General features: G+C 43.1%; 2 protein-coding genes across 2 annotated transcripts; one reads left to right on the top strand and one right to left on the bottom strand.

Moving 5' to 3' along the window:
- The first annotated feature begins 52,634 nt into the window (after positions 1 to 52,634).
- HTR2C (5-hydroxytryptamine receptor 2C) lies at positions 52,635 to 94,870 on the top strand. The gene is made up of 3 exons (XM_068412069.1): positions 52,635 to 53,019; positions 84,121 to 84,321; positions 94,038 to 94,870. The coding sequence occupies exons 1-3, from the start codon at positions 52,635 to 52,637 to the stop codon at positions 94,868 to 94,870; spliced, it is 1,419 nt and encodes a 472-aa protein (XP_068268170.1).
- A 13,159-nt stretch (positions 94,871 to 108,029) lies between these two features.
- On the bottom strand, positions 108,030 to 120,424 carry IL13RA2 (interleukin 13 receptor subunit alpha 2). Its single transcript, XM_068412079.1, has 9 exons — positions 120,343 to 120,424; positions 116,608 to 116,759; positions 114,314 to 114,467; positions 113,732 to 113,852; positions 111,695 to 111,879; positions 110,784 to 110,941; positions 109,787 to 109,931; positions 108,973 to 109,075; positions 108,030 to 108,072 (listed from the first exon to the last, which is right to left on the bottom strand). Exons 1-9 carry the CDS (start codon positions 120,422 to 120,424, stop codon positions 108,030 to 108,032), a joined length of 1,143 nt encoding a protein of 380 aa, XP_068268180.1.
- Positions 120,425 to 144,179: the final 23,755 nt, after the last annotated feature.

The following is a 144,179-nucleotide window of genomic DNA, read 5'->3' as shown; positions in this document are numbered from 1 at the left end:
CTTGGGGTAAGTACACTTGATCGTTCCTAAACAGTTGTCTAAAATTCAACACAAATGTTTCCTGCTGATAGAAATGCCACTTCCCTCATTTTGCATATATTCGGAATCGGTACCTTATATGATGTCTGCTGCTTGGGTAGTGTGTGTCATTCTGGGAAGAAAAGAGCGAGCTAACACAGAATTTGTTCTTCCCAGTGATACTGGTTGGAGGTTCAGCTCTCTTTTTGCTGCCTGTACTGCTGTCACCCAGGATTAAAAGCTGTAGATATCCCAGGGCTGCAGTGAGGGCTTTTAGCGACTTGGATGAGGACTGCAAAGATGCATCAGAACAGTGCAGGCAATGACTTCTGAGAAGATAACGAAAAAATAAAGTATGGCTAATGAGCCTGAGTTCCTCTCTCTTCCCTTTTGGCAGTCGTTCATGGTAACATAAAGTAAGTATAAAGCTTGATGCCAAGACAAAATGCTATTGATTTATGCTTGCTTTAAGTGATCCTAAAGCCAAGAGGGATCTTTAAGGGCTTCCCTGAATTAATTCCTGTTTGGACTAAAGCTTGAAGCTTAAGTCAGACCTTGCAGGACTGTAGCTGCCTGCACCATGGCTGTAGTACCAGGGAGCTGAGCTCGCAGACTGTCTTTGTCACAGGGCTTGCGTTTGGCTGGGCACGTGAGCGAGCCTGCCGGCAGGTTTGTGGGGTGGTTTACATGCTCAGACCTGAGCAGGGGGAGTGCTTTGCTGGATGGGGCCATGAGGAGCTCTCTCTTGGGCTGCCCTGTATCTGTTGGGCTAAGGGCTTCACTGCCAGTTAGAGGGATGGCATCCTGGTGTGTGGGGATGAGCCTTGCTGAGCATCTGGACCCTCCTGAGACCAGCACGGGTCATGTTTGTGATGCTGAGCAAAACTGACGTGGCAAAACTGCCAGGGCAAGTAGATGCAAAGGGTTTTCCCACTTCGGCAAGTGGGTCAGTGGGATACAGTGAAAAACAGAAACTGAAGGAGTGGGTGTTTGAGCCTGGTGATGAGCTGGCATATGCCCAACATACTGCTCAGCGCAGTCACTGTCTCCTATTTTGTATGAGACCCCTTTGCTCCTGTGAATTGGTTGTGTGGGGGTGCTGGGCTCAATTTCCTACCCCATCTGCTTCAGTGCCATTGAGGATTAAGTTTTTGGATCTGCCCTATGCTCACTCCTGTTGATAGCATCCTTCAGATCAGTTCTCTCTCCAGGAGGCATGAAGTGGTGTTTTTGTCTTTTTTTTTTTTTCGTCTTTTTAACTTAAACCTGGTATTTCTGTTTGAAATCAAAACATTTGAAATAATCCCCTTCAGAATTAAAAAGGCATCTCATCATTTCCATATTAAGATTTAAACCCATCGTATCTTAAATTTACATAAAACCAATATTTAAGCATTAGATGTTTCCTATTAACATGTAAAGAAAGCTACAACCCAGAGAATTCTCTGGCTAAACATATGAAATTATGCTTAATTGCAAACAGTTTTAGTTCAGAAGAGCAGCTATCATCAATCCTTTCTTAGGCAAAGGGGTAGGTGAGGTGATGTCCCTTCTAGCCCTTTGATCATATGATCAGCAACAATTGTCTCAAGTCACTAATTTTTGGAGATAATTTTCTTCATATGATGGCTCATTTAAATGCAAATAATGTTTGATGTTTTCTTTTGTAGCCAGTGCACCTTTTAAAAAACTTTTTTTCTGTATTGTTAATTGAATTCCAGCTTCGATACAAAGGCAGTTTGACACAAATTGCAGGTAAAATTAATCACCCAATAAATAAGAAATGTAAAAGTTAAGGAAAAGTTGTTAACCATAGTGTGCCATTAGCATAAAAAAAATTGAAGTTACTGTAATGACACAACCAGTGGTAATTTACCAGACAATCCCAATCAGTCTTTTTCTTTGGGGGAAGATTAACAGGTAACTAGGATTATACAACAGAGTTAACATCAGTTACTTAAATGAAAGTGTTTTAGCTGCAGTCAGCGGCTCCTAGGTCAAACTTCTATTTACATCATACTTCTGTTTTGCATAGTGTTCCCTCTAGATTTTCTGCTCTTTAAATGCCCAAGTTGGGTTTAACATACATTGCTTTGGAGATGAAGGGCAGAGCCGACACCGCTCTTGCCCTTTCTGACTCCAGAGCAGCAGCTCCCTTTTCCTCCCCTCACCCCGATCCCAGGGCTGGGGGTGGTGTGTGGTTCATGGGCTGAGGTGTTGGGCTGAGTAGCTGATCTAGGGGAAGGGAGAAAACAACCCCAGCAGTGCACCAATGCAAATAGCTTTGTCACTGGTGAATTTGGCTCCGTCTTTTCAGGGGACAATTATTTGCTCTGTTACAGAAAAGGAACTAGACTAAAGACACTTGGGCCACTTCTCTGTTGGCCGCAGGCTACTTGTGCGTCAGGGAGAGAAAGTACTTCCTGACCTGGTGAAATGTGGGCAGTCCAGGTGAACCTCACTGGTGAAGAAGGGATGTCTTCTGCTCTAAGGCATTTCTGGAAAGAAATGTTGTCTCCTGTTATTTAAGAAATCCATTCCCTTTCTTACACAAAGCATATAGTAACAGTAACAGAAAGCATTGTTAACCTTCCTCTAATTTTGGGAGGAACTGGTTGACTGCACTAAGATTATTACGAGTGATGTATTGGATAACAAAGAGAAATGCTAATTGGAGACAATGTCAGAGGAGAAGTGTGAAAGGCAATGCTTGCATCTGTCTCGTTCTCTGTGCAAAGGACTGCAGTAAAAAGGAAAACGACAGAGGGCAAAGCTGAAGCCGTGTAGAATTGTGGGTTTAATGTGTTTGCTGTACCCTACCTTAGTGGCAGAGAACCTGCCACTTTGCAGCCAGTTTAATTTCAGACCAGGGCCAGCTTCCACGGGATGAAAATTTGAGTGTGGTGGTGAACGTTATTGCCTGCTTTTTCTGTCTATGAAAAAGCTTAATCGTTCACTCTTTCCTCTGCTATATTCTGGTTTTTTTCCTAAGAGTGTTCTATAAAATCTACATATTTCAAATGGCTCATGCTGACTTTTTAATGAGGAAACAGTGATGGGCTTATACCTTGGGACTTCGGATCCTACCAGTTGAATCAGTATAACAGATTGAAGTTAGATGGATGGCAGGTTGAAAATACTCTCTTGGTCTGCGCTGCTCTGAGTTGCTTAGTGTCCACTGGAGAAAATGCAGTTCTGTGTCAAAATCGTGCTCTTTCTCTTCAAAAGATCAAAATGAGAGTTAATCTTCTGCCCTCTTGTGAATGTGGGTGTGGGAATTGCTCTGTTGTGGGGTGTTAGGTTGGGGTTTTGGGATGGGTTGTTTTTTTCTAGATCACCAAGTGTGCGGTTGGTTACGAATTAGAGGTTTTAAATCAGGCTTCTGGAGATACGCAGCTATCTTCTTACTATCTTCTTACTTGCCATGAAGCCATTCAAAGGAAAACTGAAAGACATTAACTGTAAAATAGTAATTTTCCTTTGCTTTAGTTAACAACATCCAGTATTACTGAAACTGGGTTTAAAGATTCTTTTATTCTGTTTTTTTGAGTTATATTTGCTGGTTCCCGGTTCAACCCTTTTAAGCAGTTCTGGGGCAAGGGGCAGGCATAGCCCGTGCCCCCACCTCTGTCTCTCTTCCTCAAACCAACGTGCAGAGCCATGCAGAGAAAAAGTTGTCCAGTACAGTGTCTGTGATGTGGTCAAAATGCAACTGCAGTCTACACGGTCATACTTTTAAGGATCAGAACAAATAGAAGAAACATTTTTAATTGTTTGTGGACTAAGGGAGAAAAAGACTAGCAGTTGAATCTGAGATTTATAACCTTTGCAGTTCATTCTTCTCTAGTTACTTCTTTCCAAGGTCTGTAACCACTGTATTGTCCCTGTTTCTGTCCAACAGTTAATTACATTAATTCCCTGACAAGCTATTATTAAACAACTGCAGTCTACTTTAATAGCTAGTTTTCTAATTAAATAACTGTAATGGTTTTGTTCTGAGTCCTGGAGTTTAGGCATCTAATTTGTTGCATCTTTTGTCTTGCATTTTTTATGTATTTTTTTCCTTTTCAGACATGTTAGTGGTTGGAGACCTTTCCTCCAGCTGTGTTACGGTAGGGTTGGAAATGCCAGGTATAAGTCTCTTCCTTCCTGAAGATGAAGCAGGCACATGTTTTTGCCATATCCGGTAACACACAGGAGTTGCACAGGGTGCACTCAGTTTGACTACGCTGCTCTGCAGGGTCACCTTTTGTGGTGTGGACAGCTGCACGCTGGCTTCATCGCATGTCTCATCAGGTTGTGTTTCCCACACACAGCCTGTAGCTCGCAGTGCCCTCTGGTGAAGCCCGGTTCAGTAATCACAAACATTTCTGCCTCCTGCATGCACCCATAGCTTGAGAAGGATGCTCGGAAAGGGGCATCCTTGGTGTGGGTTCGATGTGCTGGGGACATGCTCTGAGGTGGATGGGCTACCCTTCGGTCTTCTTGGATTTACTTAGTACCAGGGGAGTCCATGGGGTAGGATTCAGATATTGTACTCTCATGCAAGGAATCAATATTTGTCTTAAACAGGATTGTAACAACTCGCTTGTTTTAGAAAATAGTGTGAGGTCAACATAGGTGGCTTTCTTCCTAAAGCCATATAAATCTCTGTGAGGCTCCTTTGTCAGACCCAGAAGAAATCCAGTGGGTTCAAAGTCATGGGCTCAAATTCGTAGGCTCAGAGTTTTGCCTGTGGAAGGAAGGTCTGGAGAAACTGGTCTTAAGGAAGAAATAAAAATGGAAAAAAAATGAGTAAAACCCTGTTCTGTGTCTCAGTCACATCAGTTTAAAATTGAGCTAAGTTTTCAAATTTTTTGGTAGTTTTTTGAAAGATGATTCTGAGTAGTTGTGCAGCAGCTCAACTACAGCGCTAAACTCAGCCTCCAATACACTAAAAATGTATTAATAATGGTACAGAATCTTAAATGCCCTGACATTATCCTGCTATTGCACTGGCTTTAAACTTTTACACATTTCAGGGGAACAGCAACTTAATTCTTAATTAAAATCACTAAGCAAATACAGATTGTATTTTATTTAAATATTTGTAGAATTTGTTTAAGCTTTCAAAATAGATTAGACATTGAACAGCAAAACTGCTGACATCTGAATGATCATTTTACTTCTGAGCCCAATTAAGGAACTAGTCAGGAATACAGCTAATAAGTTGCTGTGTTTGAGGAAATATTTTATTATGTATGTACAGAGGGCCTGAAAAGGAGTGCTGTTGAGTAAAGGGATAGTTTAGAAAAATTTTGTTACTTCTGATAGTATTTTAAAATCTTGCATCATCTCTTCGCTCTCTGGGAGTTGCCGTTCTTCCCGTTATCCTGAATACAGCTGCAAAAAATATGTATAGTAAACCAAAAAGAGATGAAAACATATCAACATGACAATCCACTTGATTTTTATAATGCTTGACATGTTAAATTGAAGCACATGATTATCCCAGTTGATTTTAATTAGTCAACACATATAAAGTTAAGCATGTATGTAAAGTTTTCAGAGTAGAAGTCTAAGCCTGCATAAAGCACATTTTTACACTCTTAAGGATGTTCCTATCTGTAAAGAAAGTCTTTGTGTTAAAATCTATCACAATATTCCCCCCAGCAATATTGTTTTGGTAATCCAGTATATCCTTTGACACAGCATTTTCTCCAATATGGTTCAGCTACGAGTAACAGACCACCAAGGCTTTTTCAGGGACAAGTTCAAACTCTTGGCTTCTCACCCCTGTCTTCCTCAAAGCAAGTTTTATTCCCTGCTACACCTTTTCATTTTGGGAGACACCTTCCCTATTGCATTTATCTGTCACATACCTAAAGGTGATCAGATCCTACAGGCTTTAGGATGATGTAATGTAACTGTAGGTTTCATTTTGCCAAAATGTTAATGTTGCCCAGATAACCTGATATCTATGAAATCTTTCAGGATTATGTTTGAACCTTCTGGAAATCTCTTTGGCAGTGTCTCACATTTTTCAGTGTGGCAACAAGCGCTCCTGAGATTGAAAGGCTCCTTATGCCTTTCATATAGATCTTTCAACAGTACTTCTTAACTTGCCTTACAGTCATCCATTGGTTTTTAGTCTGTATCATGAAGTCTGTAAAAGCTGCTTTTCTGGTTTTCCTTTGTAATGCTAGTAAATGTTTTAAGAATTGTTTTAGATTGTATTTCCTGTATATTTGTACACTGCTCTTTAGTCTGGAATATTGCATGTGTTTAATTTTTTCTTGGCCTCATTACATTTCATTCCTTGCTTCACTGCATCATCTGCCTTGTTAGTCCATAAATCTGATCTATTTCTAATCAGTGTAAATTTGCTGTTTCCCCTAGCTGTGTGTCACCAGCAAGACTAGTCACTTTGGAAATTGCATTCCTCAAAGGTCATTTTACAAAAGATACAAGAGGAGGCGTTGTGCAATGCTGATGCCTAAGGCTGGGGGCTTGTCACTTGTCTTAGCCTCAAAGCAGCTGCTGCAATCTGTTCTCAGGCTGATCTTGGTAGCTATCGCATGCCGAGACGGTCACGACAGTGAGTGCCCTAGGCCTCAAACTAGTAGCACAGCAAAGTCTTCACTGGAATTTATGATCTGTATGAAGTATAAATTACGTCATATTTGTAGGGTGGCCTAGTAAAGGAGAGTGGCCAGTTCGGAGTCACTTTTGTTGGAAAAAGGACTTTTTAAAGACAGAGGTTTTGTGGCACTTAGAAACACACAGTGATGCAGAGCCAAGAATGTGCAATGGCTGTTCCACCACAAGATCTTCTTACAGAAGAACACACTGTGCAAGTCTCCTGTGCCTCACACTTGGCTTTCTCCCCTCTTCCAAGAGCACCAATGGGTTGATACTTGATATATTGATATGACAGTAGGTCTGTGGTTTAGCTGAGATCAGCTACATCCAGTAAGTTTCCCCTTCCATGCTTATAGATGTTAGTGCCTTCGCTATGTTCTTGTTTCCATGCCGATCCTACTTTGGGGCTGGTTTGGTGGTGCAGACACTGTGCTGCAACCAACATGTGTCTGCTAATTGCTTTCCTTGTACTGCTGCTGCTTCTCCTTCCCACTCATTTAGCACTTCTGCATTGTGTTAGATACCCAGAGGAAACTCTTGGGCAGAGATTTCCGTCTGTCTTGGATAACTGTACAGCCTCTAGCAGAATGAGCCTTGGCTGGTGCTGCGTCGATGCTCTGGGGTTCGTGTGAGTGTATAGGGTGCACTGCTGAGTTTTGTTGTTTTATTTTCTTAGGCAGCAGTGATGTTTTGGAGCAAGAGCTACCATTCCTGCTTGCAAAAGGGTGCTATTCACTATCTTGGATAAATGAGTTTGACATTCATGAATGAAAAGAACAGGATGAAAGCTAGATACTAGTATTTATTTTTCTTTAATCTCTCCATCTTTTTTTTGGACAACAAGTTCATCATGAGTTAACAATGTGCCCTTGAGGCCAAGAAGGCCAATGGTATCCTGGGGTGCATTAGGAAGACTGTGGCCAGCAAGTCAAGGGAGGTTATCCTCACCCTCTACACTGCCATGTTGAGGCCACACCTGGAGTACTGTGTGCAGTTCTGGGCCACCCAGTTCAAGAAAAAAAAGGAACTACTGGAGAGAATCCAATGGAGGGCTACAAACATGATCAGAGGACTGGAGCGTCTCTCTTACGAGGAGAGGCTGAGGGAGCTGGGTCTGTTTAGCCTGGAGGAGAGAAGACTGAAGGGGATCTTATCAATACTTACAGATACCTTAGGGGCAAGTGTCAAGAGGTTGGGTCCAGGCTCTTCTCAGTGGTGCCCGGTGACAGGACAAGGGGCAACGGGCACAAACAGAAACATGGGAAGTTCCATCTGAACATAAGAAATAAACTTCTTTACTTTGAGGGTGCCAGAGCACTGGAACAGGCTGCCCAGGGAGGCTGTGGAGTCTCCTTCTCTGGAGATATTCAAAACCCACCTGGAGGCAACCCTGTGCAACATGCTCTAGGGGAACCTGCTTTGGCAGGGGATTGGACTAGATGATCTCCAGAGGTCCCTTCCAACCCTAACCATTCTGTGATTCTGTAATTCTGTTTTTCATTTCTTTCTGATGTTTCAGATGGATGTCTGATGATGCTGTAAACATAACCAGGGAGAATAAACAGAGATGGAAACATGCCAAGTTTTAGTTAGATTACTGAAGGGCAGTTTCCAAAGCCGTGTGATACTACTATAGCAAAATTCAACTCTGCTGTTTCATAGAGGTTTTAATTAATTAATATATTTATTTAATTTTGTGAGGTTTAGTAGTGTTTTAATGGCCTTTTGTATTTCTTTCTGTTTGTGGGTGACTCAGATTACTTACTTTTCTAGCCCGGGGGTGCTGCAATATCATGTGTCATGCTATACTGGCTTTGATAGTCCGCTGGTGACTGCCGAAGGTAGAAATTCTCCGTGTTGCACAGAAACATGCCGTTATATTCCCTTCTGCTAATTTGTCAGATACGCTACTTTAATTACCAAAGTTAATGCTTAGGGGTCTGATTGCTGAAAAACTTTGGTGATGGATTAAAGCTTCCTGGCTGGAGCTGGTTTGTTGTGTTTGCAGAGGAGCAATTCAAACAAGCATGAACTTGCATCAGGTGAACCTAGAGAAGAAATTCAGGTGTAAACAAGACTAAATAAACAAGTAAAGTGGAGTGGAGAGTCATGTGAGCTCTTGCCGGTGTTTGTGTGACTAAAGCTGCTCCTATTTGAAGCTGTTAATTGTGGGCAATTTTTGCTTGGTGTTGTGAGGTTTGAATTACCCAGAACTATGTTTGATGATAAAATACTAAAACCACAACAAATTCTGAGTAAGCCACAGCTGACCAAGTCATCCGATTAATAGGATTTTATCCTATTGGACTGATTTAATGGGGATGTTTGAAATGTACTGTGTAGAAGCCACAGATAGACTCAGATTTTAAGGATGAACATTGCTCTTCATTCCTACCTCTCTCTCTCTTCCCCCAAAGGTCTCCCTGGCGTATTTGAGTCTCCTTCCTGGTGAGCAGTTCAGCTCGGTGCCATCCATAAGCAGAGAGTGCTTCGAAAAGAGCCCACTGAAGGCATGCTAGCAAGACCCTGAGTCACAGACGGAGCAAACTTTCCTAGCTTGTCACCGTACACTGGCCTCAAATCCTCTTTGGAGCAGCTACCAGAGGGGCTGAACTTTGCTGTTTCCTGCTGTGCTGCCCGGGACCATTTCTGCGTTAGCAAAGGCTGATGGAAACCTGCAGCTAGGGGTACTGCGTGAGAGCGAGATACTCGCCCTGCTCCGTGACAGCCTCTCCCTGCTTCCGTCCCTGCCAGCAGCGCTGCGTGACCACACACCAGATGTGCAGGAGGCTGCAAAGAGCTTCCCTCCCTGAGCACAGGTGCTCTCTTTCAAGAAAAAAGTAAGGATTGGTCAGTAAATGCGAGGTAAATGTATTACTGTATGTTTGTATTGAAAAAATGCTGCTTCCTGGGGGCAGGTGAGGGGGAAAGAGCAGTCCAAAAGTCTGGCAGTGGCTGGGTTTGCTGGTTTGGGAAATTGACAATGCCAACCCACTGCCCTTAATTTGTCTGGCAAGGCAGCTCTCCCAGATGAGGTGAAATGAGGTGAACCCAAGATTCTCTTTAGGAAGGCTTACTTGGTTTAAAATGCTTTGTTAGCGAATACTGCTCCTGACTAGTAACTTTTAACTAGTCCTCATCAGCCAAACCACTGCTGGACTCATACACAGAATAGTTTAGTGTTCATCTGTCTCATTTCTTTAATGTCCCAGGTGAATCTCAGGGGACTAAAGCTCTGAACCAAGTGGCTTCAGGCTATTCATCTGGAAAACAGAGCCACTTAGACCTTTATAAAGAAAATAATTTAGTAATCAGTGCAAGAGACCTGTCTCTAAGCCAACCCATTTCGAAAAATTGCCAGTGTAGTAATTACGAACATTTTATCACAATAATACTGATGATGTCTTTCCCTTATTGCCAGCATTTCTTCCCTGCAAGTACAGGACTGAGCTGTTTTTGCATGCTCTTCTGTGATCCTGCATTAGAAATGCTTTGTAATTTGAGATTGACACTGCAGAGCTGGACATTGAGCAGAGATGTTTTTCTGAGCGTTTCCCTGCAGACCAAAGCAGCTAAAACCATTGGGAAGTGAGGAAGACATTGCTGCTGCACTGCTGGCAGGTCAGCAAGCGTTGCCTTCCCAGCTCTGTACATCCTCCCTCTGGAACAGGGAATGACCCAGGTCTCTTGTATGAAGGGGAAGAAGGGGCCAGATAAGTGTGTGTTTGCCTGCATCCCGCTGCCTGCCAGCCCATGAAATCAGCAACACGCACCAGGTTGTGGATGTCTCTGGGAACACGCCAGTGCCACTGAGATGGCACTGATCTCCTACCCTGCCCTCCAGATGTGCCAATTCTAGGTAATCTCACCTGAACACAGAAGTTTCTCACGCCTTTGTACAGTATAAGTGGATCAGTGTTTCTGTGTGTTCTGCTAATTAGGTACATATAGTGACTCTTAGAACTTCCATCTAATCTCAAACTTCGGGCACTTATAGTTTTTCCTTGTTCTTTTTGCAAATGAGAAAACACTTCTTTGTCTTCTTGAACACACATTTAACAGTGCAGTTTCTGTACCTTCCTACTACAAAACTGGTAGGTACCAACCTTGGAGGATGTTTTGAGCAACACTGTAGCAGGTAACAGGGAGACAGAGGTCTGCACACAAGGAGAAGACCCCAGGGGGGTCTCACTGGTGACGGGAGACTTGTGGAGTCTCAGACTATTGCAGCACATCCTCCTCTGATGCAGGTAGAGGTGGGATGGTTTTTGCCCCAGTGCCCCGCGTGGTTGCTAGTTTTGTCAATGAGTCTTTGATTCTGTAGAGATTTGGGGAGCAGCAGATCCAAGTAGCCAGAGTTTACTTTGAGAGAGACTTCTTGAGAACAGGTAGAACAAGAATCAGTGATGAATGGGCTGGCATTTGCAGCAGAGGTAACCACTGAGTCTTTCAAAAGGCAGGTTCTTGTCTTGTTCTTTGACAAATTCCTAGTATTTGGACAAGCCCATGAACTAACAAACTTTAAAAAGATATTTATTCCAGAAATGGCATTAAAGAGGATGCAGAGGCTGTTATGCAAGTTCTGCTTAAGGAAAACATTTGGTTTTCCTCTCCTGGCAGGGGTGGGAATGATTTGTTAGAATTTGTCTAAAAATTCATGAGAAAATAACTCTGGTGGAAAAAACAAAAAAACCTTAACAGCACTGACACGTTATTGCTTGTAGATTTTGATAGCGAAGACTTGTAATTTTAGAGAGGATAACTATTTCCACGAAAGACCCATGGTTGCTGTCTAGCAGTAAAAGGGCTGTGAAGAACCACACAGGTTGTTTCTGGGGGAGCATTTCTCCCTGTGATGACTGCAGTAGAAGTGCTTTGTGCTTCTCTCAGGAGACAAATAGCTTCCCTAATCTACTAGTGTGGTCCATGAGATTATCTACAGAATTTACCAACTGCCCTGCTAATCACCCAGCGAATGTAGGGTAGGATGTCCTGACATCAGTGTTCAGAGGCCAAGAGGAGGGGAAGCCACCTCCAGCTGGATTTTACACAGAGCTATTTGTCTCTGAAAGTGCCAGCAGATTTAAATTGCTGCTGCTGTTGTCAACAAGTTCCTCCTGCGTGTTCTGTAACGATTAAGGTCCTTGGAGATTTTGGATCACTTATGTTTCTAAGTGTAGCTGCAGATTGTGAACATAAGGGTTGCATCGAGTATATTAAATAATGAATTGAAAGGCAGAGGTTCCTTTCCTTCTGTGTACTTTGGGTAGCAAAATTCCTGCTGACCCCACATTTCTCGCTGCTGAAAAAGATTACCTAGTCAAGGTAGCTAAACGTTAACTTGAAGCTTGCTAGCTTTTTCACTTGACGTACAATTGCTCTTAGAAACTGCTGCAAGGCTGCTGCCTTGCTGCTACCAGTGCCAGAGAGTGTTTTGTTTGATGACTTAATCAACATGTTATACTATCAGCAACCATTTGTGGATTCACAGATGTAGTATGATAATTTTTGGAAAAAAAAATTAGTTTCCTTGAATTCAAAACATGCCCATGATGAAACAGCCCTTGTCCTATTCCTGTTATGCTCTGAAGCCAAGTCTAAGCAGGTTGTGCACCTAGTCTGAACTATGCAGGGAAGTGAATTTGCTCTTATTATTTGCAGCAAATTTTCTTAGAACATGATGGATAAAAAAAATAAGGCCAGTTTTTTTTTCTAAATGTTAAAACTCTATCCATATCTCTTTGCAGTTTATTCTTCATTGTGTGATTACTTTCCGTACAGACTGAACCATGCCACAGTAGTTTGAGGCTCACCTTTCAAAAACCTGAGAGTTAAAATGAAGCACCCAAGCCTTACATAGTCCTGGCTAATACGAACAAACCATAGTGTCTTCTGATCACTTCTAGTTAGTGCTCCTTAGTTCTATCCTAAAAAAGAAAAAAAATGTTTGAAAGTATATGTAGTCTTGGACTTTTCTAAAGAAATCGCAGCTGAAGGAATATCTGTGTGGAAATTGGTTGGGGAAACCTCTTGCAGCATCACAATTTTTGAAGTATATGGAGCAGGAACAAAAACCTGTGAACGATGGGTCGTCCCTGTGCTTCAGTGGAGTGCTGAAAACTTTTAGCTGGCGTTTGAGTGGTTCATTAAACCCAACGGCAACAGTATGGATTAGTGCAAGGAAAAACCCAGCAAAACATAGTATTTATTGCTTCTTTGTCTACATGACCCATTTCTGATGCTTGTAAGATTGATCTGAGGTTCCTTCTCTGTTCCCATCCTATTCTCAGGCTACACATATCGTTGACTCATCATTAGTTGCTTCATTATATGAAGTTTCCTGTGTTCTGCCAAGCAATGGTGGTAGGAAACCAGTGTTTCTAGGGAACAGAAGTAAGCTGGAAATGCTAATCCCTTTTCCTTTTCCTCTGTGTAACACCCACAGGTTTGCCAGTTTCTTTTTTATCACAGATAGGTAGAACTAGCCAAGTTATAAGGGTGGAGCAGAACAAAGAAAGTACAGGCCCTGCCTTCAAATCATGAAACATCTAGGTTTGAAGTCTTCAGGGAATCTGGGCAGTGCTCTGCTTTGCCAAAGAGCAGATCCTAAGTATGATAAGCCCATTACCAGAGAAATCACGTCCTTCTGACTTGTACCTGGCTCAATAAATGATACCTGAAACATGCAGTCAGACCCCATTACTCTCCCTTGATTTGTGTCTGTGCTCAGCAGTGCAGACGGGTAGTTTCTCTCTCTTGTCTTTTTAAGAGTTTATGGACTGTAGAATAGCTGTTGCTTGTCCACTGTGAAAGTGGATGAGCTAAATATTTACCAGTGCTTTTTTTGGTACCAACAGTAGTGCCTGGAAGTGGGCTATGGAGTTTCAAGTTCATTTTGTGCCCTTCCTTTTTTCCAGTTCCCTACCGATAGCGAGGCCAAGTCAATCAGAGCATCGAGAAGCTTCAGATTACTAATGTGCTCAGCATTTACAGAGCTTTATTTCTTTGAAAAGAGAGAAGCGGATGAGGCTTTCTGCTCCATTACAAAGACCGTTGCTTTTTATGCTGAGCAGTGGTTTTCTTGTTTGTTTTTTTTTCCCTGGAAATAGATTTTATTGAAATTCTTTACTACTGCATTGAATTAAAAGCTTCTTCTACCTATAGATATTTTGATAATATTGCAAGAAGCCCATATCTGGTGACATTCAGAAGAGACATTATCATCCAAATTTGGCTTCTGCTGTTCTTGATTCTAGCTGGTATTAGACACATATTAGATCCAGTATATTCAGGTTTTTTTGGGGCAATGTAAAAAAGATAAAATTAATATTATTGACCTATGATTTGGAAGAACATGTAGTTTAGATTACATGTTACATTTTCTTTTGAAAGGCATTGCAAATTTCTCCTTTGGCAAAAATTCAGATGCAACAAAGTGAAGGTCAGCTTTTCATTTGATATGACCCTTTATTACCTGGGCTTGCTTCTAATCTTGTTCTCTCTGTTTTTGTATTGCTCTAATTCCAGTGTGCTTAGAGTAAGTGGGACCAAATCCAGGACTATTGTGTTTATCCTGAAGACCTTGATAGCAAGCTTGCTTCACATGTCTCAGAAGAGTTAACAGTTCTTTTTGAATCCTGACCTGTATGTACAATTTAAGTACTGATTTATCTGCTAGACTGCCCCAAAGCTTCAGATTGATTCAGGAGATAATCAGTTATCCTGACTTTCACAAACTTTTGTAAGTTTACAGAATTATAGAACTTTTTCTTGCAAGGAAATTTCTTGATCTTATTAAGAAGGAAAACAAGCTTAAAGCTGGCATAAAAACAGGTTGTGTTTTTTTTTTTTTAATTTCCATGGTCTGACCATAGCATGCTTCCTCAGTTTGCAAGCAAGGACATGAAGTGCATCTCATTCACAACAGCAGTTTGCCCCAGCCTCTGCTGGGGAGACCGGTCATCCTTAGACAGTCATGTTTCTTCTCTGCTTTCTTTTCTTCCTAGTATCCTCCTGGCTAGGAGTGTCCAATTACTAATTGGCTTCTTTCTTTTTATTGACCAGCTCTCCTTCTGAACAGGGGGTCACTGCTGACCTTTCTCTGCTGGATATGCTTGCATATTTTTGTAGCTCTTTTGAGACAAGCTATTAAAAAAAAAAGAAAGACGTCCTAATTTATCCAGCTTGTGGATAAGCAGGATTTGAAATGCTGCAATTTGCTTAATAACTCCCTGTATGGAGCAAGAGGGGGCATGTATCTATTTTCTTAAGCTTAGCAGCTCTAGTGTATCCTATATGAACAAGGATGTAACTGTTGTTCCTAACATCTGCTTTCCTCTGCTTGTTTTAGCTCTTCCTGGATAGGTTAATCAGTAATTTTAACTGCAATATGCAATTATGACCTGCAGTCATCTAGTAGAGGTTGCATAAGGATGTGTTTTAAGCAAAAGTGAGGGTATGCACACTGTATCCTGAGAGGTGTTTCTTTCAGCTCACTTCTTAGCAGACCTTTCTGGAGGCTTTTCCTGGTTTATTCTTAGATTCTCCTGACACCCACAAGCGACTGCAGAAAGATGGATTATCTCCATTGTGTAAAGACTGTCAGCAAGCAGGACTCCTTCACTTCGGGCCAATAGCAGCAGGAAAACAGCTGACCCTCACCCAGTTTTATTCTGAGCGATGACACTGACTCATGGTGCTCTGTAACCTTGTGTGGGATTCTTCCATAAAAGTGGTGGTGTATTAAGAGTGGAGGTAGATGGCACCAGAGAAAATAGCTTCAGCTGCTGTGAGTTATTTGTGTCCATTTGGCAATCTGCTCTTATCCTCAATTAAACACCATATTGCCCTGGTGTTCCAGCATATGCATTGCTGCCCAAAACAGATATGAAATAAAAACTGCTATATTAAAAGAGACGTGCAACCATGCAATAAGGCTGTTAGGTTCTTAGGGAGATGACCACTGCAACTTATTCTTAAATACACTGATTTTGTAACTGGTACTTTGTACAGGCTAGGGAGATTAGGAGCATATTCTCCCTGTCTGACCTCTTTCTGGGTTTGGGAGAATCTATTTTACATTGAGTGTCATCAGGGTTCCTGCCTTGCCATTTCCAGACGGTAGGAGGAGGCATTAGGAGATCCTACCTCATGCCAAAGCAGCTGGTAGCTACGTAAGGCATGACATTAGAAAGCAGCTTTTTGTTACCATGGGAAAATACTAAAGGCCCTATCTTCAGACCTTGTAAAATGTCCTTAGTTTGTCGTTGTGAAAATATGAGGTGATATCTTCAGTGGTTCTCACAGTTATTTTGGCTTTGTATTGCTACTCAGCAGGAAATTGTTGAGGGGCCTGAGCCAGCTCATGCATGTCTTCACTGTGGTCTGGTGGAGTGGCTCATAGGGACAATCACAAACAAGAGATCTGACTGAAATCCTGCGCTTGAAGTTGCAGCTACTTATGCAACTATCCATCACCCACCACCATTCTTTCACTCTTTAGCAGGCCAGTGACGTTTTCTTATGAAAATCTATGTTGTTATTGTTGTGTTTTAGTAAGAAGCAAAAAAGGACTCCTGGGCTACAGCCAGACAACTCCCTATGACATTTGCCATGAGAAGGACACCTGTGCTGGAAGTGAAGAGTGCTCATCATTTAAGGCTACATTTAATATCCTGCCCGGTGACGTTCTGTAAGAAGAGAGCTGAGAGTGCTAATGCCCAGAGTAGTCTGTGAAAGGATATGTGCTTTTAATCAGCTTCCTAATAGTAGGATAATAAAAGCAATAATCCTTTTAGTATTCTGCTTCTATTATTTCTATCTACATTTTCCAAGGTCACTAAAGCAGTAAGCAGTGGGGAAGATAAGCTTCCAAGGAGCTGAACTGTAGAGCAGTAAAAAACATCACACCCAGCAGCACAGATTGTTTTCCCGCTTCCAGCTCTTGGTGAGGGAGTCAAACCATGTAGAGAACAGACTGAGTGGTTTCCCAGAGCACTGGTCACAAGCAATTTCCAATATAACATGAGCTTCATCTTGTGGTCTCCAACCATCATTTGTTACATTCAGACTGAGAATTTGGACTTCTCCTCTTCTCAGGAGACCAAACTATTTGGCCTGGAGAAGGGAGAGAAATTATTTTTGTAGTTGAGGGCTCTGATTTGGTTTGGCTTCAATAAGTTTGTTTAGTTTCTTTAAAATAACAACAAAAAACACCACACCTGCACCCCAAAAAAACTGTAATCTGCTGCATGTACTGATTTCTGTTGGTGAAATTTTTAGCGTAATAGGTTGGATGCAGGAGCAAAAAGATGTCATTTAAATGTCCAAAATGTGCTTCAGTTCTCAGCTGTGGTGAACTCAACCCCTGGGCAGCAGACACACATTTTCCCTTGACTTCATTAGACTCTGTATACAAGAACCAAATCTGGCTGTTTGCGTATAAAAGCAGCATAATATTGAGTTGCCCATCTCTTATGAGCTCTTGGCATTAGAGTGTCACTACTGGGTCAGTCCAAAGGTTCATCCAGCCCAGTATCCTGTTTCCAACAGTGACCAGTAAAATCTGCATACGGAGAAGCACTGGGCCAAGGGCAAGCACACAGTCCTCGTCCCTGTAATCTCACAGGCTCCAGCAATTTCTGCTTAGGGACTTCCTAAGCCGGATCTGGTATTATCGTGTTTAGTAGCCCTGAATGGATTTTTTTCTCTCCCATTATTTTGTTTAATTGCTTTTTGAACTCATCTAAAATTTAGTATTCATGACACTCTGTGGCAATGAGTCCAATAGTTTTAACAGGGTGTTTTTTGAAGAAGTATTGCAGGATTTCTATAGGTTACTGGAGGATTTCTCTAGTTTACCACCATGTCACTGGTATTGGCTACTCCTAGCTTTTCACGGGAAAATATAAAACCTTGAGATGAACAGTTATTTACTGAATTTCCTAGAGAGACAAATGTATTCTTTGGTCAGTCAGTAGTATACTGCTGTCATGAACTTAATAGTTCACGTACCATATAACTTGTGGCTGTTTTATCTATGGATGATGTCACTTTTGCCTATATAGATATCTTTTGAATGCACCTCTTACCTCTCATTTAGTAGCATTCTATGCCATTGAGCAGCAAATTTTATTCTCCCACACAGAAAATGTACTGCATTTTTGTTTAGGCCTTGATTTGTTCTTTCTTTGATGTTGCATTAAATAAAACAAGCAAGTTTTGTCCTGGAATACTAAATAATTATTTTACTGTAGATGTTTTGGTTAATTAAAAGATGTAGCCAAGCCCCAATTTGTAGTACAAGAATTATTTTGATTGCCAAAGTCTTTATCTCCCATTACAGCAGACCTCTTGTACATACCCATAATCTATTCCTTATGCTGTTCACATGGAGCTCTGCAGGCAGTTCTGGCTCCGTTGGCTGAAGGACTCCCCGAGGTGGACAGGGTGTCTATGAGGACAGTGTTGTAACATACATGTTGTGTGTGTACATAGGTGATGGAGAAACAAAGAACGGTGGTAGTAGATTATAAGCAGCAGGATCAAACAGTACTTTCTCATGCCAGAAGAAACCTTGTGATCTAATATGACCTTTTCACATCACGTAAACTATAAAAATTAATCCCTTGCGATTACAACCCAGGAACTTTTTTGTTTTAGGTGCGGGCCACGTACCTTTCTTCTCTATAGCATTACTGTCAGTGCTAAAGCCCAGTTTTATTGCATACTGTGACATGGTAATTTTCTTTTGTGTACCATGCTGTAAACATCCAAGCCAAATTGTTGACTGTCTTAATGTGTTTTGGAGCAAATGCATTTCCTGAGGTACGATGTGTTTTACCTTATTCTTTAGTTAATATACCAATTCTTCTGCCTCAGGCAGAGGTGCTTAGGCTTGTGTCTCTTAGTTGTTGCTTTTAATTTGAATTCAGGTGTAAGCATTGAAGAAACTGTCTCAGACATTACAATTGCTTTAAATTCATAATAGAAATGGTCCGTGAGCCATCACAAAGTTTTCAGACATTCACGCTGCTGAAATTCAGGCATCTAGCTTAGACTGTGCCAGGCAGCTGTAGAGAATATCTTTGCACGTTGGCTTCATAGGACAGCAATGATATTCAAGGTACGTTGAAGTTGCATAAGATGAGTTGAGATTCTTTGCTCAACTAACTGCTGGGCATCTAACTGCTCTTTAAAGGAGTGGTCCTGCTCAGGTTTCCTCACCCTGCCTTCCTTCAGGGCTGTGTGTTCCCAGCACTTCTCTTGCATTAGTTCTTGTCTTCACTGAACCCGTTAGTGAACTAATAAAGCTGGGCTGGTGACTGGTACAGCTTACTTCCAAGTGATGAATTTCAGGCATGACGAACAGCCAGTCCAAAACATGCCTGAAGTCATGATTTCCCTTGGCACTGAAGCATGGAAGTTCTGTGAAATACATTCCTGACTATCTTAATTTTATCATCTCCCTCTATTTTCTGCCTTTCTGTTACTGCTTCTAGTCTGGCAAGCAGACTGGTTATCTAAGAGTTCCATTTTATATAGAAGTGTGTGCTTTGCTCTTGTGGCAGAGCAAAAAGCTTGAAAACTTCAAGTGTGTGCAGTCCAGGCTTTCTGTAGTGAAAAACCAGAGATGAACCCAGCTGGGGTACATTGTTTGCTCTACTGCTTCTCTCAGATTTTGTTTCTGAGATAGTAGGTCTTGAGTTATCTATTTGCAAATCGAATATAAGTGTGTTTACCAGTGTTGTACAGACATTGTGTGCCTGAAAGGCTGTCTGAGAGTCCAAGGATAATGGAGTTGCTGTGTAAGCACTTGTAATGAAGGAGTCCTGATAAATTAACTGTCAGTGTTTCTGTATAAATTTTCCTGTGAAGATATAGCAATATATCGGTGTCTTAAGGATGCTTTGAAATACAGTCAGGTGAATTAATTCACTTAAAGAAAGAACATAGTCCCATTTCTCTCTGTATCTGACACAAGCTGGTTTCTAAGACTGCAAAACAAAAAGAAACCCAGGCGGTGGTGGTCTTGTTTTGCTCTTTCTTCCACTCTCATTTTGGCAGCTTGCACGGCTTCTGCTACTGGCCAGGTATGTAAGTGGAAAGTTGGCAGTATTAGCCACAGGACACCTTCAAGCCTGGCTTAAAGCAAGACCTGCTGAGGATCTTGTGGGAAGGCTTCTTCAACATGACTCTCCACCCTGCTGTGCAGTTCACCACTATTGCCTTGGGTCAAACCAACCCATAGGTCCTGAGGCTGGTGGAAAAGCATCAGAGTTTCATTAAAATGCGGAGATGAGCTGATTAGTCATGTTGATTTACAGCAATGACTAACTGATGAGTGAACTTCTGTGTGCAGTCTGTATTTCGGGGAAGGCTGTTTGCTCTGTGACAGTTCCCTGGTGTGGTTATGATTGAAACAGAATGGCCTTTTATCTCAGTGTTTGGCAGTAGGGGAAGACATTGTACTATTTTGGCTGCCCTCTGACAGCTTCTCACAAGGATGCTGGGACTTGAGACAAGCATGACTCAACTGGCTTCTCAGAAAAATTCTGAGAACTGGCTCGCTGCCACTCTGCCTGGAAATGGGACCAAAATAATGTCATTGCTCTGTTCTCTTCCACTTCGCTGAAATGCCCCAAAATCCTCAGGCTAGAAAAACAGTCCACAAAACTAAAAACACAGCAGTGTGTTTCTGCTGTTAATAGTGACAGGATTTAGGGTGACTGAAAGACCTAAAGTACTTGGCTTTGCTTGGTGAACTGAAGCAGAGAAACATGGATTGAATAGTCAAGTACTAATCTGCAAAGAGCAAGAGGTGTGATTTTGCCTGGGGAAGAAATCATGCTCAGGTGTGAGTGCTGCTCAGATGGGGATCAAGGCTGGAGACTCCAGAAATAACAGCACGAGCTGCTCCCTCTCGAGCTGAGGAGCTTCACACCCCAGTTGCACACTGTGCCTGCTTGTTCTCTGCAGAGCTGCCTCTGGTTTAGGAAACCTGTAAGGGGTGGAAGGATGTTATTTCAAAGACATGGTTTCAGAAGATGTTGTGGTTATTTAGTCTGCCTTCCTATGTGTGGAAGACTGCAAAATGTAAGGGCAGGTGGTAAATGCACTGGGGAAATGCTCAGTTGTGGTTTTAAGGCTGGGAGCATACTTGTGAAGAGCTGATGTCCCATATTATTTGTCACAGGGGAAGATAATTTTCTTTCAATAATACAAACACACTTTTTAAAACCCAATGTTTTAAGGTTCTCAGGATCTATTAAGGAAGTGCGTGCAATAAGCAACGGAGCTGGCGTGACCACGTGGTGCAGTGTCCCACCTGCCAGGCTCTGACACCAGAGCTGTTATTTGATACCTGCAACATTCTCATCTCTGGAGCTAACCTCTGGCAGTTGAAGGTCTTTCAGCACCTTAACTTTTGTCTTATTTGTTGACAAAATTAGTATGTTCATATTTCATAGCATTTTTGAAGATATCTTGATTTCAGTAAAGCGTTTGACACAGTCTCCCACAGCATCCTCACAGCTAAACTGAGGAAGTGTGGTCTGGATGATCGGATAATGAGGTGGATTGTGAACTGGCTGAAGGAAAGAAGCCAGAGAGTGGTGGTCAATGGGACAGAGTCTAGCTGGAGGCCTGTAACTAGTGGAGTGCCTCAAGGGTTGGTACTGGGACCAGTACTATTCAATATATTCATTAATGACTTGGATGAGGGAATAGAGTGCAATGTCAGCAAGTTCGCTGATGACACCAAACTGGGAGGAGTGGCTGACACACCGGAAGGCTGTGCAGCCATTCAGAGAGACCTAGACAGGCTGGAGAGTTGGGCGGGGAGAAATTTAATGAAGTATAACAAGGGCAAGTGTAGAGTCCTGCATCTGGGCAAGAACAACCCCATGTACCAGTACAAGTTGGGGACAGACCTGTTGGAGAGCAGCATAGGGGAAAGGGACCTGGGGGTCCTAGTGGACAACAGGATGACCATGAGCCAGCAGTGTGCCCTTGTGGCTAAGAAGGCCAATGGCATCCTGGGGTGTATTAGAAGGGGTGTGGTTAGCAGGTCGAGAGAGGTTCTCCTCCCCCTCTACTCTGCCCTGGTGAGGCCGCATCTGGAATATTGTGTCCAGTTCTGGGCCCCTCAGTTCAAGAAGGACAGGGAACTGCTAGAGAGAGTCCAGCGCAGAGCCACGAAGATGATTAAGGGAGTGGAACATCTCCCTTATGAGGAGAGGCTGAGGGAGCTGGGTCTCTTTAGCTTGGAGAAGAGGAGAGTGAGGGGTGACCTCATTAATATTTATAAATATGTGAAGGGCAAGTGTCAAGAGGACGGAGCCAGGCTCTTCTCAGTGACATCCCTTGACAGGACAAGGGGCAATGGGTGCAAGTTGGAACACAGGAGGTTCCACATAAATATGAGGAAAAACTTCTTTACGGTGAGGGTAACCGAACACTGGAACAGGCTGCCCAGAGAGGTTGTGGAGTCTCCTTCTCTGGAGACATTCAAAACCCACCCGGACGCGTTCCTGTGTGATATGGTCTAGGCAATCCTGCTCCGGCAGGGGGATTGGACTAGATGATCTTTCGAGGTCCCTTCCAATCCCTAACATTCTGTGATTCTGTGGTACAAAACCAGGCTGGATTCAGTGTTGTCTCTGGAATGTTAAAATGCTTTAGTGTGATTTTGCAGGGTCTGTTATACTCAATGATGCAATTTGCTTTTTCCATTCATGTTTAATTAATTTTGAATTAAAAGGATATGTCTAGAATTAAGCTTTTTCTTGCCAATTTAAGGTCACTTATTAATAATATATATGGACCTTGAACAGAGATTAAAATTTATTATATTAGTTACTTTTAGGAAGCTTAACATTTTTAATAGAGAGAAAAATCCATCTTATGTAACTAAGCCTGTAATTCTAAATGAAGCTGATTTAGCTGATCTGATAAATAATTAGTGAAATTGGAAATTCGATAAATTCTGATTCATTAGCATCTGGTTTTAGAATGCAATTGTAAGGAAACATGAATGGGAAGAGGATGCTGGAAGTGTATCTGTTGGTAAAGTAATAATTAGAGAGGACAAAAGTAATTTAGTCAAGATTTAACATTGCTTTAACGGATAGTACTCATTTTTTTCCCACAGTGAAACATAAAACAGCGCTAAAGATTTCTCTGTTGTATAAAATTGAAGTGAAAGTGAGGGTCGTCAAAACTCCTCTGAGGACCATGAACATATTAAATAAACTTAGATGAATCAATAACTTGTATCAAGTAAGAAATAATAAATTTATCTAACTGATTTTCTCTGGAGTTTCGTCTGGGATTTATGGGATTGCAGGGTAGAACTGGTGGGAGAGGGATGAGGCAAATGAACTGAAACACAGCAAAAGCTGAAGGAAAACTTATCCTACCCACTGCAGAGAAGAAACCTCAAAACTGAGCATTAATTTGTCTTATTTTGATATATCTAGTAAAACACACTGTAGTTATGTAGCTGTTTGAGATGAGCTGTTGTTAGATGATGCCAACACTTCTTCTGTATGCAGGATTTTCTTTGGCTTGTTTGTGGACAGCTGGTGGTCTGTGAAGGATTGGCTGTTGATGTGGCTTCTGTTCCTCATTTCTAATCCTAAAGATACGTTAAATACTTTCTTCATCTTACTCTTCCATGCAGGAGAATTGCCCCAAGACTAACCGTGTATCTGTGAAGTGTAGGAATGACAGGATCCGTTGACACAAGGTGCCTGGTGGAGGTTGGTCTGTGCTAGGGTAATGTCTGGGAATCTTGCGTGAAGCACCAGAAGGAGTCCAGTTGCTTTAAAGATTTTAAAAAGTTCTGGATACACAAGAGACTGTTACTTCCTGCAAACCAGCATCTCTGCCAGTTTGAAAATGCTGTTTTTTCAGCACCTGTTTCCCACACATCGCTGTGTCTTAGCTAGCAGAGAAGCACGTTGCTCTCATCTGTTTGGAAACTCCTTTCTTGCTGCTGGTGGTGGGGTAGGTCCCTAGGTATTAAGCATGGGTCCTCACTACCCTCTCTGTGCCCCAAATACTGTTTACCTGCACAGTGGTTATTCTGTTCTCTGACACATGTTTTGGTGAGCAACCAGAGCTTGTGTGCATGTGGAAGAACGGAGCTTTAGGTGCCAAAACAGACTTTGGACATGCCAAGATGATTGCACTGGATTGAAAAAGTCTCTGAGCTCAAGATGGAGGTGAGGGATTGCAGGATGGCAGGCTGAGAACTCAGTAAGGCACCCTGAAAGTCCTTGAAAAAAGGGGTTAGAGATACCATTGACTTAAGAGCTGTGAGAAGCTGTTTTTAGCTCTTGCTCATGGTGTTTGCTTAAGTTACAGATGGCTGAATTTTTTGTCCTCTGCTTTGTAGCTAGTATGCAATGAGTAGTTTCCTCAGTCTGTAATGAGACAGTGCACTGTCATTGCAATGATTCATTACCTCACTATTGTTCTGTACACAATTTATCAACTCGAAATCAACTTTTAGAAAATGCTCAGTATGTTTACAGTATGGGAAAAATACTCGATAATGGAACTAGCTCTGTGGATAATTAGAGGTTGGGGTCAGGGCCATAGATAATACATTATTGAAATGGCCAGTTCCAGAAATATGTTGGTAAAATTCAGAAGTACCAGAAAGCAAATTAACAAAGAATAAAGGCCCATCTGTTCAATTGGCCCCAAAGTAGCCCCTAAATCTGTGTGAACAAATGTTTATGAGCAGAATTAGCCCATTTGGCTATACAACCGGTGCATTGTGTACTTGCTTTCATTTGCAGTAAATGTAAACAAAAAACTTTATATTCCAGTGTTATATTTGCAAATCCAAGCCCTGAATCTATAGTATGGTCCACAGTTCTGGTTTCAAAAAGCGAAGTCCCAGAAGGACACTCAGCTTTCTCCTTCTGATACCTACTTAATATTTTCAGCACCCCAGTGCAGAACTGGAAACGTTTGGGAAGACCCAGACTGGGCATAATTTCTTCTTCAAGGCCTTTTTTCTTTTATTGGTCCTTTTAAGAGTAACTAGATATAATAGTATACTCGTAATAGCTGTCTGACGGATAGCTTTTTTTTTGCCTTTCTTGCAAGGTACGTGGTTTTATCAATTGTTTTCAACACACTCAAGAAAAAAAAACATTCACAAAGTTTCCAAAATAGGTGTTGTGGTTTGTAATTGGCAAACAAGCCACCCAGGCCAAGGTTCATTCTTTGGTGTGGGTGTAATGTTTTGTTCAACTTCAGACTCTGCCAAGTTGACTCTTGCCAATGCCTTCTTTGCCTCTGTCTATATTGCTGGAGGCTGTCCTGAGGAGCCCCGGACCCCTGAGGCCCCAGAAGAAGTCAGGATAGAGGAGGAATCTGTCTTGGTAGATGAGGGCTGGGTCAGGGACCAATTAAGCAATCTGGACGTCCATAAATCCATGGGCCCTGATGGGATGCACCCGTGGGTGCTGAGGGAGCTGGCGGAAGTCATTGCTAGGCCACTCTCCATCATCTTTGCTAAGTCGTGGGCAACGGGAGAGGTGCCTGAGGACTGGAGGAAAGCGAATGTCACTCCAGTCTTCAAAAAGGGCAAGAAGGAAGACCCGGGTAACTATAGACCGGTCAGCCTCACCTCCATCCCCGGAAAGGTGATGGAACAACTTGTTCTTGGTGCTGTCTCTACGCACATCAAGGACAGGGGGATCATTAGGGGCACTCAGCATGGCTTCACCAAGGGAAAGTCATGCTTAACCAACTTGATAGCCTTTTATGAGGGCGTAACCTGGTGGATAGATGATGGTAAAGCTGTGGATGTGGTCTATCTCGATTTCAGTAAGGCGTTTGACACTGTCTCCCACAGCATCCTCGCAGCTAAACTGAGGAAGTGTGGTCTGGATGATCGGGTAGTGAGGTGGATTGTGAACTGGCTGAAGGAAAGAAGCCAGAGAGTGGTGGTCAATGGGACAGAGTCCAGCTGGAGGCCTGTGTCTAGCGGAGTCCCTCAAGGGTCGGTACTGGGACCAGTACTATTCAATATATTCATTAATGACTTGGATGAGGGAATAGAGTGCAATGTCAGCAAGTTCGCTGATGACACCAAACTGGGAGGAGTGGCTGACACACCGGAAGGCTGTGCAGCCATTCAGAGAGACCTAGACAGGCTGGAGAGTTGGGCGGGGAGAAATTTAATGAAATATAACAAGGGCAAGTGTAGAGTCCTGCATCTGGGCAAGAACAACCCCATGTACCAGTACAAGTTGGGGACAGACCTGTTGGAGAGCAGCATAGGGGAAAGGGACCTGGGGGTCCTAGTGGACAACAGGATGACCATGAGCCAGCAGTGTGCCCTTGTGGCTAAGAAGGCCAATGGCATCCTGGGGTGTATTAGAAGGGGTGTGGTTAGCAGGTCGAGAGAGGTTCTCCTCCCCCTCTACTCTGCCCTGGTGAGGCCGCATCTGGAATATTGTGTCCAGTTCTGGGCCCCTCAGTTCAAGAAGGACAGGGAACTGCTAGAGAGAGTCCAGCGCAGAGCCACGAAGATGATTAAGGGAGTGGAACATCTCCCTTATGAGGAGAGGCTGAGGGAGCTGGGTCTCTTTAGCTTGGAGAAGAGGAGAGTGAGGGGTGACCTCATTAATATTTATAAATATGTGAAGGGCAAGTGTCATGAGGATGGAGCCAGGCTCTTCTCAGTGACATCCCTTGACAGGACAAGGGGCAATGGGTGCAAGCTGGAACACAGGAGGTTCCACATAAATATGAGGAAAAACTTCTTTACGGTGAGGGTAACCGAACACTGGAACAGGCTGCCCAGAGAGGTTGTGGAGTCTCCTTCTCTGGAGACATTCAAAACCCGCCTGGACGCGTTCCTGTGTGATATGGTCTAGGCAATCCTGCTCCGGCAGGGGGATTGGACTAGATGATCTTTCGAGGTCCCTTCCAATCCCTAACATTCTGTGATTCTGTGATTCTGTGAAGTTCAATTTTTATAGGAGTGCAAAAATGCAGGAGATTCCTGAGTCTTCCTCAGCTGGAAATCTGAGACAATGTGGCTTTTCATTTTTCTGCCCTGCCTTCTTCCATCCTATCTGAAAATCAAGACAGAGATGAAAAAGGTATGCTTTCAAATTTCAGAAGAACGCCAGCTTGGATTTATGCCTAGTACAAGGGTAAAAGGGTTGAGCATTTTCTAGCTAGGATTGTCATTCTCTAGTATACAGCGCTACGGTCGACTCGCTTCATATAAGAATGTAATTAATTTTATTTTGTAGGTACCAGAAAATACTCAGAAAAGTGACCGTACTGGGTCATGATTTTCTGCTAGTGATTCACACAAGTCAGTCCTCTGGCTGAGTGTTCCTGAGGATGATCTTTCTGTAAGACAGAAAAATCTCAATTATTGCTTTCAGCAGAAGTTAAACAAGCTGCCATCTTGAGCAGCTTGGAAGTAATAAAATTCAATAGCTCAGCTACAGGCATGCATCCTACACAAGGCTCTGGCCCTAAATGCATACAAATCCTACTAGCTATATTCTTATGCTCCAGGGACTATTAGGTTAAGAAACATTTCCCTTTGTACAAAAACTATGTGAGTGATATATGCTAAAATGACACACAGATTATCACATATTTGGGCTTTAATATGTTCTGTTTTCCAGGGAAAACATCAATTACAGGTAGATTGACAGCCAACACACCTTGGGCACTAATGTCTGCAATCCCAGCGCTGCCACTGAATCAGGCTCACAGAAAGGCAGCCCAAAATCAATGCAAGTTAAATAAAGTTTTGAAAAGTTCTGAGGACTCTTACTTAGTTGAACCATAACTATCAGCAACACATTAAAAAAAATTATCAGGTAATTATTAGAGAACAATAACATTGTTAGGCTGACTGGGCTGTACACCAAAGGACTGTCAATCACAGTTGTTATGAAAAGCAGAGCGTTTAGAGGCTGTCAATCATACCTGTTTGTAAAAGCTGAAGTACTTCAGGGATTGTTATGCCTGAATTTACCAAATGTAGAAATAACAAAAGCACCTGAGTCTCAGGCAGACTGATACTACAGTTTATGTAGAAGTTCTTGCGTAAGCTTATGCCTTTATTCATCTGAAAATATGACACTGGAAACTTGGAAGGGTTTATTTTTCAGCTAGCTCCTTTTTATCACTGATTTTTTTAAGGCTGTTTAAGTGTATCAAATCTGGTAACAAAAAAGTAACTTCTGTTAGATTCCTTTGCTGTGAAGCAAAAATGTTGGAGTTAGTATCCAAATAGCAGAGAGCTGTTGCTGAAGCCCTTCAGTTTCCTGGGGAGTTTCACACATTTCTGCATGTCCAAAACACTGCAGCAAATACCAGCTGGAGAATTTAAAACGACTCAGGAAATCCTTAACATGGAGGTACTCACCCATAGATGCTATGAGAAATGGTCCCCATGAGAAAAAAAACAACACGGAACCTTGTCTGTTTATTTTTAAGAGAAGCCTTGAACGCATGTACTCTTCTGATTTAAACCAAAAGAAGTAGTTAGTTGTTTGGGGATTTTTTTTTTTTTGGGTTTTTTTTAAATGAAATCGAAGAGCTTTTATGAGAAAATGGCTTTCTGATGATATTTTTCTGCATTTGAAAACAGGAAGTTTCCTGTACTCTGCATCACCCCACCATGTCCTGGGTGTCCTGGATTTGTAAATCACCGCATTTTGTAACTGAGGCCATGTGGAAGTGTGTGTCGTGCATTCAGTGTTTGTGACGCTGTTTGAAAACCTGTTGCTGAATAAATCGTAGATTTCTACTTCTTTGAAAGGTTTCCATCGAGGAATTAGTATTGTTCAGTTCTATCCCAGAAGACCAAAGGCTTTCAGCAGATTTCTTGCTGCTCCGGGCCCTGCGGAAGCACCAGCATGAGTAAACCTGGCATTAAGCCCTAGGCATGAATTTTTACATTAAGTTTTCTCATATTGGGAGCTTCACTTTACCAGACACATCATCAGGAGCATGTTCCCTGAGTACTGATACCTTCCCTCTTTGCCAGCAGTTATTAGGTGTCCTATTGTATTGGGCACTTTATTAAGCATGGTGGAACTGGAAGACAAGAAAGGGGAGGAGAAGTCTCTGCTCCAAACAATTCATGGCCTGACCATCCTAAATAGATTTAGGAAGGAAAGGAAAAGGGGCTAACCTGCCCAAAGTCTTCCACTGAGCCAATGGTAGACCCAGAGGTAGAAGCTACATCTCTTTGACATTCAAAGGAGTTCCTTAGGTGGACATGGATGACACCACCTCTGCTGGTGGCATGCCCGTGTACCACAGCAATAAGCATCATCTCACCATAGCAGTAGCTGCACTCACACAATTGGTAGTTAATTCAGTGAATTTTTAGTGCAAATGTTAATAATTAAACTCAAGTGGTTAATGAGTTTCTAGAGAAAAGATCAAATTATGCTCTTCAAATGTGGAGTTAGAATTTTGTCTAATTAGAAGAAATATGTTTTTCCCGTGAGGGGCAGTTGCTGAAGTGACAATTTGGAGACTGTTGTGACAGCATTTGCAGAGATGGGTGCCAGCCAAAGAACAGAGCTTTTTTAGTATCTCTGGTAGTGTAGTAGTTTCTTTTGAAGGCATAGTTATGTTGCATTCTTTGCAGAGTTCATTAGGAAAAGAAAAACAAAGAACTTGTATTCCATGTGGTTGATGTTCACACTTTTTTGTCTTAGCATGATACGAGAAGTTGTTAGATCCACAGAGTAACATGGTGTGTCTCTCTCTCTTTCACTGCTAGGCTAATAACATAATTAGTGCTAGGTGGAAAACAGCTTTTCTAGCCCACAACTGTTATTCAGGATTCCATTTTTTTTCCCTATGTGAAATCTCAGAAAGTGTAATAGTGTCAAAAGGCCTATGTAAACTAAAAATCTCAACAAGAAATAAGTTTGGGTGAATTTGGGTTATTTTGACATCTTGAAATCTTTCATTTCTATATAATTTTTAATATGACTTTTTTTGCTGCTACTTTGCTAACTATAAAAAAGTCATTACAAACTTCAGGATTATTTTTGGGTTTGAACTGTAAAAAAAAAATTTCTCAACATTTTTCCCCAGTACTTTCTGTTCAGAAATGCATCAAAACGGTTTCCCCACAATAAAGTTTCTACGTTGACTTAACACGGTTTTTTGGCAAGAAAAATAAGTTTTGTGGTTCTATTCCCATCCAACTCTGGCAATAAGTATTCTCTTCATTACATCTTACCGTTTGCAAGCAAAACAAGTAAACAGGGTCGCTACAGAGCCAGAATTTATCAGAGGTGTCAAGATAAAGCAGATTCATATTCTTTGAGCATACGTAAGGCAGTCTTTATGGCACAAGAACGTATGAGAAAATAAACAATCTTTACTAGTCATTAAACAAACATAGCAGAACTGAACCATCTCATACTTCCAGAGACGAGCAATTACTTTTTCACACCTCTGGTTTAGTCCCTTTGTACAAAGGAGAAAACCTAATAAATACATCCCAATACCTATAACCTACATGATACCAGCACAGCCCGCTGAACCATTTTAAATGGCTTGAATCCTATTTCTGTTTAGTGACACCCTGAACTGCCGTGATAGTGTGGGAAATTAGCTCCATACCCTAGGACATCCAAGCCTCAGTGTGGAAACTGTTGAGCAGTGATACCTTAGAGAAGGGTATTTTTAATTTTAGAAGGACTAAGGGTCTACAGTAATGGCTCGTGCAATTACCTGCCTTAGCTTCTGCATTTTGAAGAACCTCAAATTCTGCAGGTAAGAAGGTACAGAAAACTAAAGCAAAACATAACTAGTAAGCAACAACTACTAAAATGAATTAAAACCACACTATTATACTTACATAAGTGCCTTTTATCTGCCATCTCCCAGCTTGTTTCTCTGCAATGAAACTCTTATGGGTTGGGCATATTAGGACTGATCTTTCAAACGTAGGTGTCTCCTCTGTGGCAGTGTGAGGACTCGGGTGGGCAGGAGTGGGGGATCCATGATGCTGCTCTGCAGAGTGAGATCCTGGAGCAGGGCTGGCACCCACACTACACACAGCTCATGCTAGGGCCCGGAGAGAAGTTATGTGCAAGAGCTGCTGATTTACTGACTCTTGTTTTATGAAAGCTTGTGCAACTGTGACATATACTGCAGGGATTTTATGGGGTAATTTGGAAAAAAAACCCTTCCTGCAATTCTCTGTTGGTTTATTCATGCTCTTTCCTCTGCCTAGGGCAAAGGGAAACCTTTCCTGCTGCAGAAACTGGGCAAATCAGCAAAACCAATGATAATCCCCCAAATTTGTAGAGAAACATAACATGGGGCTAGTTGGTTGGGGATGCTCCTTCAAACTTTTCAGGCAATTTGCAGCATCCTCCTTGCAGCTAAGGGAACTCTTCCAGCATGCAGGAACATACAGTGGAGATTTTCCTTTCTAATATGTATTCTGTCTGTAACTCTAAGCTATGAGCTGTGAAGATCAATCATAGCAGCTGTGCCACATTTGTTTTGGAAAGAACCTAGTGGTACTCCACGATACAGCTGTCACTGGGAAAAGGAAGGGTGGCAGATGCTATTTTCAGTTACGTAGGAAGATGGTGCTCAGCTCTGAATTCTGCCCAAACCCCTTTTCAAGGTAGGAAGATCTTTTCCCAGATAACAGGGATTTGAGGCAGAGATTGTGATAGGGGAAATGCCCAAAACCCAGGAGTCTGTTTTTATTATTTTTTCCTTTTTCTTTTCACATGGATTTTTTTAATAGAAAAAGGAATTATTAATGAGTTATTTATTACTGACAAATAGACTGAGGTAGAAAAAATGCATGGATTAGAGATATATATTTGTGCATATATATATACACACACACACACATACACACAAAAAAAGCTTATCACCTTCCAGCCTGAGCCGGATGGTGGTAAATTGGGAAGAAATATTGGTTTTCAATGGCAAGCCATTCTGGTAGGGCCCAGTCAGGGTCTGTTCTTAGATCTCACAAAACAATGCAGAGCTTGGTATTCTGTGGAAGTTCTCACAAGCACCAAAATAAATCTCCTAAAATAAGGGATACTCCTGGCATGCAGGAATTCCCTGATGATTTGTTGCAATCACTGCATCAGCTCTGTAAGTGAGGCATGTTGAAGCATAAGGGAGAAGAGAGGAAGAGGCTTAAGGGCACAGCTGCTGTTACTCAAAAATCAGGCTAAAGCTCATAAAAATCAGAACACGAGGCACACCTGGGTATGTCTGGCTTTGTTTTTGATAGCTCTGTGTGAAGTACATCAAAGCAAAGATGCTTCATGCTGCCTGTATTGGTAAAGAGATCTTCTAAATAACATTTATCCAAGCAAGAAAAGAGGTAACAGGATGTTTATAAAAGTCTTTCATGTCCTTGTCTTGTACAGAAGAATTGTTTAGGAATATAGCCTTGCTCGTGTATTATTCGTGGGCATTTTGTATCACTGAGAGCTTTTTTCTGCCTTCACAAATATGTAGGAAAAAAACTATGCCATCAGCTGCTCACCTCTGGGGAAAACATGATCAGGCAGCATAGCCTGTTGGGTTAAAATAGTGCAGTCCTGTCTGCTTATTTTGTCAGCCCCTGAGTGTCAGTGCAGTAAGCTGTTCTCGGGCCTACAGGACAGAAGGATAGGATGTGTGGGTTTGCCTTTTTTCTGTGTGCCTATGTAATTATTTTTGGCCTTTCACTTAAATTTCTGTTGTGATGTTGGCAGCAGAGATTAATTCCCTCTCCAAAATGGTTCCATTCTGGGGTCTTCTCACTAGTAAGGAAACATGTTCAGCTGATCGCCGACACAAAACATTCCTGTTTTAGGAGGTTTTGTCGTACAAACTGTGCACGTACTGAGTTTGTGTGGACTTTGGCTCATGTTAAGTTACTGTGACGTTCTGTAGATATTAAAAAAAAAAAAAAAAAAAGTTTTCCAATGCAAACAAGGTCTCTTGGCATCAGCAGCTCTCTCACGGCAGAATGTCCCCCTATGGTGTGGGATGCCCTGCTTGCAGGCTAGCTCCCAGCTGACCAGCTGCAGGCTCTGCTGTGAATGTTCCTCTCTGCCTAAGAGCAGTTAGTCACCACCTTAAGATATTAAACACTTGCTTGTTACCTGTCTGGGCAGAAGTGCATAGTGTTATCGGAGAAATTTGCCCTCATCTTTTTCATCCCAGACACAGACTTGCCCCAGCTGTGGCTTAACCAGACTGTAGCTCACACTTGCATCGTGCTGGAAAGGGATAAAGTAGCATGGCTTGCTCACAATGCAATGTATGGGAGCATCGGAGCCTTGTTCCCTGCTGCCTGGCCTCTCCTTAGGTTTGGCACAGCTGAGACATGCAAGCTGGAGTGTGGGTTTGCTTTGGGGAAGAGAAGTGTTGTGGAACCCTGCAAACTTAAAGGCTAACTTTGGGGAAGACAGTGTGTTATTCTGGGGACATCTGCAAACAATGTTGTGGTGGAAGGACCGTGTCAAATATAAAGCTTGAACCCTTTCCTTAAATTTTGACTGTTCTGGATGTGGAGCTTTTTAAGAATCTCTCATTGAAGTTTTTGAGTGCAGTCACGGGCCTTCAGAGCCTTTTAGAACCATGAGTCAAGTTCCTAAGATCAGAAAATTCAGAAGATAATACACCCTGCTTCTATATATATAGTTTTCTTATATTTTGCTTTCTCTCTTTGAAGCCTTTAGGGGACGTATTTTTCATCTTTTGTCTGCAGCTGTGAGACCTACTGTCTCAAAGGGCTGGGATTTAAAAACCCAAGACACAAGATACTAAAAGACTTGCAAAGGAAACTTGTGACAGCTGGCAACACTAGGTTAGTTTCATTTTTCCCAAAGTAATATGAAAGCAGGAGTTTGAGTAATTCATGCTGCTGTTACCTCTCATAACTGGACTGTGCTTTTGCAGCTTAAAAGTAAGAAGAATTCATTTGATATTAAATAGTAGCAAGTGGGAGCAAGAAGTATCTTAAGATGTTTATGAGAATTCTTTATAATATTTAAAAAAAACTTTAAGACTGAAATTCCAGCTTTGTTCTGTATTTCAGTCATTCCTGTAAAAAAACTTATTCTGTATTTTTCCCATTATACGTTAAGATTCAAACCTGTGAGGTTCTATCTCTGTTTCTTCCCTGGGAGCAAGCTGCATGGAGTATTTGGCTTTGATGTAAGGTTTTGCTTTTCCTGGGTCTTGTTTTTCTTGTTATATTTTAAATATGCATATTATTATAATGAACAAGCTACCAAAATATCTCTAGTTCTCAAGAACTAAGCCCTGTTATTCCAGCCTTTTCTACCCTGCCCTCCCAAACACACTCTTAGGTGTTGTCACTGAAGCCTCACAGCTCTTCTGGAGCTCGGTGAGAAGTGACGCTTTCCATAAGCTGTTGAATGAAGTGGTTTTATCTCGCTTGTCACATAAGCAGCAGAACATACTTTGTTCTCAGTGAGCTGCAGTGGTGTGGTGAGTAGGATCAAGGGGAGAAGTGCAGCACCCTTGTTTCTGAATGAATCAGCTGCTCTGATTCAGAGCTGGGTCTCGCAGTGTTTCAGGGCTTCTGCACTGCAATGTGGTGCTGATATTTTTGACAGAATAAAGCCCTTCTACATCCGAATGACTACAATAGTGCTTTTATCTAGAAAGTGCAAAGTAGTATGTGTTTCAGTCTTCTAAATGAATTTAATGCTATGGAAGCATCGAATATAAAAATATAAAAAATTTTGTTTGGTACTGTTATGCCTTATGAATCATCAATGAAGTTACATTCTCTAGTTTTTGGTTGTTGTTTTTTTCTGCTTTCCTTCTTTGTTCTGTGCTTGAACAATGCCTGTCCTCCCACTCAGCTTTGCTGGGGAAGTGAAAGCAGGATTAAGTTTGCGTTTCCTTACTTTCAGAGTTCTTATCTTCTGTGCTCAGGGTAGAGTTGCCTGCTGGTTTTGTGGGGCTCAGGTCCCCATATTTGATGATGTTTCTGTGCCTTAGGTCAGTATATGCCATAGTAATAACACTTACACCATCCCTTGGTCCTCAGCAAATGTGAAGTCAAACAACTTGGCTGGTAATGAAAGAGCTTTACGATAACGTGCCTTACTTTGCACTTGCCACTGGCTCAAACTGGATCCTCTTTGTGTTCAACATTTTTTTTTAATTGATACAGAGACAAACTACTGCAAGAGGATTTCTTGGGTTGCATCAGCTGTGCTTAGGTGACTTTCTCCAGTGTTTCAGAGGCATTTGGTTTCTAACATATTGCGTCTCAACTATACATAAACACTGAGAATGCAGCTAGGTTCAAAATCCTCAGTTTTGCTCAGGAGCTGTAAACTGGCATTTCTACCCATTATGTTTAATGACTGCTGGTTGCCTCTTCCATCCCTGAGGTTTCTAACAGCTTGTGTGGTGCTTCCAACTTCGGTGACTGTGTTTGCCTTCCTCCAGTCCTCCTTTCTGGTGCAATATTGCTGATGGGTGTTCCTAGGTGTGTGTTTTGGTACCCTTGGTCTGGAATAATGCTCAGATGTCTGTTTTGCCAGGTCTCCTTGCTTTCTTTGAAGCTGCTGCAAAGAGCTATCTATCTTGCTATCTACCACCTGTTGATGTTCTTCTTGTCCAAAGGGGTTTTCCAGCAGAGAACGTTGTCCTGTTTTGTGTCAGTTTCTATACTGAACTCCTTGGTTTTCTGACAGCTCAGACTTGCAGAACAAGGCACCTGAGTAAGATATTATTTTTGATGACACTGAGAGGTCTGTTAATTTTGGAGCAGAACATAAAACCTAACTCTGCCTAGGGCAATATCATGGAAACTTTTATGTTGTATCTGGAAACAAGGCTTGAGTTGCACTCTGCACATGAATTTCTCCTCGTTAAGGTTCAGATGTTCATGTAGCCCTGTGTTATGGGCCTCTGTGTCCTGACTTCCTCATCTTTACATAAGGATCCCATATCAACAGGAGTGGATTCGTTTTTACTTTGAGAAGTTACTGAGACAGTTCATTAAAGGACCTGCAAACTAAAGTCATGTGTTCAAAAATGTAAGCCTCACAGATCAGCCATAGTGACTGGTTTGGTGGCTTTTTCCCCAAATCACTAAGGAGGTAGTGAGTAGTGGTGGCAGGGGTTTGTGCCATGTCCCCTAGTCTGAAGGTCACAATTTCAGCCTTGGAGCCTGATTCCCACCAGCAAGACACTGCAGCTCACAACAACATCAATGGCATGGGACGTGCTCCTGTTGGCCCGTGTAGATGAAGCTGATCTCGGCCTCACTGAGTAGTTAGTGTTTCTGATTGCTATTTGTGCTGCTTTAGTGTAATAATACTGGGAACTGAGAAATGTGTTTGCTACTTCTTTGACCTTTATATGCAAATCTTCCTTGAGGGTCAGAAATGTATGAGAGAAAAATGATGCCAGTGTAATTAAAAAATTATACGATGACATTTTTAGCTCATCTGCACATGGAAGTCTATTATTGCCTGTTAATTAATGGAAGTAACGTAATTGTTTCATTTTTAGAGTGCTGCCGTTTATCAAAACATGTGTTTGTAGTGGTTACACTGCCTGGTGTAAAGTTGCTTAAAATATTAGGTTACCTGGCCTGAAGCTGCTTGTTCTTAAATATTTCCATGATAATTTCTTTGCATTAGTTGGTGGCAGGTTTAGAAAATGAAAATATAAGATGCACTTTTGCTGTCACAGAACTTGAGAGCTGTTTGTGATGTTGTTGCACAAATATACCCAAGCCCTATTTCTGCAACTGTCCCAAATGCTGGCCAGCAGATACGGAGGAGGAGACCTCCCTTCAGCTGGGATGTGTAGGAAACATGGTCAAATAACTGGGAACGAGACAGGAATCGGGAGTTTGGGCTTCTGCTTCTTGGCTTTCATATTTGCTATTAGGTCAACAGGCCAGCATAGTTAATCCAGCCCGCACAGAAGTTGTATCTATTTGGCAGAACGTGTGCGTGTATTGGGAATCCCAAACTGCCGTTGATGGAAGAGTGCCTGCGTGGTGCAGCACACGCTGTGCAGAGACAGAGCTGACTCCCAGACACAGCCGGGCTGTGGTTGGGTCACACTCACACATTGATTAGCATTGATTGGCAAAGTAATTAATGGGCCGTGAGCCTAACGAGATGTCTCTGCTGCTGAGACGACCTTAGCAATGCTCGCTGTGTGCTCTAGTTGTACTTACAAACTAAAGTAATTTCTGCCTCAAACTGTTACTTTGTTTGAACTACTTCTCTGGCAAGAGACCCACTCAACTCAAAGACTTCAGATGTCAGAAAAGGTATCATGCCCACTGCAGTCAACATACTTTCACTCATAGTGAGGCTAAACATAAAAGAATTAAATTCTATCTTAACTGGAGTCAGCAGCAAAACTCTGCTTCACTTATCAGTGTTTGTTACTTCCTTAACTTTGAGCTGCTTGCAGAGGTATTACCTTGCTGACAAAGTGAAAGCAATTTAGTAATCGCTTGCAAGAGAAAATCGACTCAATTAGAGTTCAGTTGCCTTTGTTCCAGCCTTTAAAATGCAGACGCTACCCGATTCATATATAAATTGTTTTGATAGTTTCTTTTTTTTTCTTAAGTCGAGTTTATTAAAAGTGCATTTGACCACTTACCTCTGATACACTCACGCTAGCACGACCTACGTAAGGAGAGCTTGGTCTCCCATCACCCATCGCTGTCATGGGGACGGCTCTCTTTGGGTCTCCGAGCACAGCACAGCAGTCCTCCACAGCCTGGCTGGAAAACACTGTTGATGTGCCTGACAAATTTCACCCAAATTTTAAGTAAATATAGAAAAATATTCCTTTAAAAAAGGAAATGGCTGCTTTGGATCCTGTTTGAATTATGCCACTTCTAAATAGCAGTTTTCCTTTACTTCTAAGTGCTAGTCTTCATTTGTAGACTGCCACTGAGACCAGAGGTTGTCTTTACATTACAGTTACAGTCTCTGCTGCTTTGTTAGTCTCTAACCTTCATGTTTTCTCTGTCACTCTGTTCCTGGTTTTGTCTACAGCTTCTCTTCTACTTTCATTGTGTTTGCTGTAGTCACACACACACAGAATCACAGAATGTTAGGGATTGGAAGGGACCTCGAAAGATCATCTAGTCCAATCCCCCTGCCGGAGCAGGATTGCCTAGACCATATCACACAGGAACGCGTCCAGGCGGGTTTTGAATGTCTCCAGAGAAGGAGACTCCACAACCTCTCTGGGCAGCCTGTTCCAGTGTTTGGTCACCCTCACCATAAAGAAGTTTTTCCTCATATTTATGTGGAACCTCCTGTGTTCCAGCTTGCACCCGTTGCCCCTTGTCCTGTCAAGGGATGTCACTGAGAAGAGCCTGGCTCCATCCTCATGACACTTGCCCTTTACATATTTATAAACATTAATGAGGTCACCCCTCACTCTCCTCTTCTCTAAGCTAAAGAGACCCAGCTCCCTCAGCCTCTCCTAACCATTTTGTTAAACGCAGCCAAGCATCTGCCTGCTCTTTGCAGCACCAGCCATCTCAGGACTGCTCCCGTTGCTGCAGTTCCAGCGTGCCTCGTGCACCCCATTTGAGATAGAATCCCCGTTGTACAAAATCCTTATTTCATGTATATGCTCATAAAGAGAACCGGGTTAATCCCAACTGCATCATCATTTATAGACCTCCTTTGCCTTTCACGTCATGCTGGGAACTGAGGTATTTTCCATTATGTTTTCCTTACTTCATTGCGTTTTTCCTGACTCATTTACTGATGTCATAGATGACAGTTTGTGTCATTGCAGTTTGCTCCCATGGAAATGACTCCTGAACATGTGCGCATGGCAGCCAGCTCCTCACTCTTCACTTCTTACATAATGCGGGAGCTGTCAGAGCTCTACCCCAACATGCCCATCTGTCTATTCTCTCAACGTTAATGAGCCTTTTTCTTCTTGCTTCAGGCATATTACACACCCTGACTCATTCATAGATGATGTCTATTAAAATTGTGAAATGCTTTAAAATTTAAATGATTTCTCTAAATTAAAAGCCTGCTTCTAATCACATTGAAGATGTTTCAATGCATCTGGCTTATTTTCTAGTACATATCACGAGTGACTATACTGAGGGCTGTCTGACCAGAGAGGCAATTGGGCATTCTTGTTTAATTGAAGATATTTGTGATTTATTTTAGTGGAAGAGTTCAGAATCTCTCCCTGGCTTAGTCTGCGAGCAGAAGCACAACACAGAATTTACCTGGAATAAGGCATCCAGATTAAAGTGACCTCTCATGGCATGAAGCAGTCAGTGTAGGGGGGGTTGTTTGTTTGCTTTTAGAGTGGTGGAACATATAGAAAAATATTTGATGTTAATTATTACATTTCTCAAAAGGGTGAAAGCGAATGAAGGGAAAAAAAACCCTACAGTTCGTAATAGAGTTACTACATCAGTCTAAGGATAATTCACAGTTAATTTTCAAGTATGAAATAGTAGGGCATTAACTGAAGTTAGATAACAATAAGCAAAGTAGGGAAAAATGCTCAAATTCATATCATTGTATTAAGAAAATCAGTAGTGAATTTAGTTCATACTGGAGTGTTTTTTTCCCCAGAACAATTTTGGAGAAAAAAGAAAAGTAATTTAACATTTTTAATAGTCAGTCTTTCTGTTTTTTTTTCTTTCTTTATTGCTAAACCCAAAGCTGATCAAACATTTTGATTTCTGGCCCCTTTTTTCTTTCTCTCAGCTGTAACACCTAGGAAAGAAAAGAAGCTAGAATTAAAGAAATGAAACAAAATCCTGTTTGAAAAAAGTCAAGTTAATAAGATTTTTAAAAGTCCAGATAATAAGATTTAATCAAAAAGGCGTGTTGTTGGAACAAATTTAAAGTATTAAACTGTCCGTGTTCAATGCTGGAAAGGGAAAGCAGGCTTGCAAGGTGCCTGCATATGTGTGCAAGGATGCATCTGATCAGAGAGGGCAGGGAAAATGGAAAACAGGTGAAACTTGGCATCCTGGGTTTCAGGAGGAATGCTGGCCTGAGGGAGGAGTGCCGATGGCCTCTTGGGCTGAATCTGTGGGTCAGCCTCCTTGGAGCTATTCTGGGTGTGCTGGTTTTGGCTGGGGTAGAGTTAATTTTCTTCACAGTAGCTGGTACAGGGCTGTATTTTGGATTTGTGCTGGAAACAGTGTTGATAACACAGGGATGCTTTCATTATTGCTGAGCAGTGCTTACACAGAGTCAAGGCCTTTTCTGCTCCTCACACCACCCCACCAGCGAGTAGGTTGGGGGTGCAGAAGAAGTTGGGAAGGGACATGGCCAGGACAGCTGACCCCAACGGACCAAAGGGACATGCCATACCATATGGCGTCATGATCAGCATATAAAGCTGGGGGAAGGAGAAGGAAGGGGGGGACGTTCGGAATGATGGTGTTTTGTCTTCCCAAGTAACCGTTACACATGATGGAGCCCTGCTTTCCTGGGGATGGCTGAACGCCTGCTGATGGGAGGTAGTAAATGAAGTCCTTGTTTTGCTTTACCTATCAAACTGTCTTTATCCCAACCCACAAGTTTTCTCACTTTTACCCTTCTAATTCTCTCTCTAACTCTCTCACCCATCCCACTGGAGGGAGAGTGAGCGAGCGGCTGCGTGGGGCTTAGTTGCCAGCTGGGGTTAAACCACGACATTGGGTGCATATCGACGGGAAGGTAAGGTCAGCAGGGTGACCTCCCCAGGGGAGGGACCCATGTTACCACCCTGTGGGGCTGCAGATGAGGAAGGAGCAGGCTGAAAACTGATGGAGAGAGGAAAGGTAAGAGGTCTAATGGTGTGGGAGTGAGGAAGAGGGGGTGAGAGACAGTTGGTATGCAGAGAACCATGTAATCATTTGGATGCTAAAGACCAGTTACATGATCTGAAGAAGAAAATGTGCGTTAGTGCAAACAGAGAACTTAGCAAGAAAGTCTGAGGAATACTTGGAATTCAGAAATGTGTTACAAGAGGCTTTGCCTGGATATCACAAACCCAGTTCTGCAAGTAAAGCCTCTTTTCTTCAAAGCAAGAGTCATGACTGTAACCCTGCCTCAGTGGAGCCTACAGAAAGAAACGCAATGGGGACACAGGGATGGTGGTGGTGGTGGTGAGTTGCACTTTGTTGGAGTCCACCACATATTGTCCCCTTGGTTAAACAATCTGAACCTTTTATTCTTTTCTTCTAAGATGACTCTTTTGTTCTGCTGTTCCCATGGATGAGAGCAGCCCAACCACGCTCGCTTTCCCAGTCTCTGAGCTGGCTGGGTAATGACAGTGCTGGTCTGCATGGCCATGTCCATATGGCACGGCAATCTCTGGTGCTTACTCAGCTTCTCAGTGCACTAACGCATCTTAGGTGCAATATATCCATGGCCTGCTGCCTGGAGCTGGCTCACGGGCAGGACACTGCCGCCCATGAATGTGCAGGCTTGTTCCTGTTAGAATCGCCTTTCTTGCAAATAGAAGATTAGCAAATAAAAATACAAGTGTTAGGACTCAAGTGTTCTTGTGCCATTGGCACTAATTCCTCCTTATCTTTACAAGAAACCTCTTGCTTGGTGTATGTATATCTTAGATTATATTTGTCTCTTTCATGTCCCTCTTGTGCTGATGTACAGCTCAGACGCTGAAGTAATTCTCTTTGTTTCCTACTGATAAACTCCTAGTTTGCAGCCAAATTCTGTTAGTTATTTATAGTTTGTATTATCATAGTTTATTATTAGTTACGTGATTAGTTCAGTCCTCAAAGCCATCCTGCTTTTCCTGTGCTATGTTCCAGCCTTTCCCGATATGGGTGATGCATCCCAGTTTTGAATTGTCAGTACATTTAATTCCCAAAGTAAATGTTTTGTTTTGGCATCGTTAAAAAAAAATCAGAATGAAATGATTATCAAGATCAAACCTTGCTAACCTCAATGATCAGGTTTTGTTTTTTCATCTTAATCCATTTTCATCTCCTCTGCAGCAATTCCAAAGCAGTTTCACAATTGCTCTGTTCATCTTTTTCTCTGGAGTTTACCTAATAATTTTCCTGGTGAACAGCAAATGGTTTAATGAAGTCCATGTAAATTAGAACTTCTAGAGAATGGGGTGTTAAAGAACAAACAAACCAAATACCAAGACATCGTCAGACCATTACAATGTACATCTGGGAAACTCATGTCACATTTTATAGCACTTTCCATGTATCTTCATGTCTTTAATTTGCCTTTTAAATCTGTTCTGAAATTTTGCCTGAGGTTTATAATTGCAGGCATCCCACAGACCAGTTCTTTTAACTGTTTCAGTCTTGTGTTGTTGTCTTTTTTTTTTTTTTTTTTTAATACCTATTGCTAAGAGTTTTCTTTTCTACCTCCTTTTGTCTTTAGGGTTTCCCATAGTACCGATTTACCAAAACATCCAGTTGTGAGATATTTAGATCAGAAAAGTGTTGGCTTTCTGAATTTGTAATGTCAGCCATACCCTTTCAGGTCCATGTGGATCAGTTTTCGGGGGGGTGGGGACAACACACTAAAAAGGAAAAAAAACACCTTGCATTTTTTGCGGTGCTCTTTGGGTGGGTGTGTGTTTTGGGTTTTGTTTTGTTTTTTTTTAATTTCTTTAAGGAAGAACTTGCCTTTTATCAGTCCTTGTTCCCTAACATTCCTGGGATCCAGTGTATTCCTCATATATTAAATAGCCATGTGAGAGCCTGTAAAACAGGAAGAAGAGGAAAAACACAGCTGCCAGGTCTTGGTCCCCTTCTCTTCTGGGGAAGGCAGTAGAGCATCTCCATAGGCCTTAAAGAAGAGGTGCAGTGGTGGGACCAGAGCTTCGGTGGGTAAGAGGCTGCACACTGCTGAGAGCTGGGTTTGAATCACTCCATGAGCATTCTCCATACAGTAGTAACCTTTGACTATTTTTGTTATTAATAGCTACATTTTCTATGTAAATGTTCTTATATACGTAACAGTTGATGAGATACAGATAACTCAACTTGTGAATGTTTCAATAATCCCTTCTCTGACATTGCATATGCATGTGAAAACACATTATTTAATTATACTATTATAGTAAAAGCCCTGAGTGGTTTGTCAGTTTGTTAGGGACACTTTTTATTATGCTTTGCCCTTTGCTTTTCTTTTTCCTGGCTTGTCTGATGCTGTGAATTTTTTAAAGCAGCTCAGGCAGCACTGACAACAGGAGGGGCACTCAGTGACATATATTAATAATGCACCACCCCATTAGGTAGGAGGCCTCTATTAAACATTTCATAATTTAAAATAAATACCTCTGAGCTTTGAATTAGAGGGTTCTGCAGGTTCAGGTGCTTACTGAGAAAATCAATTTAAGGGAGAGGCAATTTCAGCTGTGTGAACCCCATGGTGAGCAGCCACATCCTGGTGACGTACCAGGCTGTGCACAGGCACAACAGGTCCAGCTGCCTGAACCCAGGGTCCACATGAAAAGTCAAGGGGAGATTCTCCCTGGATCATGTGTGGCATGTGGTGCAGGGTGTGCCCCATGCCACTGCATAATAAATCCCAGTTTCTTCATTAGAAAATGAGTGATACTACCAAACTGGTGTGATTTCAGAAGGCACAGAGAGCTACAAGTGCAGCATCAAACAATTTCTTGCTTGATTAAGAAATTTGCCTTATTAAGTAATAGATGAGTCACCACCATTCCCCTTAAAGGTCCTTTCCAACCAAAACGATTCTATGATTCTATGATTTCAGTGTGTTTTCCTACAGATGCATACGCACTGGTAACAAATGCCATACGTATGGTAACTTAGAATTATGAAGATATTCAACCACACACAGGACAGAGCACTGTGCTGCAAAAACCGCTGAAAATTGCGGAGTCTTCTGTTTTTTAAATAGGCATGGCTTCAAAACTCACAGAAAAGTTAGCTGCAGAAAGCCAGGCAAATGTTTTTGCTGGTTTTTTTATTAAGTTTTATTTTTGAGCAAACATTGCAAGTGCTCATTTCCAGACCTAATGCTGTAAACAAAGAGCTGACATGCAAAGCATTTAAGAGAGGAGAGAAAAACTGGTTTTCTTGTGAGTAGGAAAGAGTTTAATAGTAGTTTACTACAACAATCTTGAAAAGCTAAGGGTAAAAATCCTACCACATAAGATTTTCAGATGTAAGATGTTACATCTGATGTTTACCAAGTCATATGGCTGAATTAAAAAGGGACTGAGGGAATGTCACCCCAGCAGTGGCAGAAGGAGGGTCTTTACAGCCACAAGAGCTGCCTTGGGTGATTCTGCAGACTCTCAAACCTCTGCGTGCCAGGGAGCAAATACACATGATGCCTGTAGCAAGTGTTGATTTTTTAATGCTGGTATTGAATGCTTTCTGTTATTTATCAATAAGGATGAAGCAAAATCCAAATTTTAATTCACGATTAACTCCATGTGCAGTGGCAGGTAAACATCCCAGGCAATAATAAGGATCCCAAAATATACCTGCCAAGGATGCTGAGGGATGCTCAGCTGGTCTTTTTTACAAAGAGGGGAAATTCTTATTTAAACAAACAAACAAAAAAAGGCAGTTTGGAATGATGATATCTACACATAGAAAATATGAACAACAATGGTGTAATCATTCCAAGAAGCTAGGACAGTATGTGATGAGACTCAGATTTATTCTGTTGTATTTCTGCGTGTCTGAGCTGAGAGGGCAAGTTTATTGTTGCAGGGAGTGGCAGAGTATCTACATCATCTTGTGAGGTTCCCAGGTGCTCTCCCACCAAGGGAAAATAATAAATAAGGATGCTAGTCTTACTGCCAGAAGGTAGATTAAGATCTATTCTGTGTGCTTGTATTGCCTTGAAATGTCTGGAAAAGAAATTAATGCCTTTCTGACTCAGTATGAGGGAAGATACAGAGAAGGAAATTAATGCTATTTGATTTTGTACAGGATGGTAGTGATTCATTATTATGACCCTACAAAATATCATTACTTGAGCTTGTGTCTGAGAAAATTGATTTTCCTCTTGCTGTGAAAAAATGAAATACTCTTTTTTTGTTTGTTTTTTTGCAAGTAATTAAATAGTTATTTTCTGTGTTGGAATTAAAAAACAGGGGTAAAAATCTGTGTTTGGGGAGGTTTCCCTAAGGTTTTATTAAGTGGTTTTTTTACACTGATTTATCTCCAGTATCTGCTGAGAAAAATTCCAAAATTTCTTGCAAAACTGAAGAGGGAGTATTGAATACTTCCTTGGAAAGAAAGTCCCTAATCAAAGTGCTAGTAATATGGTCCCCAGTCCAAGAGTGGCTCTGGAAAGTATTTAAATACTTAAAATTAGGCATAAGCACTTCTCTGGGCTGCATCTTCAGTTAATTTTGAAGTGAGTATCTACAGAATAATCATTAGGTTTTGATTTTTCTTTTCCTACTGAAATTATTGTGAAAGCATGCTTCTGTGTTGATAGTGCATGTATTGCATTCAAAAGACAGGAAGTTTTCCTGATGCTACCAAGTGACTAAAACAAATTGAGGATTTCTACAATTGCCACTTTTCAGAATATTCTTGAACTGTAGGTCCCTCAGATGCCTGCGACCTCAACAGGTGACCAGAGGTGAGGACTTGGCATCGATGTGTGCATCTCCACGGTATGATAGGGGCATATGTTGGTGCAGCTGTAGGGTCCTGGTCCCCACATCGTGCAGACTGATGTCCTCACAGTTGTGCTCTCCCACCTGGACATGCAGTTTTATTTTATCCCCATACTTTGGGGAAACAAAAGGGCACAGGATGTGCTGGTCTTATCCTGAGCTTGAGTAGTGGGGACAAGCATACAGTATGTATCCAGGGATAGGAGCCCAAAAACGCCCCCAGGTTGGACAGCTTTTCTCAGAAGCACATTTCTGATCCAACTGTAGGATAATTTAGGCTAGAAGGGACCTCTTGAAAGTCTCTAGTCCAACCCTATGCTCAAGGCAGGACTGACTTCAAAGTTAGATCAGGTGTCTGAGAGTAATCCCAGCTGTGTTTTGAGCATCCCCAAGTATGGAGATCCCGCAGTCTCTCTGTGACCCACTCCCTTGTCTGACCATCCTCACTGTGATTTCTTTTATCTATTTTGTCTTCCTATTATATACATGATTTCCTTAAATCTGTCACAGTGACAGTTGCTTCTTGTCGTTTTGCTGTGCAGCTCTTGGAAGAGTCTCGCTGTCTTCTCTATATGCACCAGCAGATAGCTGTAGACAGCAAATATGTCCCTGTTCAATGCCTTTTCTATGGGCTGAAGCAACCCCAGTGCTGAATCAAACCCAGTATTTAATGTGCTTCAGCCCCCAACCACCTTGGTGGCCTTTGGACTTGCTGCATTCTCACACACCATTTAAAAATAGATCTGCACAAAAATAGGGATGCATCTTAGTGCATCTTAGGAGATAGATGAGTTGCAAGTGCCTAAAATACAGAATTCCATAAATATAAAAATATTATTTTAGTCAGTCACTAAAACTAAAGGGGCCTTTGCGAGGGTGTCATGAAAAGATGTATTTTAAAGCAACCTTCTGTTCCAACGAAAAATGAAAATGAATTTGGCAATGCATGAAAAAAAATAAATTAGTAAAGATGCAAATAGCAGGAAATACAGAGTTTAGAGTGAAGAATGAAGCTTTAAATCTGCCTTCTTGAGCCGAAACTGTGTATCCCATTATATAATTTTAAATTATTTGTCATTTTATAAAGGACTTCATGGAGCTAATAACAATTTACATCAGCTGACTGTCTGCCTCAGATAGTTGTGAACTATATGCAACTGTTTTCCTAACAAAAATTGCAGTACTTGCAGTTCAGTTTCCTTGACTTCAGATTTATTTTTACACTTATGGAGGTCTACCATCAAAACCAAGGCTGAAGGAAAAACTTTTGATTTAAAAATATGTTTGATCTTTAACAACTTGTTGGCTTTCATCTGCTTATCAATGAAATGTGAATGCGACTCAGAATCGAATACTGCTGATAGTTTAGGAGGAAAAAATCGCTTTTGCTCACATATGGCCTTTGACAGGCCCTATGACAAGCCATTGGCTGTCGCTTGTTTCGCTTGCAGGGAGGGAATTGCTGAAAGTCATTGCTTTTGATCATTAAGTACTTTTGTTTTTTTACAGCAAGACTTATCATGAATCAATGTATTAATTCTCCTTCTGAGTCTGCCTCAGACTCAGGTTCTTTTTTTGGGCTAAAATGACAGTCCTTGATTTCTTACCCAAGAAACAATGCTTGTTGTTACCATTCAGGCTATGGGTCCCAGAGAGTTATTAAATGATTTATGAGAATGCAGGAGCTCTGCAATCTCTCCAGGAGAGGCAGGGTCTTGGCTGGGGGCTGGGGAATGTCTTGAATTCTCAGCAGGCGGCTGATTTTCTCCAGGAAAAGATGTTCTGAACGTTGAAGGGTAGAACAACTAAAGACAAATGCATTTAATTCAAAGGAAAAAATAATGGTGTTTATTCCAAGAAAGGTTGGATGGTTTGTTTGTTTTTTCCTTTTAGGAAGAGTAATGGTGGTAAACACTCCCAAAGGCGTGTGAACGCCCCAGTGCCCCATCAGTAGAGACTTATGAACCACTGTAGCTTTTGTTTCCCTTTGACTTAACCTTCTGGAATACCTGAAAACTTCAGCATACCAAACTCTTGCTTTAAATAATTCATGTGTTCTTGAGAGAAGAGAAACAAAAATGTTTTTGAAGCTTCAGTTTATTCTAAACTGGACTTAGACTGAACGAAAAAAAAATGCCCAAGCAAGTCATTACTTACCTCTATCAAAAAGCAAGAGTGGCATAGACAAGAACTTGGCTTTGCTGAATGTTTAAATTATAATTTTAAGGACTGTCGGTAGTAGATTGAACTGGAATTGCTGATTGACCACAAAATTCAGTATGTGTGCTTTGAAGTTAGCTATTGGGAAAAATCTGTGGTAGGCACAGGTTTTAATTTAAAATTATGGAGGTATTTCTTAAATATATGCAGAATTCATGAATAAAATGTGAATTATTTTTTCTGATACAGCGATGTGCTTATAAGACTGTAGCTGAAGGAATTAGTCATAAAGTTTTACCCTATGGAGAATGAGGGATGCAGTGGAAAAGAAAGCTGATGACTTCAAGCCAGAATCCACGTAAAATAATATAAAAGTATTAACAAATCAATAGGATGGTTAATTCTGAAGGTGGAACCCAATCTTGAACAGTGCTATATTCAAATTCCCACATATCACTTTTCAAAATGAGTATGAAAATGCTTCCTCTATGGATTTTAAGGCAGTTGACATAGGTTTTTTTTATTATATATATATTTTTTTTTTTTACCGTTGTAGTCTTGGATAAAACCTATATCACTTTTGAAAACCCTCATTATCCTGATGTCCTCTCCAAGGTATTCCTGCAACTAGAGAACCTGATGTTGTTCTGGGATTAATAACTAATTCTCCAGGCAGTGAAAACAGAAAATAAAACAATAAATAAAGGCAATGTAGAAAAAAAAGGAGGTGAATGAGACTTGATAAGGACTCTAGCACAGGATTTTTCACAGAAATGAGGTAGAGCGGAGCCAGAAGCATTGGCTTAGACCTAAGAGTCGCTTCTCTTCCATGTAATGTTTTGTCTGTTTGTGCCAAGGTAAGAGGTGAATGTCCATCACTGTTTATGCCAGACCTGATGATGGCTGAATTTAGGGAACATCAAAATGAGTGGTGGTGCTATTCTGGTCTGAGAGCATGGCTCTTCCTTCCTCCATTTCTTAGGTGCAGTTGCACCCAAGGGCAGCTGTTGGTGGCAGTGAGAACGAGGGCTGCCAACTTCTTTCTGGCCACTGTCAGGGACAAGGTGACATACCGAGCAGTGCCGACATCTTTGATCCATCTAAACCAGGAATTTGGGGGCTACAGGATAAGGCAGAACTTATAGAATCATAGAATGGTTTGGGTTGGAAGGGACCTTAAAGATCATCTAGTGATCTTTAGCTTCTGCCAATGTCATCGCTTTTTTTCTACACATGGCTTCTACGTAGGTACCCAGTTATTTTAGATACTGCATTTCCATAAGTGCACCTGGAAAATGCATTTTTAGGTGTCATTGTGATTTCCTTTTCTTTTCCTAGTTCTGTATTGGCACAAAAATAGTAATGATTCTCTTCATGAGTCACTCCAATAATAGACAGGTGAATGGGCCAAGTTTTAAAAGTAATCATAATTCTTTGTAAAAGCAAAGATGGAATTTGGAGTCTGAGATTCATTTTTTACCGTTATAGTCCTAATTAAAAAATTTAGTTTCTCGTATCATAGCATGATTTTACTCTGGTATGTAGAACATGTACATTTTTAACTACTGACAGGAGTGTGGGGGGAGGATTATTGAGAAATCTGTCAGACTTTAGAAAATATAATTTTCTTGCTGAGAAGTTAGCATGTACCAGATTTGCAGAATTTACTTTGTGTAGAAAGCATTTTGCTCCAAGTCTGTCTCTGTGTGTGTTTGAAAAACTGCTCGTTTTCAGAGCAAGCGAATGTATTTTGAAGTCTCCCTATCTTAGATCTTCCTGACAAAACTGATTTTTCTCCTGAGAATAATTTAATTCAAAGTAAATTGTGTTTGGTGACTAGTGTAATTTTGGAACCCCATGCTTTACAGTACCTTAGTAGGCAAATAGCATACATTTTATTTTTAATAATGAAACTGATGAATAAGCAAGTGATAATTCTGCCTACTGATTTTTTTCAACTCCATGCTCTGATGCAACATCATTCATGGAATCAAATGTTATTGCAAATACATTTGTGAAATGCAAGAGAGAATGACCTTACTGACCATTTCAGAATTCAGTCCTAAGCAGTTATAAAATTAGACATTTTTAAGTTCAGAAATTGTATCTTGCGGTTAGGTTGGGGTTTGTTTGGTGTTTTTTTGTTTTTTTGGTTTTTTTTTTAAATGATCTAGAGTTGAGGCATCTCCCTGCCCATGTTCCTTCGGCAACCCCAACTAGCATGTGCCAGGAACATCAAGCTCATTCACATCTATGGCAAGAGTGGTGGTAGCGTCACCTCCAAAACCTCCAAGAGCTCAGACCTGGGAAGAAGTAAGACCAAAGCTGGGTGTTCTGCTGTTTGACAATGTCCTCATGTTTGGGCATGAATGTTCTGCTCATCCTGCCAAAGTATTATCGTGGCATGATCAGGAGTACCCAAGAGTCACAGAGCCAAAGAGAGAGAGAATTTCTGGAGACCCAGAAATCCCCAGTGACTTTAATGCAGCTGTCCTGCACAGCAAAGCTCAAGTGCCACAAAGCTGCCTCGTGTCTCCTTCACTGTGGAAAGGTTCTTTGGAAAAACAGTTAACTTTGTTCACAGCTTTAAAGCTGTGTTTTGAAAAAAAATACTCTGAAGTATTTTGAAACTTTCTAGAGACATTTTTTTAGACCAGCTAAGTTGGAAAAAATAAATGGTCCAGTGACTACTTGCTAATTCATCTGCATGTGCAGCTGCAAAATTATTTTCTGTGCACATAGTGCAAAACTTCTTCCTAAATATGAGGTTTAGAGACCCTTTGTGAGTAATTAACTAAATGTAGAAGCAAATCTGAGTTCATTGTACGCACTGCTCATTTAAGAAATGTTTTTGTGCACAAAGCCCATTAGTAAGTTTCCAAAACCTCCATGAATGTTAAACACTTTATTATAGGACTCTGAGCGCTTCTTATTTTACACAAAATCTAATGTAATCCCATGAATTACATTTAGCTTTCAATCTCTGGATAGCAAATTGCTATGTCACCTGTGTGCCACAGTGTATTCAAGTGCTAAAAATCTGGCTTTTGTTTATTATTTATTTAACGGTGAAGGGGAAAAAAGACCGGCATGGTTAAACAGAGAACTTAGGCTAGAACTTAAGGAAAAAAAGAGACCCTATTTGCTCTGGAAGAAGGGACAAGCTTCGCCAGGGGAGGTTCAGGTTGGACATTAGGAAGCATTTCTTCTCAGAAAGGGTCATTAGACATTGGAATGGGCTGCCCAGGGAGGTGGTGGAGTCACGATCTCTGGATGTGTTTAAGAAAAGACTGGACATGGCACTTAGTGCCATGGTCTAGTTGACATGGTGGTGTCAGGGCAATGGTTGGACTCAGTGATCCCAGAGGTCTCTTCCAACCTGATTGATTCTGTGATTCTGTGAACAGCTCTTTTCCTGTGGACTACACAAAAAGTTGAGGATATGCCCAAAATAAGTTGTATGCTGTTGATTTTATTCTACTTACTGGTCAAGTTCCATATAGTGTGCGGGGTTTTTTGTTGTTCTACTAACTGCTTTCCTTCTGTGCTTTTAGTCCTATGCTACATATCGTTGTTAGGATCAAGCATTGGAGCAGGCTGCCCAGGGAAGTGGTGGAGTCACCATCCCTGGAGGTATTTAAAAGATGAGTAGATGTGGTGCTTAGGGATATGGTTTAGTGGTGGACTTGGTAGTGTTAGGTTAACGCTTGGAGTCTATAATCTTAAAGGTCCTTTCCAACCAAAACGATTCTATGCTTCTATGATCCTGACTCTGAGACAATGGGAATGCAAAGCAAAGCTGCTGTTTCCATCAGTCATAAAGGATTGGCAGTCAAAACAATCAAGTTCCTGAGGATGTGATTTAGCCAGGACTGGGAATAAATGCCTTTAGTTTCAGTGGCTGTAGGCATGTGCCTGATGTTAAGAGTATGTTTAATTTGCTGAATTAGGTCAACGCATGAGACTAATGGACTCCTTCAGAGCCAGCAGCGTGATGCTTTCTATCCTGTATTACATGGGCAGTCAGTGGACGTAATCTGACTTGCCCTCACTGTCAACTAATTTGTGAAGAAGCATAAATCATGTGAGATACTCTGAGGAAATCTATGCTACCAAATGTGTGTGTGATGAAGGTGCTGATATTTGCACGCGCTGGGCAGCAGCCCTGGGCAGCAGGCTGGTGGGGCTGGGCTTACTGGCCCAGCTGCGTGCTGGTGATCAGCACGGAAGCAGAGTGGCACAAAAATGGATGAAAAATAGCAGAAATAACTGTTCAGCTTTTATGAAAATTTATCCTTTCTCTTCTCTTAATTCTTTGTTATCTGTTTGTTTGGAGAGATTGACAGCATAACATCATATAAAGTTACCTAATATATATTGCGTCTTATCCTCCATTTATTTCCCAATAAAAACAAACTATAGTCTTCATTATTATAGAAGAGTTAATCATTAACATCTGAGTGTTTTTACAACACCTGTACTTTATCTCAGAATATACAAAATATATCCATACGCTTCCATTTAAGGTGGTGGTTTACACTGTGCTTTGGCTGCGCTATCTGGATTGGTTGGAATTTTGTGCAATCACTATTTTACACAGTGGCAGAGTATCTGTGAAGTGGCTATCAATTGAAACGTATTTTGCTCTTCAGACTTGCTTTTGCAGGTTTCACAAAACATTTAATTAGTGATAATCAGCTTTTAACCAGCCAGAACACACTGATGTGATTCTCTCCCTCTCTCCCCCATAATTGTAGGCATCATCTGTACCTGTAAGATAAATTACTTGCAGTCTGGAGAACATCCTAGCCAGCAGGAAAGGAGAGAATAAGAATGTCATTTTCCTGGAGATAAAGAAGGTGTTGTGTATACTGTGATTTCAGTGAAGAACATACTTTTTCTTTCCTTTTCAGAATAATGGACCTGGAAACTAGCTGGAGATTGCAAAGTCTCCTTTCCCTTGAGGTTGCTGGTCAGTGGTCATCTTCCATCATACCCAAGAAAGCTAGAAGAGCTCCACGCTAACTTCTGTAAGGTTTGTTTCACTATGGAAGATCAAATGATTTTCTGGCTCAGGTTTTGTGAAGTTCGGCATCTGCCTTGGACCCACAATTTGGAAAAGGGATCATCTCTGGGGCACAGTTAAGAGACAGAAAAACCAGTCCCAGACAATGAGCACTTTAAGTAGCACTGGAATATTACTCAGCTTAACGACAGTGTCTGTTACGCTGGATTTTAGTTTGCATGGTGGTCTGATGGCTTGGTCCTTAAGCAGCAATTTGACTCTGAATCAGAGTTTGCCTACATCTGATCCTCTTAATGCCTCTGAGAAGGGTGAAGTCTCGCGGATGTCCGTGAGGGAGAAGAACTGGCCAGCCCTCCTGATCTTGGTTGTCATCCTGCTGACCATTGGGGGGAATATATTGGTAATTATGGCTGTGTCCTTGGAGAAGAAGTTGCAGAATGCTACAAACTTCTTCCTGATGTCCTTGGCAGTGGCAGACATGCTGGTGGGTATCCTGGTCATGCCCGTGTCACTCATTACAGTCCTGTATGGTAAGTGACTTCCCTTCTTGTTTGATTATACACTTTCGCAGGGAATCCCCTGAGGCTGCAGGCAATCTGCTTTGCCCAGTTTTTCATGTGTTAGTAGCTTGGGGAGTGTGGTCTTGGCCAAGGGTCTGTGCTGAGGTTCACGCTCTGCTGGGTGATTGTGATGCTCTGCTGGGAGCAGAGCTTGTTTCCATGCTGCTGGGAATGCTGCTCCTGGAGAGCATCGTAGGGGAAAGGGACCTTGGAGTCCTAGTGGACAGCAGGATGACCACGAGCCAGCAACGTGCCCTTGGGACCAAGAAGGCCAATGGCATCCTGGGGTGTATTAGAAGGGGTGTGGCTAGTAGGTCAAGAGAGGTTCTCCTCCCCCTCTACTCTGCCCTGGTGAGGCCGCATCTGGAATATTGTGTCCAGTTCTGGGCCCCTCAGTTCAAGAAGGACAGGGAACTGCTAGAGAGAGTCCAGCGCAGAGCCACGAAGATGATTAAGGGAGTGGAACATCTCCCTTATGAGGAGAGGCTGAGGGAGCTGGGTCTCTTTAGCTTGGAGAAGAGGAGACTGAGGGGTGACCTCATTAATGTTTATAAATATGTAAAGGGCAAGTGTCATGAGGATGGAGCCAGGCTCTTCTCAGTGACATCCCTTGACAGGACAAGGGGCAACGGGTGCAAGCTGGAACACAGGAGGTTCCACATAAATATGAGGAAAAACTTCTTTACGGTGAGGGTGACCGAACACTGGAACAGGCTGCCCAGAGAGGTTGTGGAGTCTCCTTCTCTGGAGACATTCAAAACCCGCCTGGACGCGTTCCTGTGTGATATGGTCTAGGCAATCCTGCTCCGGCAGGGGGATTGGACTAGATGATCTTTCGAGGTCCCTTCCAATCCCTAATATTCTGTGATTCTGTGAATGACCTATGAATGGAATTGGCACACCATTTTTTTTTATTGCCGAGACTACCCAGAGAAAGTGGAACAGTGACTCAGCTTTTTACCTTTTGGTTGGACTGCCCCAAAATTAGCTAGGACACAAGAGCTTAGGGAAAACCTGAGGAGTGTGTTTGTGATTGACCCAGCTCTAAGCCAGGTCAGAATCAGTCCTCGAGCTCCCATTGGTATCAGTGGGAATTGAGCAATAATGTGGTTAAGAAAAGAGGTGTACACTAATAGCATTCAAAGAAAAGCCTTCACTCTTGGCATTTATACCTGAGCTTGCCTTGTGCTCTTCAGGGGGTCATTTTGCCTTTCTGTGCCTCAGTTTTGCTATCTCTAACCTGAGAAACTGCCCTCTGTCTTAAAACACTGAGATCTGAATGAGTAAGCATTTATTTCTCCCCTACCATATTAGGGTCAGTGTGTTTGTGCCGAAATGGGGCATTGCTCCTGCACTCAAGTGTAGAATCACTGTTAGCACTTCAACGGAGTAAAATATAAAACACATCCAATTTCTCATCTGTCTGAGGCTCCGAATCAGATTTTTTTCAGTATGGTGCTAGGACTCTCCATCCCTGGATATTACAAAGGGGTATTGCGTTCGCCTCTGTATCTATGATTATCATGCTTGTATACTCACGTATCAATATAATGTGTGTGTGTTTAACAGGTAACACAATAATTTTGAAGTCTGTTTTCAGATTTTCTTTGAAAAGTGTTTGATATTTCTTGGAAACAAATAATGCTGTTTACTTAGAGATTTGATTAGAAATTCGTTTACTGTCCTATAAAGTAAAATGTGAGGATATTTATGTGACTTCTTCACTTGCCTAAATGATAAAGTCAGACAGAGATTCATTTCTAAAACACATTGATCAAGCACGCATCTTTCCAAAGCTTCTCTACAGTGAGTTAAATCAATATGTGATTTTGGTACGGATCTAGCCATTGAGATCTTATGCATAAAGCCTTTTATTCTGGGCTGTCAGAATAGTCCCATCTCTAAATCTTCTGCGTATTACATGTTTATTTTATTTTTAGCATTTTACTCCAGTTCCCTGGAGCTTGAAAGGGAGCATATAAATACTGAAGTATTTGATTGACCTGCACTTGCATAAATTCTGGGTTACCCAGTGATTCTAAAAAGGTGAATTTATGGAAGTGATCTTCCTACATACATACTTTCTTAGTCTTTGGAAACTAATGGAAATGGATTTTCTGTTCTGCCTAGAAAATTATTACTTAATCTCGTTTAAAGCATGCTGCATATTTAGAGGCAAGTAAATATCCTTGATCTGAAGAGGAATTGTAATTATTCTTCTTTTCTACCAGAGCACCAGTATTAGCTGTTGATGGCCCAAACACTTCTCCGCAGGCAAACGGCACTAAATAGATTTTTTTTTTGACAAAAGCTATAATTTCAGAACAGGCATGGAAAATTTGTGGAAATACTGTGAGAAATGAGACTAGCTGTTGTTATTTCATGGGAGCCAGGAGGCTGCCAGACCTGTGCTGGGTGCTGGCACTGCTCCCTTGGGCCAGCTTGGTAGCCCTTGCTGGGCTGGACCAAAGTGGGTGTGCTGCCTTCAGTCTCTGTGAGGGGAGGAGGAAAAGATCAGTTTGGGGAAAATGGAGCCTCAGAGGAACTTGTGGACTGATTTGAACAGGACTCCTGTGAAATCACTTTTCTATATTATTTAAGCTACTAATTGTGGAAGTAAGCAGCCAGGTCTGTGCCACTCCAGCAGCAAGGGGAGAAGGCTGCCACAGGGAGTAGGGAAAGTCTGTCCCCTCTCCCAAGTGATTATTTGCGAATTCATCCTGAAAATAAACACTTGGTTTGATACCCAGAAGCTAAAGGGCACGGACTGACTGGGTATGTCTGAGAGAGGACCAAAGACTGAGGTTGTGTCAAAGGGTATTGCTCCTCTTTAAATCTACCATAATATGCAGATGCCCTTTTCTGGGCATCTAGAAAAATCCCTTAGGATATAAGACTAACAGGGCACATCAACAACCTCAGCATTTGATGGTTCATGTAAATAAAATATTCATGTAGGAGCACAGAGGAAAAGCAGGTTAACCCTGTCACTCATCACTGCATACAACTTGGACCAAATACAGCCGTGTCTTCCTCAGCTTCACATGTGCTGGAGTCATCAAGCTTTTCAGAGTCGTATACCTATTTCTAGTTTTGGCAGGGAGTGAAGGCAGGTATATTGTATATTATACTCAGCTTGGTAGAGCAGTTCTTATGGCAACATGGGACAGCAGCTGGAAAGGCTCTTGGCAGAGTTGTAAATTAACAAATGCTGTTATTATAACTGACAGACTCCAAAGATCCATCCCTTATTCCTGAGTCTGTGTTATCTGGTGTCATAAGCAGCATCTCTGCACTATTACACACACTGGTTTTGAGGACAAAATCTGGCCTCTTGTATAACACGGTGTCCTGGTTTCATTGGGATTTGGTTTCAATTTGAGGCCAGCCATGGTGATCAAGGCCCTCAGCAGTTAAATCCAGGGCAGCTGACCCAGGCTGGCCCACAGGTGTGTTCTATATCATTAACAACAAGTTCACTAAAAAAGGGAGGTCTTGCTGGGAAGAGGTGGGGTTTTTTTTGCTCTCCCCTGTTCTCATCTTCCCCCTTTCTCATTCCTGGAGCAACTTGCAAGTGCTCTATATGTAAGTATAATTTTGTGTGTTTTCTGTTGTTATTGTTATTGGTTTCTTTATTTTATTAAATCTGTTTAACTTCTAACCCATGAGTCTCCTTCCTTTTCCTAATTCCCTTCCTCAAAAGAGGAAGGGGCATTGGGTGATAGGAAAACTGTTTATTGTTTATCCCTGGGTGCAGGCTAAATGAAAATACACAGGGTTTCTTGGTTTCCTTTGAGCTGCTGTTTTTGGAAAAATGGTTCTTCTTATAGCAGCCTGCAAGCACTCTGGATGCCACAGTGGCCAGTAGGACAGTGGACTTTATCTTGTTTTATAAGAGCTAGAGGTCAGGAAAACCAAACATATACAAATCTTTAGTAGGTTTTCTATTCTGTTTGACAGGGTAGCACACAAACCAGTATTGGTGATTAAGGGGGCAAACATCTACACATTAGCAGAATTCCTCTGAGAAGAACCAGAGTTCATGGCCATGGACTGAGCAGGGAAAGCATTACTGCTTGGAGACATAATTGTGAATGTTCAGTCACTTTTACTCTGTATATTTTAACCTGTGCATGCTATATAGTCTACATATTACAACTCTGGGCTGTTTCAAAAGCTGCTGTACGCTGTACAGAGAAATAAATGCAGCACAATTCTTCCAGATTTGTAGAAGTCACTTTTAATTTATGTAATCAGAAAGGAACCTACATCTAATAAATAGAAGAGTGATGAAGTCGCTTTTAAGTTACCACATCATCTCTCTCTGCCCCAGTGACAGATTCTAGTTTGCAGAGTAGGTTCATTTCCTTACTTTTCAGCTAATAACGTAGATGAAGTAGATTTCACTTCAAGCATAACTAGAAAATTGAATAAACACCCTTCACAAAGACTTGTGGTTTTCTTTTCTTAATTAAAAGAAGGAAAAATCAAGTTGTCAGTTAATTCAATAATCTTATTACAAAGGAAGGGATGCCAGGATGCATCATGCTGGATTTTTCACCAATTAGTCAGTGCTCCAATATATTTATCAATTAGTCTTTCTTAAATGTCTTGGACTAATCAATGAGTTGCATTTGACAACTTAGAATGTTTTCCATGACATGCAGTTCCAAAAGAACTAAACAAATTAGTATGCTAATTAATAATCATGTATTGAGGAGAGTAAATGAGAAATTAACATCATGTTCAATCTCAGTGGAGAAACTTCTGATTAATTAAAAATATTGGTCTGATAGGGTGTCAGGTATTCTGCACGTAATGGAGCTTCTGACAACACATGGCGATTGTCTCCTCACCTTGGAGCATTTTAGGGACAAACAGTAGTGGGTTTGCATCGTGTCTAGTGTTTATGGGCAAGAAAGAAAGGGCTGCTCTTTGTCTACTAGGACTAGTGAAGGAATGCAAGAGAATCTCATCAGCAGATCTGAGTAGAAATTACAGGAGGTGTCAAACTTTCTTTGTTCTAATGAAATGGGCTCACACCTGCCAACAAGTTGCCAGACTGTGGCCAGCGAGTGGCCAGCACACTCATCTGCGACTCCAGGTGCCCAGGCTTCTCTCTTCTCTTTGAGTTTCAAAGAAACACTGTAATGCTGGCAGCTGGGCGCACCTTCCAGGAGGGCTGGTATCAGATGCAGCATCCATTAGGCCCAACTGCTGGAGTAGCTTTGCATCCAGGTTATTGTTATTATTGTTAATTATCATCATTGTTATGTGGTGACAGAGATAGGCTGAGCACTTGCAGCAGACTTGGCTGTTTATTCCCCTTGCAGAGGGAAGGGGGGGAGCAGAAAGAGCTGTCGGTCGAACAGCCTGTTCTGCAGTCTCGTTTTGCGTTTTGCCTGACCCTGCCTTGCCTTTCTAGGGTGGCACTTGCTATCAGCAGTGAACATCATGCAGAGAGACCTGATCAGGCAAGGCAAGGACAAGGTGTTGCTGAATAAGTTCCTGGGTGCAGTCAATACCTGAAAGGACAGATGGAGGGTGCCTGGAGTGTTTGTAATGCAGATGTCCTCAGCAGTGCCAGGGCAAGCTGCGCACCTTGATGATGCCGGGTATTTTCTGAAGATGCAGCAAGGAGCAATGTGCTCCTTCAACACTGGGGCCATCTGCTCTTTTTTTTTTTTTAATTTTATTTTTTTCCATGCTGATTTCTAGTAATGACTCTCAAGGTACAGGTTAGTATTTACTGCTGCCAACCAGCTACAGGCACCTGTGCCCAAATGCTGTGTGGGAAGAATACACGGAGTTAAATAAAGTTGTTGTTTTGGCCCTTCATTCTCAAAAAAAAAAAAAAAGGTAGAAAAAGATGAAATAAGAAGTGGTGTTTCTTATACTGGAGTTTCATTGACTCTTAGTGTGTTAATGGTTGTGAGTTAAATGACTGCAGTTGTGGGTATGTGTAAGTGACTGTGTCAGTCCAGCTGGATTAATTAACAGTCTTCCCTTTCTGACAAACTACTGGCTTAGTTTTTAGCTAGTTATTATCTAATCTAGCAATTATGACTGATGTAGCAAACCGGTGAGATCACCCTGCATTATTTTAACAGAACAAGTTGTGCTTAAAATCCACCAATGGTCTGGAAAAATGGTAAACCCAAACTCCATGAACGGGCAGTGGGCATTTTGTCCAGACCTGTCACACACTGCACTGCTTTGGCGTTGTCCTCCTTGTGCCATGTTATCGTGGGTGCTTCCCCGTGCTGGGGCAACATCATCCCACTGGTTCTGGGCTCCTGGACCCCTTGGGGAGTACTGAGGGGGTCACTTTCCTCTCCCAGCTTGTTTAACTGTCTGTGTTACTGCCAGTAGTAACTGCTGCTCCATGCTCAGCCCTGCTACTGATGGGGTCAGTTGAAATTTTTAGACATTCTGGGATTTTGGAGCCCTCCCAGCCTGGCCGATGGGCCATGGTGCCTGGAGCCAGGGCTGGCGCCATGGCAGTGGAGAGCAGAAACACCATGTTGAGAAAAGGAGTGAAAACAAGCACACTGTCACCAAGGCTTCATCACCAGAGAGCACCGGCAGCATCTCCTGGCACAGTGGAAGCTCGAGGAGCTCTTTTAACATAAATATTTATGAGGTTTAAGCATTTGGGCACTCCAAGGGCTACACGGATACTTACTGTTTCTATCTATACTGTAATGAGGCTTTAAATATTTATATGATTGATATTAAGTATTAACATGATTACTGTCAGGAGAAAGGTGAGATCTCACCTTGTTAAAATAATGCCATTAAAAATTATGCCAGAGGTACACCACCTTCACTCAAGAGGAGCCAGTACGGAGCAGTACTGGATCCCATACGTGTTTGTTGCCTTTGATCAGTGAGCTGGGATGGTGGGAAGGAGCAGAGGGAAAACAAGTTTTTTATGGATTACAACCAGGATTCTCAGAGAGCTGCCAAAAGAAAAGAGAAAGCAAAGCGAGGGACTGTCATAAGAGCAGTGAAGTCAAGGCAAATGCTTGCAGCAAAACCCTGGGAGTGAGGGTAAAAGCTGTGGGCTGCCAGCCCAGCCACGGTGTGAGCCAGTGCCAGCTGAGCTTCTCAGAGCCTTATAAACATCCACCTCTGCCCTGAGAAAATTTGATTTTGGCAGCAGTTCAGGTGCATTTATAAGGAAACTATTTTTAGGGATGCAGATGGGCCTTAGTTCTCTGACCTCCAGAAGCAAACACTGTTGTTCTGAATACAAACCCTGATGTCATGGAAGTGATGCTCAGAGAGCGGGATCTGCTCTGCCCGTACTACTAGTAGTACAAGGTACTAGTGTGACACTAGTGGGGAAAGTGTCATCAGTTGAGCAGTGCAAAGCACTTTGAACTAAAGACCATAGTGCTCTGTGGTACTTCAGAGTCATCTTCTTGCTACTCTTACTAAGGCAGAATTATTTTTTAAATTTGTCACAGGAATTTAACTTATTCTAGCCTTTTTGTTATTCTTTCTCATTATTTTGACATGTCTTTTTATTGATGTCTTGTCTGAAAATCTCCTCAAGTTTTTTGTATTCTTATGAGACATGAGAAATCAAACTTGATATTTGTAGAATGGCACCAATATAAGCTGGATACAGTCATTTGGACTGTTTTTTGTCTAACTGATGAAATTCCACTTGTTCATCCAAGGAGAAGCCCCATCCCCAGGACTTTCTCAACAGGCAGGTTGTGTGTGACTCTAGTGCAATATTCTCCATTGAGATAAACACTTTAAATTAAATTAGCATGAATTTGTCTTTCATTTTCTCAATTAATTTCATAGAAAAAACTGCTGGACACTCTTCAGGAAGGCATGTTGCAGTCTTGTAGCAGCTATGCAAAATAAAAAATTGTGGTTTTTTTTTTTTTAAAAAAAAAAAGGGCTTATCCCTTGGTGAAAGTAGGTTGAGGTATTTGATTTTTTTGTTGTCTTCCTCTCCATTGTCATGCAACAATCCAAAGAGAATTAGGAATATTGGGTGGGCCAGGAATGTAGAGGAAGCACAACTGATGTCAAACCATGGATGCAGCTAAGCAACAAAAAGTGTTTACGTGGGCACAGCTGCCCCCTGATAGAGAGACACAATGCTTAAACTTGTTTTTATTTTCAGTAAAATAGCATGTCATTGGTAACATCTGTACTGATTGTTCCTATTGTCTGGGAACATTCATTTGACTGAAGTGGCTTCTTCATACACTCCTTTGTAAGCCCCCTTGAAGTTTTAGTTCTCATCAGGCTGAGCAAGAGAAAGATCAAAAATGAGCAGCCCATAAAACTGGAGAAGGGCTGTCTCCACCTCTCCCATGATGAGCTACTGCCATGCTATGTAAGACGAGACACATAGACAGCACTGATGGTAAGATTCTGGTCTAGGAAGGAGATAGTGAAAAGTCAAGCTTACATCTTGTCTTTCTTTCTGATGAGTTTCTCCTTTTGAGATGATGCATGGATTTTGGTTTCAAGGCTTGCAAGCAAGGGAACAATCCATAAATAAATTGGATAAATTCAAGGAAGCAAGTCAGGGAAGTGTCTGCTGACTGCAGAAAGACTGTTGTCAGTTAGGATGTTTCTTTTAATTACGTTAAAGCATTACTTTGAGTTGGATTTGACTTCTGAACAGTGTCTCAACCTAAAGTTGGGTAGAGTAAAAAGTGCTACAAAGTGCACTTTGTTCCTCTGGAAAGTAGTTTTGCATCACTTCTAACACCTGCAGTATCTTCTAGTAGATTAATTTATAACAGTGTTTGGTGTTTAACCTGCCATCACTTCTTTGGGCAGATGGTAATGTTTTTATCAGTAACTGAGCTGTTTTTTCTCTGTGTGCTGCAGCTGCATGGACAGATTTAGAAAGCTTGTCACTTTTAATATAATAGGAACCAGCCCCACAAAAATTCAAATTTTAGTAAAACCTTGCCTTGCATTTTAAATTCCTCCTGAAAAATTCCATGGGACCACTGGAAATCTTTTGTATGGAAGCTCTTTTCTCTCCCTCAGGACAAATCTGTCCCTTCCTTAGCAGGCCTCTGCGTGGCAACAGCAGCTGGTAAATCTGCAGCATTATCATAGCAAGCGGGATGTGACAGCCAGGAATATATTTCAGTATATTGGGAGGGAGAGGAGCAGGCAGGACTCGCTGGCAGTGTACCCCAAGTATTGTCTGCATTGCGTCCTTGGAGATCCTGTGCCCCACAAGAAAGGATCACAGGCAGCTCCCTGTGTCAGCGGCTCCCGCTGTGTTTGGCAGGACGATTTGAATCTTTCCTCCAAACTGTGTGAGAGTGCACAGCCACACCAAACCCCAGCCCAGGCCATGGTCTTTGCTGCCTGCAATGTGTAGGGGCCAAAGCCAGAGCACCTATTGTGGGGCAATGATGCACAGGTGCAACCAACCGTAACTATCACCCAGCCTCTGCGATATTTGGATATCCATCTTACCTGCACTGCCATCTGTTACCCAAGGTAGGACAAGTGAACTGAGCATTAATAACTGGCTATAACGAATGCACGAGTGTCCCTTCTGGGCTCTCAGCAAGGCTTCATTAACTTTGGTTACAGACATGAAGGTCATGTTGCACAAGGTGTACCGCTCTGCGCTTTCCTTCTGCAAATGAACGCTGTTATTCTTCATTACGCACTCTGGAAGCAAATGCTTTACTCAGTGAAGCTCCTGCTCTCCTGTAGCTGCTCTGCCGTAGCTTGTGGGAGCCTGGGCTCTGTTGTGCTATAGACCACTTGATGCCTTGTGTTGCAGAAAAGGGGGGAGCAAGGGCCTCTCGCCAGCCACCGCTCTGGAGACATGTAGCATCCTGAGCGAGTGTGTCATGGCAAATAAAACTGCTCAGAGTGCTTTTGTCTAATTACATTTTGATTAAAATATGGTGTGTTGCCAAAACTGAAAACCTGTAGAAGTGTATCCATGTCTACAGTGCTTCTCCTGGGAATCTGGAAGAGGAATGGGATTATTCTCGTTGCCGGTGAAGTATTTTTGCAGCATGTGGGAGTCCAAGTCCCCCTTCTGCCAGCTTCATGATGATCTGTTGCGCAAAAATTAAAAATTTAGCCAGTAACATAATAATCACTAGGGTGTATTGGACTATATTTCAAGATATAAAGTAGAACTTCTGTTTTAAAAAATGTGTATTTTTTAACATAACTCTATTCTTGCAAAAATCTTCGAAAGTTCACGTTTATTTTAACACTGAATGAAAACAAATTTCCAACCCTGGAACACTGCTGAGAAACTCAAATGCCGTCCTCCAGCGTGCTCGAAGAGCAAAAGCCACTCCAGCACCGTGAAGCTGTGAGATCCAGTGTGCGGTTTGTAGGCGTGTGCTGTGAGCTGGGCAGCTCTCAGGAGCCTGTGGGAAACAGGAGTTGGTTTCTATGGTCTGCAAGTGCCTTCCTCCAAGAAAGGAGCTCAGCAGATCCATCTCTGACAATGATGAAGACAGCTATGTCTGAGGATAAACCAGCTCACATGTTAGCTGTTCCCTGCAAGCTTCTTGCCTGTCACTTTGGAATGGCTTGGGTTCGCTTGCACGTGGCAAGTCTTTTCTTTTTCAGGAGGAGAGTAGAAGACCCCTTGCTTTCAGTCTCCAATTTTGCTTCTTGTACTGCTGAGCTCTGGATGAAGTAGCAAGGGGTTTGCTGTTGCAAAGAGGATTTTCCCCAGGGTAAATCAGTGCCAGCCTTAAGAGCGAGTTTGAATGGCGCCTTTCTTACCTGCTGTGCATAGGGCCTGGCAGTTTTGTGCCAGGTCCTTATGACTAATTTGAGCTCAGCTATAATCCACATTGTAGAGCATCAGTTTATGGGACTCTGAAGACCAACTTCTGCTGTCAGATACAGAGGCAGAACTGTTACTATTTATTTTTTTACCAACTGCCAGTTTCTTGTTATTTCTTCACTCTGCGCTGCCTGTATATCATCTAGCTCTGGCTTCAGCCTGCTTCTCAGTGTAGGCAGAGGTATTCTTTATTACCCTCCCTGTGTTCATTCTCATTGACAAGAAAATCTTGTCTGTATACCAGCTTTAGGAGAAAACACGAGAGAACAATAAACATTTCAACATATGTAAACATGCTTTTTTGTTCCTCCTAACCTCTTGCTGTTAAGCAGCCAGCTGCTTAGCCTGCTGTGGTTTAATGGAGCCTTTAGCCTGTGATCTTCCAGAGATGATGTTGCTGCACGTGGACATCAGGCTGCTCAGTCCAGCACTGATGAACACCGCACAAAAATTTCCAACAGCTTCTGTTTCTGTAGCTTTCATCACGAGGGCTGGTTGTGGAAAAGGTTGCATGGCTGCTTTCTGTTGGCTGCTAGAGCATTTATTGATTGCACACCCTTTGAATCAGCGTGTCTTACATTTAATTAAACAACACCTCTGCAGAGAAGTCGAGGGGATCACAGAGCCCCTAGGTATGCACTCAAGAGCAGGGTGCACATCAGGGTGCTGTGCCAGCATCCTAGCCTGGCAGTGATGGGTGCCAGGTGTGAACGAGCCACGCATGTGCTGTTTGATAGTCTCGGCGTGTTACAGCCCTCCCAGGCTGAGAGCTAATCCTGGCCTTTTTCAGGAAAAGGTGCTTGTGGCCCCAATTTTCACAGATTGTGAGGGATGCTGCAGAGACTCAGCATTTGCCCTGTGGGTTTGACAGGTTTTTTCATGGATGGAGCCTCTTGCAGAAAGGTCTGAACAAAACTGGTTGTGCTAATCTGGACAATGCTGCATGGAAGCATGAATCCATATTTCTGAGATTAAAGGTGACCTATCAAGTAGAAAACAGAAGTCTGTCCTTTTAGAAAACCAGGAATGTTAAAGAACACCCTAGATTTTATTTTCTAAATGTGTTACTGCCTCCTTTGCTTTGATCAGTGGCAGCAGGCTGGAGGTAGGTAACATTGTGATTTTTCCCCTGTGCTTACATGTGGACCTAGGGAATAGCTTCCTACAAAATGCGCCGGGGCGATCCTGACCATTCTAAAGTCAGTGGGAACACTGGCAGCAAGTTCAGAGTGGCTAGGGCTTTTGCCAGAGCACTTCTGTGCCTCCTCCAACCTTCTTTACACTCCTCCTGCCTGGTCATGACTGTAGCTCTTGACATGACTATGGGAGCATCCTTCATCTAGGAGGGTCCCAGGTGTTTCGCTGCTCTCCTCTGAGTCTAAGGAAATCTCTTCTGCCACTGCAATGCAGCTCCCTTCGTGGCACTGCTGTTTAGTAACATCGTTAATAACTCGTTATGAGTTATGTTAAAGCTTTATGGTACATAAAGACACTGAGCTACTGCAGTCATATCTTACATCTTCCAGAGCCTGTTTCCTTTCAGGTCTGCCTGCTGTTGGGATGCTGAAGCCAGGATCTGTATGTGTCAGTGTGTGGCAACAGAAAGCCATGACAAATCTCTGAGCACCTTATTACAAAATCAAAAATTAATCTCTTTGCCAACCTCAACTTTCTTGCAAGAAGCAGTTTTTAAATAGAAAATCCTAACACTGCAGTGTGAAAAAAGCAGAGCCTCCATGTCCCTTTGTACTTTGTAAGACATATATGTGCTTTGCAACTTTCTTTCAAAAGTCGATAAACTGGGCTGCTTTCCCATTGCAGTTTTACCCAGGGGAACCTGTTATCAGTATTTCCTCTCTCACAGCTCTACCAGGCCACAAGTCATCACTAGGTCAGTTAGGCCCATCATCTCTAAACCAATTAATGCTGTGGTCTGAAATAAAGCCAGAAGCTAATTGGTAATGAGAGCATGTTGCAGAGCAGGTTCTTGTAACAGAGCCTTGGTGGGCACTTGCTAAGTGGAGGAAGGTTTTTGGCACCACTTCCAGCACCATGGCTCAACTTGAGATGTGGTCTCACCCTAAAACACACCATGGAAGCAGTCCTAGGTAAGTGCTAACCGTGTAAAATATCACCCAGGCATCTCAGTGAGGATGTTTGCTTGGATGTAGCCTCTACAAATATAGCAGAAAAGACCAAGAGTCCACCTTTCTCCTCCTCCCAGGTTCCTGAGAGGTGAAGGGAAATGTTAAAATACTGTAGGTGACCTCAGTGGATTAACTCCTACTTACACTAGTTTAGCATATGGCCTTATAGTTTTCTAGTTTACCCACAGCATGTATGCTGCATCCAATCAGGGAGCTATTTTTCATATTTTAGACACTAAATTGGACAGACATGTCTTGCCTGCCTGGTGTAATTGAGAATTACCCATCCAGAATAAACCTTTTATTTTCAAGTATGACTCATTAGAATGATTTTGAATGGCACACATTTAAATGCTGTTATTTAATGCAAATAAAGATTTAGATCCAATTATATTTTTTATTTCTTCCTTTTGCTAAAAATTTTTGGAAGATGCAACTGGTTTTAAAATTCACAGGAATGTAAAGCCCCCAAAACCTGGAGTGTGTATAGTTACGTTTCTGTTTTACAGGAATACTGATGTCAGTTTAAATACAGCAGCAGTTTAATGCTGTCAGTGCAATCTTCTCATGCCCAATTTGCTTCTAGATCAGTGAAGCTAAATGTGCTTTAATATGCATGAATCTTTGTTTACTTTTTATGACAGTAGCCTGTCAGATCCAGTAGTAGCTTTGTAAGTGCATTGACTCATTGTAATTAACTTGTATGAGTTTAGTTGAAAAGATATATAAACTTGCATGCTTTGTGGCAAACCAGAAACTGATACAAGCCAGAGAAAAGCAGAATTGTTATATATAAAAAGAAAGACCCTATGATGCTAAACTGTTCCAGAGATAAATTTGCTGCTTTATAAAGGTGTCAGGCGGATCATGGAGACGACAAGTAAAATGAAGACAGCTGATGTGTTTCCCACAGACAGATTTAGCCTCATCTGAAAGGAAGAACAGCACCAACTCTGGGCACTGGGACCATGTGAGACATGACCACCCAGAGTCTTCCTTAGGTATGTTTAATCCCCTATTCTTAAATTTAAGCTTTAAAAAAAAGAGAAAGGACTTAATCAGAATTGCAAACATTTTACCAAGATTGAGTTCATTTTAATCTATGTCATTGTACATATGTATTTATATGTGATAGCTTCTTACAGGGACTTTATCTTAGATATGGATGCTCGTCTCAGCCTAGGTGCCCCTTTGCAAAACTCGCCTGAGTTCGGCTTCGGCTGTAGCTCGGACCTCCCTCAGTCTCACAATCTGTTGGCCATCTGGAGAAAGACCCAGTTAAAATGTGTACCACCTCTCCAACCACACCACAAAGCTTTGTGCTCAAGCAGCATCTGCTCAGTGAAAAAGGGACCTGCATGTGAACTGACATTTGCTTCTATTGATTTTTGTAAACAGTATGATTTTTTTTTTTTTGAAAAAAAAAAAAAAAAAAAAAAGAAGGGGGAGGGGAAGAGAGAGCGGAATAGTAAATTCCATGGAATAGCAGAGTGGAAAGGATAGCAACTCCTCTTACTCTTTACCCAAACATAAAATTAACTTAGGAAAGTGGGAAATAAAATATTCTCTATTTTAGAAGCATCATATGTGTGACCTGAGCAGCCTGGCCTGAGCTGTGACAGAGGAGTGCATCTCAATGGCTTCATCCATTCTGTCCACCCCGAACACCACATACCAGTTATTACTTTTTCTTCTGTTTTCTCTTACCTGTAAAAGCCCTTGCTTCCCCTCCTAGAAGGTGCCTGCAGCTAAATCTAGCAACACTTTCACAGACCAAATATCTAGGACGTATTATCTCATGCTGAGAAGTTGCTATCTCTTCTCGCTCACCCCAGCAGAGTGAAACTGGGATGCAGAACTAGTTAGTAGCATGTGTGTTTCTCAGCACTTGCCAAAGAGCAGTTATCCAGGAACGGTCCTACTTGCAGTCTGTTGTAAAGATTAACATATGGCTCATTTTCCTGTGCTGGCTGCAGCTGCAGATATTGGAGAACGTAAGGGGAAATGCAGAAGGAATACAAGGATGGTCAGCTGTATTTCTGTACTCTGCCTTGACTTAACATGTCATTGAAAAACTCTTTCATCCTTGTTCTGTTTGGAAATTATGCCCTGCATTCACTCTGGAAGTCTGTTGTTGTATGTAGATAGATGCCTCATGTCAGCATTTTGCTGTTTGGTATATTTGTGTACATCCTATCGTATTTGTTGCTTTTACTGTATTGTGTTATGGGCAGCATTTTGTGAAAATAAGTGTGATTTCTTTTCAGAGTATGGTAACCTTAATGTTCTTCATGTGATTAAAACAAGAATATTGTAATTTCTTGCCTAAGGGCTCAGCCTGAGTGATGGTGACATGCTAAGACCCTGAGGAACAGACTACTGCATTTTTAGAAGAGGTGCATGCAATGGGCCACCCTAACCTTTGAGCTCAGAAGTATGGAAAAATCACTGCCATTATGCAGGCAGCTGCTTTACACAAGATAGAAATATAGAGAAGGGAGGTGAAATCTCTGAAAAGCACTTAGATGTATTGTAAGACAAATATACCAATGTAATACATTAGTTTGAATTATGAATGTTTCCAGGATTGGGTCAATTAACTCAGAAGTAACTCAAATTTTTCTTCTACTTCCTTTCACATCTGTCTGTTGAATTGATATAATTAAATTCTATTCAGCAAATTACGATTTTAATGTCTTTCTCCAATTCACATGACATAACTCTTGAAATTCTTCTTCTAGAGTTGTGTAATATTCATTAAAATATGCAAAAATACCCTTGTAGGTTAGTTCACTTCCCTGAGACCTAATAGTAAGAGTAGCATTAAGTTCCCACTTCGTGTTTTATCAGCACTTGCTGGGAAAGAGGCTCTGATGCGATTCATCTGCTTGCATGGTAATTGAATGGAAATTACATTGATGGAAGAGGGGCCACATGCCAATTTCTCTGCCTTGCACTAAATTGCATGCTGCGTCATTGACGCAATACAACCCTTTTCTGAATGGACAACTCACAAGAGAAACAGAATGGATCCCCGCTAGCTTTTCTGCCGAAATTGTCATTAAAGATGCTAACGAGATGAGGGGAATTTGTGCATGAGCCTGTCATGGGGCCCAGGCTGTGATTACCAATATATGCTATATCAGCATCTTGGTTTCATGCATTAGTTTCAAATATATATTCCATTTTTCCAGCCTCCTTTGTGTTTTCTGATTGTAATAAGTCTCGTTGATGGAAAATGTTACTATTCCTGCAGGAACTGTGGTAAACACAGCTACAGCAGTGGGTTTAGTGAGTGAATCTCTCCTCCGAGATGCCATCTTGGTTCCTAGGTAAAAAAGGTTCAAGACTACAAAGTTCAATGAGTAATGCACAAACATGAAATACCTAGTTTCTCCATCAGCTATTAGGTATGAGATTGTATGGGAAAGGCAGGACGGTCAGTAAGGTTCTGTTGATTCTCTGTTATTTTTTGAGCGGTTTGATTTCCATTCCTGTTGACATGTTGGCAGCAGGCTCTCTTCTCCAGCTGTGCTGGAATTATCAGGACAGACCAGTTGTTACCCTGACCAATCCATTTCTTTTGATGTATAATATTTTTTTTGCAGTGTTTTTATTTTAGGTAAGTTTTGGGTGTTTTGTTTGTTTTTATAGAAGTCTATTTCCATCCCCAATCAGAGGCAGCAGCTGTAGAAAAAGGTCTTGGTGTTGTTGAGATATGGAAATTGTATGACAGGTTTTACCATACCTATTTGGCACCTACTGGGATGCAGAAGACCATAAATGTGTGTCTGACACCTATGAATATTGATGGCTGGTTTTAGGAGGCAGCAGAGCTTTGTTCTTACGTCTGCACGTTTGTTCTGAATGGTAACTACTTCTCACTCCACTATTTAAATTTTGAATTTGTTGGGGAAAATTTTGAATTTGCCAGTTAAGCTTTTGTTGATTTCTTCTGATCAGCTGATCTGAAATGAATGGGAAGAGGGATTGCATTTTAACACAGCAGAAGCCAAAAGTCGTGAATCTGCTTTACTGTTAAAAGTCTATCTAGATGTCTCAATTCAAGATGCGCAACAGCAGAACGAGATTATTTGTTTGATATAACATGGAGAGTTGATGTTGACAGGCATGAACACAGGAAAAACAACGTCCACAGTGAAGTCCTTTAAACATACCCTTTACATCTTACTTTATCTACTTTCTGTAATGATTTTTCCAAGCTCTTTCTAGTCCATATTGGGATAAGTACCTTTTGTATCTTGGGAGTAACTAGTTCTACTATGGCACCCATATTACTCATTTACATTTGTCAAATCTACGGCAATGTTTATTTTATTACATTTTGCTAGATTCTTATGTTAACACACTATTCTATTATCATAGTTATCACTGGTTTTGATTTGTAATCAAGTGCAAGATTACACTGTAATAATAGTATAACCATGATAATAAAATAGCGTTGCACTTGATTACAAAGCAAAAACAAGTCTATCAAAAAACCCAGTGGTATAACTTAACTAAATACCATTTCTTTAGTTTCCTTTTCCACCTCATGAGACCACTATAATTTTCTGGGTAATAGTGTTCTTTCTAATATATCAGTACGCCCACACTTCATTTATCCATATTAAACTTCTACTTCATGTTAATGGAACTTACAGTAGGCCCACAATTTCTGTGAAACTCAAAAGCAAAGGAGTACAACTGTACCCAGATGATGGTCATATGTTAAGTTTCACTTTTGCTCTGATGTTACCCATCTGGAATACGTTACACATGCCGAAGCATTGTTATGGGAAACGGGATCACCACGTCCTGCACTGCCGTTTTCAACACAGACTTTCTCAGGATTCACAACCGCCTACCTGCGTCATTTGTCAGAGAGGGACATGAAGATGTTGCTGCCTGTTTGTTTTCTTTTTGGCTGAGGGATGTCACCTGAATTCCAGGATTTCAGGATGAAGGTACATGTGTTGTCATAGTCTGAGGTGTTTCTAAATCTTTGGATCTGTAAAGAAGGCTGTACTGGGTTGACTCATGTGTCCTCACCCAGCAGTTTGACAAAAATCTGGCATTTTATAGGCTGTAAATGCTTCAATATAAAAGCACAATAATCTAAGAGTGAATCTTCCAACTTCAAGTCTTTTATAGTAGACTCTGTTAGCGGTGAGCAGTTTTAATTAGTAACAAGTTGTGTACAAAATTCTTACGCTAATGCAAATCTTTAACATTGTATTATGTGGTTTTACAAGTTGGGCTGTCACACCAAATAACAAAAGGGTTATTTAGGAAAGCTAAAGCCCTGATAGAATTAAATCTGGCCAGGGGTGTCAAGGACAACAAGAAATGCTTCTACGCGTATGTCAGTGATAAAAGGAAGACTAGGGAAAATGTGGGCCATCTCCGGAAGGAAACGGGAGACCTGGTTACCCAAGATATGGAGAAAGCTGAGGTACTCAACGACTTTTTTGCCTCAGTCTTCACTGGCAAGTGCTCTAGCCTCACCACCCAAGTCCCAGAAGGCAGAGGCAGGGACTGGAAGGATGAAGAACTGCCCACTGTAGGAGAAGATCAGGTTTGAGACCATCTAAGGAACCTGAAGGTGTACAAGTCAATGGGACCTGATGAGATGCATACACAGGTCCCGAGGGAACTGGCAGATGAAGTTGCTAAGCTGCTGTCCATCATTTTTGAGAAGTTGTGGCAGTCTGGTGAAGTTCCCACTGACTGGAAAAGGGGAAACATAACCTCCATCTTCAAGAAGGGAAAAAAGGAAGACTCAAGGAACTACAGGCAAGTCAGTCTTACCTCTGTGCCTGGCAAGATCATGGAACAGATCCTCCTGGAAACTATACTGAGGCACGTGGAAATCAAGGAGGTGACTGGTGACAGCCAACATGGCTTCAGTAAGGGCAAATCATGCCTGACAAATTTGGTGGCCTTCTACAATGGGGTTACAGCACTGGTGGATAGATGGTAGATGTCATCTGCCTGGACTTGTGCAAAGCATTTGACACTGTCCCGCACGACATCCTTGTCTCTAAATTGGAGAGAGATGAACTTGACGGATGGACCACTCAGTGGATAAAGAATTGGCTGGATGGTCATACTCAAAGAGTTGTGGTCAACGGCTCGATGTCCAAGTGGACACCAGTGACTAGTGGCATTCCTCAGGGGTCAGTATTGGGACCAGTCCTCTTTAACATCTTTATTGGTGACATGGACAGTGGGATTGAGTGCGCCCTCAGCAAGTTTGCTGACGACACCAAGCTGTGTGGTGTGGTTGACATGCTGGAGGGAAGGGATGCCATCCAGAGGGACCTTAACAGGCTGGAGAGATGGGCCTGTGCGAACTACATGAAATTCAACAAGGCCAAGTGCAAGGTCTTGCATGTGGGTCAGGGCAATCCCAAGCACAAATACAGGCTGGGCGGAGAATGGATTGAGAGCAGCCCTGAGGAGAAGGACTTGGGGGTGATGGTTGATGAGAAGCTCAACATGAGCCGGCAGTGCATGCTTGCAGCCCAGAAGGCCAATTGTATCCTGGGCTTCATTAAAAGCAGCATGGCCAGCAGGTCGAGGGAGGTGTTTCTGCCCCTTTACTCCGCTCTCATGAGACCCCACCTGGAGTACTGCGTTCCGCTCTGGGAGCCCCAGCATAAGAAGGACATGGAGCTGTTGGAACGAGTCCAGAGGAGGGCCACGAAGATGATCAGAGGGCTGGAGCACCTCTCCTATGAGGATAGGCTGAGAGAGTTGGGGCTGTTCAGCCTGCAGAAGAGAAGGGTCCGGGGAGACCTTATAGCAGACTTCCAGTACCTGAAGGGGCTACAGGAAAGTGGGAGAGGGACTTTTTACAAGGGCATGTAGTGACAGGATGAGGGAGAATGTTTTTTAAACTGAAAGCGGGTAGATTTAGATTAGATATTAGGAAGAAATTCTTTACTATGAGGGTAGTGAGACACTGGCACAGGTTGCCCAGAGAAGCTGTGGATGCCCCCTCCCTGGCAGTGTTCAAGGCCAAGCTGGATGAGGCTTTGAGCAACCTGGCCTAGAGGAAAGGTGTCCCTGCCCGTGGCAGGGGGTTGGAACTGGATGGTCTTGGAGGTCCCTTCCAACCCAAACCATTCTATGATTCTGTGAATATCCCTTGGGTCAGCTGTCCTGGCTGTGTCCCCTCTCAACTTCTTGTGCACCCCCAGCCTACTCGCTGGTAGGGTAGTGTGAGGAGCAGAACAGGCCTTGACTCTGTGTAAGCACCGCTCAGCAATAATGAAAGCATCCCTGTATTATCAACGTTGTTTCCAGCACAAATCCAAATCACAGCCCCATACCAGCTACTATGAAGAGAATTAACTCTATCCCAGCCAAAACTATGTGATTCTGTCTATACTTCCCCACAAAGGTGTTCGATTAAACATGAGCCTTTAATGTTCGTACTTTCTTGCGGTGATAGAAGTGGAGCAGATCATGCTAGGGGCTCTCCACTCACACATCCGTGTCCTGCAGATGTCTGGGCTGTCTAGGAAAGCCTCCTGTGCCTCTGACGGAGAAACATGCTTTCCGGCAGGCACCAGGCTCTCTGACTTACCTGCTGATTAAGCTTTCAGACTGAGTCCTGCTGTGGAAAACTATTTTCCAGGCCTGTGAAAGGAGCCTCTGGTGTTCCTATGGCCTGGCAAAATGGGGAAACATCTAAGTATCTTGGGATAACGGGGAAGTAGTGGGGAAGGAGAGCTAGGTAATGAAGGTCGACCATAGAGGGAAGGGGACTCCAGACTTTGAAACATTGTACTGGAAGATAAAGGCTACTGAAATGTTATTTTTCAAGTATTGTGCAAGATTTGAGAAGAGCTCAAGCAGTTAAATAACTTCGTCTAGTTTAGCTGCACTTGTTTGCTTCATCTCATTGCTACATCCTATTCCTCAGTTAAAAGAAAGTCATCAGTAAAATTCCCCCAAAGTGTAAGTCTGGGTTGTACCACTACAAGGATCCTGGTGGACAACTGCATTTCTGGGTGCAATTTGGGGGTTGTTTGCACACTCGCGTGGTTCAGCAGGTTGTTCCTATAAAGTACACAACTGATTAGCAATGCATACGTTTTCTAGGTTGCTATTAGAATTATTTCATTACATATTTGAATCTTTTTTACATACTGGATGAATTCTGTTCCACTCCTGTTTCAGGGAAGGACAGTGATCCTTTGTTGCATTGCCTTTTAATTGGGGCAGGTTGCACATGCACACATTACTCTGCTGAGTTGGCACGTGGTGGCCATTAAACTCCTAGAAAACAGTGGTGCTTGCTCACATGTTCATAGATTTCCTTGGGGTCGCTGCATATGTAATAGTGTTCATTAGCAAATTGTTTCCTTGAGAATGCCATGGAAGGTGCTGTTCTATCACCTTTCAGGCTCCCACAGTGAAAGTTTCCAATGTGACTAACTCCAGCCTGACACTTCTCCTGCAACGAAAGATGTATCTGTTCTTGGTCAGAAACAGCCTGGGCATGGTGGCAGAAATGCTTTGCAAGCAGGAGGTTTGCATCTAAGGTATTCAGTGACAGGAGGACAGTAGACGGCACTCAAGGACGGAGCAGAATTTCTAGGCTTCTTAGCAACCCCAAAATAATTGCTTTTTGGAGTGGCTTCTGTGGAGCACTGTCATGCTGGCATTTCTACCTGTACAATCACAAAGAATTAGAGATGCCCATTGGCTTGGAGGAAGCTAAACAGGGAATGAGTTTTGCAAGTCCTCTGCTCTGAGAAATATCAGAAATGGAAATAAACATCTGTGAATGTGACCAAAATATTTCCCTTGCTTGAAGTGATTTCTTGCTATTATCAGTCTTACCAGCTGCTTGTATTGGCTTTTAACCTCATCAGACAAGCAAACTGTGACTCACACTGGCATGAAGTTCAGCCAGACAATTAACGCACTGTCCCTAACAGCTCTCCTGCTGTTGAAGAAGGTGCGCTCACAGTAAGGAGGAAAGCTGACTCACTGAACTACTTTGATATCCCTAAATTCATCAAAGCACTTGGGTGTGGGTTGCACTTTCCATTGTCATTGGACCAGTGCAAGCACTGCTCTGAACAAGGCTGAAACGATGGTTGTATCTTGGTCACATGGAGCTGCCTGTGAGGAAATGGGAGGCAAAATCACCGCTGCTTTTCAAACTGCAGATCATACTCTGGCCTCATGTTATGCTTTATATCCTGAGATGCAATTCTTCACTTCTCCCCACATAGGGGGAAAAAAGTACTGACTGGGCATGCAATGTATACCTGACTAACAAATCTCTGAAAAACTTCTGCATTGGTATGCTCAGAGTTGATGCTACTGATTTGCAGAAGTTGGTTTAGAGTAAGTATGTAAATTCTTATTAAATTGGCCATCTTCCTGGAATATTTAGTAAAAGCATTGGCTAGTTAAAAGATGACAGACCTATGCTCTCTGAATACAGAATCTTTTACATCAAATTAAGGAATCCTTATTACGTGTCTTTCCAAAATCAGACATTTTTATCAGGATTCAGAGGCCAGTTTGCTCAGCTGCATTGCCAGGAAGCAGCCCAAGCTGAGAAAGAGGATTAATCCCATGTAGGCTCCCAGACAGCTGTCAGGATGGCACGGATGTCTGAATTGCCACTGAATTATGCTGAAATAATACCAAAGACCTAAAATAATCTCCTCTAGTGCCAAAGCCAGTCTTAGGGTAGAGCCATAGTCTAAACTTTATTTGATATTAGAAACCCTGGGTTTGAGCAGATGGCTTCTTTGTTCCAACTAAGGTAATTGCTCAGCAGCCAGCTGTAATCTGAATAATCATAGAATCATAGAATCATTTTGGTTGGAAAGGACCTTTAAGGACATCAAGTCCAATCGTTAACCTAGTACTGCCGAGACCACCACTAAACCATACCACTACGCATCACATCTACTCATCTTTTAAATACTTCCAGGGATGGTGACTCCACCACTTCCCTGGGCAGCCTGTTCCACTGCTTGACAACCCTTTCCATGAAGAAATTTTTCCTGATATCCAATCTAAACCTCCCCTGGCACAACTTGCAGCTGTTTCCTCTTGTCCTAACACTTGTTACCTGGGAGAAGAGACCAATACCCACCTCACTACAACCTCCTTTCAGGTAGTTGTAGAGAGTGATAAGGTCTCTACTGAGCCTCCTTTTCTCCAGACTAAACACCCCCTGTTCCCTCAGATGCTCCTCATCAGACTTGTTCTCCAGACCCTTCACCAGCTTTGTTGCCCTTCTCTGGACTCGCTCCAGCACCTCAATATCTTTCTCGTAGTGAGGGGCCCAAAACTGAACACAGTACTCGAGGTGCAGTTCTGAATTCTAGTTTCCTTAAATGATCTGTATGTTTTGGCAGCTATTTCTTGTGATAATGGATTTTTTTCAATGTCATAAAAAATAGGGAAAACCAGCTGTTATTGTCACACATTTGTGCACTTTGTTATGAAACAGGTTTTTTTTGAAAATATTTATATTTTTACATTTAGAAGGTATTCACTTGAGGTCTGTGTTTTCTTGTGGGCTTATTTTCCAGTGTGGTGGTGGTTCAACTGTTGTTTTATTAGTTTTATAAATAATGGTGAAGACTGATGCATAACCTGCATGAAGGAAATTAAAGGAGAGGCCACTGTTCTGCAGTTCTGCTGACATACAGAACATCAGTAAAAAGAAAATGTTTACTGGTGTGAATATTTTATTAGACTGTGGTTTCATTTAGATAAAGTATTTTGGAGAACTTATATCTCAGAAATGTGTGAAGAGGTCATATCTCCACTGGAGTTAAAATGCTGTAAGGAACCCTTTACACCAAGTTGGTAATACAACTCAATTAATTGTACCATTGCCCTGTTAACTGTATCACTCAACGTAAAAATTCCAGATGCAGCTACAGATGCTTAAACCACACACAAAGAACATTATTGAGCCTAGAAATTTTTCCTCTGACTTCAAATGTTGTTTTAGTCTCCGCCAATAAATGAAAATACGAATGTAACATATGGATTCATGTAATGACAGACCACACCAGAATAATTTGATATTTCCCTAAGAGAAGAGATGCTGCCTTTGGGATAGCAACAGCGTTCTCTATATTCTCTTCTTAGCAAACATCCCATTTTATTAGCAGGGTAGTTTTAGTATTTGCTAAAGCTGGCTCCTTGCATTTAGAATATTACTTAAATGATTCAAGCAACCTTTCACTAGATCAGATAATTACATCCATTCTGGCTTTAAATTTGCTTCTTTCTTACAAGTCCTGTCAAGACTGCAAGTCATTGCCGTACTGGATAGAAAGCAAATTCTAACACAGTTATTTAAAATTCTCAAAACAGCATAGTGGGTGCAATTGTTTAATTTGCAATAAAATATAGTCACATCAATTAATCACTATAAGTTGTGAGGGAAGAACCAAAAGACCTTTGGAGGCACACCCAGCTCCACCAGCATTTCCCTTGATGGTGGGGAGTTTCTGAAGGAGACCACACTGTTTGATGCCCATTGCCTGCTGCTACCAGCCCCAGGGCCACTTGTGCCATGCTGAAGGCTCCACGAGGTGAAAAACAAATAGCTCAGAGGAAAACCGAAGCTCAGGAATGGTGGCATGGCACAGTTTGGATGTGATCAGTGGCACAAACACAAGTAAATCCTTTGTGTGGTGTTGCACTATGGCAAAATAGCATCTTCTGGGCGCAGAGGTTCGAGTCAAGTGCAGGATGCCAGCAGTGGTCGCACCAACACCGCGGTTGGACACAGTGTCCCCCCCTTTTCTTGTTTGGGGGTCTTTTCCACCCTCTTAGCCACCATAACCCCTGAGAGCCCATCCTCTGCTAAGCATCTGTTGGGACCCTCAAGCCTTTTTGGACTTGCAGCATTCAAGAATACAGTCCTTCTCCTAAAAGGCATCTTCGTTCTTTTTGTGGAGATTATGTCCCTGTGCTTGGCTGTGCTAGAATATGTGCTATTGAAGGGATCTAGATACCTTTAGGATAGCCTTTTTTTCCTCTAAAAAAATGCAGGCTAGAAACTTAAAGGTAAACTCAATTTCTCACGTAACCCAGCGCCCAGGAGTTCAATATGTCAGAAAAGCATTAAATTCCACTGTATTAATGATAAAAGCAGAAATATTGGCAGTGCTGCCCTTGAGACCAGCTGCTCCCCTAGCCAGGAGGCTTGGCTGCACACACGTGGTCCCTTCTGTGGATGTGCTGGTAATCACTGAGGACTGCGGGGGTCAAGCAAGGCATTCTGTAATTCTCAGGTGTGATGGAGATTTTCAACACGCTTGGTTGTGTGACTCTCAGGGTGATATGGATGTCTCCAAATCATTTCTCTGTGTAAGTCTGAAAGAAATAAATTAGCAAAAAAGATACATCGCTCTACACTTACTGATGTGGTGTTTCAGGCTAAGAAATACTTCACTTCCTAACTAAGAGAGAGAGAAGAGGATCATTTAAATTCTTTCATTCCCCTGGGAATAATGTAATGCAGTAATGTTAAAACTGTATGTAATTGCTTTCTATTTTTGTAAAGCCTGTGGCAGCTATGAAACTTTAAAGTGAATACTGGAAATTCTGGTTAGTATAAAATTCTTCAGTTGCAATACATTAATGGTGCAATGGGGGGAAGACTTTTAGCAGTGGGCAAGGGTAGGCTTTTTTCCACAGCCCACAATAGTGGATCTCCCTGAAACTTGTGAAAGAACCTTCAGAAGCTGCAAAATCTATCAGCAAGTGACAGCTTTTGGGTACGTCTTCTGGGTCGCTGTTTCCCATCGTGTGCATGCTGCTCTGAGTTACAGCAAGGCAACCTGAGCGGACGCTGTTGTTGAGTATTGCACTCTTCTTCTCATTTTTAAAAACCATACCCTCATTTCTCAGGGAATTAGGTGAGACTTCTCCTGGATTTTTATCATTGACCTTTCTGAGAGTTGGAGCACTACACAGAGCAGTAGATCAGTGTGTGACCTGGAACGGATCCATGGTAGCTAGAGGATGATCAAGAGGTGCTTCAAGCACGTGCTGCGTTGCCATGTTAATGCGGGGAAATTGTGCATTGTACTGGGATTAAGATTCATTCAAACATAATGTTTTCCTACCATTTTTAGTTCAATTCATTCAAGACCTACTAGTAGTTAAAGCAAAATGTAAATAGAGTAAATATCAGAACCTCAAAAGGAGAAATATTACATGTATTTTAGTTTTTGGCCAGGCCAATGAACAACATTAAAAGAGGCTGTGTTTGAACAGATAAGCATCTCCAGTTCTTATTCTGCACCTCTTAGCTCTGTTTTTTTCCTATATATATGCATGTGTATATACATAATATATATACGTGTGTGTGTGTGTATGTGTATATATATATATATAAAATGTCATCATGAGCCTAAAAGACAAAATATACCCTTATTCTTCCTGTGTGATTTTGAAGGGTGGTTTTTACCCGTTTATCCATCCTAATAGATATAAAGCACTGGCTAAACACAACAAATATGTTCTGAAGCCTTTTCCAAATTCCTTTTCATGGTTGGAAAAGAAAGGATTGCTGCAGCTTATTGTGAGTTTGCCATGAAAAATTTCTGAAGTTGCAGGGATGGATTTTACATAACTCTTCATTTTACTGTGGTGTAAGTAGGTGTTTTGTCACTATTATTCCAGATTTGTCCTGAGTGTTACACTGCATATTCCCGGGGGCAGTTTGCGGTAGAGAAGTAGTAAATATGTACAAGCAATAGTAATTTTTTAAAATGTAAATATAGTGAGCAAGTCCATTTGTAGTGTGGGGTGTGTTTGTATGTATGTATACACACAACTCGTGTCTACTCCAGCTTAGCACAAAAAGCTGAGTAAAGCTCATGGGATTTTGTTCGGGGCTTTGGGGAGAAGGAAGGGGGTTTGTATCAGCCTCCGTCTATTCTGCAATCCCAAAGTTTCTTTTCAGCCCCAGGTTCTAACACACCATTATTTTCAGCTCAGCCGCTCTCCTACAATCTGGAGTAATTCTATTTTACCATTTGACATAATTAATTTTACTTCCATTTGCTGTGTTTTGGATTATTCAGTCACCTCCTGCTGCAGTGGCTGGTAATTTTGACTCTCATGCAGTGAACAGCACAATGACGGTAATAAGAGCATTATACAACACTTTTTACCCATATGCATAAAACCTCTGACAAAAGTGATTAAATTTCATTGTTGCCATCTTTCTTGATAGAAACCACAAAAAATTTAAGGGAACTCTCGTCCAACAGCAATTTAGCTACACGCAGAGATGGTCTGCGACTTTGCCAAAATGCTTTTGGTTTTCTGTATTTTGCTGCCAACAGTTTGTGCCCATCTCAGCTGTTCAGTGAGATGCAGGAACTGTGGGTTTTTTTTCATCCCAGCGCAGGAAATGAAATCACACCTATGGCCATGTCTCCTGGTTAAATATGAGTGTTTGACCCGTGTTTCCTGTGAAGAATGACAACATCACAGGTTCGATGAGATGCTATTCAGCGGTGGAGGCTGAAGCTATACACACAGGCATTCTGCAGAGGTTTCCTTCCAGGATTTCATACACGGTGCTTTTATCCTGATCAGGACCAGAGCTAACACTGATCTAAAAGTAATGTCACTGCAATAGTCTTCCCTATGCTTTTCTCAATGAATTTGTCCAGTGTAAAGTTCTAGCATCCACAAAATATCTGGAGGAAAAAAAATCTGAAGTTTGATTATACGCTGGGTAAAGAAATATCGCCTTTTGTTCTGACCTGCTGGATTAATCTAATTCCCTTCAGCACTTTCCTATCTCGTCTACCTGCCAGTGCATTAAATATGTGACTGATTTTAAGGGTACAGATTAATTCAAGGTACAAAAATCAGAGTTTCTTAAAAGAATTTGCTTTGCTTACCCAGATGTTTAGTACTGTTTCATTCTTTCTGGAGCCAAATTTGGACTGAGATGCATGCTTTCCATTGGAAATGCAATTGCTAAAACTTAGAAGTGATGGGGTCCAAGAATTCATTTCACTCAGTCATCTGCACTTTTAAATATATGGTAATTGCTGTTCCTTGTGTATGAAATGAGAGAAAATAGAACAAATTAGAAAAATGTTACCTTCTGCAGATAGAGTATTTCTGAGGATAAGATTGTTTTAAATGTATAACATCGTTAACAGAATTGGTTTTTTAATCTTTGTTTGCATCTTGGCACAGTCACAGGGCACATTTCCTGTGTTTTGTACATTTATTCAAAACAGAATTAGAATAAACTTTTTTTCTTTTTGTACAAATTACTGGCTTTGTAGGCTGTGTAGGTGTTTTTCAAATGCACACACCATGCCTACTTAAAAGTGATTGCATTTTGAGATAGGATATATATTATGCTCTTTCTATCAAGGTATAGTCACGCATTAGAAGCTGCCATTCTACAGATTTCCAGAGTGACATTTTATTATTGCAGATCATTTTAGGAAACTTCCTGAGAAAGTGAAATGTCTCCTCATACAACTGTCTTTTCAGCTGGAAGCATAACAGAGTGCCTTGGGACAGTAAAGACTAAATGGATTAGCCATTAGGAGGGCTCTCATATCACCATTATCTTTAAAGCCATCCTGACAGTTTGCCTGGGCAGTAATTCTGGGCAGCGTTACTTTGATCTGTTGGCAGCTGTGGTTCCTGCACTGCCAGGTCTGACAGCAGGTGATACCTACTAACCTCACACCATGGGTATGAACATTTACTGTCGCTTTTGCTTCTGCTAATTTTTTGGTTGTAATGCTGTTGCCTAGTCCACATCAATAGCAGAAGTTGTTCCAGGGGGCATCAGTCATGGGAAGTGTTCGGGTAGCTCAAAAAAGAAGTAAGAGAGGCTATTCATCATTCAATAATGCTGAAAAGGTGGTTGTTGTAGAAACCTCTTCCAGGTCTAGCAAATGTCAAGAATCAGACTGGAGGTGCTCCCATGCACAGGGAGCCTGGAGGCCTGGCATCCCTTTCTGGAGACTCTGGAGATTTACTGACCGTCTGCCTGTTGGGGGAACAGCCATCACCATCACCATCCCTCTGTGCAGGGACTGCTTCATCCATTGGGGCACACCCCCTCGTGCTTCTCTCCAGGTCTTGTGCTCATAGCTCATTTCAGCCTGTATCAAAGCTGGCTCTAGCAACTCAGAGGGAGAAGTAGCGAGGGATAAAGTATGACTGAATGTGTTTTAGCTTGGGCTGGCAGCAAAAGCCTGGGGCTGTACAGGGAGAACAGGTACCACTTGAAGGAGATCAGACTTGTTCTTCCCTGGAGCATTCACTGAGGCATCACTAAAGACCTAGCAAATCAGAGGTGTGCTTAGCTGGAGTTCTGAGCTCAATTGCAGGTTGATGGCAACGACGTCCTAAGCTATTGCGAAGTGTGAACGAGAGCAGGAGGCGCAGAATTTGATCATAGTTTAATAAAGGTGCAGAATTTGATCATAGCCTCATAAAAGGGCTTCATAACTTAATAAAGTTCAATTAATTTGTACAGCAGAGGTACCTTTTAAAATAAAGATGCTGCAGCCACGCAGTGCTTTACTTAGTTCCCTTTGATAAGGACCTCTTAAATGCTTGATGCTTTGGATTTTAGTCCACTTAGAGTTCGCCTAGTTGGGATGGTGCAAACCTGCTGAAATAAATGGTTTATTTCCCCACAGCTGAGGTCTTGTGTGGGTTTTGTGAGTTACTTAGCACTTATGTGGGTTTCCCACTGGTAAAATGAGCTAATGTGTCCGACTCGTTCTGTTGTGCTCTTTGTGAAAGGTTCCTGGGTTTCGCTGGGACAATTCGTAATAATTTGCTCTGGTTTAGTTCATCTCGGGTTTCTGCATGTAAGGTATCCTGGATCTCTCTTGTCTGGGTAATTTGTTTCAAAATATGTTTTCTGAGACTAATGTTTCTCCCTTTTCTTTAGAGATTGGTAGGATGGAGCTACATCATTCTTAATATAACATTGATTCTGCAGAGTGATGTTTCTAATCCTTGGGGTAAACTTCAAGATTGCTTTACATATCCATTTTCTCAATGAAGAGACAAGCATATCTCTCATTATTCAACTATTATGAAGTCTCATGTTTTCAGCTGCTATAGATACTGTTGATTTGTTTTGATAAGTGTGTTAGAAGCGCAGAGCTTGGCAGGACATATTATTGATCTCACGCAATCCATTCTGGGCATTAACTTGGGAGTATCATTCACAAATCAATTTTCTCTGAGCTTTAATTTAAATACCAGTGCCCCTTGGGGATCTTTCTGGGTCACTTTTATTCTCAAGCTGTACTTCAGCACCGAGTAAACTGATTAATAAATGCAGGCACCCAAATTAGCTGCGTGCCAGCCGCTGTCAGATGTCACTATCTAGGCTGTTCAGTTTGCTGGCATACTTGTTTCTGTAAAGCATAATGCTCAGCCCTGTCTGCCTTCGGAACAGTTTTCAAATTTCAGCAACTCCATCCCAGGTGCTTGGTAAGGAGGCAAGTATTCCTCTGTTATTAAGGCACACTGCCTGGGGAGAATATTTAAGGTGAAGTAGTGCCATTTAGCTAGTTGTTAGACTGTGTAGAAAAACTGCCTGCTGTCTTTCTCCTTAGCAGACAGGAACTGAGAAATACATATCAGGAGAGCTTTACAAAGGATCTGAGTGAAGTTAATGCCACATAACTCTATGCAGTCCATGAAAAGTATGTGTTTAGGCAATTATACATGAATGTAAAGTTTGATTTTGAAAAGATATGGGGGAAAGGTTAAGAGAGAGGAACGGAGCTAGAATGGTCACTTGGAAGCACTGCCAAATTAATGTTCCTTTGCCTTTAGCTACTGGTCATGGAAAACAGATGTGTGGGAACTGGCTATGGGTTTATGGAATGTTCGGAGCCAGGGACTGCCTGAGGAGAGGTGCTGCGAGAGCTTTCTTTGACTGCTCCTCATGCACATGCCCCTTACTGCTATCGTAGAGTTGAAGTGTCCCAACGGTTTCTCAGAAATGATGGCCTAGCTTCCCAAATTATTTCCTTTTCTTTTTTTCCTTTCATTTCTTTTCTCTCTATGTTTCAGATTATGCTTGGCCTTTGCCTAAACAATTGTGCCCTATATGGATTTCCCTAGATGTGCTCTTTTCAACTGCATCTATTATGCATCTCTGTGCCATCTCTCTTGATCGGTATGTAGCAATACGCAATCCCATTGAGCACAGCCGCTTCAATTCCCGCACCAAGGCTATTATGAAAATTGCTGCAGTTTGGACCATATCCATAGGTAAGCAATGTGGCTCACGATCTTAACTGTGTCTTAATGAATAATAGTGTTACTCCAATTTTCATTTAGTGTTTTTAAGAGGATACTCAAATTAATTTACCTGGCCTGCATGCCTGAATATAATAAATGATTACTGGGAAATAGAAGTCTTTCATTGCAGTTGGTCAGTGACCAAAATAAGTAGTCATTTTTCAGAATACCACCGCTTCCAATGCTGAAGCATTGCTGTCGTGTGCATATCAATATGCCAATAACGATGGTACCACAGACAAATGGTACCATAAAACTGCTGTGTAAAAACAAAGCAGAAAATAGCATTAGCAAAGACTCTGGAAGGAAAACCCAGCCAGTACCAATGACATGTCTACACTGCAGTCGCTGCAGTTAAACTTGTTCAAATTCTGGTAGTAGCTTAAGTGAAGCAGTGCAGAAGTGAAGGCAGGTTAACAGCAAGGTATTTACTGCTCTTGCGCAGGCTTTATAGCCTATATTATACTCTGCCACAGTTGGATTGCTGCTAGTACTGAGCTAGCAAGTTTGAAGTCATAGTAAATGAGGAGCAGACATAAAAGGCGGCACTTTTGTATCACTTTGATAAAAAGCGATAAATAAAACAGCAGTAAAATAAGGAAGAAAAGGAAAAATAATAGCAAGACAACTCTGTAATATCAGGAATTATGTGAAAAAAAACCATTTTGGGCGGATTCTTTCGATGTGCTTTATAAAAGAGAAATTTGGGGCAGGGTCAGAAGAATTGTATGACCATTTCCCTCTGCTGTATTGCCTTTTTTGCTTGAATAAAATGCAGTCTTAAAAAGATTTAACATTTAACTTTTCTTTTATAAAGCAGCTGTCACTTTCAGCCTGTCTTCATAGGAGAGGTGCTCCAGCCCTCTGATCATCTTCGTGGCCCTCCTCTGGACTCGCTTCCCAGCATCCAAAAGTCATTAGGAAGAAGCTGTGAGCAGTCGCTCAGCAGGATGTTTGCAGTGCACAATGCTTTGGGGGACTACCCCAGGCAGCGCTTCCCTCCCCAGGCTAGGAAGGGAGATGCCTTACAGCTGTACCTGCATGCCCTCCTTGCTGAGATCATAGCTGGGAGGGTGTACAGCATGTATGGGCTTCGTTTATGTTTTGTTCCTTCTCTTTGATGCAGATAGAGCTGGCCCAGAGGAGTCTTTGCTTGCATCCCCTTTTTTGAACATACAGGCAGAATCGATACTCCCCAGAGAGTCTGTTCAGGGCACTGAAAAGCTGATGAATTTCCACCCTCCCCAGTGCATGCAATAGGGCTTACCCATTTACTCAGGCTTTCTCCGGAAGGTTGCATTAAATGGAGAAAGAAAAGTACTCTTGATATGCATGTAGCTTATTTTAGCATAGCTATTTTTACTTCATAAATGAATTTAGAAATGTGACAGACACAGGAATAAACTGAACATGGAATGAAAGAGAAGAACTCACCCCAAGTGTATTGTTGATGTCTTCTGGCTCTTACCTACTTGTCACTTGGAAAGGCCTGATGAAATCCCAGGCAATTTTCAAGAGGATGAAATACGTTAAGTAAACTCACTCTCCCTTCAGTATTATCACAAAAGAATTTGTGCATTTTTGTACGTGATTAAGTATCAAATTTAAAGTAGCACTTAAGTGCAGGCTGGTCAGTTTGCATTTCCTAAATCCTGCTTCAGTTGGACTGAAGAAACTTTTAATGCATCCCATGTAAAGAATCCTGAATTCAGTTCCTGAATCAGAATTTAAAACAGGAAGTAAAAAGCATGTAATTTATCTTAATTTAGTCGCCTTTGCATTCCATTTTCCTGAAATGTTAATGCTGACAGCAAAATATATAATAGAGATTCTTTGCTCATTGAGCTATGAATTTGGCAGGTTGCACAAGCCTAAATGTATGATTAGGTTTTCAAGCAGGGGAACATAACAGAGTCCTCCTGCCTGCTGACAATTGCTTTATGAATGGGTCTTTTCCAAAGCCCTCTTTGTTTCAGATTAAAGTACATCACAGCCAGTTGTCCTGTGTTTTAGCAAATGTAACCTGAGCAAGACTTTTTTGTCTTCAGTTAGAGAAAAAGTGGGTGCTGTGAAGTGCTGGGCTTGTAAAAATGAGTTTTGTGACAGATAGCACTGTGCTGAGGCTGGAAATAGAAACGTAGGCAACAGAAATATCCACACAATTGAAAATGAAAATAAAATTATAGATATGAGCTTGCTGGCAGAATCTTGATGTTGTTTCAAGACTTCAGACTTTGCACAGTTGCAAGTGCAAAGGTTTTCACTAGTAACATGGACTTAAATATCACACTGAACTCCCTCTATCCTGCTCTGAGGAAGGTGGCCTTGGGCCACCTTGGCCAAGAGAGGAGATCTCCATGCAGCTCTCAGCAGAGCGATGAGGAGCTAGTCAAACTCTAAACAGACACTGTATAATCCAGGAGAAAGTGTTAACTGGGAAATATTAATATAAAAGAAATATCACTTTGGAAATGTGAATAAAAGTACTTCAGTGATGTGGAAGTGTGCACGTACATTGCTTCTGATATGAAAATAAGTAAAACTTCTAAATTCTGAAGCTTCTTGTGGCCCAGCTGTGTGCCTGCTAGCACAAAAGGGGTTTTCCTCTGCTTCCCAGAAAGTTCAAGGTCTGGTCATTTACTAGAAAGCACCAAAATTACACGTACTACCAATTTCCCAACTCACAGTTTTACATCCTTAGTAACAGTGTAAATTCAATTTACTTGATAAGTGACTGAGATAAGACCATCCTTTAAATTCTGCTCTTTGTATCAGTGCCATAAGCAGATGCCACGTCTTTGTTTGTTTGTTTGAAAACAGAATAAGTAACAAAAAAAGGAAACGTGCTGTTGAAGTATGGTAATACCATGATATGTGTTGTGTTAAAATTAGACATTTTTCTTTTCATTCTCTCTGACTCACTAATGATATTTTAATTTTGATTTCAGGTAGATATCCAGGGTTTGTATATATAATAAACCACTCAACTTTAAAAAGGAATTCTACATCCCCCTTTAACTTTCATACTACTTCATTGTTTTATTGAGGAAATCTTTTTATAGAAGTATGAAAGACGTGTGCTGCAAGGATCAGTAAATTCTCATCTCCAATTAAGTGATGTTATGTCTAACAGCTTTTTGCTTCTGCCCTGAGTGTTCCTCTGTCACACGGATTGAGCAGCCTCATGCATGCAAGCTGTCCTAATGAAGCCCTTAAAGAGTCTCCAGGTTAAGCCTTCCCTTATCTCAGTGAGGATAAACCCAGTGGGAAATGATACTCAGTCTGAGGAACGTGCTTGGAGTGACACCACTGATATTAAAAGGGATTGTAGTGTCCTTACAGGCTAAGAGCAGGTTGTGCGTGGAGGTAAAGGGGGACTGGAGTACACTGTTTGATTTCTTGGGGAAGCCCAGCCCTGGTAGCAGGTATGCTCTGAGCAGGAGCAGGAGCCCCATCCCCTTTTGTTCAAATGCACTGTTGGAAATACGTGGCTTAGCAAACCAAGAGAAGCAATTTAGCAAAATAGAAGGGCAGGTGGGAAAATAATTTATTTCTTCTTTCTTTTACTGGTGTTTGCTGGTTTTCCATCTGGGCTCAGGTTGTTCAGTGCTCTCGCAAGGTTTAAGTAAAGGTCAGCAGCTTGTTCAGGCATAGTCAGTACTTACATTCCTCTGTTTGCAGTTGTGCTCGTTGCTGGCAGGGAGAGCCTTCAAAGTTCAGCCCCCTTTTATCTTTGACTTTAAACCAATACAAGACTGGACTGTTGTTTTGTTAGAACAGTTAGGTAAAACTAGACCTAATCCAGCCCTGAAGGTGCATTGTTGCTGTATTAGCACATGAAATGCACTGCAATTAGTCTGCTGGCATACGGACAGTATATGGAGTTTTTGTGGTTTTGAACACTTCAAAAGCCCACATTCATCAATTTGCTTCTGAAGAGCTTTGCTTCCTGAAACCAGTGCCTTTTCCTTCACAATGCTTCACAGGAGGCTACTGTCTGTTATTAGAGAAATGTGCAGGCACTTTGCAAGACACTTCCTTTAAGAAACCAAACAGATTTGTTGTAGTTTTTTCCTTTTCTGAGACAGATAGGGGAGTCAGTTCCTATTTCCTCTAACAGACTTTAATGCTAATGCATAGTTACAGCAGCTGCTAACATTCAGGTGAGTGTCTCTTGAAGTTGTAACCCATGTTTATTTTGTATAATAATAAATATGAGGTTAAAGATACGAATTTAAACATGCAGTGTTTAGCATGGACAGCAGCATTCTTGGTTTTGCAGAGTAGACTGCTTTTGTGGCAGCCATAGGATTGCTCGGCACACAGCTCTTTCTCTTGGCTTTTTTTTTTTTTATTTGTGTATAAATGCCAGGTGGATGGTAGTGAGGTCCTAAGCCCACCTGCAGCAGCAGAGCTCTTGCCATGGACCACAGCAGACCTTGAATCCAGTGCTGACACCAGCAGAGGTGATCTCTGGCATTCCCAAGCCCATGTATCTGCTGCAAAATGTGACCTCTCTTGTGTTCAACCCTGACAATCCCACACATGGAAAGACAGAGTAAACCCATACACAGGCCTTGGTTTTCTTTAGTGAGCTTCTTGTCCCTGGAGGAAATGAAATACCTTCTTGTATAAGAATATTGTGAGAAAGAATGGAAATTGCTTCCTTTCTTAGTGGAAATAACCATCAGAGACTCCATCCTTCCAATAATCTCTATCAGTCTCATGGGCTTTCACAGAAGAAAACAAGATATTAAACACAAAAACATTATTGTTTTTCATTTAAGTCTAAATTCTGTGAATGTTAATTTGGACATTTTAGCCAGCTTTTTCTCTGGAGCAAGCTAGTGAATGTTTTACAAAGCTGTATTTGTAGTAATTTGGGTTTTGTTTTATTAATCGAGAATCTGTGAAGAGCATCTGTTACTCTGTGTCCACAGCATCATCTCAGCCCCATTTGGTGAACCGTTCTGCTGGCTTAAGAACATCTTTAAAGATGACAAGAAGCAGTTAGGACAACTGTAACCGGATTTGTATCTGGAGGTTCTCTCTCTGTCTTGCTTCCCACTGCTGTATCAGACAGAAGCTAAAGGAGGAGAGAAGAGAAAAAAATCACGTTCACTTTCTCCCTTGAGAACTGCTGTGGTGAAAAGGGATGTCCTGCTCGAGCTGCTGCCTGGCAGAAGGGTGCACAGAGCTCACAGTGTTGAGTCTAGCAGGGACCTGGTTTATGGCTTGCTGGCTGGTGGTGGCTGGTTGTCTCTTCTTACTGGGGCAAAACCAGTTGCCCTAGGCACTGCTCAAACATCAAGCAAGAGAAACAAGTTTGCTCTGAAGAGCAAAGTGAGATAAGCAATAAGCTTGCAAAGATTTTACTTTGCAATTTTTTGGAGCAATGCCGCCTTTATTTGGGAATTTGCTGCCGCCTTAGTTAGAAAGGGTTTTTTTATGCAACCGGAAAATGCCTCTGAGGCTGGAGACCTCAGCTCACTAAATCAGTCTGACGTTTGTTGATGGAGAGTATGTCAGCTTGGGCGCAAGGCAAAAGCTCACGAAATGCTCTGCACTGGGGCTTGGAGAGCTGAGCAGCAGTAAGGCTGGACAGCAATAGGCTTCGGAGCCCCTTGCCTGATTTGGCACTCACCGTTCTTGCGCTGGTGTAGTGAGTTTGGTTTTCTCTGACCAACTGAGCTTAGTTCTTAAATTATGAACAGTCACAACTGCAGTGTTAGTACGGTGGGTTGCTTGAGTCAAGTGGAGTTGAATGCCTTCTCTGTGCTTGTTCAAACGGCTGAACTCAAGTAAGGCAGGCATTCACATTTACCCGTGTTCAGGTGCCATGGGAATGCTTACTGGCAAGCACAGCATGTATTGATCAGGGTAACCCTGCTGAAATCAGGGCCAGGGTGTGAGCAAGCAGGTATTTGTGCATTTGGGATTGTGGCAGTAGCAATTTTGCAGTAATCTCCCAGGAAGGAAGCCTCTCTGGCGTGTCTGAGAGTTCCCACCCTTCACTTCTCACTACTGGGGTGGTGTAGAGTTAGTCCCTGTTGCCCAAGTTGTGTAACAGACTTAGTTCCCTTTAGGGCTGGATTATGGGGTGGATCGGTGATAAATCTCATATTAAAGAATGAGTTACAAAGGAGAAGTGTGAGGCAGAAGAAAGCATTTGAGATGAGGGTAATGCTGCCCATTCAGCAGTGCTGTAGGCTAGCTGGCAGCTGAATGAATGTGTGTTGGCAGCTCCTCCAAGGGCATCTTTCTTCCTACTGCTGTTAACAACGGGATTTTCCTGGTTTGGAGGAAAGAGCAAACGAAGACCTGGTACTCTCTCTTCTGTGCTTTCTCAGTTTGAAATCCCACTTTGTTATGAGAGAGGTGAGGGACTCTTTTCCATTACAGCAGCTATCTCCTCATTCCCTGTGATCAGTGCTGAGGTATCTCATGCTCATGCAGAGTTTTAGACTGCCATCAGTGCTCTTGATTTGTATATTCATCATAACCCTGAACTAGGTTACTCTTCCCACATGTACTTTGTGTGTGCGATTATGAAGATATCCTGAAACTTCATCTCATTTCCCTTGGCTAAAGCAAGACCACTAAATTCAATCATGACTACCTCATGAATGAACCTTTATTCATTGTGGAGTTTTATTTCAAAGGGTATGTGTTATAGAGCACTTTAAAGCATAAAATTATCCATGTAAATATCCCAGTGTAATGCCATTGATCTAATTCAGATTTCTTCTTTGTGTAAAGACTGCTCTTTCCACCTCCCACCACTTTCTGTATGTCTGTGGTTTGATGGAGCCAAGGCATTAGAAAGATGTATTCAATGATAAAGAGTCGATGGCTTGATGGGATGCAGGTTATTGCAGTCACAGGGATTTGGCACAGGCAAGGTAACATATCAGGAAGGAGGCAACTGCCTCGCCCAGGGTAAGCTGATAAACATTAGCATGCAGAGGGAAAGAAGACCGAATCCCGGAACTATCACTTGGGCTAAGAAAACACATGCTATTTATAATCATTACTTTTCAGAAGAAATTCCTCCACTAGGTTACTGGCAAATGGTAATTTTATGGTAATAACAAATTGCAGCTGTATTCTCCAGAATCCTGGAAAACACTTATCTGGAATGGAAAAAAGCCCTGGTTAATCTGTTTAGCATGTTATTCTTTCTCTTTACTCTTTAGAAATTCAGAGTCCCACAGGATTAGTTCTAGGACCTGTGCTGTTCACAGCAACCCAAAAAAAGCAATCCAAACACAACAGGGGCCTTAGCATTGATTATTTCTCAGGTGAAGGAGCTAAGGAAGGGCATGGCCAGCCCCACAGACATGTCTGTGGGGTGAGTACTCACAGACAGACAGGCAGCCAGAGGGTAGGAAGGGGAGAAGACAAGACATTCTGCTGCTCTCTGCCTGCTGAGATGTGCCGTTTCTTTCCTTTCTTTGAAAGGAAGGAGAGGAATTTGAAAAGAAACAGAGAAAGATAATCAAAGGCGTAAAACGAGTTTGGCGTGAGGAGAGAGTAAACAGAATAGCATTCTTCAGTTCCAAAAGAGATATCAGAGAGTAGGGATGATAAGGTCTATAAAATTACTGAGAAGGTGGAAAAGGGGACCAGAGAGTGGTTATTCACTGTTTCTCACAGTAGGGAACTGAGGGGGGTCAAAGGAAATTATCAGGCAGCAAATTTAAAATGAGCAAGAAATACTTTGTTCACATGACAAACAGAGAGGTTGTGGAACTGAATGCCTCTGAGTATTGTGGAGTTATAAATGAGATCAAGAATTCATGGAAGATAGGTGTCTCAAAGGTTGTTTTAAAAACAAGGTGTGGATGCAACTTCTTGCTGTGGAATTTTCTAAGCTATAATGCTGACAGAAGCCCCATTTTGTACCATGGCCCTTAAACTTCTGATACCTGCCAAAGACAAGAGACAGGGCCAGATGAACCCATGATGGTCTAACTACATCTGTCCCACCATGTCTTTTCCATGTTCTCATGTACACATAGTTTGTGGTATTCCAAAATATGGTGTTGCTTGTGTTGTTTTTGGCTGCGTTTAGACAGATGTCTTTGGAAGGTTTTGGGTCTGTCCTGGTGTGGGACTGAGCTCCACAAATCAAGGGACAAAGTTTGGATCTCAGTATGTGTGAATAATATTCGAGTGAGATCCAGTACTCTGGCATGAGTCCTGTATTCCCTCTTCTTTCTGTCCCCACAGTAAATTGCTGATGACTTCCACAAGATAGAAGACAGCAGGTATGCAGATATATGTTCCTTAGAGGAAAACAGTGTTGGAGGACATTAAGCCAATGCATCTGAATTAGAGCTATTCAAAATGCTTTCATTCTTTCATTCCTTCACTCTGCAAGGGACAAGCCAGCAGCTAGCCATGGGTGTGGGCTACTATGTGCAGTCCTGGACAGTCGTGCTCTGGCCTTGGCATGCTGTCTGCTCTGCCCATGTGCCAAACAGCATGAACACGTAGCTGTCTGCAGTGACCCTCCATGCAGGGTTCCTGCTTCTGCTTCAGAAAGGCCTGATGTCCTGAAATCCTGGACAAACAAGCTGTGATGCTGAAGAGGAAAAGGGGTCCAAAACGTTCTCAATCTCACTTGTCTACCGTTAAGTCCACAACTGTAAAAAGTGCTGTGCCACCAAGATACAAGAGAAACTGCCTTGGCAAGTGCAGTGATTCTGGAGGCTTATTACTCTGCTTAGTGCTTAGGACTAGCTGGAAGCTGTGCTCTAGTTATTATTATAATTGAATCACTTAAAGTTTCCTTCCTTTCAGCCAGAGTGTTTGTAGCTGGGGTTCTGATTTCAGACTGTCATGTCAATCTGATTACCATTTTAGTTACACCTTTTCCACTCTCATTTTGTGTGTTGTTCCAGTTTTCAGCCCTGTATTCAAGATAGAGGGACAGGATTCGGGCAGATGTGTGCTGCAGCCTTTTTATTTGACTATGTAATTGCCTTCTCTAAGAATTCAAGCAGGACTGTCTCTGTGGTACTTCTCAGTTTCACGCTGCTTGTGGATGAAATGCCTGGGCAGGCAGAGCTTGCAGAGACCACTGTGTGCTTGCACTGAGATAGTCGATAAGGTCCCAGAAAGCCAGGAGCTTTTCTTCCATGTGTCCATGATGCCACGGCAAAAGTGGCCATTTTTCTATCAGGATTATTTTAATGTCTTTAAGAAACTTGCTTCTAAATCTTCATAGCTGTAATTCTTTTGCATTTTGATAATTTTCCTCTTTAAAGTTTGCTACTATCTACCCTATGTCAGTGATTTCAAACACGCCACACCCCCCCCAACTGGCAGGCATGGAGTGGCCAGCTGGAACAGAGCAGGGTAATGACTGCCTTTTCTGTACTCACAAAGCGCAATTAATGGTAGAAAAATAACTTGATAAAGGAGTTACGCTGCATTCGCTGTGTCGGCTGTGGAGCACAGCAAAGCTGCAGTTGTTCCCCGGCAGAGGGTGTTCATGCCCTGGAGCTGTGCTCCCAGGAGTGTTGTTACAGAGGTTTTCCCTTCCATCTGGGAGCAGTAACTTGTCTTTTGAACAGCTTTAGGCAGCAGGCTGAATGCATGCAGGACCTGCATCATCTCTGCTGCCTCTTTGGAGCCCCGTCTGTTCAGGTAACCATCTCTTTTTGGTCTTGTTCTTCTAGGGATATCTACGCCCATTCCAGTCATTGGTTTGCAGGATGACTCCAGGGTGTTTGTAAATGGGACCTGTGTCCTCAATGACGAGAACTTCGTCCTCATTGGATCCTTCATGGCGTTCTTCATCCCTCTCATCATCATGGTGATCACATATTGCCTGACCGTCCAGGTGCTGCAGAGACAGGCAACGGTGTTCATGTGTGGAGAGGTGCCCAAGCAGAGGAGGAGCAGCGTAAACTGCCTCAAGAAGGAAAACAACACAGAGAACGTTTCAATGCTTCACAATCACGAGGGGGCATCTCACTTGAACTCTCCTGTAAATAAGGAGGCAGTGCTTTTTCGGAAAGGAACTATGCAGTCCATCAACAATGAGCGAAGGGCCTCCAAGGTCCTGGGCATCGTCTTCTTTTTGTTCCTCATCATGTGGTGCCCATTTTTCATCACTAACGTCATGTCTGTCCTTTGCAAGGAAGCCTGTGATAAAGACCTCTTGAGTGAACTCCTTGATGTGTTTGTTTGGGTGGGGTATGTTTGCTCTGGGATTAATCCCCTCGTATACACACTCTTCAACAAAACGTACCGCAGGGCTTTTTCCAATTACATCCGTTGCCAATACAAGACCAGTAAAAAATCAGCACTGAGACAGAATCAGTGTCTGAATGTTGCTTCAACAGCTTTATATGGGAAAGATCTGACTTTAACTAGTTATCGAAATGGCAATGAACTCAATAGCATGGAACTAGATGAAGCTGAGGAGGGCCTTGAAATGCAACCAGGGACTTCAGAGCTCTCCATAAACAGCTGTAATGTTGTAAGCGAAAGAGTGAGCTGTGTGTAAAGGTGTCTCACACAGCCTTTTGCTACGGTGTATCTGTAGCCAAAATATATTGTGTAAAAATGTAAGTGTTGGTCAAAGGACAATGTAAATATTGCATTCTGAACAAAGCTTTTTTTTTTTAAAGAAAAAAGAGAGTTGTCTTTCCAGTCCAGTACTTAAAATCATATATATTAATATACTGCAGTGAAGGTTAAGGTTCTATATTTACTGTTAATACTAGATCAGAACTATTAGTTACTTTGCATATGTCATGGACAAAATGTTTGAATTCTTCTTCCAGTGCATGAACAAAAATGCTGAATATTTATCTCAGGAGGCATTTGCTGGAGTCCAGAATGGCATGTTAATAGTTATATATCAAATACATGCTATTAGACTTGGTCAGTATAACTTTCTTTTTCAAGTTGACAGTAAATATATACTTTAAATCCTCACCCCTATTTGTGCCGTGTAAAGACTGTACAGAAACCTGGCAGAGAGACATCATGAAAGCGTAGCGGCTGTGCAGGCACCTGGCCAGACATGTCTGGTTACGGGTAGTGGCTTGCTGCCATACTGGGGCAATCTTGCGCTTCAAGGGACCTCTGTTAAATTTTAACTCCCCCTCCAGTCCTGCTGGTTTCCTTCTGTTCCCCAGGAGGCTCTGGCTCCCCTAAGGAAGGTGGGGAATGCAGTTCTGGTGTGGTTTTGCGATCCTGGCTGGGATCACTTACACACTTGGAGAAGAAGCATGAGAAACAGAGTGAACCCTAGTTATCTGCTTCAGCCATTTTATAAATGGTGTGCCTCAGATTTATAAAAAGCCCTCCTTTGGTCTTATAGCTAATCATCAGCTCTGGGATGGAGCAAGCTGTGCTCAGTGTGTATGGCACTACCTTCACAGATTGCTCAGATGATCAGGGTCTTCAGTTGACCTGGAGAAGAGCACCCTGGCTTTGCAAGAGCTCTTGTCTTCTGGGTCCTCACATTTATTTATTCCTTAGCTTGTTTAGCATTTGCTTTTATTTTTCAACATCCCGGGACTTATGCTGGTGATAAAACACTGCTTTGGGCGTAGAGCAGAAGCTGCTGTGCATGTGGTGCTGGTCAGGGTCAGGCTGTGAGATGCAGGATACACCTCACAGAGGGATGCTCAGGAGAGAGGCATAAACGAGGGTCCCTACTCATTTCTTCTGTCTCAGGAGGGGGTGGGCAGAGCTGGACAAAGTATGACTGGAATAATTTGCTGGTGACGTGGTTCAAAAGCAGATGATGACCAGGGACAGGAAGGAAGCAGACCTAGAGCTAGTCTACATGGAAGATTAATCTGGATTAACTTTTAAATTTGATTTATTCCATTTCACTCCCAAAGTAAATTATAGTATATCATATTAACACCACTTACATCTTAATGAAAGCACCCACATTGGGATTTAATGCAGTTTAAGTAATCTGCTTTTAATTCACACCATGTATAATTTGAATTAATTTTCCTCTGTGTTCCTGTGTGGACAAACCCTCCAAGGCATCATGTCTTTCTGGCACTATGCCTCTGGGGTGATGCCTATCATACAATTTTCCTTGTGTGGAGTATTGTCTAATGCCAGATATCACCCATAAGGTTTTTACATCTTCATTAACTAACACACAAATGCTGCAGTGCCCATCTAACATGGATGCATTTAGCATCACTGACAGCCTCTGGCTATGAAAACCCTCATAACAGAAAAGCTTACACCAGGCACGGATAAACTACATTTTACTAACGTGAACTGCTTGTACTCTAAGCTTGCTGTGTTCACTTGTAGAAGAAATGGAAAATTCTGCTAGTGTTTTAGCATAATGTTGTGCAGTTGCATTGCTGCGTACAGCAACAACCTCGCTGAGGCCACTACCAAAACACAACATGCAGGTTGCAGCTGCTGCTGCGTTGCTCCCAGCTTGATGCACTGAATTTGACGGTCCTCTCTTCTCCCTCATCCCCTCCTAGGAAAAATCCATAGTACTTCCATGCAGGCAGGCGAGGTATCCCAGCACAGAGCAGAGCTTACTGCTTGCAGAAGGCAGCAGAGATGAACCATGTGCCAGCCTGTTGATACTGCCATGGTCTTAAATGCTTGGGAATCCTCTTGCCTCTCAAAAAAATCTGGTAACCAGTAGGAAAAGGACTGGCCAGAAACACAAACTTGTGCCTTCAGTGACTGCCCTTTGCTCTGAGTCAAATTTGACTATCATCTCAAACAGTACAGAAAAAAAAAAAGATCACATTACTTTTTAAGTTCTTTTTTTTCCTTGAGTGAATTCATAGCACGTCTTTTCCAAACATGTATATATGTATGTGTATATATATGTGTGAGTGTGTACATATATATACATATATATATTTAAAAGCCAACCAGAGACTTTGAAAATATTTAGCAATAAGTTGAATTACGGTAGCTTCTAGCACATGTGTGAATAGGTCATGTGTGAATAGCTCATTTTCCACAGCATCCTCAAACAGTATAAGTCCACACAGAGGCATTGTCTTCGCATAGGAGCCTTCATGTTTTACCCTTGCCAGTTCTGTGGTATGGGCAAAAAGGGAACCTACTATATTTGGATGTAAATAACATGAATTGAACAGAGAATTTACAGAATTTTTATAAATGTTTTTTAAAAATTCAGCACCAGAACTGTAAATAAGTCAAGTGTTGCAACTCAGCTGGACCCATACTGATGTGTGTCACTTGTTTAGACAAACAGACAAGGGGACTGCCTTACAGCGCCTGCATTCTCTCCCAGCCAGCGGGTGATAACATTTTTGTGAATGGTTAAATACTGTCATTTACCCAACTTCCTTTGGGTCATTCACATCAGGGTTTTGTGATGCTGCTATTAATTTATTAAAGAAAGTTTGTTGGTCTAATCACTCTTAATTTTTTTCATGGTCTATCAGAAAATAAATAAATGAACATGCCCTCTCTTTCTTTCATCTGTCCCCAGTTAAAATCTTTCCTGAGTGAAAAATATATCCTGACCAAAAAACAAAACAACAAAAAGTGGTGATAAGGATGAGGATAACTTCCATTTCTCCTCCCACACTTGAAGTACGGCCCACAGTTTCTTCATAACAGAAATTAATGTCAGCAGATACCCCAACACTTCCAACCCCAAAACTTGTTAAATACGAAGACAGGGATAAACTATTCCCCCTTTTCTCCTTGCTCCCTTCAGGAATAAATGTTAAAAATGACATTTTTTAGATTACCTCAATTTGAAGAATGGATTCAGTTCTTTTCAACTTAATCAAAGTCAGATTGTCCCCACAGTAGCTTTGCTTCTCCTGAGTTGTAGTCATTAACCGTGGTGGTGCCTCAAGAAGCCCTGCCCTGGGGCTGCCTGGTGGGAGTACCCGCTGGAAGTTTTGTGTCAGTCCTCAAACCTCGGCTCAGGTACAGTTTTGTCTTATGAATAGTGTGTGTGGTGGTGTTTTGTTTTGAGTTTAGACTGTACAAGTGAAAATAGTTCCTTGGAAATAGTGCTGCAGGCTGAAATGTGTTGATTGCTTTGTTTCCCAAACCAGATGGGAGACGTGCAGGCAGGCTGCCAGTGAGACTGAGCGTGCACATAGAGGCTTCGACCCAGCAAACACATTGCCCCATTTGACTCGCATCAAGGGGTCTACTCGTGGGGTCAGCCCCTGAACTAGCACCTTCCTGAGCTGTAGGGGCCTGCAGCCTTCCCTGCTAGAGGCCAGAAGCAAGGCTGGCCATGTTTGCTAATCCTTGTGGCTGAGCAACCTGGCTTGCAGACCTGAGCTGGCTCATCTACATCTGTGATGTGTTGCCCCACACAGACAAGTCTGGGGTGTAGCATCCATGGAGCCAGCCATGGTGGCTTTGGGGACCTCTGAAGGCCTCAAAGGCTGTCCTTTGAGGACAATGGCCTGCTCTTTCAGTCCTGTGCTCACTGAAGACGAGCAGCTACTCAGAGGCTGTGGCATTTGGGAAGTGATATGGTTCAGAGCCAATGCTGAGGAGCCTCAAGGCATCCTCCTTCAGCATGGTTCTCCTTTTAATGACTTGTGAGTCAGCAATAGTTTTCATCTGAGAGATAATTTGAAGATGCTAATGTTAGGTGATGTGTGAGTTGTCAGCATGAACAGTGTGGTTAGTGCCTTTTTTTCTATAGAGACACTCATGTCAGCCATTAGTGTCTGTCTTCTGGACAGCCCTACGAAGATGTTTATCACTGGTGTGGAGCATGGCCAGTGCTCTTCCCTTCCAAGTCAGCAGGCTGACTGCAGTCTTCTGATGTGCTGGAGCCACAAGGGCCCTGGATATGGAGACCCAAATTCCAAAAGAAAAACATATTTTAAAGAAAAAAAAAAAACGACAGGCAGCTCTTCAGAAATATCGTTTAGCTTTGAGCTAATGAAAGGTGTCTGATATTCTTGCAGACAAATTATGCTAATCTGGCATTCCAAAAGCATTGTCTGTCATGTGATAAAGATGCAGATGTCTCTTGGATGGGTTTCCTCCCTGGGTCACAGTATCATTAGGATAGCTACACGCCAAGCCAAGAGCTGCACTTGGCTTTGTCTCCATTTCAAGACTGAGGCGGAAAAAGCATCAGAAGCTTTTTCGTGGGAAAAAGCGTACAAAAACCACCAAGCCTTGGGCAGGTACAGCAGAAGAAGAGATGGACACATGTACACACACATCTGCACAGATGAACACACACATCCCAGAGCCTCCAGAGAGCAACAGGAGATGTCATCATGCTTCAGTCTTCCCTTGAAAAAATCAGAATAGCTGAACAGCTGGTGAGGGGAAACCTGTGATGGGGAGATCAAATGCACCTGTAGGTCTCACTGTGAAACATGGGCTATTCCAGTGATAATGTAGTGGTGGGGGTACTTGTACCAAAAAATGCTTTTATTTTTTTCATTTTTAACAATGAAATTTTTACTGACTGTTCTGCCTCTCCCTCATTTTTCTTTTAAGTCTCAGGTCCTCTGCTTGTTTGCTTTTACCCACACTGAAACTTTTGCTCTGAAGCTGTCAGAAATCGACAGAATATCTATGTGATGTGTCATTCCCTCTTGGCTGTGCAGGGATGCTACAATCCTGTACCAACATGGAGATGAAGAGTCTTCGGGTGAGTGATTTTAGATATATACGAGACAATCAATGATTAAAGAACCACACCAGAAGATCTTTCATGAACAGTCAAGTGCATGAGCTACACACTGAAAAATTTTGCTTAAAACTCTCATGAATTGTGGGTTCTGCTGATGACGGGAGGGTTTGTTGGTACATGGGGAGGGAGTCTGGCAGTGCAGGGTGCCCTGAGTTGCACACTCCTGCTGAGAGGGTGCTTGTTTTACAACCCGGCACAGCGTGTCCTTACACCCTGCCCCACGGGATTTACTCCACTCCTCGCTGAGCAGTGCAACTGCAGAGAAGGTTGCAAAAGCCTGGCCTCCTGGGCCACAGCTTCAAGGGTTTGGGGAGGGGCCTGGCGAGTGGATAAGTGTCTAGCAGTGACACAAGTCACAAGTTTTTATTGTGGAAAATTGAGACTGTGAAGCAATCCTTGTTATTTATTACATCTTGCATGAATGTTACCTTATGTTCTGCTTCCCCAAAAACAAAGGATCTCTTAGCATGTAAACACAATTTCCCCAGCAGTTTCCTGGGCCAAGGGCTGCTGCTCTGTCACTCCAGTGGGCTGTCAGCACCGAGGTGTTAGGTGACTTGAAAAATGAACCACGCAGCATCACACAGGGGCACGTTAAATCCACTGTTCTGAACTTTCCTGTGCTTGAGTTGTAATTAGTTCAACAAATTGGATAGATTAATGTTTAATTAAAATACGGCCTAATTATCCAACGTATGTTTTTAATAGGATCTAATTGTGGCATTTTGAGTTATTTAAATTGCTGATACACTAAAAACGATCTGTAGGCTGGTGCCTGTTAGACCACTGCCTGGTTGCATTTGTTAAAATTTACAGTGGTTTTACATTTGTGCGTGCTGCTGATGTTAGTGTCTCCTCCTGCAGAAGAACAGGCGGGTGCTGGTGACGGATGCTTATCAAAGCCACTGAAGATTTTAACCAGGGTCCTTTTCCCTGACTGAAGGCTAGAACAGCTCTTCTGTGACTTTTTGGGGAGGAAGACTTCAGTGCCCTTCCTGCAGAGCCCACACATCCCAAAAATCATGATACTGCTCAAAGCAACAGGTAAGTGCAAATGCCCAGCAGAGATCTCAGCTGTGTTGGGGGTTCCTGAAGAATGCCACAATCTTGGAGGAAGGCAGGCGAGGTCATGCCAAGTCAGCGCATCTCCCGCAAGTAGGACAACGTGAAGTCAAGGGATCATGAAGCCTCTGTGTTTCCAGCCCTGAGCCGGCCCCAAATTGTATGAAGCAATATTTCATTTGCATTCTCAGAAACATCCAGAATCAACCAGCTTGGCTAGCCCGAGCCTGACTGCATGCAGTCACATAAATAAGTTTTATTTACCCACAACAGCATTTTTGTGGATATGGAGTATTATTGAAGCCAGTCTCAGTCAGCTCTGGAGAGCTGCAGCGTTGAGGTAATGTCCTGTTGGGCTGCCATTAGCTGGTGTAGTTTAAAAAACACTGGTGAGCAGCTTTAAGGGCTGAGAGCCTGCTTTGTGCTTGCACTGTCTGACTTTTTTTAATGCTTTTCTTTGTCACTGCGTTTCCAACTGTGCAGGCAGGAACTTCATGCTTTTTCTTCAGTAAAATAAATTGTGTTGTTGGCCTCTCTGTTGCTAGAAGTGGACTCAGCTGAACCTGTCAGGCAACAAGGTTATTGTTTTCTCAGTGTGAGCGTTTCTAAAGAAATTGGCAGCATGGGCACAAACTTCTGGGCAGCTACCAGCCAAGACCAATTTGAGAGTCCCAAAGGTTGGGACATATTTCCAGTTCAACAGTTAAGAGCTGGAACATCATCAGATAAAAGGCAAGGACTATCCTCTCCTGGGCTTTGTGCATCAGATGGGACCGATCAGTGGCACAGCGGCTCTCCCAGGCTCCCTGGGTGTCCCCGGCTCTGCGGTAAGGGTACGTAGAGGCAGGATGGGAACCTACATCTGTTGTCTCTGCTTTCTTCTCCTGACTAAATTTTCTGTAGTCATTCCATGGAAAAAGTTGTATGCACCGACTGGTTTAACACATTCTTTGCATCTGTTTGCTGTTACTGAAGTTGCACTTGCGTGCCATGGCCACGCAGGGAGGGGTGCTTGGGGAGGCGAGATCGACATGTCCAAGGGCAGCCGGAAGGCTGCAATCCTTGTGACAATCAGGTTTTGCACAAGCAGACTGGCAGAAAAGGCTTGCTGTGGACTGCTGCAGCAGTCAGCACACAGGCAGATCAACAGCAGATCCGAAGCAGGATGGAGCTGGGGACAGTTGGGCACTTAGAGCGGCACACGTTCACACAAAGCACTTGGCATTTTCGGTTTATCTGGCATAGGTTCAAGTGCAACCTTTCTTTGCAAATGTGGGCAGATAAATAGCTCTTCAGTGCTCTGAGCCTGACCCTGTTCCTGGGTGGTGAGGAACTGATGTGTTTACAAATTTTAGCCTTGAAATATAGAGCTTCCTCTCCCAAGAACATCATGTTTCTGTTTGGTATGCATGTTTTCTCCACCACTGTGTGAATACCAATGAAGAACATTATGCCACCCTTCGTTTGTTTTTAAATCATAAAGATATCTAGATAAGTGAATTCTATTAAAGGAATGTGTTCCTTGATTTGTAAAAAAAAAAAAAACCCTGATATTTATTACTTGGAGTTTTTTTTCTAAATGAAAATGACTCCTGCAAGTCCCTGGTGCTTTGGTGATGGGAAGCATTGAAGCACACCAAAGGTGTGACATGCCTTTACCATGCTTACCTTTATCAGCTGATTGTATCTGTCTGTATTCCGGGAAGAGGATCTTGACACAGATGGTTTGAAGAGCTGTTTCAGCTGTTCAGACAGCTCAGTCACAATATGTGGCCTCAAATTGTTTTGTTAAGCACATGTATCAGCTGTACTTTTTTGCCTTGAAGCTATGAGTACCACAGACCCTCCTGAGAAAATTCAGCTTCTACATAGACATAAACAGCTTGACAGTGCTCTCAAATGTACCCTACCACACAAGGCAGTGAGCTGCAAATCTGCCGTGGCCCATGAAGCGCTTTAGATGATATCATTAGTTACTGCACTCCCAAAGCCTCGACATCTGGAAGCTGAAGCCAGAAGGGCTGTGCTGCTTTACATCCTTTCAAGATCTATGTATTCCCTAGAGCTGCAGTGGCTCTGGGATGGGTGCTGAGACCCATGTGGCTCTGGGATGCATGCTGGGACCCATGGTGGCTCTGGGATGGGTGCTGGGACCCATGGTGGCTCTGGGATGCAGGAACTGATGCCTCCCTGCCTCAGCAGGGACATAGAGTGGGGCACAGTCCCCACTCAGCCGAGCCTCCAGTTTCAGCCCATAGAGTATTTCTGTGGGTGCTCAGTGGTACGAGCGTGGGAGGGAGGGCAGGGGCAGGCTTTGGCTGGCACGTGCCATGGGAGACGCAGCTGCAGTCAGTGCAGCAGCGCTGGGGCCGAGGTCACGACGCCACAAGGCACAAGGGGTGATGTTACCTGGCAGTCAGCCTGACGCTGACTGATGGAGCGACGGTGTGACACTTCTTCGCTTAGCAGTACAAAAAGAACAAAACTCATTTATCTTACAGTGAGAGAGCCATTGTCCCCTCTATTTAATTTTCATGTGCTAAATACTGGATTCTGGCAGAAGCGATGCTGCACCTGCTTTCCTCCTCCTCTGCGTTCAAGCCCATCTGCTGACACCCAGTGGCCATGGAGTTTCTAGTGCCTGGACTAGATGAAAACTTCAGCAGAGATGCTTCAGCCGGTGAGATACAACTTCTACCTTTTCATTTCCTCAAGTGTAAGAGGAGTAAAAAGCTCCTGAGAGATGCCAGCCTTGCTTTATGTCTTTCAGCCGTTGGCAGGTTATAAGGGGTTGAAACACTTCAAAATCTTGTATTCAGAGGCCAGTCAGAAAACTGAAAAAACATGAGGATGGCTAATGAGGAAACAGAAGGTAAACTGGTTTCTAAATTATTCTCTTGTCGGCAGCTTGAAAATAGACCTCAGCAAGAGAAGGAGGGAGATTTTGTGCGTTCAGAGACCTTGGCATTTGCCTTCCTTGTTTTGCTACTTCCCAAAAGCAGTTAGAATATGACAGATGCAAATTGATTTTGCATTTCCCTGCAGCATGCACAGGATCATGTTTTCATATATTTGACAAGTACTGACATTCTCTAGGGAAAAAAAACTCTGTAGGAAAGGTTGTTTTTTATTCTTCAACAAATGGCTTTAAGACTTTATCAGTCAAAGACAGAAAAAAGACCCTAAACTCAAGGGTATGCAAAGGAGTACTTTTTGTATGTTTGGCAAAGGCGTGCCTCACCAGACATGTGGGGCCAAGATGGTAAAAACACTGGGGAACCCAGACATGAGCTGGGAACAATAAGAGCAAAGTATGCCAAAGGATGGATTTTGAAAGTGCTTTACTGAAAATATTAATTATGGACTACAGCAAATGAATTAAACCACTGTAATGCAAATACTGTGTGAAAGAAATACATAATTAGTGTAATTCTATAAACATAGGGGAAAAAAGCATACTACTGAAATTCTAGCAAGGTTCAGGACTGTCAGCTGGCCACCTATTAGGATTAGATCTTGCACATGCTGCAGGTGTGATGCTGTGAGAAAGGGGAGGGTGCGGGGGATGTCCTGCTGCTGCAGTGGTGAGGACCCTCCGCAGGGGTGAGTTTGATGAGTGGGGAGCCCTGTACCGGGGCCAAGCCCACCCTTCCTTACCTAAACGCTCCTGTACATACAGATACCATAAGTAGATGTACTTAATTTATCACTCTGTTACTAGGCAGGTTTCTAGGCAGGCTTCAGCCTAAATTTTGTATTTTGTGGTTCCCAAAATAGCTTTGATCTTTTTTTGGGGTGAGTTCTAGCTGCAGAGGTACTACATCCTCTCCTTCGCCACCTCTTACTTGCGTCCATTCTCTTTAATTCTTCTTCCCTTCTTACCTCTTTTTGGACAAAATTAGACTAGAAAGTTTAACCCAGCTTAAACCTGTCCATCAGGTCGGGGTTGCCGCACAATTTGGCCCAAACAAAATGCGTGCACCTGGTGTTCCCACGTGGTGAAGTGGATGAGATTGTATCAGCATACCCAGGGCAGCAGGGTGGGCTCCAGCTGCCTGCCTCGCTTTTCCCCTGAGGGAGGTTCACGATGTGCTCATGTGTTTTTAGTAGACATTAAAGCTGTTTAAGAGGCTGGCAGAATATCAGAGGCCTACCAGGAGTTATTTCCAGTAATGGCAACTCTCAATGGGACTCTTTCCAATAGTTTTTTCTCGTGTGTTTTCTGGTTTTAGTCATTATTCTTAGTGCAGTAACTGTTGCCCTCGTGGCAGTGGCAGTTCTGAAAACCCATAACCCAGGTGCTAACCCACGTGCAAGGTCCTGCACATGGGATGGGGCAAACCCAAGCACAAATACAGGCTGGGTGGAGAATGGATTGAGAACAGCCCTGAGGAAAACGATTTGGGGGTGATGGTTGATGAGAAGTTCAACATTAACCAGCAATGTGCACTTGCAGCCCAGAAGGTCAACCGTATCCTGGGCATCAAAAGCAGCATGGCCAGCAGGTTGAGGGAGGTGATTCTGCCACTCTACTCCACTCTCGTGAGACCCCACCTGGAGTACTGTGTCCAGCTCTGGGGCCCCCAACATAAGAAGGACATGGAGCTGTTGGAACGAGTCCAGAGGAGGCCATGAAGATGATCAGAGGGCTGGAGCACCTCTCCTATGAAGACAGGCTGAGAGAGTTGGGGCTTTTCAGCCTGGAGAAGAGGCTCCAGGGAGAACTTATAGCAGCCTTCCAGTACCTGAAGGGGCCTGCAGGAAAGTGAGAGAGGGACTTTTTACAAGGGCATGGAGTGATAGGACGAGGGGGGGAACAGTTTTAAACTGAAAGAGGATAGATTTAGATATTAGGAAGAAATTCTTTACCGTGAGGGTGGTGAGACACTGGCACAGGTTGCCCAGAGAAGCTGTGGATGCCCCCTCCCTGGCAGTGTTCAAGGTCAGGTTGGATGGGATTTTGAGCAACCTGGTCTAGTGGAAGCTGGCCCTGCCTGTGGCAGGGGCATTGGAACTAGATGATCTTTAAGGTCTTGTCCAACCCAAACCATTCTATGATTCTACCCAGTTCTGAGTGTGCCAAAGTCCTCTAGTTCATGAAAGTATCCAAAAACCTTAGAATGAGCTTGGCTGAGCATCTCTGCGCATCCAGGTATTGAAGAGAAGGAGATCCAGGCTCAATCCTCCCAGAGATTGCGTTGTGCCGGCCAGGGCAGCCATGCTGTAGGGCCGTGCCCCTTGTCACTGAAGAAATCCTGCTGGAGACCAGAGAGGGAAGGAAGGGGACTCTGCAGGTGGCGAGAGGGCACCAAGCAAAGAGCTGCTCTCTCCCAAACACAGAGGAGGAAATGCTGTCCTGAGCCTCCTGCATCTGGCCTGTTGTATGAACCATGCATTCCCTTGAATTGTTCTGATGAGCATATTTTGGAGTTGTCTGCAGGCCAGCTGTCCCTGAGCTGGGGCTGGGGGCTGCTTCTGGCCAAGCCAGCTTTATTCCTGCTTCCTTCCCTCTCTCATGGTCCCTTTCACCTTCTCTGTTAGATCACTCAGTGCCTTGCAAGTCCAGCTCCCATCTCCAGTTCTAATGTGCTACATTCATCAAGATAAAACACAGTATTTCTATGCCCATTGCATGCTCACAGGTATTTTTAAAGGTAAAGCCATCCCATGCTGGCTGGACGGAAGTCCCAGTAGACAGTAGAGGCAGAAGTTGTGTCTCATCAGAATAACAACAGCCAGAAAACTTCATTTCTGCTCCAATCTGTGCATAGAGCATTTTTTTCTGGTGCTTTCCTCCTTTGGTTGCTCCCCAAATAACATTGGGTTGTTGCCCATTTACCAGTGGAAGCAGCTGATAGTGATTGAATAATTTTGCATTTGGATGTGTAAGACAGCACTTGCTGTCTTGTTTTGTGCCTGATTGGATTAGCATGGCTCTTTACATAGCTGATTGATGCAAACTTGATTTTCTCTCTGAGCTTCCACTGATCACTAGAAATTCCCATTTTGAATAAATGCTCCTGCAAGAAAATAAGTTTTCTGGATTGTTCAGATGAAATGAAAGCACACTAAACCTCTGGGTTTGAGTTGGTTAGTTCTTTGACCAAAAAAAACCAGAATGGGCTTGGAAGACAGTGTCTCATCTAGTGCTGATTTTTTTAATTTGTTTTTTTTATCATCATCATAGGGAATAGTTCCTTAAAAATCAGTCAGCAACTTCAACAGCTGAATACGTGGTGTTGAGAGACAACTTGTGTGCTTTGCTGAATTCTGGTACCAGTGCCCACTTCCTAGAGAAGTTCCCACCCTGCCTGTGTCAGCGTAACCCTCACTTCTCCTCTGAAGCATCTGTCCGTTGCAGTAGCTGTCATCATGCCTTTTTACAGCAAAAGTTTCTCTCAAGGTGTGCCCACTTCAGCTTTGCAACAGATAAGACATATCAGTTAATGAAATAAATAGCTCAAGTAGCTCACGTTCGGCATTTAGATGCTCTCAGCAGGCTGAGTATTTGGGGGCTAGGAAGACGTGGTAAGAGCAAGGTGGGGAACAGTGGCTAGATGCAGGCGTTTGTACCTAGCATTGTGTGTGAGGTGCTACTCTTCCGTGTGTCTCCTGTTGGCAGATTTCTAGAGTCCTTAAGAAAAAAAAAACAAACCCACAGAGGAACATGCTATCTTTATTCATGGCAGTTTCCACTGCCTCCTTTTTCTCCCTTGTCCTGTTATCAGAAACAACTTGCTCCAGAGTCAGTTTAAAACTCCTCCAATGTTTTCCTGGGCCCGTTGAGGACCAGAATTGCAACAACCAGCATTCCAAGCAGCAGCAGGTAGGGAAGACCCACGTGGACTATAGAAAGCTCAGGGCTTCTTGGCTGTCCTTGGGATGTTCCAAGAGTAATCCATCAAACACAAGCGTGCAGCAGTCTCAAGCACAGTTAGCATCTCACTGACGCATGCGGTGGCTTTCCTGCTGGGGATCTGAAATGGGCACAGGATGTTATTCTGAGCACCGGGAGACAGCTGGGGACATGATACCGCATCCTCATCACACATCGCCACATCCCAGTGGCAATGCGGGAAGTACTTGCTTTCCACAGTTTTCTTGCTAGCATCTAAACTTTGTCCAAATTTCATGAACCAAAACACTTGAAAGGCAGATACAAAATAAAGATGGAAGAGTGTGTGCCCCAGACTCCATTCATTCAACTACCAAATAGGTGTTAGTTCATCTCTGAGACAACACAAAGGTATTTCTATAGCCAGTTCTCCCTCATCAGTGACACCTTAAAAGGCATATTAGGAAAGCTACCCACTTGCTTACACTATATGGCTGTAAGGAAAAGATAACAGTTATCAGTACGAGGGGATCAGTTCTCTCTAAGTGATCCTTCAGACCAACAATATGGATATGGGCAAATTCATCGACTGTGTCTCCTTTCCCCATGTGCCGTCATTGATATGAATGCAAACAACTGGGATGGGAGCACAAAGAGAATATAGCTTTAGCCCATAAAAATGGCACTTCTTTAACACAACCAGTACAAACGTCTGCTGCCTGAGTGGTTTGGGGCAAGATAATGGCCTTATTTATGCCACTGTGCATGCAAGTAACTTTGCTGCTTTTAACAGAAGCAGTCTGGGCTTGTATGAGCAGTGTTTGTTTCTCTGCTGTGAGTTTATGGGTTGTTATGAGGCATTTCATATTAGAAACAGACATATTTACAAGGTTGTTTCCTGAAAATAAACTGTTGTTTGGTGTCCAATCTTAGAGCATCTATTAATGTTTGGCTCTTAGTATTTAATATGTTGTTTCATTTTAACTGTAGTCTGACACCCACATAACAGCACATTGCATAGACAGGCTGCCTTGGTGCTTACCTTTTCTTGCACTGGCCAATCAACATAAATATTATGAGGCTACTTGACAAACTCAGAATGACTGGAATGAGGATAAATAGCTGCTTGTCCTCCTTTCTGGACACTGCAAAGGTAAATGACAGTAAATAAGAAAATGTTAGCTTCCAGAATGAGCCATATTACCTCTTACAAAGATTGGGCTCAGATGCAAAATCAACGTGTCCAGGTTTGTTACCCTACATTCATTCATTCATTCATTCATTTATTTATTACAGATATATGCCAGGTCTATGTTACTGTATAGAGTATCATACTCCTTCAGGGTAACATATATCTTGCATATATATGTAGCCACCATTATGTGCCTCTTCCCTGCCTTCTGCATCTTGCAGCAGAGCGAGCGCACATGGGGACAGCCCTGTAGAGCCTATGGGGTGCAAAGGAGCTGTTCTGTGGTCTGGGGCAGCCAGGAGGTTGCCCTGCAGAGAGACTCCGAGTGCCACGTGCCCTCTCTTGCAAAGCAGTCACCAGAGAGCCTCTGAGTACCATATGCCCTCTATTGCAAAGCAGTCACTTCTCCATCACATCTGTCCCTGTGCAGTGGGGAAAGGTGCTGGGGTAGAAGTGTTAGTATTTTGGGGCTTGCCTGCTAAGTGCACTGGAGATGCAAAGCTATAGGAATGGCTGTGCTAGAGTAGGTTGAGGGTGTAACTAAACCAGGATACCACCCCCAGTGCTGGACACCAGCAGGTGCCCATGGCAGCCATCAGTGCTTGGTCCCAAACAGGCTTTATAAAGGATGTAAAAGAAACGCTGGTTACTTCGGGTTCCATACCAGAGAAACACTCCTGCGTCCATTCACTCCAAAAGCCCTGGTCAGCACAGACAATATTTGTTTTCCCCCTGACACGAACACATGAAATGTGGCTTTGATTTGCTCTGGAAATGGTTAAAGTGGTCTCCATTTGGGTTGACACAGACTGAGAAACAAAACAGAGAGAACAAATGTCAAGGAATTACGTGCCACCACCAGTAGCTCTCTGGCATGGCCTGATGTTTCTGAACATAGTCTCCAGGCTCCGCTAACCCTTGGATTATGTTTTGGCAGTTTTAAATGATTTCATAATAGTTTTGGACCAGCTAATGCCAATAAGATAATTATGGAGAAGAATCTACTGAAAATACATACAGTCTGGCAGGCGCCATCATGTATGTTGCCATTTATACCTGTTAATTTATGGAATCTTTCATTAAGTTAAGAAGACTCATGTGTAGAATATGGCAATTGAAGAAAAAAAATCCTTCAGATGTCCCCTATGATTAATTAGTTCTTGCCATTTTTGCTATCAAAACTGCACCTGGATAACGCACAAGGAAGAAGCACCATGCATAAAAGACGTGTTGTGTCCCAGGCCACTTCTTTGGAGAGATTAGAATTATAGTTTCATTGGACCAAGTTGTGCCACGATATTCAGGAAGACAAACCACAACAAACTTTAAATTTCCGTGATGACAGCTTTCTGAGGTAACAGGCAGGAGGCCTGAGAAAGTGATCGCTCAGAGACTCACGCTGGGATCTGGTACTGCTAAAGCAAATGCTGCGGCTGGAGGTCACGGTGTTAAGTAGGAACACGTGCAACGGAGGAGCCGATCAGCATTTTCCACCGGCAGCACCCGCTGATGTCCCTGTGCAGCCCATGCACAGGGTAGCTAAGGCGCCATCTGCAACTCGTTGCGAACCCCAATATTCCAGCGTGCCTCCCCGCTGCTGGCCATCGGGCAGGGTCCCCCCACCCCTTCCCTCCCAGCAGCACGGCGTGTGTTGTCCCTACCGCCCAGGCAGCCTTGGCCTCCCCCTGCTCTTCTGCCAGCTGAACCTCGTACTCCAGGCACTGGGGCGGTGTTTCCCCACCTGGTGGGCTCCACACCACGTGGAGCTCCTCGGATGCAGACATGGAAACCACCAGCTGCTTCGGGGGAGAGGGCTTTGCTGCGGGGGGGGAACAAAAAGAGAGAAGGTCAAGAGGTGCAATCAAACAGCTCCTGCTAGGAAAGGCTTCAGTTAATCACAGCCAACCGCTGTGCCTTTTCTCCGCTGGTGGGATTTCTGAGCTCCCATTGCTATCAGCCGCGATGCTGCAGGAGCAGGATGCCGCTGAGGCTGGAGGGTGGGTTGTTTATTTTAACTTGACACGTGGGCTGGGCTGGGCCCTTGCTCTGGGCTGCAGTGCGGGGGTTTTGAAACGCTGGAGTGTGAGGCTCGTGCTCGGCACGTTCCCCTCGAAGCATGGCCAGCTAGCCCTCCCTGGGCTGCGAGGGCAGCCTCGGCCCCTGCAGTGAGACACCGCAACGGTGTTGGCCTGACACTCTCTGCATCCCAGGAGAGGCTCTGGTTTATGTCAGATGCCCAAAGCCACACATGAAGCCCACGGCAGCACTAATTGAATCCAGGAATCCTGCTTATTAGCCCAGTGGCTTAACTGGAGGACTAGTTACTTATCCTCCTGACATTGACATGTGGGTAAATGCATCAGCATGGTAAGAGCCCACAATAAACAGCGAGAATGTGTATCGGGTTATACATCATGCTGTGCTTTGCTTCCTTTCCCTGTCTCTGATGGGTTTGAAATCCACCTTTGCTCTGGCAGACCCCATCACACCTTGCACTCAGTCCTCCCCAGCCCTTGGCTTGGTTTGAACAAGGTGGGTCCCCAGAGCCCTGCCGCATTCCTGCCAGCATTACCTAGGTTGTGAAGGCGAAGGGTGACATACAACGGCCGTAGCAGAGTGGCTGCCGCCGAGCCATTGACACAAATGATCAGGTCCTTATATTCTGCCTGGCTCAGGTTTTGCAACATGCAGCCGATGTTTATACCGTGCTCCTGAATATAGACATCACACTGCGCTGCGTGGTCCATCCCCTCATACCTAGCAGTGTATTAGGAAAATGGAAAAAAAAAAACCTAAGCAAAGCAATGGCAGTTACTACTTCGGTAAAGCCTTTTTTTTAAGATTGGACCTAAGCCTCGAGTATCACCTGTATCCTACCCATCCTTTGCCTTTCGCAAGTGATCCGAAGCACAGTGTTATGCATCGGTCACCTGGACTCCTGCTATGGGAAAAGTGTGAGGAAGAGAAAAAAAACAAATTAACATGCACAAATGGCTTCCCAGGTTGGTTTGTAGGCTGTGTCAGCCTCTCCCCAAGCCCATTCCTGGAGCACAAGGGGCTTCATGAGGTGCCACTGGGTGAGTGGAGCCAGGGCAGGATCTGGCCCCTGCTCACGGAGACACCCATCCTCCCATAGGGCACTTAATGGCACCATCAGCCACCAACTCTGGAATTGCAGAAAGGTCCCCTCCCAAGTTAAAATGCAGTGGTTTGTGGCAGGTGACATGTGCCATGAATGTAATGAGTGTTAATGAGCTGCTACGGCTGATTGCGGGTAGGTCCCATGCATCCACACGGGCACATAATGGAAACCCAGGGGTGGGAGCAAGGAATGGGTATGCTGGTTATTAGCTAACATGCAGCCACAACCCTGTCCTCTCAAACTGCCTCCTGTCTTTGGGGGCCACGCCCCAAAGCTTAGCTGCTGGCCCCATCCTGGAAATACTAAGTGGTGATTCATATGACTTTTTAAGATTCCCGCTGGGTTAGTGCCCGTGAGGCAGGGCTGAATCCAGCCTCTGTACTTTACACCTGATGAAAGTTTCCCTGCACAGCACCTTATGTTTGGGGGAAAAGCTTCCCGTAGTAGTGCTATAAAAATTAACTCACAGGGATCAAAGGATGCCATGGCTGTGTTCCCACCCACACTCGTTATACAATGGGACCCAGCTCCAAATGCCTGGTTTTGTTACAGGCGGTTAAATAAGGATGAGCTTGTTGGGTTTTTTTGTGGTGTTTTGTTTTTTTTTTTTAGGAACAAATAACGAATTTCCATGGTTTCCTTCAAGCAGACCTTTGTAGTTAGCAAAATAGCTTTAAATCAGTGTTTCTGCTTTGAAGACTATTTCCAAGAAACTATTTTTGGAAACTATTTTTAAAAAGCAGCTATGGTTTTCTACACATAACCCAAAGGCATGAAACCCAGCTATTTCCTAACTAGTCATCCTTACCATAGTATCACAGGAATTGAAGCACAAATGCAGCATTTACTTTGTCCAGAACACTAAGTCTAGCTTTGTGGGGTTTTTTTCAGAACAGAATCACTAGGCATCAGTATAAAAGAAACATCTGAGAAACATGCATTATTACTACCTTTTGGCAGCATGTTTGCTTGTACGAGATGTGCTAAGGCTATGAAAATATATTTGAAGAGTAAAACTGTTAGTTGCCAAGAAGCCTTGCTGTTTGTATAGGGTTCACTGAGCTTGGTAACCTCCTGCTTAATCCTGTCTTATAGAGATTGTGCACTGTGATCAGGGTAAATGTGCAGCCAGAATGATCCAGGTACGTTCAGCAAAGGGAAAGCACAAGGCTTCACGATGGACAACATGCAGAAAGCACTCCATGGGGGTGAATAAAAGGGAAAGGAGGAAGGGAGAAGGCACTCCCTGTAGAAGGTCAGCACGGGCCTGATTTTAAGGAAGGAAGAAGGGATTTGGTATTTCCTTGTCAGAAGGCATGTGTTATGTGGAACATTATTTCTGCTCATTCTGAGTGGATCGTGTAATAGCATTGCCAGCCATAAAAGCATATTTACTGTGGCATTTTAGTACCCTGAGAGGTTCACTTGGTGGCTGCCTGGATGTTTTTCTATTTTGCTGATACATACCAATAATATAGTTCATAATGTACGCTGCGAGAAGCAAGGAGACCTGGTTGCCAAGTGCACTTGAGATATTCCCAGTCATGATAGATGCAGTGGAAATTCTGAACCTCTGATTCCAGTTTTCCTGTCAAATGAGAAGAAAATAACCACTATTTAGCAATGTACCTGTCAGGCCCAGCAGAAATATCATTTTACATCTTTGGACAATTGTGTGCTGCAGTTGAAAGACAAAAAAGGGAAAGAAAAGAAGGCCAGTCACTGTTATTAGATAGTTTTGTTGCCAAGTACTCTGTTTCCTATAAAAGCCAGTTCACTGTACTAAGAGCAGAAAGATGCATAACTGACCTTTTCATTCAGTAGTAGAACTCATGCAGGGCAACCCAGCAGAGCTGGAGTACGGGTAGAGGGAAATGAGCCCCAAGTATCCAGTAACGACAACCACAGCCAGTGGAAGCAGAAATGCTCTGGTGTCTTATACCTCAACAAGCCCTGCAATGGCTTATCCATGCAGCAGCCAGCAGTGGTTCATGCAACAGGCTCATGCAAATTGTGAAACTGCAGCAGGTACCGAAGGCTGCTCCTAACCTTGCAATGGGACCTGAAAGGTAGCATATATCCAGTCACTTTGCACTTCCACATCATTGGTACACCGTCCTTTGAGCAGTGTCTGTACCTTCACTTCAGCAGTCCTGCTGAGGTCAAATCCAACTCTTAATTTTAGCTTCCTAGTAAAAATAACCTGGTTGAAAGACAGACTTTATAAGCACCTCTTTTGTCGCTAAGTGGGCTGCAGAATTAGCTATCATCGCTCCTGATCTAGCTGCGAGTAGGCTCATTTATGTCCTTTAATGTTTCTTTACATTTCTGTCTTGCTTCTCCTGCCCAGTGCTTCTCCAGCACTCTTGTACCACCTGCTCTGCCCAGCCTCGCTGGCTTTGAGTCCTTCCATCCCACAGGACACTAGCACACTTCCATCCCACAAGACAAGAGCAGACTATGGTTCAAGGGATCCCCACCAGCCAGGAGCACCAGGGGAGGGTCTGACAATGATACCACCATAAATCCAGATAAAAGGCTCTTGTTCATGATGTGAGATAATCAGAAACAGAAGGAACAACGAGTCTTGTAACTGCTGGTTCCCATGGGAATCACAACCACCCCCTGCAAGGATGAAGCAGCAGCCAGGCAGCACAGTGTGGGCTCACCACCGCATGCCGCTGGGCTTAGCCCTCTGCGGGACTTTTTGAGCACCCCCTCTGAAGGTTTTTCTTTTTTTTTTTTTCCCCTCAGACTTACTCACCCTTATTTTACACAAGGGAAAAATAAGTTGGCAAGAGTTACAACAAATGATGAGAGAGAGAGAATGTCATGTTAGCCCGAGCTGGACAGAAGTAATGTGCCATAAAAAGCATACACATGCTGCAGCAGGAACTGCGATGGCACAGCCCACAGTCAGGCTTTTTGTCAGCAGTTCCAGAGTGTAAGAGCCACGTTGAGCCATGTGTTTCTAACAGACATTGGTGACTCTTGCTTCCGCTGATGTCCCATGTTTTTTTTTCAGACTGACTATTCTTGGTGACCTTAGCTGGGGTCAAGGTTTTGGCAAGGCACCAGAGATTTTTTTTTCTAGTTTTTACATCTGCCTTGTATAAGAGACTTTTATTATTTGTGTTTTAGGGAATTCTGATGTGTTTTTAAAAACTGTTTTCCTTTGTTCTTTTTAAGTGCCAGTTAAAATCATCATAGAAGAATCTGCATGGCTCAAAGTGTGATGTGCATCATGACCAATGTGAGGTCAAAGAGCCCCTTTCCATGACCTCGTGATTGCAATCCATAGCTGAAACAGGGTGAGAGGCACTGTGCTCTTCCATCTCTGCAGGGTCCCATGGGATGGCTGGGCCAAAACCTTTTGTGTGATGCCTGAGCGCAGCTGGGCAGCTTGGCTTTGCTGTCTCGGGCGGATGAAGCAGATGACCAGCTCATGCAGGACATGCAGAAACCGTTCACAGCAAGAGGCTGGGGTCCACAGCACTGCTAACCAGATGTGACTGTTCCTTCTCTCTCTCCCCGGGCGCTTGAGCTGGCAAGCTCTCTAGTACTCCTGCTTTAGGATTGTGCAAAAAAATCTCTCTTTCTTTCAGGACACCAGTCTGTATTTTGGGTTGTTGGGGGACATCCTCAGCATATTTTTCATGTGTTCCTCAGTACTTTGCACCAATCAAGCAGCCTACTGCTGGGTTTCTCCTCTCCCCGCTGCATTTACCTTCCTAACCCTGCAGCAGCTTTCATCTTCTAAGCACTCCCAAAATATATTCCTACAACCTTTCCTGCACTGTGCCTGTCTGCTATTTGCCCTGCTACACATTAGTGAGAGAAGACTGACAATTTTATTGTAGACCTGAGTTAAGAGTCAACCATATCTAAAAGACAAAAGTAAATGGTAATTAGAAACACCCTTCTGGATAAAGGGAATGTTAGAGCATTAGGATAATTAATGAAATTTAATCTTTTATTTATTCATCACTTTGCATCCCTAAGGATCTGTTGACACTGAGCTTCAGTTCAAGCCCTGTAAAGACTTTTTCTAAAAAGTGTAGTGCCTTTTACAATGAGGAATGCTACTAGATATTATTGGATTATTTTGGCAGCCAGCACCACACCCTCTGACAGAAACAGCCCCTTCTCTGAGTGCTGCTGCTGTTACATTTCAAAACATGTTCCTGTTCCCGTCTGGCAAAATATTCACACCATTGGAACAGTCTGGCTTTTTCATGGAAAGCTGGAACTGCTTTGGTACCACTGCTCTTCAAAATGCAAACATAAACCTATGCAGGAACTAAAGCCTGGAGTTAAGAGGATTAAACCGTGCCTTGTCTTACCTTCCAGTCTCTGTCACCAGTGTTCCGGTATTCAAACTTGTATTTTACTGTGCATTCATTGAAGGTTTGTACATGGGGTGGAGGTTTCCACTCTATATCGAGAGAACCTAAGAGTCCAGGGTCAGTGATCTGAAGATCTTGTGGGGGAGCAACTAAATTAAAAACAAAGCAGGGGGTAAACCAGAGTGTCGATGTAAAGAAAACAAAACCAAAAAAAAGTCATGAAATTTGATTAGATGACAAATGCAGCTGGTGGATGTGGAGGGCAGCACTGCTGGGCCAGGTCCAGCCCTGGCCATTGAGTAGCCCGTTCTCAACAAACATGCACAAGCTCTGCTCCTGCCCACCCTGCAAAAAACAGGTTTTGCTGATGCTCAGAGAAAACACTCAAGGACCACTGAAAAGGCACAAAGAATGCCACATCTTTCACACTCTTTTTCAAGATGTTTTTAGCAAAACTGCTGTCTTGGGATGACCTTTCAAGTCCTACGTTTGATTACTTTGAACTTATGATATTTACTGACTGTCAGGACAAGTATCCTTGCAAACATTGTGTTCGGCACGTACACCAACATAGGGTGACAGATCACAGGGCAATTCATATTCTTTAACTGTAACAGACACAAATCACCCTTATTGCTTTAAGTATTCCTTTCAAGCATGTCAAAGATAGATTAATGAAAAACCAAGACAAAAACCATAAAGAAGCAGAAAAACAGGGTTAAAATCATTCTTATTTTGGACATCTATCAGCTATACAAAAATGTGCTTTTACAGTTAATCTGGCTTTTATTAAGCTATTGTAAGGTGCTGGCATATGTTAATAAATCAGCATATTATGGATTAATTCTGTACTAAGACATGCTTCCTAAAAGCCTGGCTCTCTATGGAGCTGTCATTCCCACGACGAAAGCTGTTTGGCTATTCAGTTTTATTAGTTCAAACGAAGTAAATTTTTGTAACATCTAAGCTCATTTTTCTCCACTGTCTAGAGGTGTGGTTATCTGTTTGGATTTCTACATACTCACTGCATGACACACTTTTTTCACGATGATTTGGAGGCCATCTCCCGGCAGTGTCAGCCCAGCATTGCCACGACTTCTCTGTTTGAGTCTGGCCTCCAGGTCACTGGCTTCTCTGACACCTTTTTCATGTCTTTGTCAGGATTTGCACAATTTTTTTCCTTTTTTTTTTTAATAAATCCATTGTGAAAGCAGACCCTGAGAATACCTTTCAGTGGAAGACGGTGATATAAATCAAACTTTAACATGCTTCTTGGAAAGTTTGCAGAAAATTTCGCAGGGAGGATTTCTTTCTTCTAAGGAAACTCCCCCAAATGAAACACACCACTGCCAGCAGTCTTAAGATCCCACTGCTCCCATCATGTAAAGTTCCATGGGAGATTTGTTATTACGTTAAGTGGCAAAGCAGGGTATCATGGCAGTGTATTTAGGGAAGTGCTGGGGCAAGGAACAATAGACTATAATAATGTGGAGAAAAATTTATGTATTTTTCACTGTAACAAGTTAAACGCTCTCCCTTCCACCAGCTGTGAGTCCCATGAATGCATCCTGGGTTCAGAGGGTGGTGGTGGGCTTGCTCCAGCTCCAGGGGCAATGGGGCATGGCCCTGCACGTGCAATATCTTGCATTCATCAGCCCCATGTTCCTGCACGAGGTGAGGGTCTGATGTCGCTATGCTATGACAGGCCCAGATTTCCCATCATGGGCAGAGGAGGGGGAATAGGGGCACAGGCAGCTCTGCCTGTGCAAAGAGTGCTCAAGCTGGGCTCTTGGTGAGCATCAGAGTTGGGAGCGGGGGCGAGGTGAAGGCATCTCACTCACCTCCTGGGTCTTCACAAAAGTGCAAAGGCTCCAGGAAAGGGAGAAGCAGCACGGGCAAGAGCAAGTCTGCAGGAATGGTGCTTGAAGAGCTGCAGCTGCTAAAAAATGAATGAGTGGCTCATCCAGAACGGCCATTTATAGCCGTGCAGAGGAGGGAGGGGGGAGAAGGCGAAGGGGTGTTCCTCCCACAGACAGCCCAGGCTGAGAGCCCGCCAGGGCTGGCGTGAGGGAGGGCTTCCACATCACCCGTGCACTATGTCCTAGAGTCAAACTCCATTATGGTGGCTGGCACACATAATTTCCATAGCAGGCTGGCCAAGGAGATCTGCTGGCAGGACTGTGAGGTGGACTCTCCTGCGCTCAGGAAGCTCCTTCTGAGTGGAAAAATGCTGAGCCGCGCAGCTATGCAAACAAGGAAGCAAAAAGCTACTAGCCTTTGTCATGAGCCTCATGATAAGCTGTCAAGAGAGGATTAGATTGCTCAAAAATGGAATTTCTGGCTGGAAATGATAACGCTGTGGAATTTGTTTCCATCCTGAGCTTGAACCAAACAGTAATATTTTTTCAAAACAATCGCAACTGTAAACAGCAATTCTTGCAAAATAAATTTTGGCTGGATTTCAAAGGGAAGGGAAAAGCTTTGTGGGATGTAGCTTGCATTCTGGGATTTGATTGGTTTTTACATATCAGCACTGCCTCTTGTAGTTTCTCATTTTCACAGGATGACAAACCAGTCTCACTCACATCATTCATACGGAACACAGGACTAGAAATACTCTGTTTCATTATCCAGTCTTGAAGTAAAGCTGCTCCTGAATGTTTCTTGGAAAAAAAAAAAAAACACAACAACTTCTCTACCTCGGTTGCATGGCAGTGAGTCAGAGAGCGACGTGCAATCTGTGGCCGCAGCCCTCATGGCCACCTGCTCCTGGCTGCCATGCACGTTCGCTTGAACATTGTAGCTTTGATGACTATCCATCTGCTTATCCCCAGCTGCTGCCCACTGCCTCGCCCCGCGCCATGTGGTGCCTCAGGTGTTGCAAGCAGCAGGAGGTTTTGTTATTTTCTACCTATTTTGCCAGTGGAAAAATGGTAGCCTGGCAGATGCCCGCCCGTATCTTCTATGTCTGCATTCTCTGTGCTGGTCAGAGAGGTACAGGTCACTTTCGTGTTTTGAGGAGCCCATTTTAAAGGCAACACTGCTTCGCTTGGCATGGTAACGGTGTGTTTGCTGGCAGCTTTCCGTGCGTGATGGCTGGCAGGACAGGGAGCCTCTCAGTGTCCTCCTGGCCACGTTCTCACCTCTCCACCACGCACTGCCTGCAGCAGGGAGGTCCAGACCTGCTCGGTGTCTCTCTGAAGAAGGAAAGCTTTTGGGTGCAAAGTCCCAGCTACTGGAGGCCAAAAGGGCTGGGGTTGGCAGGTGCGGTGCAACAAAGAGGTGCTTGAAGGCTTGAAGCAAAGGGTGCTTGAAGTGCCTTTGCCATGGATGATAACTTGCAGAGCAACATTTAGAAGAAAGTATTATTCTCCAATTATTCCCCACTTATTCTCTTCTGCCTTGCGTTTCTTACACCCACAGTGTGTCCTGCTGGGACCATGCTCAGGAGCATTTATGTATCCAAGTGGTATTTATATTTGATAACTCTATATCAAACAATATATTCGCTGTGCACCAAAGGCAGTTTCTGCTCCTTTTGAAGTGACTCAGAAAAATATCCACTAAACACACAATATATTTACACAATTGATTGCAGGTTTATAAATCAGCCACTTGCTGTAACACACACACACAAAGAACAGCTTTGGCTGAACAACTAACTTCATAAAGGGCCCAAGTTAACGTGAAGCATGCGTTAGGCAGGGACACGAACAGCATGCTGGGCTTTACCTGCAGTGTGCGACGAGGAGGAAGAGACCACGCAGCCCCACACCAGTGCCACGGAGAGAGCATAAAGCCACTGGAGAGCCATTCAGAGGTCAGACGTGAGGGGTTCCCGCTGGAAGGTGTGCGGCGTCAGAAACGCAGTCCTGTGGCACGCGTGCGAGGAGGCTGGAGAAACAGAGCGGAGTTGAAAGGCTCCAGCGCATCAGTGGGGCCCTGGCATTCCCTCTGCGGGGTGAGCACTGACAACAAGCGCCTTTTTACTCATTTACCAAGTCTGATTAATCATTTCCCAGAGGACTTTCATTTGTAACTTTTGGGGATGACAACACACGCATGACTTTGGCTTCGTTTGAAATAGTTTCTGGCTAGCTAAGCACATTCTCCGAAGGCACGTCAGCCTGTACTTCAGTCACCGCGCTGTCTGCCGCGTGTCTTCTGTGGAAGGGGTGATGCAGCTGGGCGACTGAGCCGCCTGCTGTAGGAAGTGCCTCAGAGCAATGACATTTTCATTAAAAAAAACCACCCAAAACAGAAAGTCTGAACCTTGCCTTATCCAATAAACAGACACGTCTTATGCAACTGTCACCAGTGCTTTTGGCTTTTGTTTCAGGATTTGGTGACTAAAAAATAATTTTAAAAAATCAGAGAGAGTGAGAATCTATTTTCTAATTCACCCTCCAACAAAAAAGAAATGGTAGGAATGCTTGTGAGAAGTATTCTTAGATACCGTGATAATCTTTGAAGGGGACAAATTTCTCTTCCTGAGCAGGTCTGCTGGAGGGAAGATGGGGACTGACAGGGAAAGAGGAGCAGAGTTTCCAGGAGGAAACTTCCTTCCTTCAGATTTCATGCTGAAGGTGAGTAGGAATCGCTGCCTATGGATACACCAGCCCAGCCTGCCTCCCTGTGCCAGAAAGTACATGGATTACAGGTAAAAAGAATATAACTTTTTTCTTTAATTTTTACATATAGATACAGGCATAGATATAGATTGGATAGAGATAGGGAGGGGGGAGAAAGAGAGATATCACATAGATTAGATATAGAGATACAGTAATCAATCTTTCCGAAAGCTTGAGGCACTTCTTGAGCTCTGCTTGCGTAAGAACATGGTGACATCTACATGAACACGCAATGCATCACTGAGATCCTTTCAGATTACAAACTCACTTTACATTGTGAGTAATGAAACTCACATTACAAAGTGAGTTTCAGATTACAAACTCACTTTACATTGTCCACACAATGGACATAACCCGGTGGATAGATGATGGTGAAGCTGTGGATGTGGTCTATCTCGATTTCAGTAAAGCGTTTGACACTGTCTCCCACAGCATCCTCGCAGTTAAACTGAGGAAGTGTGGTCTGGATGATCGGGTAGTGAGGTGGATTGTGAACTGGCTGAAGGAAAGAAGCCAGAGAGTGGTGGTCAATGGGACAGAGTCCAGCTGGAGGCCTGTATCTAGTGGAGTCCCTCAAGGGTCAGTACTGGGACCAGTACTATTCAATATATTCATTAAAGACTTGGATGAGGGAATAGAGTGCACTGTCAGCAAGTTCACTGATGACACCAAACTGGGAGGAGTGGCTGACACACCAGAAGGCTGTGCTGCCATTTAGAGAGACCTAGACAGGCTGGAGAGTTGGGCGGGGAGAAATTTAATGAAATATAACAAGAGCAAGCGTAGAGTCCTGCATCTGGGCAAGAACAACCCCATGTATGAGTACAAGTTGGGGACAGACCTGTTGGAGAGCAGCGTAGGGGAAAGGGACCTGGGGGGTCCTAGTGGACAGCAGGATGACCATGAGCCAGCAATGTGCCCTTGTGGCTAAGAAGGCCAATGGCATCCTGGGGTGTATTAGAAGGGGTGTGGTTTGTAGGCCAAGAGAGGTTCTCCTCCCCCTCTACTCTGCCCTGGTGAGGCCGCATCTGGAATATTGTGTCCAGTTCTGGGCCCCTCAGTTCAAGAAGGACAGGGAACTGCTAGAGAGAGTCCAGCGCAGAGCCATGAAGATGATCAAGGGAGTGGAACATCTCCCTTATGAGGAGAGGCTGAGGGAGTTGAGTCTCTCTAGCTTGGAGGAGACTGAGGGGTGACCTCATTAATATTTATAAATATGTAAAGGGCAAGCGTCATGAGGATGGAGCCAGGCTCTTCTCAGTGACATCCCTTGACAGGACAAGTGGCAACAGGTGCAAGCTGGAACACAGGAGATTCCACATAAATATGAGGAAAAACTTCTTTACAGTGAGGGTAACTGAACACTGGAACAGGCTGCCCAGAGAGGTTGTGGAGTCTCCTTCTCTGGAGACATTCAAAACCCGCCTGGACACGTTCCTGTGTGATATGATCTAGGTAATCCTGCTCCGTCAGGGGGATTGGACTAGATGATCTTTCGAGGTCCCTTCCAATCCCTAACATCCTGTGATTCTGTGATTCTGTCTGCTGAATGGGAGAGCTTCAAGTCAGAGAGACCTTGGGAGATCTGAGGGTTGGGGCCAACAAAAACCCCATCATTTGAAGAAGTGGCTCAGGGGAGCCAGAGGAGACAGATTGTGCAGGGAGGGGGGAGTTTAAATTAACCAGAAATTCTAACTGACAACACATGGCAGCAATTAAAAATATACAATAATTTTAACAGCTAATTTTCAATTTAAATTAACATCAAATCCCCCCAAGTCCATCACATAAGTATAAGCAATACCAGTAATTTTTCAGTTTCACTGTGACATGAGAATGTCTGGGGAAGTTCCAGTCAGAAGAACTGACTGGAATTACTTCTTAACATATCGAACACGACATAAAACTTGTGTCAGTACAAACCTGGCTGTATGCATAGGTCTTTGCCTTGGAAAAGTCTCGTAATTCAGTACAAGGATGCAATGAATAAGGAGAGCCGGCTTACAGAGCTGGGACAAACAGCAGCTATAACTCACAGCTGGTGAATAACAGCATCCAAGGACTGTGCATGGATGTTAGTGGAGAAAAGTTTTTCCATTTCCAGTACAGTTAATTTTAAAATATTCACATGGTTTTATAAGGCGAGTAAAAATAAACAAAGGCTTACACAGAAAGATTTAGAACCTGTAAAGCGCTCTTACCTGGACCTCTAAGTTCATGGGAGCCCATCTGCCTCTGGAGTGCTGAGCTCCTCAGCAGCCTCAGGGCTGCTCTGCTCAAATCTTCGCATTTCATAGAAATGTGGGGGTTTTTAAAAGAGGCCAGTCTGTTCTCTTTGAGGATCAAATGCACATTGCGATGTTATGGCACTTCCACGCGATCAGAGGCTTTACTAAGCCAGTGCCAGAGAGGATACTGCCAGGATTTATGAGGTGTTGGTGTTAATTGTTGCTATAACTATACTCAAGCATGTCAAAATCATGTTTGAAATATTTAAATGAATCATTAAAATGAAACCCAAATGGCATAATCAGTGCAGGCTGTCTGCAAGAGGCTGCCCGAGCCTCTCACAGCAGCAGCAGCAGCACACAGCTGTCCCCAGCATCTGGGAGCCACGGCCCCATGCAGCCCCTCGGCCCATGCATCTCTGGCCACTGGTCCCCCGGGCCAGCCCGGCTTTGACCCACTGCAGTGCCTCCCCCCAAACTTGCTGGCTCTACTGGCTCCGGAGCCAATCCAGCTGCTCCTGCCTTCCAGGGCTCTGCAGGAAATAATTATCCGTCCCCTCGCTCCTCTCCTGTGGGCTAGGCACATCAGCACAGCTGGTCAACATGACCCTTGTCTGTCACCATTTACTTCATCCCTCCTTCCCTGCATCCCCCTGCGAGCCCTCCCTTGCCCCCAGCCTGGAGCACCCCTTGCAAGGAGCGGGTACTTCAGCCACACCTGGTTTGCCCCAGGTGTGTTTGTCTCGTACCAAACACACCTTGCTGAAAAAACATCTCACGATTCCTGTTGCTGTGCTTAAAGGATCAGCCAGGGTCATGACCAGTGATACATGGGTGGGTCGTCTCCATGTTGCCTTGCGTGAGGCAGCAATTCCCCTCCAGGAGGGACAATAAAGGATGTTTTGGAAAGAGCACAGCTGTGGTGCGCATGCCCCAACAAGCAATGGGCTGTGGCTGAGGCTAGATCTTCCCATGGCCAAATTTAGGCATATTGAGAAACAGTTCAAACATACTAAGAACATGAGAAACAGCATCAGGAACCACAGAAGCGCTTCTTGTTAGGAAGAAAGCTGTCCTCCAAGCACCTGTACAAGACTCACGGTATCGCTGTTTGAATTGATGCCCAAATGAATGTGTTCTTGCTTCCCAGTTGGAGTCAACGGGAATGTTTTGGAGCAGCTAAGGGAGGATCAGGCCCCTTTCCATCTGCCAGTTGTCTTCTCCATTTCACTGTCCGCATGCAGGTAGACACGCACTCAGGCAGGGCAGCACTGCCAGCCTGCTGTGTTGGCCGTGCAGACCTGGGGGAGGCACGGCCACTTTTCAGGTGTGAAGCCATTCCCATCATGCCATAGCTATTTGGTTCTGGCTCCAATAAGGTGCTGTGAAGGTAGGTGCCAATGGAAAGAGCATGACCATCCTTCGCACTTTTGAACTTTTTGAACTTTAAAGGCCGTTGCAAGCAAAATTTCAGAACCTTTTTACCTTTCGCTATGCTAAAGATAAAAAGTGATCCCATATGTCTGGTTATATCATCTACCTCCCAGAACAGACACCAACTGCTGTGTGATGGGTGAGACCACAGCTTTGAAAACAGAGATGAGAGCGAGGAAGAGCACTTGGGCTATGAAGACCAGTTAGTCCTGATGGGTGCCAAGGGGAGCTCCGAAGTGGGGAAGCAGGAAGCCCATGACCCACCACTGTCCTGATCTGCAGTGGCATTTGGTTGGGAAAGAGCCTCAGAAGTCCATGGGGCTTTCCCCATGGCTGGAGACCACTGAATGGGTGAACAGCCCCTTGCTTTTCATCTTTCCAAAGCAAAAAGCAGCAGAAATGAGTAGTACAGACGCCTTAAGGGCCCTGTGAACTTTGGGGGTGAGCACAGTGCTGGCTATTTCCTTCGTACTTTCTGCAAAGGATGGGGAAAAAAAGTCCCTTGGTGCTGGTAAATGTACAGTCCTGCTTTCAGAGTTATGCAAGATGTGACATTCATGTATTTTCATTGTGTAAGCTGCTTAACCAGAAAAGATCACACTGGACAGTTCATTTGAAACAGACGAGAAACATTTGCCAATAAGGTGAATGCCAGTTCCCAAGTGCTAGGACTGGGTCAGATCCTGAGAAAATTAGGTTGGAAAAGAGCATAGTAGGGCTTTACAACAATAGGGCTCACAATGCAGCTGGCAATGCTGGAGCACCTGGGGAGGAGCAGCAAGTGCTGCTCCATGCTGAAAAGCACTTGCCCATCCAGCCTGCTCCAGCTGCCCTCCTGCCCAAACCAGTTCCCTTTGCAAACTACAGGTGCTTTTCTTTCGTCTCCTTGTGCCGTTGTGCTGGTACCTGATGCTTGTGCTGTCTGTGTTCCTTCCCCTGCCAGTGTTAATGCCATCCCCATGCTGGTCCTGGAGGAGGAGATCAGCTGAGGGCAAGACAGGGAGGATTCATGCCCTGTTCCAGCGATGCTGAGCAGAGGCACTGCCCATGGGTGGGAAATCGAGTGGTGGCTCAGGGCACACCTCTGGAAAGGCCATGGGCTCAGACCTTGGCTGGTACTGACTGTGCTGGCTGTAGCTGTCAGCAATGCCCTAGCAAGCTGTGGGAAACACAGGGCCAGTCCCTGCTGGACCAGAGCCTCATGGCCTTGAGCTCGGGGAAGGGACAGGCAGGCGATTTGCATCTTACTAACTATTCTGCAAAGGGGGTTAAGTTGCAAAAAACTCCTACATAAGGTGATGACAAGCTCATGGAAGAAGTGGGTAATAAAAATATACCTGCTCTGGCTCACCAGCAAGCCCCGCACCCAGCTGTGAGGGTGCCCTGGCAAACCCCCATGCACTGAGCCATCCCAAAGCACCGCAGCTGCCGTAGCTGCTGGCTGGGCTCGGCCACCCACTGCCGCGCCCTGTGCCCACCTTTCCCCAGAGCCTCAGAGCCCCAGAGCCCTGGCATCGGCACCAGGACACCCCTGCATGCAGCAACGGGCAAAGCCACAGGGATTTCCTCCTGTTTGTGTGGCTGCCTTCCCTGTTACAACTGTGTTTGGAAGCACCACTGACTTGTCTGGTTTGCTAACAAATGAGATTTTTTTGGGGATTTGCCAGCTGAGCGACTCCTGGAGTCACTATGTGTTCATGAACACCTCACAGGAGCTTCCTGCTCCTCCAGAAGCCTGGCCAGGTCCCAGAGCCTCACAGCTGCTCTACAGGGGCAAGATTAATGAAAGACCTAAAGCCCAGAGAAGGCAAAGTTGTAAAGGTGCCTCCAGGCTGAATAAGAGATTTGAAAGAGCAGGGAAGCCCCTGGGCTGGGTCCTTGGCCTCTGTCAGATATGCTGGACAGATGCACGCAGAAATTAGAAAGCGCTTCTGTAAAAATCTGCTTTGATTTGAGGAAATAAAGGAAGAGCAGCATCATTACTGAAACATCCCATTGCAAATGGCAAAGCAGTTGGCAAAGATCATCACTGGAGCTAAGACCAAAAAATGGGCCAAATCCTTTTTGGTTAAAATATGCTTGGTACATTGAGCCCAGTTGCGCTAAATGAGTTTGGTCAAGCAATCCGTTGCCTTCCTATATTAAAATACTGGGCCCTGATAGTTCAGAATAAAAGCTTTCAACTTTGCATTCAGCTCCATGTTTAGAAGTAGCTTCCTAGTCAATGAAGTAAAAACTGAAAGGCTCCAGCTATGAACAGACCATTTGGTAATGAACATTGGTTTTGAAATTGCCAGTGGCATGAAAAAATCAATGACTTGTAAAAGCCTCTTAACTGCCTCGTGTTTCGGGGAAGCCAGTCTCTTTTATACAACTTGCATTAAATAAGCTCTTGCTGAGGCACCAGAATAAGAGACTCAGCAATTCCAAACAGATCCGTGGCCTCCAGCACAGCATTATGAATTGCACCGGAAAGGAGATGCCACCATGAGGAGACGTGCTACAAAAAGTAGCACGTGGCAGTGGTGACAGACTGAGTGTTGCAAGAAAAATCCCTTCTTTGCATTAATAAATTAAACACTTATGGCTTCCATGAGACGTAAGGAAACGGTGGAAGGAATCCAGACTCTCTAGCAATGCCCAATGTCAATATTTGTTCTTGTGGTGAGTGGAGGCTTCAGTTTTCCCTATTTTTTTGCTGATGGCTACTGCTGGGGACTAATCCTGGCTAGGACAGCACCTCAAAGAAGGGACAGCAGCTGTTTGAACATGCCTGTACCATGTAAACCAACAAGGAGGTTGCCGTGGCGCTGGCACCACTGAAATCTTTGCTTTCTGTAATCAATTCTGCTCCCAGAAAGGTCCATTCAGCCAAAAGCCAAATGTCATGCACTCCCTCTGCCTTTCAGCATACTCTGCTGCACGTTCCCCGCTGCCTTACTCATCCCGATCATCTCGGCTTCTTGTAATTGCTGATGAAACAGTGTCTGTGCGGAGAACGTCTCCTGCCTTGGGAGCATGCCCTGACCAGCGTGTCCACAACCCGCTGGCTCCTGTCTTCACATCACACCGAGTTATCTCACATCACACTGAGTCATTGTATTCTGCTCCTCGAGCAATTTCTTCCACAACCTGCATGTGCCCTTTGCCCACATATGGACTTGCCTGACTCTCCCTCCCATGCAGCTGGGCTTGGGCTGGGGGTTTAGCAGAGCCTGTGAGAATAATTTCTTTCTTATTGTGGCACAATGACAGCTTTTAATAAACAACTCGGTGACTAGGTTCTATCCTGGCACACCAGTGCACATAAAATTTTTGTAGAAAAAAATACAAGGCAGGCTGAGGAGTTAGCATTGACCAACATATGTAGCTGCGTCTGGGAACCAGCCTGCAGCAAAGATGGGCTCCAGGGGCCAGGGATGTGCAGGGAGGGCTGCAGGGGTGCTGGGGACCGGCAAGCTGGAAGGGGGTCAGCCTGGCACACCAGAGCCCAAATTCTGCCGCTAAATGCACCAAGGCGTTACAGGAAGAACTGAAATGAAGACACAAAGCTGGCAGAGCAACAACTGCTAATAAATGGGCCACAAATACATCCAGACAGAAATGCAAGAACAGCTAAAAATTATCTCCAGAACAGGAATGCTCTGATATAGCTCCCAGCAGGAGCTGAGGGGACAAAGAGCTGCCCTACATACATGTGCAGACAGAGCTCTGCTACACAGCTACCCTTGGCAGACCTGGCTGGTCCCAGCACCATGAGCACTGGGTGCAGCCAGGTCCTGTGCCTACAGCAGGCTCTGCCAGGGGATGCAGGGTTTATGAGGAAGATCTGTGCATCCCTGGTCCCCAGGAAGGTGCCATTTCCCTTGTTCTTCCTGTTCCCTCATCTGCAGACTCAGACCTGTGCTGCCTGGAAGCGGTAGGAGCTGCTGACCCCATGCTGGGTAGCCCAGGGCTGCTGCAGGACCACTTTCTGCTCCTCAGGCAAGTGCAGACAGAAATAACACCTCATAGTCATCAGGCTGAGCCATGAGCCTGTCTGGAGCAAAGAACCAGAAAACATCCAAAGATAAATTGCTCCCATCCACACTGTCCTCCCCTGCCTGTCCCACAGGTTGGGCAGGAGCCACCCGCAGCCTGCTGGGGACCAGGTTGTGACCATGTTGTTGCTCATTAAGAGTTACAAAACAACCTCCATTTGCTTCATCCCATCAACCCCATCAGCTCCCACAGGTGGATATGTGGGTCCCCCAGCCAGCCCAGAGGCTCTTAGGAAAGACCAAGTTCTTCCCACCACGTGGCTTTGAGCCTGACTGCAAAAACGAGTTTGCCTGGAACGGCACAGGTCTTAAACCTTTGTGCAATCCTGAGCCCAGCTTGAGCTGCAGTTACTGAAGCGAGCAGAGCAAGCTCCCAGGCTGGCTGCCAACGTGCTGTTGAAAACCTGAGAGTGCAGCACTGTGCAAGAGCCTGGTGCATTTCCACAGAAGCAGCTTTGTCACCAGAGTGACGTGACGGACAGCAGCCAGGCTTTCAATAGCTACTTCAGTGCTAAATACTAGGGGGAAAAAAGAAAACCCTCACCCTGCCACATCCTCGGGGCTCTCCTGGTGGGATGGCTGAGCCCTGCCAGGGCCATGCTCAGCCTTTCACCTGTGATGAATGCCCAGGTCTCAGCCCAGCCTCCCTCCAGCAGGATGCTGCTGGCAGGCATCTCACCAGCATCCCACTCCCCACCAGTCACCTGCCCCACCTTGTGCTGACTTTTTTCCCAGCAGCATTTGCCCCCAAAAGTAGATTTGTGTTCTGCCTGTGGGTTTCATTCTTCCTAATTTAACACGCCAGGTTTCACAGGACATTAGCAATTACTTCCAGTCTTGTCTTCAGGTTGCTCTGGAATTAACTAGACAAATAAAAAAGAGGTCTAGAGAGTTGTTATGAAAGCAGAAACATTTCACATGAAGTGCTCTCATGGTAACGGAGAAAACAAGCCTGGCGATGGCGCAGCACACTGCAGATGGGCCCCAAGAGCACAGATGGAGAAGGAGATGCAATCGGCAAAGCAGCATGCCTGATGTGCAGAGAGCAGCTGCCTCTGCCGGCACCAGCACTGACAGCGAAAGGAGCCCGTGCTCCATTTCAGCTTTCAGGCCATCTTAAAATAAGAATAACCTCATGGCTTTTGCTTCTCTGCCTCATTTTTTAAGACTGAATTTTCCTCCACAAGTCTCCAAGACCTTGGGACAAGCAAAGTAAGTTTCCCTGTCCTTCTTCTTTAACTTAACTCCTTTAAACTCCATCCAATGTCTTGTATTGGAGAGTTCACAGAGATGCTGGCAGAGGTGCGATCAGTGGGCAGTGGGAGCAGTAAGTGTAAGACAGATATCCTGTACCACTGAATGCCCTGACCTGGGGTCCCAGGGGATCTGGCAATTCCTTCTCACTTCATTTTTGCCTCCTGCCTTTGTCTCCAGTGGGGCTGCAGCACTGTCGCTGCCCTGGCCAGGGCAGGAGCTGCCAGGGGCTGAGCAGCCATCACCTCCTCCGTCACTGCTGGGTCCCCAGCATACGGGCTCAGGTATATCCCACAAGGAGCCCAGGACGGCCAAGCAGCCCCAGGAGGCTGGCCAGGAGAAGTGGTCCTTCCCCTGTAACAGTCTGGCCGGCGAGTCCTGGCAGTGCTTTGCAGGATCAGGCTCTGATCCTGCCTCTGCTGCTGTGAGCGCGACCTGGCAGCCAGACCCAGAGGGATGAGCACAAGGTCAGTGCGTGAGCAGGGCAGCTGGCAAATGAAGGAGAAAGGGCAGGGTCCAGATCATTATCACAGACTGATCCTTGAACTGTGAGCTGCAATACCGAGGGATATAAAATAGCATTTTTCCTGGGGGCAGGTGGTTTTCCTGGAGCTCGAGGTGTCTTTGGAGGGGACGGCACTGACAGCCTGCTCTCCTGTGCCTTCTACATCTTGTGCAGTGCCCAGGGATCACCAATGCAAACAGCAGCCCAAGCCTTTGTGTCTCACGTAAACATCTTACTGGTGTTGAAAGGTGCTTCATTAAATGTTTTATTAAAGGTACAAAGTTTGGTCTGATGGTGAACAGAGAATAAATCCTTTTTTTTTAAAAAAAAGGCACCCCAAAAATGCTGAATGGATTTGTCCTTTTCAGATGAAAATCATTTGTCACCTCCCTCAAGAGAGCAAGCATTAACCCAGAATAACTGCTTGGCCAGGAACAGACAGCCCCTCAACGGTATCTGCTGATAGCTCTTATCAGCGAGCCAATGCTGATTTAGGACAAGCCTAAATACTGTTAATTATATTAAAAGCTATTTAAATCTTCCCATAAAAGGAAAAATATGAGAAGACACTTTAGTTAGAAATGGCCACAGGAAGGAATCCAGAACAGGCAGAATGTGGCTTGCAGGGGATGGGACACATATCAGTTTGAGCAACAGTGGTGTAAACAAACACACACAAAAAAAAATACAAACATGCCTGTCTGAAAATCTGCAATTCAAGCATCACCTTGAACTCTGAGCAGATGCAACCAAAGTTATTTCAAGAACACAAACATCAGTACCACTAAAAAAGAAAGAAGTGCTAGAAAACTCTTCCAAATTTATATAGCAATGCTGGCATGCATAAATCCATATTCTGCATTACACACGAACAGCTACGCTGAGTTTCAAGAATACACACAACAAAATAAAACCATAATATAAAGCAGACAAATTCTCCCACCCCCATTTGGCTGAACACAGCAGAGAGTGAGCTGCTGAGATTTAATGCTGATTACATAGTTACGGCTTACCATAATGCGTTGGGACTTTCCTTTGAGCCAGGTAACCTGCAAGACGAAAATACTTGCTAGCTCTGACAAAAGAAAACCTGAACAGCAAAATGGAAGAAATAGTCCTGTATATGTTCCTGTTTCTAGAGAGTAAGTTTCAAGCAGCTGCATCTGTACAGCCAGCCTGAAAGTGTTTGGTGTATAGGATGCACATGAAGAAATAGAGAAAAGGAAGACAACGGCTGTTCACTGCCCACAGCAGGCGTCTGGCTCAACATCCCCTCCCAGATAGCCGAGTAAGCACATTACACCCATGGGATATTATAAACAGCCCCACACCAGCGGTTGAGGGATTTTCCTACCACAAGATGCAATTTGATCAGAAACCCCTGATTAATGTGAACTGAAATGTTTTGTGCAAATACACTGGTTCCAGCTAACTCCTGACAGACTCCTGCTTGGCTGCCAGCCAGCTCGCGGCGAGGCTGCGGGTAATGCAGCGATCCCGGCGTGGGGAGGGCAGCGCAGGCGAACCCTGGCAGCCAGGCAGCAAGCAGCTCATTGCAGGGTCTTGGTCTAAGGTCTGGGCTAGGGGCTCTGCACTGAGCAGATGGGAAAACCTTGAAAATCCCGACTTGTTTCGGAGGTTGCAGGTCTCCCAGCTCCTGTCACTTGCAACATGGTGACTGCTGCAGCTCTGCACATCCTGAGCTAATGCTCAGCATCCCAGCTACGGGCGGGCAAGTCTCCACAGGCAGATGACAGCTGGACAGCTTCCTTTGTGGAATAAAGAAAAAGAAACCAAGCGTATGAAAGTAAAACAGACTAACTTGTTATCCAATAGGAAATTTTGGTCTTTGCTTCCCCTGGGTCTTTCAAAGTGCATGAGGCTCCTTCTCATCAAGGAATAGCTTCGCTTCATCTTTATTTCCCATGAAATATGTTTTGACCAAGGTCCTGATCAGATGACTGCTGCTTTCAGACAGGAACACAGCAGATGGAAAAAACCTGCCCCAAGTAGTTACAGGCAGAAGTGACACTGGTGGGATGGAGTTGATTCACTGAGAGATCAGACCTCGCATCCTGAGAGAAGATGCTGGCAGTTCGGCTATAAATTACAGTGCTGAAGGAGGAATTGCTGGCAGGACTGCTCTCCATGGAGGAGCAGGTACAGCTCCTTGGTCTTCCCCAGCACTGACTGGGATCTCTTTGTCATTGGCCAGTGAAATCAGGAAGAGGTTAGATTTCACTGCTATAATTTAGCTTGTGGACATACTTACATATGTTTGCTCTGCAGCAGGAAATTTGATTAGGGAAAAAGGGTAGACCAGCCTCTTTTGGCAGTGTTGAAATCCCTGTACATGCCCAGAAGCATGCACAGTGAAAAGAAAAGCAGAGGAACAGGAAGCCTGGGGAGACTGATGAGCTGCTTTGGAGCTCTGCTTTCTGCGAAGCATTGCTGTGCAAGACGCCTTCCTCCAGCAGCTGCTGCAGGACTGGGCTCTGTAGAGGAGAGCGAGGACAGGATACACAGAGCCTCTTGACAGGGTGGCCTGGCTAATCCAGCTCAGCTGTGCTTGGAAAGGCAGAGCCCTGCTTTGGAAATTGTCCCCTGCCATCATGGTAGTGGGAGAGACTGATTCTGGCCAGAGGTGTCCCTGGGATGTTGGGGACGGACTTTTTTGCCAGATGATTTATCAACAATTTATAACACTGATGAAGAAGTGGGTCTATGTGACCAGACCTGAAGGTAACACTGCTCAACAATGTACAAAAGCACAGAGGATTTCCAAAGCCAGAGCCCTGGGTGGGCCATTCCCATGCAAGCCTCCTCATGATCCTTTTCAATAGGAGCTGTGTTGGGTTGGCCCTTTGGCAAAGCTCACAAAGCAGCATTTATGCCAATCACAGCCCTTTACCTTGGGTTAAAATAATCTAAGGAAATACATCATCTTTGACATAAATCAACAATGTTTGATTCATCGTGGATAAAGGAGCCTAAGGCTAAATTGCAGAGCCAAAAATCTGATGTCATGGAGAACGTGCAGTTAGCAGTCCAGTGAAAAGATGAATCAAGGCACTACTGAAGAACTATAAAGCCATGATTTAGTGGTTCAGTCCTTGCAGAGACAATACTGCAAAGCCCCATAAGCAAACAAATGCTTGCGTTCCCACTCAGCAACTGCTGAGTGTGCAGAGCTTGTAACACCCAAGCAGCCACCTCTTCCAGGACTCCTCCAACTGAAAGTCAAGCATGTCCCAATGTCCATGGTTTGCCTGAATAAAGGTCCTACCCCTGTAACAGCTGGATGCAGATTTGGGTCCTCAAGCACACAATTGTCAGGTATCGGTGCCTGAACTCCCTGGTGTGTAATTTCAGGTAACGGGGATGCTGCAAGCCAGGGCTTTGGAAAGATCCCCCTGCTACCAGCTCTCAGCAGGAGACTGCAGCATGGCACCTCGCTGTCACAAGTTGTTCTCACCCTGCCAGGTTGTGCAACAAATTCACAGTTTACCCTCAGTGAGGTAGATAATCACATTTTCTGTGATAAAGGTTATGCCCACATGCAAAGCAAGGAAAAATAGGACAGAGGGTGGTTCTTAATCAAAACAATACAGTTCTCCTACTGCATTTCTCATGCTCGGGCACTGTTAGAGGCACTGCCACCTCCCAAAATAAACCCAAGCTGGGATAGCTTAATAGCAGATCAGTTACCGGTAGGAAAGAAATAGCATTTGCCCCAGTTTCACCCTGCAGGCAGGGCTCAACCTGTTTAAAGACTGCTTGGGCATGTTGCACACAAAAATATTTGCTAACACCTAACATCTTCAGTCTAATGCTTGAGAAATACATAACTCCTAAGGGTTCAGGCACTTGTGGGTGTGTAGGATTAAGTCCGAAGATCATCATGCTATTTCCTACTTGTCCCCTTTTCTTTCACTGGTGCTATGTTGTGTAGTTGGGGCTTGCCCTACGTTACTAAGAGCTGGCTTTGCACATTTGAGTAATACTATAAAGATGTACAGCAGGAAAAAGTATTTCAACAGGCTTTAAGAAATATACTAATAAATCCTTCATCAACATGTCAATCAGTTGCCACTTACAAGATGGATTTCAGCTGGCAGAAGAAGATTTCTCTTAATAGAAGAAAGAAAAATATTTTAATGAAAGGATCTCAGTAGTTTGCCTGCTTTTGTAAAAGACATTCCTTAAACCTATTGGTGCAGCAATCTGCACTCTTCTAAAAATGAGTTATGCTCTCCTAAATTCCTCACAAGTTGACTGAGCAGTGACTTTACAATACACTTTTAAACCAACTAAAACCCTGAATCTTGCCTTCTTCTGAAACATGTCCCAGTCTTGCACCAACTGCCTCTGCAGAAAACCCCTGGGAACACACCACAGGAACAGAAGTATTCTCTGATGCTTTCTTAGGAAGTCATACTTCCCACTAAGTCCCTCAAGACATGAAGCCCCTTGATCCATGCATTGGCTCAGCCCAAACCGTTATATGATATGGCTCATTAAAAATCAAACTATATTTAAATAAACAGGGTTTGAAGAAAACCCAAGTATTGCCAGGAACAGGATAAGTAGGAAAGGTCTTCACAGACATTCAACCATTGAAATGGTCGTGCCTTCACTATTCCAGGACATTGCCTTTAATTACACAGGCTGGGACTGCAGGTAGCAATGGGCAGAGGTTATTGCTGTCTCTGCTGAACCAAGAGCTGCTGGTTCAGCCTGGTGCCCACCCTGCCTGCCCTGCCTTGGGCAGAGGGGCAGTCGTGGGAAAGGGGAGAGCACAGGAGATACTGGAATGGGTGTGAGTGTGCTGGAGGAGAGGAGAAGGGGCTGGAGGGAGAAGAGAGGGGGCTGCCCAGCACAACGGGGCGGTTGCTCCAGAGGAAGCAAATGAGCCACAGCTCACAAGGGAAATTGCCTCGGCTTATCTTCCAGCCCACAACATCTGTCCCTCATTGGCTCCCTGGTTTATATCTGAGAATATCAAGCATAAAACAGATTTTCCCATACTTTTAGGTTTTCTGTCTGTGAATGTCTGGCACAGAAAATGTTCATCAGAGGTCAGACATTCCTCCCCCCTGGGAAGGACTGTTCAACAGAATACAAGTTACCCACTGTCTTCTTCCCACTGCAGGGCGGGGGGTGGGGGGGAAGGCAAGTAAATATGCTCCCCACCCTTAATCACTTTTGACAGCCCAATTTCAAATGCCTTATTTTAGTTTGAAAATTGTCTCCTGCACTGTTTAAAAAATTTCAGGTCTGCAGCAGCACTTTTTGTGGGTGCTTTTCATGGCACCACAACATATGAACTGTCCACTCAAAACTATGAGCTTAACTAAACAGTGTGGTGTGGGCAGGGCAAAAATGCCTTTGGATTCCTTTGGTCCATCAAAATCACAGCATGCCTGAGGAATTAGCTATAGAGATATATTTTCATATCAATCCAGCTGTTAATTTTGGAAATATCAGAGCATACTCGCTTGTGAAGAAACATCCCACCCTCTGTTCTGCCAGCTTGCAGGAGTGCCTGTGTCCTCCCCATCCATTTCGCTAAAAAAGTTTGGATTTGGCACAAACCACCCTCCCCAGTTGTCTAGAGTCTGCTGGCCGGCCAGCTCTTCTCAAGGCACTGTCCTCAGAAGCCCATGAGCCAGCAAGCAGGGCAGCCCACCACAGATCTTGCAGAGCAGGAGGGTGCTCATAGCTGCAGCGCGAGCAGACGTCTGCGAGCCTGAGCAGAGCAGAGTCAAGGCTGGAAGGGACTTCAGGAGGTCATCTTGTCCAACCTCCTGGGCAGAGATGGGTCAAACACAATAACAGGCAACTGGTTTGAAGACACGTTTTAGACCTAGACCAAGCCCTAGACTTTTTGGAGAGGGGGTGAAGGGATGTTGAGACTGTAGCGACACTCAGCGACATTGCTGGAAGCTGATGGAGAACTGAAACCACTTTAGGCAGCCCTGACCCCTACCCAGATGCGTAGTTTTAACTGCACGTTGGTTCCACTTCCTTTGCTTGTTTTTCTGTTTGTAAGCTTGCAAGGGTAACAGCTTCGGTGGCATCAAGTAAAGGTGTTTGATTAAACAAACTGAAAAATTGCCAAGGGGCAGAATGCTCTGTACTGCTGGAGATCAGAGTGCAGCAGCAGTCCTCTACTACCGAAATAAAGGGGGTTCAATCTCTGTAGACAGAGCATGACCTGTGCTCAGAAGCAATCACAGGAAGAGTTGCAATATTGTCAAACAGATGTGGGCCACCAGAAAGTTAAAAATACCTGCATGTTTTTACCAATTTTGGTGTTAAGAGTAATCTGTCAATTTAGACGGGAATTTATTATGGCTTTTAAAAAGACAACAATAAATTTAGGTTTTAAAAAAATCCTATTTAGAGAAACTAAATTTAACCTTCTGTGCATAAGGCTTCCTTGGTTTATGTAAAAGTCCAAGTAAGAAAAAACAGATGGGGGAGACGTTTCTTTCTCCATCTGTACTTATGGGAACAGAAGTGGTAAGATCTGCTGTGTTTTATAGATGCCTTCTAAGCACATTATGGCAACTCTGAGTTTGCTTTTAACTAAAACAGTGTTTTAGTTGTTTGTTGATAACTGAAAGGCCAAATAATCTAACCAAATGAAATGAAATCCCAGTTTTGAGGCATGTAAATCCTGAAAGAATCAAGTACTTTTTCCTAAATATAACAAGGTTTGTCATTTCAATTTATGTAAACAGACCTCTTAAATTTGCAATGAAAAAACTTCAAACAAAACATTAATGCAAGTTATCGAAAAGAGCACATGTCAAACAGAGTATGTGTGGTAAGGCTGTTCCTAAGCCACTAACAAAAGTCAAAAATTGGCAAAGGGAGTTTTGAAGTTCCCAAACATACAAATAAGGCTTGATAATGCCATATACAGGCAGTACTACAATAACAGATGAACAGGCAAGCACGGGACTGCTCACAGAAGGGCAAGAACACTGAGTAACAGATGATGCTTGATCCATTGCAGTGGTCCAAGAGTAGTAATTCTATCTACTACCTCTCTTCTTTCGCAATCCTTAGTTTGCAAAGACAGGAGGAAGAAAAGTGTTTGACAATTCCCCCACCATTTCAACAGAAACAATATAATCATCACTTAACTGATATTCCTGGGAAATAGAAGTTTATGTTGCTTGAGCCAAAAATCATAAAATTATCATTGTTGGCAGAAGTATCTCAGTTTCATCGTTGTATAAATGTCTTACTGGAGAAAGAACAGAATAAACTTACCATTTCAGTACACAGCAGAACGTGGAAGTCAGACACATCTCCCACTGACTAGTGGAGAAGAATAGCTTTAACATAATTTGTGATCAAATTCAATACTACTTATCCATTTCTAAATGATATCACTGAAAGTTTTCAGAGATAATCCTCCTTTCTTTTGCTTGAGTTTCTTAGGGGCTGGAGAATACGTAGAGTGTGGGATGGTCTGTCGTATCAAATATTTTTCAGAAGTTCATGCACTTGGAAGCTTATGCTAGGAAGCATGGTGCTTGCTGTTGCTTTACTTTTTTTGTTTTTCTTCTTCTTCCTCTTCTGATTATAGTAGAACAGGAGATTCTGGAGATCAAAAGCAAGTGGTTGAAATGAACAATGTCTCATTAGCTCATGAATTCATACCTGTTTATCTGGAACATCATATTCTTATTAACATAAATGAACATTTACACTGAAGATATCAGCATTTCTCACTCAAGCTGCAAAAGGATTTCCAAAAACCACTAAACCTTGGAGCAACCTGTAAATGCATTAGGAAAAAAAGCAAAAAAATCTTTTCGAAATGCTAAAGAGCAGAAAGTGTAATGTAGCTCTAACAGTTTCATGGAAGATAAAAATAGTAGCATGCCCTCAAATGAGACAACTGACCACTGGCACTGGGGTCATCTCCTGTGAAAGCATGAAAGTAAGGGAGAAGATGGTCCTCTGGAAGGTTTGCACCTCCGACAAGCACCTTCAATAGACTTTCTTATATCCAGAGGAATGCAATACCATGTGCAAGTGGGATGGAAAGACATCAAGATGAAGATGCAAAAAGTGGCAGCCTCCTGCAGTTCCCATGCTGATATGAGCTTTCATAGGTGTATGCTAGGGTGGTGGCAACAATGTCTAGTCCAACAGATGCATTCTTAGATATGAACTTAAGTTTTTCTTCCTCCTATGGATATAGTAGTAGAGGTGATTCTTTATCATGGATGTTGCAACAGTAGCAGGTATATAAGCAGAGGCCCTACAGGATTCAGCTAACACAGAACGTGGTTTTCTCCGAGTAAATTGTTTATCATTTCTCAAACTTGCAATTATTGATCTAGAGATCACACACACACACACTGTATCTATCTGCATGGGCATATGAAAAGTTGTATGAATTCTGGTAATGAAATAATTATAATAAAGCCACAATTATAATACTCCAAAGATAGATGTTTATTGAGTTGCTAAAAAATACAACAAATTCCAGTAAGTTTCTCACATTCAAATGTTAGCTAAAAAAAAAAAAAAACAACAAAACCCTACAGAACTTCCACATACAGTCTAGTTGTTCCACTTCCCCACTAGAATGAAAACTGTTAAGATGATACAAAGTCAAACCTTTAACAATCACCTGTGAATTTCAGAAGTTACCATGTTCTAATTCTTCTTGTATTGCCCTTACTAGTAACTATGAGCTGTTGTGCTATTACCCATCATTCAGTTCTGAAAGCAATGTGTTATAGCTGCGAAAACTAGATAATCATATTATAATCTACTCTTTGGCTATATAATCAGATTATTAGCATGCAATTTCCATTATTAATGAGGCCTAACTAATTAAACCCACAAATAATTACATACACATTTTGCAAATAGGTTTAATCTGCTAGTCATTGCAACATTAAACTTCAAACTTGAAAAAAAAAATGTCTTGGAAGGGTTCTAACAGCCATTTAAGCGATATTTGCAGCCACTCAAGAGTAACTGATTAATGTGTTTGAACACAGAACCAGGATTCTGTGAAACCATACATGAGGAGTTGAATACATTTTTTTTTAAACTTTCATAGAGTTTCCACAAAGAGAAGCAGAACAGCGATGCTAGCATGGGGCACTGTAGTTATTTCCATCACTGGTGTAGACATACCTTAATCATAAAGGAAAGTTAAAAGGCTACAGTCACAACAATGAATCTTAAACCAATGCAAACCAGCAGCTGAAGACAGCAAGATGTATGACTGGTCTGTAAGCAGGACACTGAAGAGAGACTGGAAAAGCAGACACAGCATGAGAACATACATCACAGGTATCTCACAGACTATGAAGGGAAATGCAGATTTCAAGCTTGAACAGAAAAGTTCTATTTAGCAGTAGTTCACCATCTTTGATTTAGGAAATAGAAGCTGAACAAGCTCAGTGCGACATGTAAAAAGGTTTTGCTGCAGTCAGCAAGACCTACACAGACCTAAGAACTACTGCTGGAGAATCGCTGGGTTGAGGAAGCACTGCAATAAAGATCTATAAAATGTATTCAGTGCCATTAGTTCTCAAATCCTGCTTGGAATCAATGCAGCCTGCCAGAAGCAGACACCCTTACAAGGCAGGTGGTGTAAACTATCTACGTTTTGTTTATAGCTGGGAGCCTGCCATTTGCAAAACTTACAACTCTTCATGACTCAGTGAAAAAAGTCCATGTCTGAGCCTTATTATGCACAGCTGATAATCTAAATATAAAGGAACATACTTCTTTGTGGCACCCTGATCAAATGCATCAAGCTCAAATAAAAAAAAAAATACACTGCAAAGCATAATGAATTTTACATTTCTCTCAATACATCTCATGTGGAAATCGCAGACTTTTTTTTGCTTACAACACTTTCCTTATTCAACAGTGACCTTCCCCATGAAGACGACCAAGGACAGACAGGAATCTCCTGGGGTTCATGAAGTCCAGCCTCAAACAGAGGCCTCTGCACATGGTATCATTCCCCTTGTAGACCTGAACAGCCTTTTTGTAAGAGGAAAGTTTTCTTTATAGCTGGAAACTGAACAACAGACGCACAGAGCATTTCAACCACAAGCCCCTCATCCATAACTGCAAAAAAAAAAAGTTCCAACTGTTTAGATGCTTTTGTCAAGGGATGGTGTTCACTTTCTTTGTAATGCTGTTACTCGATTTCTGCTTTACAGTCCAAAATTGTGCTTCATCAGGAAACAAAGAACAGTTGGGTGCATGCAAGTGCAGAATTAAAAGTCTCACAGTGAAAAACATCTCTCAAAAGAGAATATTTACTTTCAATGTTCAGGTCTAATAATAAAAATGTCCAGATCTTTAAATAAAGAGAAAGAAATTAAGGTAAAATGAATTTTGTCGTATAGAATTCTATTTTAACCTACAGTTGAATAACCTGACTTAATTACAGCTCCAAAAACAGGCAGTTCTGTTTCCCTAATGCTGAATCTAGCAATTAAAGACTGCAAACCACACAAAAGGTGATCTGTGCTATTCCAGATCCAGCCCAGGGAACGGAAAGGAAGCACATCACCTCTGTCAGGAGGAGTTTTCATACTGGATTAAGCTTATTATTTAGCAAGGTTCAAAAAACTACATTGTTCCAAATATATGTGCTATAAGACATTGGGTAGTTTTCACGTTGTGTAAGAAGGGTGTAACTGTGTAAAGAGCGTGCTACAAGTGAAGGCATCTTTATCTTCACGTATTCTCACCACTGATGTCCCTGTTGGTCAAAACCGAAATCCTAACATACTTCATATGTAAAAGTGTCCTGTATTCCCCTAGAATAAGTTAACATTTCTTTTGTCACTATAAAATAACATATTTCCTGATATGTAATGAGGCATGTCACTTATCTACCAAAACAGCAACACAGACATTTGAAAGAACACACAAAGTTTCATTATTTACTACGAATATATAAAATCTGAAGTGAAAACAAATTCAATAACTTGACTACATGAAAGTTATGAAAGTTTGTATTTTATACACAGAGTATGTACACTGGTTTTGGTAATGCGGGTTTTCTCCATGCAAATTTAATACAAAAAACTATTTACAAAAAAATAACCGTAGGAACATTTTTTCAAAAGAAACATATGTTGGAAGCTCCAGCAATAACGGAAGTCCTGAAAAAAGACTTAATACAGTATTGTACAAGTAGACAATCTTCAGAAGTGTGGAAGATGCACTTTACAAGTACAGGAAATGCAAAATGAATTAAAATACACTATCAAAGATGTTGCAAGTATATATACAATTTAAGCATCTATTTTTAAATGACCACTCTCCAGCTGTGTCTCAGAACTACTTCTGTCATGTCCTGCACACATTTACATATCGATCGTTTGGTTACATTGCATTTTCCAAGTTTTATAATCACAAGTTACAAAATAAAATAACTGAATACCAACTGAATGATAATCGTAAAGCAATTGCATTCTCCTTGTTCTACACATTACACAACAGCAAAAAGTATTCACATTATTCCCAGCGTAATCCACCAAACAACCCTTTTGCAATGCCTGCAAACCCTTTGTATGTCCCTCATGAGAATCAAAGGCTTGCATGACCTGCTGGTGCAACAGACATGAACAGTTGCAGCTAGGAATTCCCACAGTTGCAGCAATGCTTCATGTAACATATTGATTCAGTAAACACAACTGTATTAACATGTGCACGTGAGAAGCACAACCTTGCATGTGCTCCAGAAAGCGTATTAATACTCAACAATGGGAGCTCCCATGCCAGGAGTGGCACAACCAAATTCTAAACAAATATAGCAATTCTGGAAAGATTTCACTGGTTCACTGGTATTTAAAAATTAAACAAAACTAAAAAAGTATTTGGAAATAATCATAAGGATATTCTCTATTTCACAATCTGCCTTCATAAAACTATTGTGGAAAAAAAAAAATGTTACGTTTGCCTTATTCCACACAATTTTGAAAGTGAGGAAATCCTCATTAGTGCCAAGAATTAATTTAAAATGACTGACTTCACGTTATAGCTCAGTTACAAAACTACTGAGGGAAATTCTGGTTTCACTGAAGTCATATAATCATTTCCGTTGGAAAAGACCTTCAAGAGCAAGTCCAACTGTAAACCTAACATTGTCAAAATGGAAAGTTTCCCAAAACAATTGAATTTACTGTCAGTTTGAGCTATTCTCCTTTAGTATTTGCTAAGATACTAAAGTAGTCAGGGAAAAGCTTTTTGGTTTTGTTTGGTTTATGATTAGGATTCTAAAATGTGTATGGAAAAGCCACATTAAAAATTCTTCTTTGAAAATGTAGCTGGCTATAAAACGTTTGAACTAGAAATTACTATAATAACTTGTATTCCTTCCATAGAAATTAATCAGGTAGCTTATAACAATTTTGCCTTCCTTTGCCTCCCATGTTAAGAAAAAAAAAAGTCAAAACCAATGAGGGAAAAAATACTGCACATAACTTAAATTTTAAGATAATATGTTGTCAGAATCGTACTATGCAAAATACTTAAAAAGACAAATAAAGCAAAGCAGCATTTCATTATCTAAGAAATACAGGAGCCACAACTGCTCCTGTGCAGTGGCAAGTTTAAACTAAAATTCAGTTAAGTCACATATGTTCTCTATTTTAACAGTCAAGATCAGCTGAAATTTTCTTCACAGGAAGAGAATAGTTTTTCACCTTCATATTTATTTTACCAAAAAGATCTGTGCCATAAAATTCCTGACTAAAAAATACAGTTCACCTTTCCCTCTATTTGTAAATGAATTACTTATATCCCACGGTGTGTTGCATATGGAATAAGAAACAGCATTACTGTTTTGATTCACTCATGTGAGAGGACAAGTGACACACTAACCTGTTAAGAGTCATGGTGCAATTTTCAATCAATCAGTGAAGTTCTGTAGTTCCTAGAGCAAGCTTCCTCTCTCACTACATCATTCTTTGCTGGTGGAAGTTAAATACTGGTAGACATCTACTTATCTATTACTCTCAAGTAAAGTTATCGCTTTCCTTAGTGTTTTTATTCAGATTGCAAACATCTATTTAAAAGAATTCTGCAGCCTATGCAGGAGGAGGCAGCAGCACGAAGCAAGGAGGTGTTTGCTTCAGAAGTTGCACCACACAGGCCAGTCTCACTGTTACAAAGCCAGAGGGTAGTGCAAATGGCACCAGCCAGGTACCCTGTCCAGGGCTTGGAACAGGCAATGTTCTCTGCACAATCAACAATGCTTTCTGCAGCACTGGGATAGAGCTACCCAAAATATAGTCTTCAGGAAAACAAAGATGCCAAATTTCTTGTTACTGTAACCTTTACAGACAGCTCCATGTACTTAAGGATCCACCTCCCTCAGCATGAAGTAGCTACAAAACACCTAGTTCTTTCTCTAAATCTAAAGGCTTTTCATTGTGAAGTGTTTCAATGTGAAATCAACTCAGAG

The sequence above is a fragment of the Nyctibius grandis genome, chromosome 13 (assembly GCF_013368605.1).
Source record: "Nyctibius grandis isolate bNycGra1 chromosome 13, bNycGra1.pri, whole genome shotgun sequence".
NCBI classification, from domain to species: Eukaryota; Metazoa; Chordata; class Aves; order Nyctibiiformes; family Nyctibiidae; genus Nyctibius; species Nyctibius grandis.
This window is presented reverse-complemented; position numbering and strand designations above follow the sequence as displayed.

Bases quoted from the DNA above. Each gene is read 5' to 3' on its own strand.
- IL13RA2 (XM_068412079.1), bottom strand. From the start codon at position 120,424: ATGGCTCTCCAGTGGCTTTATGCTCTCTCCGTGGCACTGGTGTGGGGC. The intron at 113,853-114,313 runs GTTAGGAGCAGC...CTCATTTGACAG, and splicing joins CTTTCAGGTCCCATTGCAAG to GAAAACTGGAATCAGAGGTT. The intron at 110,942-111,694 runs GTAATGCTGGCA...CCCCCCCCGCAG, and splicing joins CCTTCGCCTTCACAACCTAG to CAAAGCCCTCTCCCCCGAAG.
- HTR2C (XM_068412069.1), top strand. From the start codon at position 52,635: ATGAGCACTTTAAGTAGCACTGGAATATTACTCAGCTTAACGACAGTG. The intron at 53,020-84,120 runs GTAAGTGACTTC...TCTATGTTTCAG, and splicing joins ACTCATTACAGTCCTGTATG to ATTATGCTTGGCCTTTGCCT. The intron at 84,322-94,037 runs GTAAGCAATGTG...TTGTTCTTCTAG, and splicing joins AGTTTGGACCATATCCATAG to GGATATCTACGCCCATTCCA.